Source organism: Thunnus albacares, chromosome 19 (assembly GCF_914725855.1).
Source record: "Thunnus albacares chromosome 19, fThuAlb1.1, whole genome shotgun sequence".
NCBI lineage: Eukaryota > Metazoa > Chordata > Actinopteri > Scombriformes > Scombridae > Thunnus > Thunnus albacares.
In genome coordinates, this window is record NC_058124.1 from 773513 (window position 1) to 917691 (window position 144179).

A 144179-nucleotide genomic window follows, 5' to 3' on the forward strand; every position below is an offset into this window, starting at 1 on the left:
TCAGATTAACTTTTAAATATATTTTTTTGGTCAGAGCAAGGTCTAGGGATTTTGGCTCCTATCACTTACATTGAAAGCACATTTGAAGGGGATCTTTTAATAGCCAGTATAACAGGAGGGATGATTGCAGTGACGAAAACCTCATTCACTGTTTATATAGGCACCTGACAAGACTTGAAAAAATGTAAACCTATCATTTAAGGAAAGATTATGGTTTAATACAGAAAAAGCAGTGACTTGAAGCATGAGACACAATGTGTTTATTAACATTAAAAGACACCAAGATCTTTCACCAATCTTAACTGTATTGCTTTTGTTGCGTAAATCTAGACACACAGGGCTCTGGATGTGAACCTTGGTCTCTGGTGTCAGAGATCAGTTTTCTATGTGTTCCACCCTGAGCCCCCTCTGACTTCAGTGAATTATATAAATGCTTAATTCATTCGAAAAAAAAAACATTGCCTGTGAAAATAATCCAGCCCGCAATTACGTTCACTTCTGCAACATAATTGAGAAAACAATTTACTAGCATATAAACATAATATCTGATGAAACAGTAAATGAGACAGGGTTGGCAGAATAGTTCCTGTGCCATCAGAAAATACCACACCTAAAGCAGGTGCTTTTTGGGTGCCAGGAACTATGGCCAAGTAAGTACACTAACTCCAGTAGGAAAACACAGGTAAGGTTCTCAGGTTCCAAAAAGGCTCCTGTTAAAGTCTCTGTGCTGAAATCTAGCTAATATATGAAAATGTGGGTGAGCCCTGGTGGGCCTTGGCCCACCCGCTTGGCAATCAGAAGGCTTCCTTTTTTGCTGGACCATCCAATGAATAGCAGTCAATGAATACTGTTTCAAATGCGATTATGCAACAAATAAAAATAAAACAATTCTTGTTTCTTGCCTCTTGTTTACCATATGATGATGTTAATGGGTCAGAATTTTTGAGTGCCAGTGCATTTTGCAAATGCCAGTTTGTAAGCAGCGAGCAGCTCCTCCTCATTCACTCAGTGTACAGCCCACGCATTGCACAGAGGAGCAGAAGCCTACAGTCCACTAGCTAGCTGCTTTTACTAAAAGACGTGGGGAGCAGGAGGAAAAGAATTCAGCTCAAGTTCAGTCATCACTCTCAACCAAGACACCTACTCCTGTGCCAGTTTCTCCTCAACATGTGCCAAGTAGTAACGTCAGGTACGTGGCTGCTAATTCAGCAGCAACAAGCTGTACTGTTGAAAGACTCTTCAACCATCAGTTGGATAAAAACTGGCATCAGTGATGACATACAGACTGAACTCTTTGTCCCTGCTCATTTTGAAAGAGAACTGACTGACACATTGGACTATAATGAAATAATTTCAGTGTTGAACACCAAACCATGTCGTCTCCTACTGTAATCATCAAAAGCAAGCTAATTTACAGTTTCGGATTGTATTGCCTATTTCAATATTATTGTTTATTGGGTTATAGTTTTTGTTGGGTGTACAATTGGATTTTATGCTGATGTCGCTGCGTTTGCCATCCATGTGTGTGTGTGTGTGTGGTTTATGTGGCCACTGTGCCAGGCTGTGTTCAGGTGTCATTTTAAACATTACTGAGCATGTTGGTGCTGGTGAACCTCTACCCATACGCTGCACTGTTGCGTCTGTCAGTTGTGTGTGTGTGTGTGTGTGTGTGCCACCCGTATAGTCATGGGCACACCCAGCATAATCATAGCAGCCTGTCAGAGGCTGTCAGACAGGCTGTAATCTCAAGTGATCACTGTGATGTGACTTGGCCGACTCGCTACATCAGTAGCTACACAAAGTTTTTAATGTGTTAATTGAAAAATGTTGAGGAAGAAGAAAATCCTCCACCTCCAACTGAGTCCACCAGACTCGTCAGCCCACAGCAAGGTCAGCCCGGCCATTCGCTCCCTGGCAGTATAGCACTTTCTCCCAGTCAGCCTGATGCAGGTTCACTCAGAGCTGCAGGAAGTAGGGGTGCTGGGGGTACTGCAGCCTCCAGGTAGCTGGCAGCTTATCTGCCTATTTGTGTTGTTGCAATAATTATTTCATTCTGTCGTGTGCGAGGCGGTCCAGCAAAAATAGACCCTGCGCATAAAGATAGTTAAGTGGGGAAAAGAAGCGTGAGACACGCGGCTCACAGACCCAGTTGACACATGCCGGTTAGAATTGTCTCCAGCAGCCTGACTACTAAAAACTGTAGTCATCAACTTGACAGGACAGAGGAAACTCTCCAGAGGAATCAAAATTAAACTTTTAGCTTCTGAAATATTTTTTAGACAGCTCTAATGGAGCTCAGGATTTATCAGGGGGACGTCTACTCTGCTCCAAACAATTTCACTGTATGAACCTGGACTTTGTGTGTAACCTTTTGGATGTGTAGTACACAGAACATTAATTAACATTAGATCCTGACTGATTCTGTCGGCGTGTTGGGAGATTTAAATAGTCAATGAAGTGACGTTGATGTGCCTAATGCGTAAATGTGTGCAGTGTATCTCAATGGGGAGACGCACTTTCTGCTGCTGTGGGATTGCTGCAAGTATTTAATAAACTCAAACATTTTTGGGGGAGGGGGTGTTTGATAGTCAGCACCTCTGCACTTCCAACTGAAATCAAGTTCTTGGGGCTATGGGTTCACCCAAGTTATGTGTCATTTATGAACCATTTGGTTTATCATGAGCAGACCAGTACTGAAGCAACAATGGCTATAGACTATAATGAATGCACAAGAGATTGTTGCTTGTGCGGTTTCTGTCTAGAATAACACCTCTGCTTTCTGGGTTTATGTTTAGGTGCCATTTTGTTCAATAAAATTGTTTGCAATGCGCTGTAGAGCCAATGAGCAGATGCTCTTGCTAGTGCAAATATACTGTATCTTAGACTGGATAGGCTATAAAAGACCGCCTTTTGTCTGTACTGTTGTGTACAGTCTTTATAGACTGATGCTCTGTTGGTTGAGCATGTTGGATAGGCAGTGTTTTGCTGTTATTGCCTGTGATCCAGAATGTTGCAAAGTAAACCGGTTGTTCATTTTTCAGTTTGTGTCTATTTGTTCTTCTAATTCTTCACAAGTCAGTTTTTCTGAGAAAAGATGGCCCACCCACTTTTAGTGTTGGCCCACCCAAAATACAATTTCTGCCAACCCCACTGGTTCAACGTATTTTGGTTTCTTTTCTCACTGAAATGACATGCTCAAAATCAAGAGTTCATAAATTAATCAAATCTAAACTTTCCCTTCCCATATCTGAGCAACATGACAATCAAATAAACATGCTGTGTCATTACTGGAGATTATTTCTGCATAAACCACATATAATGATTCATCAGTATTTGTGGAATATCACCTGATCAATATCAGAAAACGGATAATCACTCTGTGCTTTTCTATAGGTAACATGAATATTTATCTTACAGTGGATCATTACCCTGGAGGTCACACTTTAGCTGACTTGTTGTTAATCACTGCCAAATTGTAATCTGTCACATTGACCGAATGATATCTTGGCAGTCATTGCTTCACTTCATCCCCACAAACTGTTGGCATCAGATACGTTAGCTGCAGACCTCCAGCCTGTGTGATGATGGCAAAAGGAGATAAATGGACCACACTGCAACACCAGCGCGTCTACACCTACTGTACAGTGAAGCTTTGAAGTCTCAGGATAAAACACACACACACACACACACACACACACACACACACACACACACACACACGCAGATACAGGCTCCGCGTGCGTGACAGCGCGTCCAAGTTCGCGTGCGCGGGTGAGAAGAGCGCAAGTGCAAGCGCATTATTATGCCCACGAGCAATTGCTTTCAGGCAGGGGCTACCTTGCTAGCAACGTTAAAATTGTGTGACGTTAAAATTAATGAAAATCCCCTTAACAGCATTAAGGAAGTATGAAAACATGGCAGCCTGGCAATACCCTGTGATAAGCAAACAGTGCAGCAATATTACATTCAAAGTAACTGTCAGACTGTGAATTGTGAATTAATAATGCTAAAATGTGTGCAATTGTGTTTTTTTAAAGCCCATATGATGCCATAATACCGCTGACATGTCGATCAATGAAAATGAACGTCACAGCATTAAAAGCAAAGTTCAGCATTAATCACATACTGTAACAGAGTCATACTCACACATACTGGACGCCAGCTGTATTGGCAGCTTCCCATCGACCGCCGCTGGTCGGGCAGAAAATGAAGCGCCGCTGTCTGCAGCACTGAGTGAAAAAGTGCTTTCTGGAGACAATTAGTCAGGAAAGCGTTCAGCCGAGCTCCCAACACGCCTGTTCCGTGGCCCAAATTAAATCCTGTCAGCTCACTGACGGTTGTAGAGCTGTTTGAGAAGCACGGCACACACACACACACACACACACACACACACACACACACACACACACACACACACACACAGTATAGCTCCCTCCCTCTTTCACCGACTCCCTCGCTCTCTAGTGACGTCACTGGGAGATGCAGCCTGAGATGCTGCATTCAGGTCCTGTGGGAAAGAGCCACCATGGGTGGGTGTTAAAAAATTATTGAACCCCCCCACCCCCGCTTACTAGGAAGCTAACTGTGGTGCGCAACATCAAACAATGTGAGTCCAGACAAGATAGAAAATAATTGTCTAAAATATATTTACACATATTACATCAAGGATAATTCAATTCAATGTATTTATATATAGCAAAAGTTATCTCAGGGCACTTTTCACATAGAGCAGGTCTAGACTGGACCCAACATTGCCCTATGAACAATTCCAAAGGGAATGAAAATTTTAATGAATAGCTGCTGAGGCTGCACTTGAGCTAAATGCTAACATTAGCATGCTAACATATTCACAATGATCATGTGAATACGAAAGGCACCTGGTGTCACCACTACAACAGGGCCTTAAGTGGCTAGCTAGAATCTTCTCTGTATTTCTTTGGTGGTGGAATGATTTACCAAACTCCATTCGATCCACAGAGTCCCTCTCAATCTTTAAGAAAAGGTCTGTCAAATGAAATTGTAACACTGTAATGCTGAAACCACACCAAAGAGCGGCAAACCGTGGTTCGCTGCAAAAATGACATTTTTCCGCAGACGGAGAGCATGTCCTTTTCATTTCCGTCATTCTGTGTGCCACAATAATATACTACTGATGTGAACCAAAAAACACATATCTTGACATATCTGATAGGCTATGTTCTCTGTCGTGAGAGAAATTAGATGTCATCCTGCTAAAACTATATTTTTTTGTGGGAAAGGGATGCTTATAAATAGTCTAGATCCTTGATAAGAGATTATTTGCACCATGGAGAGAGAAACATTACTCTAGCTGTTGCCCAGGAAACAGCGCTGCTCTGCCCGTTGTCTGTGGGTGCATCCCATCCTCCAGACCCAGGAGCAGGTCATTTCAGATGTCTATGAGTTGTTAACAAATAGTGATTTTCCCTCCAAACTTCTCACATGGTTACATTTCAATATATGTTCAAATGATCCAATATTTCACCAAAAATCAAAGATTAGAGAAAAAGTCCTAAAAACTGTAAACAGATTTTTTCCCCTCCAGCAGCAACATGCTACTTACACACTGATGCATCAATATTAATATGTCATATCAGTCAGAGGGATGAAACAAGTATTTTTACTTTCACCTAAGTGGGATTTTTCATGCATGGCTTTTACATTTCTGTATTGATAGTAAAGGGTCTTAGTACTTCTTCCACCACCACTGTGCATATGTTACAGTCTAGCTAGTAACATGTGAGACAAGTTTTTGGACAAGCATGCACTTTCTCCTGTGTGCTGTCATATATATGATCATGATGTTGCCTATGTGTCTGACATGAACAGTCTATTTTATTAGGCGAGGTGGATATTGAACATGAAGCAGAAAGGCAAACTCTGTGTGTGTTGTTGTACAGTATGGGGTGTGAAGAAACAGCCACAATCAGCTTATATTCCATTGTTGATGTGTTTCAGGTGGGACGAAATTATTTGAATCATAGGTCGACACATCAGAGGGCTCTGTGTATTGATTGGCTGTAGGTTTTCTCTGGCCGCAATTCGCCACAAAAAGTTAAACTATTCCCAACTTTTAGTTTGGCCACACCTAGCCAAAGAGTGCGGTCGCCACAGTTTTTTTTTTTTGGTTAACAGTGATGATGCTTATGCCAATGCTAATTTCCGCTAGCAAAAAACAGTCCTAAAACCATTAAAACAAAATGTACTCACCGTAAAAACTGAACATCCGACTCCTTCAAGGGTTTCTTATCACAACCAAACGCTGGTTTGGTTGACTTTTTTATTACTTTTTTAAGACTTTTTTAGGCGACCAAAGTGTTACAATTAACTTTAATGAGCTGAAAACACACTGTGAAATAGCAGCAGCTACACCTACACTCTGTGAATCCAGGGTTATGCCATGGTTACATTACATAATCAGTGTTGTCGTCATGGACAACAAACATCAGACAGCACAATGGTTTCAAGACAAAAATATTTTTTTTTATTTTTATAAATTAAAATTACTTCTCAATCAAACAAATTACGTATCAAAGAATTAATAGATTATTAAATATTACCAACTACCTGTTAGTAACATCCAAGACATTGGCACTTGGTTATTCATAGATTACACTCGATATATTAGTCCTTCCATGATGTCTTGTGCTTAGAATGTTCTGGACTGTTCTCATGGCTTTTGAGTATTTCACTGCAATTTTTCCAGTCATTAAGTCAATTATTGATTGGTTTCTAGTTGTTTTTTTTGTGAGAACAGCTTGCAGCAGAAGCAGTAAAGACTGGTTTGGTTTTTTTTGGAATATACCACCCAGCTTCTCTTGATTTTCTCCCCATTCACTAATTTTCAGTAAAAGCGGTGGTGATGTTAACATCTCCCATCCTCTCATTTTGGAAATGCAGAGTCTTATTTTACCTGATATGACCTCTGCTGACTAACTCCATCCTCATCATATCAGACGAGATTGGCTAGGCAGCAGGATCTATAGATGCTGCCTTGAAGGACTCACATACTTCAGGATATGTTCCAGTTGATGAGGTGTCTGCAGGCTGTAGAGTAGTAGCAGTGTAAGTTGTGTCTGTTGTTCCTTCAACTGCAGGCAAATCTAAACATACATGCAAATATACATATGCATATTACATATGTTCATAACTGATTGTGAATATTTGATAGAATTATAGCAAAATCTGTCTGGAATTTGTCCATATTGACATTAGTCACATTACTGCAGCTGTAACATACAATGAATAGAACTCACCTGCCGCAGGCTGCAGGCCTGCTGCAGGCTGTGTTTATACTGTTATACCACTGCACTAAGTCATTTGTGTCATTCTACTGTATATAAAGTAGCACTGTATAAATAAACTTTATTTAATTTGACTAAAACCTACATTTAATTAGTAACAAGGTGTAACTGCAACATTCAGTAATAATAATAATAATAATAATAATAATAATGACAACATAGCAGTGTATTATCAATTACACACAGACAGCAAATAACTTACCTGCTTCAGAGAGTGGTATAGGTGGGAGATCAGATGTAACTTCTCCAGCAGCTGAGGGCCTCTGCAAATATTTCCTGAGTGCATCTGGACAGTTATAGAGTAGATATTAGCCTATTACAAGCAAAAACATGTAGCTGCAGAGAAGGACAAACAACTACTAAATATTTACACACATGCCTCTAGGGTAGGTGTCAATCATGACATGTCACAGAACTCACTGATGGTAAAATGGCAGTTTTTCTGCAACATAGCATCATTTTCTCATTACTTGCTGCCATTTTACAACACAGTAATCCAGTAGAGACCTAATTTATTGATATGATATTTCAATATCGAACTAGTTTACTACAATGTGCTACGATGCCAAGTGGCTCATGCCAGCTGACACATAGCTGGTGCAACCCAGTGCAGAAATCTATGTTTTATGGATATAGTGTTAGCCATTATCATTGATATCGGTCAGTGAAATTTCAGCACAAGGCCTTACATTGTAGGAAGGAGCAGTTGTCCAGTTAGCTAGCTACTGACTTGTCATCCAGTCTCATATCCTTCCTTCTGTAATGTTATCTGAGTCCAGCAGCTACCGTAGCATCATTATCTAGCATTAGCTTTATTGCTACCTAGCTAGCTATCTGCAACAAATATTTCATTTGTCTACATTTACACAAAATGGCATTTTAACATTAACATAAGACAACACCTCTATATTGCACTTTCGTTTCCTCCTCCTCTTTTCTCCGTTTTCTTCCGTGCGCACTTGAAGGCTTGGAACTTTTCATTATGTAATAAAATGTGAGTATCTGCCTCTATACATCTCGTCACAGACTTTGTCTGTGATGCATCATCCCTCTTTTTCAGTGCGCACAGTACAGGTGCAGGGCAGATGAAACATTGTGAGGAAAATGGTCCAATGTTGCATATTTGTGTTTGATTTGATTTATTGATAGGGACAGTGTGCAGTTCTTAAACATTAAAGATGCACTGCACCAGAGTTAGCTCAAAGCTAATTTGCATCCGCAGTCCCCCACAATTAAAACATACAACAGCACAACAACAAACAGTACAAAGCAAATAACACACAGAACACACCATACAAAATACAAAGCTACACACAACAGCACATCACATACACCCACAATGTCAATTTGAAATTAATAATGTAAACTTGTCAAATTAAAAGCAAGACTACCTGTGCTAATGAGAAGACCATAGATGGTCAAAAGTATGTGGTCCTCTAGGATTATCAATTCATTTGGAGGGGAAATTAGAGTTGGGTGTTTCAATCAATGGGATGACAATCCAGTTTGAGTCTGGGAGGCCCTGCCTTATTTTAAAAAGAAATCTGGGTCTTCACTATCTAAGTCTGAGCTTCACAACACAGGTTTGTAGAAGTGTGTCAGGGCTCAAAACTGAATTTCTTAGGGCCTTAGAAGAAGGGTTACTGATGCTCACCAGGCTGGAAAGGCTTACAAAACCATTTCTAAAGAGTTTGAACTCCAGTTGACTGTCAGGCAGAATGTGTACAAATGGAGGAGATCCAACACCATTGTTACCCTCCCCAGGACTGGTCGTCCACCACCAAGAGCAGATGTGTAATAGTCCGGGAGGCCACATAGGATCCCAAGGTAACGTCTAGGAAACTAACGGCCTCTCATGCAGTGGCCACAGTCAAAGTTCATGAGTCCACCCTCAGGAGAACATCAATCGTGTGCATGGCAGAGTTGCAAGGAAAAAAGCCATTACTCTCCAAAAAGAACATTGCTGCCGTCTACGGTTCGTTCAAGACCACGTGGATAAGCCAGAAGGTGTTTGGAAAAATGTTCTATGGATGGATGAGACCAAAATCAGCTTGAAAATGAAAAGCATTATGTTTGGCAATGAGCAAACACTGCATTCCAGCATAAGAACCTTAACCCATCTGTGAAACATGTCAGTGGTAGTATCATGATTTGGGCTGCTTTGCTGCATCTGGACCAGGACAGCTTGCAATCATTGATGGAGCTATGAGTTCTGAGTTGTACCAGCAAATTCTACAGGAGAATGTTAAGTGAAGTGAACTATGAACTGAAGCTCAACAGAAAGTGTGTCATGCAGTAAGACAATAACCCTAAACACACAAGTCGCTCTACGAAAGGTTGGAGCAGAAGAAAGCTAATGTTTTGGAATGGCCAAGTCAATGTCCTGACCATAATCCTATAGAAATGTTGTGGACGGACCTGAAGCGGGCAGTTCATGCAAAGACGCGCACCAACATCCCCAAGCTGAGATTGTTCTGTAAGGAGGAATGGGCTAAAATTCCTCCAAGCTGATGTGCAGGGCTGATAAACAGTTACTGGCAATGTTTGGCTGAAGTTATTGCTGCAAAAGGGGGTCACACCAGTTACTGAAAGCAAGGATTCACACACTTTTGCCTCAATATGTAAGATTTGATAATTTTCCTCAATATATAAATAAATAAGTTTGATGTTTTTGTCTCATTTGTTTAATTGGGTTCACTTTATCTAGTTTTAGGACATTCAAGCAGCACTGTACATAGCTACTTTCAAGAGATATTCAAATTATAAAGAAATTATAATGACAGCAAAGATTGTAGGAGGTGGTTGGGGTGGATGGGTGGGAAGAGTCAACAAAACAGACTTTAAAACGGGAGATCACTATTCACTTCCTGTTTCCAATAGTGAGTCAACATTGTTTTGTTAAAAACCTTCATCACAATATTCCACAACCTCACATCCATGGTTATTATTGTTACCATGACGACGGAGGTCCTGTAACCATGATCTTCCCCTAACCCAGCCAGGTGGTTTTTGTGCTTAGACCTAATCAAACTTTAACCATCAACCACTACTGTCACATTATAAAACTGATTAATTTTTCAACAGTTATCAACAGTTTTGTCAGGCATAGACACATGATAGATTACTGCAGATAGGGGCTAAAGATGTATTTTATTGTTTAAATTTGGAGGACTTGCTGGCTTAGTCACTAGGTGAAGAAACTACCTGTGGGCTGTTTGTGCAGACTCTGTTTATTCACCCCAAACAGCCAAGGTACTCACTCTCCTCTTATTTCTGTACAATTATGAAGTAAGGCTAGATTCATAAATCCCTGGCATTGGCACAAAATTTTCACTCAAGGGGACACATCTTTGCTTCAGTTTGTGCTGCCCCCAGCAGATTTGCTTCTAATCACACTTGCTTCTGTTGTTCCATTGACTTTGTATGCACTGGTGCCCTATCTAAACTTTGCCTTCCCCATTGGTCATGTGACCCTCATCTTGCATATTGTAGCAATCCCAGGAGAGTCTCCTGAAGCAATGCTGCTGTATGGACTTGTCTGTAGCTTTTTAAAATATTTTTGGGGGCATTTCATGCCTTTATTTGATAGCAACAGTTGAGATGACAGGAAAGAGTGACTGGGAACAACATGCAACAAAATCCCCTGGCAGACATTGAACTTCATGGTCAGTCCCTCAAACTTCTGGGCCACTGGTTTCCCACTCTGTAGCTTTTTGACAAGCAGCTTGAGATAGCAGGAGGAGTAATTTTTAATTGGTTGGGCGGATCTTTTCTTAAGAATTTGTCTAAACAGTACAGATTGCAAATTTACACCACTAGATGTGGTCTGGTTCATCTGAGCCAGTACTGCAATGTGCTCTGCATGCATTTATACCTGCATTAACTTGCTTTTGCATTCCTGATCCACATATGATAACCAAATAAAGATTGCATGTAATAGCAGGTGGAAATGGGATCTTAGAGACAAGGGAAATGTGGGCTGTATTTAGAAGTACTATGCAAAAGTGGCTAACCTTGAAGACACATACCCACAACCTCAACATTCATTTTAACCATTATAAAATACTGATGTATAATACTAATGTACATCAGTAAAATAAAACTTCAGTGGCAGCAGGGGGAAAAACTGGAAACCATCACAGCTGACTGTAAAAGTTGACTTTGCTTATTTTCAGAGAAGTCTGGACCTTTCTGAGTAGATGTAACCAAATTCAACATTTTTTAAAGCTTCAGGCTAGTTTATCACCAACGAATCCTATGAAAGACCAAAACCATCTCTCAATCATCTCTGACTTCCCTACTCTGTCTGTGGGACTCAGTCCTAAGCTTATTGGTTCCTTCTGAAGATGTAATTTTTTTTTTAAAAAGAGGAGAAAACAGAGTCAAAATAAACTACAGTGTGTGTGTTCATGGCAATGATGGAACATGTCACCCAGTGCAGCCGTGTTGCTCGTTTATGTATCTTGTGTAACTTATTCCCCTGACAAGGAGGAATAAGATATATCACACTAACAATACTTCTTAGCAGATTAATTCATTGTAGGTTTGGATCTGTGCATGGGATGAGGTGACAATAGAAAAACATGGGATATTGCTAATTATCCTTTAAACTGAATACATGTTATAATAGAACAGCAATCTAGTGTATTGAACCACTAGATTGACCTTTCTTTTTTGGATTTACCATTGCTCATTTTTGAATTCACTTCATTATCAAGTATTGTGCAATTGTTTTATAGACATGAAATAAAACTTTATTATAATTTCAATTTCTCCCGTGCTCCTTAAGGCAGCAGAACTGTTCTTCTCGCGGCAGTTGGCAGAGCGGGGGAAATTAGAACGCTGATTGGTGGACGGAAAAACAGATGGCTCACTCTGTGCTAGATAAATGGTTGAGACCTCCAACAGCTGACCAGTCAGCTCGCTCTGTCAGTGATGTATGTAGTCTCCGCATGGCCATAATACAGTCATCCTGCTGCCAGGCTGCTGTACCCACTGCAGCAGCCAGCAGCCCCACACTGTCACTGCAGATGATCTGCTTAATCATTTGTTCTTCCTGCTATTTGTAGAGAAAAGGCTGTGGAGACAGGGCTGAGTCACACAGGTAGAAAATGGATATTCATTTACCAGAGTCCACAGTCCAATTCAGCTTCAAATGCTGCTCGATTTTCTGCATCACACCTTTGTGAAAAATCCTATTAACCTGCCTGGTTTTATCCCCAGAGTAAATAAGAAGCTGCCAATAGTCTACGCTTTGTGTCCATAGTCATTATCTTTAAATTTGACCAAAAAAACTGTAGCGTTACCTACTAATGTAGACTGGAAAATATTCTTTCAGATTTTTACTGCACGCGGGGCTGGTCCAGTTCTACTGACACTGGATGGTAGAATATGATCAAGTTCTACTAACACTGGATCGGTAGAATATGATCAATCCTGAATCTAATGTAAAACATTGCCTATGTAAGGCAAATGTTCATTTTTCATATAGATGTGGCTGTACTTCCTGCATGTTTTCATAGTCTGTCCAGCTGTTTTGTTGCTGCTTCTTGTCTAACTCTCAGTGGATTGTGGATGAATTAAGTCCATTAATCTGTTTCTTCCAAGAAGCGCTAACAACAGATAACAGAACATTACTGAATGCCAGATACTTCTTATTAACGGTAGAGCAACAGATCGAACTAAATCAACTGCTGAACAAAAGATATTATTGGCCGCTGGAGGAGACTGTTTGACCAATCAGGAGCTACAGTGTGTGATTCTGCATAAGCTGCAGCTCCTTCAATAAGACTTAGCCTACTCTGCCAGGCATAAGCCTGGAGGGGATCATGCCTCTGGTTGTGTGTGTGTGAGTGTTCATGTATGTGTCTTTGTGTCCATGTTTGTATCTGAACGCAGCTAATCTCGGATACTAATGGACCCATCAGCCAATATTTTTTGTGCACATTAATGACTGTATGCTCAAGGATCTCTCCTGGTAGCAGTGATTAATAATTTTTTAAAAACCTATTTTATAACACTGTTCCTTATGAGCCTATTGTGAAGCTTACACTTTCCTCTTTTCAGCAGTCCTTGTCATTTTTCAATATGCATTATGGCCAAGTGGGTAGCTCCCGGTCTGAGAAGTAAAGCTAACGCGGAAGTGCCTTAAACCTGCATTCTCTCTAATGGCCAGTAGGCGGCGGCTCCACTGGCTGCAAAATGAAGTCCGATTGTATGGAAGTCTATGAGGAAATGACCCTACTTCTCACTTGATTTATTATCTCAGTAAACACTTTCCTAATGAGTTTATGGTCTCAATCGCAAGTATGAAGTCTTCAATGCATCATGTTCACTTTGTAAATAATGGCCCTGTTTAGAATGAAACAGATGATAAAGCAGCATATGGTTTAGGGTGTGGCAATGTTGTGATTGACAACGTTGATTATGTAACATAACCATGGTTTAACCCCAGATTCACAGACTTAAAGTTAATTATAACATTATGGTCACCTAAAAAGTCTTGTCCAGCATTTGGTTGTGATAGAGACCCTCTAAAGAGTCAGATATTCAGTTTTTCTGGTGAGTACATTTTGCTTTAATGGTTTTGGGCCTGTTTTTTGCTAGCAGAAATTAGCATTAGCATTAGCACTGTTAACCATAGATTGTAAATGCACTGTGCTAACCAAGCTAGCAGCTAGTGCTATGGACAGCTCCACCCTCTCATCCAAATATGGTCACTTCTGCCTCCAAAACTCAAACATGGCGACAGTGAAATCCAAGATGGCAATAATGAAATCGCTAAACTTGAAGCTTCAAACTGCAGTCCACAAACCAATGGGTGAAGTCACAGTGGCTATGTCCATATTTTTTATAGTCTATGGTTATGGCATAGCAAAAGGCATTTCCAGCAATCAGCTAGGCAAACAACCAGGCTGCAGGCCACATTTTGGCCTTTGTTGTGGCTCAAAAACTGACATCCATAGAAAAGTTTGGTCTCATCTTGAACTGGAGCATCTGCAGATTAATTCGATACCCAATATGTTATGATCCACAAAAGTTAGGCACAATACATGATAAATAAATCCCTGTTTTTGTTATTTTCACCACCATCTTGTTTGTACATTTATTGGTGGAGATCTGCACTCTACTGAGTGCACTCCTCTACAAATGCTGGTTGAAGAATGGCCATCCCACAGCAGTGTGTGACCAGGCTAGTGACCAGCATGAGGAGGAGGTGCCAGGCTGTTGTGGCTGTGTATGGTTCTTCCAAATGCTACTGAGGCTCCTGTTTGTTAAATGAATAAATTGTTAAATTGCCAATATGTCTTGTTTCTTCAAACTTCAATCATCCAAGTGACCAAACACCAAACAAGAGTCAATGGCAGAATAAGCTGTTTGGCATTGGCAGAGAAAAGTTGGCATATTTTTCATGGGCGCAACTCACATACTCAGCTCTGCTGCTCATCCCACAAATGCATGTTCCTTACCAATGTGGCACCATTTAAAAGGGAAATAAACAGGCTTTCCAGCGGTATAAGATTTATTGTCAAGAAGCATTGTTACAACAAAGAAATAATCTATCAAACACAAATTTCCTTACTTTTTGTGCTATGTTTAGTTAGTTAATTTGTCCATTTGTCCTTCTTTCATGTTATTATTTAGTTTTATGCATTGCCAAAAACGACCAAGAGACCACCTTTCCAACAAGGCCTCAGTCCGTTACAAACAAACTCTGGTACAGTTAATTTGTGGTATGAATGTGATCCAAACTTGATCCGACGCAACTGCAGGAAGCATTTTGCATCTTTTGGTATATCACATCACACAAGTCAAGGTATATCACATCAAGTGCCCGGGGGCATCAGCCAATTTGCCGTGCTGGGAGGCACCAACGTGCAAAAAATGACAAACGTAAATAGTTGTTGCAGTCAGAAATATATAAAGCATATTTATAAAGCACTTGATTTAGCTTTTAATTATCATTATTCTTATTAATAACAATATGAATAATACGGCAGTTGAAACTATTGAAACAGTTGAAAAGTAGTTGCTGCTGTATGTCTTTCAGCACCACAGAGGCGTTGAGAGAGAGACGCTGTTTATTTCAGTAACAACAGTAGTATACTTTATTGCTGATAGAAAATATGTTCAAAGACCATTTTACTAACCTTATCTACTCTCCTGTGTGGAACAAGTACAGCTTTGTATTCCTACAGTTCATACATTAGTTTTATTTTCTGTTTTACAAAGGTGAGAAGGAAAATCAAGTCCTCTATAAATGTTGTAGCCTGTCTGTCATTTCTGAAAAACAAACTCTCCTTTCTCCCTTCACCAGCCCCACAAGATTTCTGACCAATGAATGGAGTGACACCTCCCACATGGCTTTTGTTGATACACATTGGTTTGCTTGAAATTTTGCCATGTGAAACCATACCAAACCAAAGGGAATATGCAAATAACAGCTGGATTCCAAACCAAAAATTGCTTGGCTGGTGCATATGCCAAAAAAAGTTTCTAGCATCTGGGTTTGCTTCTGTGTTGTGTGGCCCACTGAATGTGCGCAGTATTTCCCCCACTGGCCCTGCCTGTGAGTTCCTGCTCAGCCCCTAGACTTTACATTGTGATGATGGCACAGATTTTTAAATCACTTTTCTTGGCTCAAGGAAAGTTTAACAAATATAAAACTTCCATGGACCAAAAATTCATTATAGAAAGAATCATAATTGAACTTGTTTGCAGTTTTAGATGTCCTGTCAACAGTTTTACAGACATCTCTTTTACAATGGTGATAGGGAAAATGCTTTTTTTGCCACAGGGGGATTATTCACTTCAATACCGTGTGTAACCACTGGGAAAAATTGGCTGCAAGGCTGAGCAGCAGCACCCTATCCAGCTCTTAACATCTCAGCATCCATGGTAGCAACTCATCCACTGATTCAGACCAAAGCAAACAAACTATAGGTGTGAAAACGCTCTTAGTCTAGACCCAGGGGAAAAAAAACCCAACAAAGAGCTGTAAACATGAAGTCATACTGAACGACAGGTTACATTAACATCATCAGTGCAACATGATGACAGCAGGTCATGCTGTACTTTACTGAACCTGTTGTGTTTATTATTTATCTTCTCTGGTGTTACAAAGAACTCACCAAGACATAACCAACCACGAGCATTATTAGTCCAGACTGTAACTGTAGCTCATGTATCGAACATGTATGTAACATGTATAGAACACAAACAGGACAAGAGGCATTTTATGAACCGTAGTAGCCCATTCCTGGTGCATACTGGTGAGGACTGAACCTGACTAACTGCTAACTGCCAAAACATTTCTGATATTTGTGAGCCCATTTGTGAGAACTTCTACAACTGTTAGACTGGATAGGATGTTGAAAGGCCCACAGCACATTTAGGCATTTAGTCTGGCCCTGCTCTAACTTCTGTGATATATAGAAAGCGTGTTTGAACTGAGAGTATAACAGTTCAAACAGCAATTTATAAAGCCTACCTTTGTAACTCTCTCTGAGCAGTGGCCATAAGTGGCAATTACAAGATATTGGTAAATGCTAAAACAAAGGCTAACAGCAGCACAAATAAAGAAGAGACACAAAGTCAGTAAACTGACTCAATGATGTCAGTTACAAGCAATAACTACCTTACGTTAGCTAACATTAGCTAACATTAGCCACAATAAGCTACTCGTCATACCAGATCAAGTAAGACTGCAGCAGCAAAACCACTGCTTGTGTTGAACTGAGCAAGAGTGTGTTTTATTACAATCTATTCAACTTTTCATTTGCAAGAGTAGGTGTTAGTAGGTGTAAGATGGTGTTATTTCTTTTTTTGTGTCACTTTAACTTTCATTAGTATTACTAAGTAATAACTTATTAGTCCATAAAAACAACCATAAAAGCCATTCTGTGACTGTTGTATTCTCTCTGACAAAATCTGAAATGTTTGCAGGGTGCCTGTGCAAACCCTCAGTTTGACTACAGATTATCCTGTCCTGAGGTGATTTGTATCCTGTTCTAACCTGATTTAAGCCAGTTCGAGAGAGCCAGACCCAGTGCAGACTGGTAGACCTGTGTAAACTCATGTCTCCAGACGCCTCACAATATCACAGCCTCCATCTCCTGTTTTATCATGCGTGGGAGTATGGGATGTGTAATCCTGCCTTCCACACTCACACTAACAGATTTGGATGAACTGTCTGATTCATACAAATGAGATTTGGCATGGAACAGGTACACTTAGATCTGACTTGAGTATGCCATTTTACCAATACACTGTTTATTAAGTTTATTAAGAATTAGATATTGACCCAAGAAATGTTCACCTCCAGTGTGATGGATATCCCTTTCTTTTTTAACAGCAAGGTGAACCTCTAAAGCCTGTAGTTAAACATGCCTCATCATGCCTTGAAGGAAGAGTTCAACATTTAGTGAAATATACTTATCTGCTCTCTTGTGAGTTACATAAGAAGCTCGATATTAATCAATATTAAAGTTCGGAGTCAGGACCTGGTTAGCCTAGCTTAGCATAAAGACTGGAGACAGAGGTAAACACCTAGCCTGGCTCTGTCTAAAGTTAAAAAATACACCAACCTCTAAAGCTCACTGATTATCACATTGTATCTCATTTGTTGAATCTGTAAACAAAGGAAATGGAAAAATGGCTTTAGACGGAGTTACAGTTCGTGCTGGATTAATTTCTTGGTCACAGAGAGGTTGACCGGCTTGGTGCCATCATGCCTTTACAGAGACCATAACCAAAACTATCTGACAAATCGTTGCAGATGCTACACAGAAACTGGACTTATAAACTGTTGTTCATCAAGAAATAGTTCCAGCCCATAACTTAAAATCACAAATAGTTATTTACATTCTTTTTGTGTACAGATTAAACAAGACATAAGATTTTTTTAAAAATCAGTGCGTTTTAGAGGTGTTGATAGGTGTAGTTTTAAACTTTGGACAGAGCCAGGCTAAATGGCTGCCTCCAGTCTTTATGCTGTTCATTTTACTGTGTAAAATAAAAAGCTTGAAGTATTCATTTAAGGAGCTGCTGCCCCACCCAAAATATTTGACTCTTATGACTTGCAGTAAACCTTTAAGGTGTTTTCACATCCATCTTGTTTGCAGAGATTGACAGTAATTTGGCTAATTTCTGCCTTTAGCTAAGATAATTGTAATTACAGCAATACATGTCCTACCATTAACACATCTCATAGCTAGAAGAGCCTTGTCATTGAAAGCCCATCCTAAGAAAAAAATATTCAGATTGATGCTCATTTTCAGACCTTTTCAAGTATTCATATATGGCATGAAAATCAGATAAGCATGCAAACAGGTAACTCTGTAACCTGGGTGGCAGACCCAATACCAAAACTTTGTCCAGACAAGTTAAAGCCCTGGTAACACATAACAACCCCTATTGTTCATTACACCCCACAATATTACGTGATGGATGGAATGAAGAATAAGCTAAAGTCAGTAGATCAACAAAAAGCATCCTTTAGAGACCAATAATAGTCACAAAAGTTTTGAGGGGGAGTAAATTCAACTTTAAACATTTTTCCAGAATTCGGTGTTTCTCACAAAAACACATTGTGTGTAACCATGATGTTTAGCAAAGATGCTGAATACATTTCTTCCTCAGTTTTAAAAATATTTGTCACAAGTCCCCCATATATGTCCACTTCTACTCAAAAATGTGTTTTTCTTCATGTTCCTTCAATTTAATGAGTTTGTTTTCACATTCAATGATTATCAAAGATGATAATTATTAAAATCAATAGAAATTATTAATAAGAATTCATAATAACAGGGCACCACCCTGGAGTCAGGGAAAAAGATAGCCAATTCAGTCTCATAAAATTTACTAAGCTATCAATTTGGAACTCTGATAAATAATTAACTTAATAACTGTGACCAAAAATATCGTATTAATAGCTGGTTATGGTTGTTCTTTGCAGAGCAGAGGTTAGCGAAATTCACTCTTGTGCAACATTAAACAGACAGCATGTATATCCAAAAGCATTTATTTAAAAAGATAAAAGAACAAAACAAAACAATGTGTAATCTAGCTAAATGTACCTACATACAGGAGAGTTTTATGTGTGTCTGTTTAGGGACCAGACTGGGTCAATTTCAGTTCTTTTTTTTTTTTTTTTTTTTCAAACATGTTAAAAGAAAAAAACAAAATAAAATATACAATCAAGGTTCCAATCAGGTTGGAAACAAACAAAACGTCACAATCCATCTAATATCTGTTCAATATATTATTTTTAAAGAGTCTTTTAAATTTGATTAGTGTTCTATATGTTTTTATTTCTTCACTGCAGTTTTTCCATACATTAACTCTTTTGACTGTGATGCAATGAGATTTTGCATTTGTACTTACTAAATGCTTTTTGAACATACAAGTTCCTCTCAGGTCATGTTTACTTTCTCTCATTTGAAACAACCCTTGGATACTGTTAGGCAATTGTTGATTTTTTACTCTGTACATGCTTTGGTCAGTTTTGAAGTCAACCAGATCTTTGCATTTTAGTGCTTTTAATTTAATGAAGAGTGGATTTGTTGGTTCTCTGTAAGTAGTTTTCTTTACAATTCTTATGGCTCTTTTTTGAAGAATGAAGACTGGAAGTGTTTGTTTTATATGTATTTCCCCACACTTCCACACAGTAAGTTATATCTGGGAGTATAAAGGAACAGTATAAGGTCTATAATGAAGCTTGATTTAGAAAATCTTTGGCTTTATATAGTATTGCAATTGATTTTGATATTTTAACATTAACATGATTTATATGTGGCTTCCAGCATAATTTATTATCTATTATCACTCCAAGAATTTTAATTTCAGTCACTCTTTCGATTTCTACATCATTTATCATGAGTTTCATATTTGAGTTATTTGAATGATCACCAAAGATTATAAATTTAGTTTAACTTAAATTCAGTGTTAGTTTATTTGCATCAAACCATCTATTTAGCTTTTCAATTCCTTTTCTGCTGTATCCAAAAGTTGTTCCAAGTTGTTCTCACAACAAAGAAAACTTGTATCATCTGCAAACAGAATAGTTTTCAGTGTTTTGGACACTTCACACTTCATGTTATTTACATACAAAATAAACAACAATGGTCCCAGCACTGAGCCCTGGGAAACCCCACAAGTAACTTCAGTAAGAGAGACCTGGGACAGTTGTTACACTTTTTGCAATTTTCACAATAAATCAAAAACACTGGAACTATCCATTTGCTATATTATAAACTTCAATGTGTCAACTAGCCATGCTCTCCTCTTGTCAGTTTTTTCCAGTATCTGATTCTTTTCGGGTCAGTGTCAAAATGTCTTGCAGCTTTCGCTCCTTAATTTTCCTCCACATGTTGCAAAACTCTCTCTTTGAATTTGACATTAAACTTTGTCTGGTGAGTGCCATGTTCACTCTCTGCAGTGTTGTGACCTTGGTGTTATGGAAAATTTAGTCACTGACACTTGCACAGGTCCTATATGGTATTTCAAATATAGCCACCGCCATCCTGTGGCACTTGTACATTACTGCAAACCACAGTCACATTATAACAGGTACCAAGAGGAGGGGGGTGGACATTTCTTTTCATTTGATAACATTAAAAGTAAAGTTAGGCCTATCTATCTATCCATCCATCCATCCATCCATCCATCCATCCATCCATCCATCCATCCAGTTTATGTAGGCTTTTATAAATGAAACTTCGTTTAGGTTAACCAAGGTCTAGGTAACAAGGCGTTACAACCGTCCCACTATCACCAGCCATTCTTTCACCTCACTAACTTGACTGCTAGTTTGACATATGTTAGCCATTTCTATTTTTAGCTTACAAAACAGTGATTCTAATAATACTTGTTTGGATTCCTAGACATTTGATCTCAGGACAGTATCCAAAAAATACATCTGATAGGAAAGTTACATTTTTACCTCAAAAAAAACCCACTTTTGCTGGTAACTTTCTCTGGGAGTTTCAAATGTGGCTCCTTTTTTGTAAGAAAGAAGACAATCTAACTGAGCATGTGTGGAGTGAGTGTAATCACTGTAGCTTGTTTCTGATTGGAGGAATTCAAGGTGTTACAACTGTCCAATGTTACAACTGTCCCTGGTCTCCCCTAATTGTGATTTGACATTTTGTATCTGAATGTACTGATATCTATTCTCTAGGGTGGTGGATTGTCAGGAGAGTACTATACCTCTAATTCCATATCTATTAAATTTTTTAAATAAGTCATGGTCTACCGTGTCAAATGCTTTTTTGAGATCCAGAAATACTCCTACTGTTTTGATTTTTCTTGGAAATACACCAATTTGTAGAGACTGATTACAGATATGAGTCAGAGATTTTGCTTTACATTCAATAATATTTTTAACTGTGGACATGTTAATTCCATTCCAGTCTGTGGACTTCTTACTCTTGAGACTTTTTCTTCTTGCATGCGTTTAGGATTCCCTTTGTTGACAGCAGCAGTGACAGAGGCAGCCACAGTAACAGTAAAATGGGTTAAATAATTAGATATTTATATTCATTTATATCAATTTATATCAATTTGACTTTATATTAATTAATTTAAATTAATATGACTATGGGGGGAGGAGCCAAGCACGCAGAGCCCAAGCAGGGGAGGACACCATCACCTCCTCATACGACAGCCAGCTCCCCCATCAACACAGCCACAGCCCAGGGACCGGACCAGCTAAGACCAGCTAAGGGGTATTCCTATAAATATTGTTTGTTTGTTTTCCTTCTTTCCCCCTTCACCCCCTCTCTGTCTTTTTTTTGTTTTTGAGATGGCCCAAATTTAGTCTACTCCATAGTTGGACCACTCTCAGACCATTTTGGAGAGAGTCTGTCCAGTGGGAAGTGACCATTTTTGTTAATTAATTAATTTTTTTATTTTTACTATATGAGAGGTAGGGGTGGAGGTACCCAAGCCAGCTACTTCCATCTGCCCTCGCCAAAGACCGCGGCCACACCACCAGAGGGCAAAGAGTCAGGAGAGGCGGGTGCCCCCCAGCCCCATGCCCCGGACTTACAACTGCCTCTACTGCTACCACCGCCACCACCCTCAAGAACCACAACAATGACAATAACAATAATAATAATAATGATGACAATAGTAATGATAACAATAATAATAATAATGATAATAATGACAATAGTAATGATAATAATAATAACGATCATTATAATAATGATAATAATGACAATAACAAAAATGATAATGATATTTAAAATAAAATAAGATATAAAACTAGATAAAGAGGAAGAGAGGGAGAGAGAGAGGGGGTAGAGAGAAATATAAACAAGAACAAAGGGGAGGGGATCATGGTATGTCTGTAAAAGCAGCATGTGAAGGTAGTGACAAGGGATGAAGTTGATGCAAGAAAAGTGAATTAAAAAATATTTGTTATGGGTTGGATATGTGGTCTGATATGTGGTCATGTACATGGCTCTGGCTTTGATTATTGATTTGGATTGGATTCTGGGTGGAGATGAGGTGATTTATGAATACGTTCCATGTTTCCTCAAAGGCTGATATATTGTTTTTTTTACAAGCTGTTACTTTTTTTGTTGAGATGTGTTCTGAGAGTAAATTGATCCAGTGATATGACAGGAATGTTTGGATTTCCAGTTTTGAAAAATTATTTTCTTGGCGATAGTTAGAGAAAACAATAACGGTTTTTTGTGTTTAGTTGGGATTGTGTTGTACAGCTGGAAGTCCAGATTGTGCCAAATCGGGGTGAACCTACATGGTGCCAGTGATGATTTGGTGATTTTGTGGGCTTGTCATAAAGGTGAGTGGAGCAGGTGGACCCAAATGCAGATGACAGCAGGCAGGCTCAGATGCTGAAATTTTTAATGAAATACCTCAAAAGTCACAAAAGACTCTGAGACACAAGAACCAGGAACACTGACCATGACCACAGGAACAAATACAGTACGATGCAGAATAAACTCAGCACAAACACAGTACGAAAACAGATGACTTGACAAAGACCAAACTGAAAACTGGACTATAAATACACAGGGTGTGATTGCAAACTAGACACAGGTGAGGGAAACGAGACACAGGTGAAACACATGAAGTACTCAAACACAGGAAGTAAAGGTGACACGACACAAGGAGAAAATATTTCAAAATAAAACAGGAACTAAAGTAAACAGACAACAGGTGACACAACACATGGGCAGACTGGGAGCAGATAAAGTGGGGAAGACACTAGGAGCAGGGCTGGGCTAACCAGGATGATGCAGGGCAGGTGAGAGGAGGTGCACATAAACACAGGAGGAACGCACAAGGGAAACAGAGAAAAAACCAAAACCAGGCAACATAAATGCAACACTGAAACTCAAGAGAACAAAATACATAAAAAGTCCAAAAACCACAGAAAAAGTCCCGTAGGACGTGACAGGGCTTTCCACCAGGCTGTCAGAGTTGAGGAGATTGTGATGTTCTTGTAGTAGTCCTGTTTCTTGATTGATTGTGGTAGGAATGGGAGGTCGGTGAGTGAAGTAGTTTTACATTGATTTTGTTCTATCTGTAACCATGATATACTGTAATTATCTTTATGGATCCATTTGAGTAAATATTGTAGCTGATTTGACAAGAAGTAATAAAGAAAGTTTGGTGCTTCAAGGCCGCCCTGTGATTTTGCATTCTGTAATGTTGAAAGTGAGATTCTTGTTTTTTTATTTTTCCAGTAGAGTTGAGTTGTGAAAGAGTTTAATGTTTGAAACCATTTGTCAGTGGGGGTAATGGGAAGTAATGAAAATAGGTAATTAATTCGTGGAAGGGTTTTCATTTTAACTGTTGCAATGCGTCCAATAAGAGTAAGTGGTAACTTGGTCCAGCATTTAAAATCATCTTCTGTATTTTTCAGCAGAGGGGTGTAGTAAAAGGTTAAACAATTCTGACAGCCTGGAGGAAATATTAATGCCTAAGTATTTGATATTACCAATGTGGAGTGGGAGAGAGGGATCTTGGGCTGCAAAATCCCAGGAATTTTCAGTCAAGGGTAGGATTTGTTCCAGTTTATTTTATAGTGTGAGATTGTGGAGAAGTTGTTGATTATTTTGAAAGTTTCTTGTAATGATGTGAAAGGATTTTGTAGGTGTAATAATAAATCATCCACGTATAAGCTAAGCTTATATTCTGAATTAGTATATTGTATTCCTTTGATTTTATTGTTTTGTCGTATGGCTGTGGCGAGTGGTTCGATGAAAACTGCAAATAGAGATGGAGAGAGTGGACATCCTTGCCTGGTTCCCTGGTAGAGTGTGAAGCTTGGTGAAGTGATCCCGTTTGTGATAACTGTGGCCCTAGGTGAAGTGTATAGTGTTTTTATCCAGTGGATGAATGACTCTCAAAAGCCAAACCTGTGGAGGGTGGAAAATAAAAAGGTCCAGTTTACTTTATCAAAAAATTTTTTCCGCATCCAGTGATACAGTAATGGTTTTGTTGTGTTTTTGCTGTGATGTATTGATCAAATTAAAAAGTCTACGGATATTGTCTGAAGCGTGTCTATTTTTAATCAAGCCTGTTTGGTCGGGATGGATTATTGGTGGAACGACTGTTTCCATTCTGGTTGCTAATGTTTTTGTAATAATTTGAGGTCTGCATTAATTAATGAGAGGGGGCGATAACTGGAGGGGTGGTTGGGTCCTTATTGGGTTTTAACAGTAACGTCATTACGGCAGTGTTCATGTGGGTGGGTATAATGGAGGTAGTTTTTATTTCTGTAGTTACTCTGAAGAATAGTGGTGATAATATGTTCCAGAAATGTAGAATTCTGAAGGAAATCCATCTGGTCCAGGTGATTTATTGTTTGGCATTTTGAGCAGAGCTTTATGTAATTCTTCGGGGCTGAGTGGTGAATCTAAAAAGCGAGCTAAATCTGATGGTATTGTTGGTAGGTCCAGATTACTTCAAAATGTGTCTATTTCTGTTTGACTGGGTTTGTAATTTGAGAAATAAAGGTTGCTATAAAATTTATGAAATATATTATTGATTTCTTGTGGATTATGTGTGACTGTACCTGTAGAATTGAGTATAGATGGGATTATTGCTTTTTCTTTTTTGTGTTGTAATAGATCAGCCAAATATTTACTTGATTTATTACTGTACTGAAAGTTTTCATATTTGAGTTGTTGAATAATTAATTGTGTTTTCTTGTATATGATGCTTTCCAATTGAGTTTTAAGTTGAGCTAATTCATTTTGTTTTTGTTCACAGGGATTGCTGGTTAGTTGGTGTGTTAGGTGTTTGATTTTTGTCTCTAAGCTAGTTTCTTGTTCCTGTTGCTGTCGTTTCTTATGTGATGAATATGAAATGATTATTCCTCTGATAACTGTTTTTCCTGTTTCCCATAAGAGTGATTGTGCGATTTCTGGACAGTCATTCATCTCCAGAAAGCTGAGTGTCGAGCTGGTTTCTATAACTGCCTTAGACTGTCTGTACATGTAACATAAATGACTAGACACAGAACTAGACATAATGGTGAGTGGTGACCTCAACATAACATGTAAACAACATAAACACACACATTTGTGCTAGTTTATCGGCGGAAAAAATGGTCACAGCCTCTGGCGCATGGTTCAAAGGGGTTGTCCATAGTCTCATAATTAATCATGCGTGTGTTTTGGACTTAACATGCAGTAAACCAATCAGAGTGTCATCTCCCATTCCTTTTAAAAGCCAGGTGCGCTTGCAGCTTGGTGAATCACTATTATAATGGCGCATTTGCCAAGTAGTAAGAAGGAGCTCTTCTCTGCACAGGAAACGGATCTGCTCCTGCACAAAGTGAAAGCACATGATCCATAACAAGCACACTGGCCCCTTCTGCTCCTTAACCCTCCCGTGGCCAGCCCCAGACCACCAGTTTATGATCCTGTTCATTAATTTGTTGCAAATTTATTTTTGTTTGTATTTGAAAAGGTTTATTTTTTTAATGACAGCTTTGGTTCTCTTTAAAATTGTTTTGTTCAGTCATGGAGTAACAGGTCTAATCAGCAGGGTTTTAAATGCTGAAGTAGGGAAACCTGATCACTGTAATCTCAAAAATGTTAAAGAATATTTGTTAAATATTGTTCATGAATCAAATCATTAATTTTAATCATGAAAAGAATCATCAACACAGTTATTAGAACTTGATCAGCTCTCCAAGGTGCTGATCCTGCTGCTGGCAGCAGCTAGGAGCTATCCGGATTTATTTCCTTCTTTAGTTTAGTCATTGTTTTCACCTTATTTATTTCCTCATGTGTTCCTCATGTCATCATGTATTGATGCCACAGGGAAGTCGATCTGTGTCTGATCCGTTGTTGTCCGTCTGTCTACGTGTATTGCCACGATTTGGTCAAATAATTAGACAATTTCATCCGTCATTACAGCGATTAGTTCATTCTGATAAATATTAGGACTAGTCATTATGACATGTATTTTTTAAAATATGTTAACATACACAATAATAATCTTTCACACTGTAATCCTTTTATTTGTCATCTTTTGAATACCTTGTGTTTTGTGTGTGTAACAAGCAGAGTGTACGTGCATTGTGCACCCGCCTATGTAGCTGTATATTACTATCTTGATAATGCGCCCTTAAAATAACAGTGAAACACTGCGCCAGTGACTTCAGACCAGGATTTTGTTAGTCAGTAGCGCAATCGCTTTCCGCTTCCTCAAGATAGCAATGCACCAACAATACGCCTGACCACACCTCACTTTCAGGCCAACACACCCATGGGTGCTCAGATGGGCATAAGTGCATTTGCTATTTAAACAATGTGGGCGCTTGACGGGAAATTGAGGTATATAGACTTATACTATACATTAAAGTGATGAACTCTGTAGTTGTATTGTATTCTTGTGGGTTCAGCAAGTCAATGTTGAAATCCCTGCAGACAAAAAATATTTTCTTATTATTTATGTTGTTATACAGTTCCGATAACACTTCCCTAAATATGTTGATACAAGACCCTGGTTTTCTGTATAGACAGCTTATTAGTATATATTTTGATTTCTCCATCTCAGTTCCTACTGTGATGCATTCCATGATATTATCCATAACCAGTGACATTTTACTAACTGATTGTTTGAGTTCTGTTAATAAAAAACATCTCATATCCCTCAGTTTGCTCCTCACTAAGTCCAAGTCTCAGATATTGCTATTGCTATGAATTTCTTGTCCAGTTGACTTAAACGGTGCTTGATTTTTGAAAAGTTTGAATTAAGGCTCCTACTATTAAAGTGTATTATTGATATTATTCCATCTATTTTTACATTTCTTTTAAACTGTTCTTCTGTGTTGTATTCACAATGACTGTGTGTGTTATTGTAGAAATTATTTTCAGGGTCAGAGAGCTACAGGCTGCGGGAGTAGCTCCTGCAGATAAGAACATGGGCAGAGAGAGAGAAGGGTTGCAGCCCTGCTGCAATGACTGCTGCAGGCTGAGCTGTGAGGAGAAAAGAGAGAGTGGAGAGGAGGAGCTCTGGTTTTGTTAACGTAGGTCCATGGGTGGGGTTCACGTTTGGGTGTGAACAACTAAGCACTCTGGGGAAATTGAAATTCTTGAGGACTCCCTTTGCTTCTCTTGAGTCTTAGAGTCGGCCGGTGAGACCAGCTCATTGAAGATTTTAGGGGGCGGTTCTGTGAGCATGATTTGTGACACCACACTACTTTGGAAGCCAATCGTCGTCCAGTACACAACTTACACAAGTGTGATGTGGAAACTTGAAGCCTCCAGTGCACATGCACTGAGAATGGACTTTACAGTGAAAAAGGAAATAAATATAAATAAATATAAATATAACCTAAAACATGATCAGATTTCAATGCAAGTCCTTAAACTAGATAAAGAGACATCAATTAAACAAATGAGACAAAAACCTTACACTTGTTCATTTATTTATTGAGGAAAATGATCCAATGTTACATATTTGTGCATGGGAAATTGGTGCGTGGCAAATTTCTGAGGACCTTAGAAGAAGACTTCCTGATACTCACCAGGCTGGAAAGGGTTACAAAACCATTTATAAAGTGTTTGGACTCCAACTGTCAGGCAGATCGTGTACAAATGGAAGATTTCCAACACCATTGTTACTCTCCCCACGAGTGGTTGAACAACAAAGGTCACACCAAGAACAAGGCATGTAGTACTCCGGGAGGCCACAAGGAACCGCAAGGTAATGTCTAGGAAACTAAAGGCCTCTCTTGCAGTGGCTACAGTCAATGTTCATGAGCCCACCATCAGGAGATCACCAGCAAGGGTGTGCATGGCAGAGTTGCAAGGAAAAAAGCCATTTCTCTCCAAAAAGAACATGGTTGCTGTCTATGTTTTGTTCAAGACCATGTGGATGAGCCAGAAGGTGATTGGAAAAAAGTTCTGTGGATGGATGAGACCAAAATCAAACTTTTTGGCTTGAATGAGAAGCGTTATGTTTGGCAATGAGAAAACACTGCATTCCAACATAAGAACCTAACCCATCTGTGAAACATTGTCATGGTAGTATCATGGTTTAAGCCTGCTTTGCTGCCTCTGAACCAGGACAGTTTACAATCATTGATGGAGCTATGAGTTCTGGGTTGTACCAGCACATTATACAGGAAAATGTCATGATATCCGTCTGTGAACTGAAGATGAACAGAATGTAGGTCATGCAGTATGACAACGAGCCTAAACACACAAGTCGCTCTACCAAAGATGGTTAGATCAGAAAAAAGTTAATGGTTTGGAATGGCCAAGTCAAAGTCCTGACCTTAATCCTATAGATTAAGGATCTGCCCTCCGCTAGTTCATGTCCTACCTCTCAGGGAGATATTTTAGAGTATCTTGGAGGGGGAAAGTGTCCAAACCACATGGCTTATCCACAGGGGTTCCTCAAGGGTCAGTGTTTGGTCTCCTTCTTTTCTCAATATACAACAGCTCACTTGGCGCAATCATCCATTCCCATGGTTTCTCATACCATTGCTATGCTGACAATACCCAGTTCTTCCTGTTGTTCCCGCTGAAAGACCACACAGTCTTGGCTCGGATCTCGTCATGCCTTGCCAATATATGGCATGAATGAAAGAACACCACCTTCAATTCAACCTCTCTAAGACCGAGCTCCTTGTCACCCCAGCCAATCCCTCTATACAACAAAACATCAGCGTCCAGCTCGAATCAACCCAACTCATGCCCCCAACTCATGCCTGTTGGCATCTACATCCTATCAGACTCAAACTTAACTTTATAGCACTCACTCATGTTGTTCTGTCCTGACAAGATCCCTGCTTTTGTTGTATCAGCCCTCAGATGTATGTCACTTCGGATAAAAATGTCTGCTAAATGAAATTGTAAGATTGTAAGATTGTAAGAAATGCTGTGGCAGGGTCGGCAAAAGGCATAGGCCATATAGGTGGTCTTGTCTGGTGGGTGCTGGTTGTCCTCAAAGGAAAATAAATAAATAGAAATTCACCGGTGGGCGCCCTTCCTAATTTTCTGCCTTAAGGTAATAAATGAACGAATACGTCTAAGTCTGTGACGAGATGTATAGAGGCAGATATTCACATTTTATTACATGATGAAAAGTTTCAAGCCTTCAGGTGCACAAGGAAGAAAACAGAAAAAAGAGGAGGAGGAAAAGAAAGCCCAATATAGCAGTATGTTGTCTTATGTTGAGATTAAAATGCCATTTTGTGTGTAGTGTTAGATGTTTCATTTGTAGCAGCTAGCTAGCTAAGTAGCAATAAAGCTAATGCTAGATAACGAGGCTATGATAGCTGCTGGACTCAGATCATGTTACAGATGGAAGGATATGAGACTGAATGGCAAGTCAGTGGCTAGCTATCTGGATAACTGCTCCTTTCTACAACGTAAGGCACTGTGCTGAAATTTCACTGACCAATATCAGTGATCAGTGGAGGCTGGTCCATAGAGGCAGAGGAGGTTTCTCCCCCTCTATTTTTTGAGAGGCAAGAGAGAGATCAAAATATAAAAAAGAATATTTGTTTAAAATAAATCATTACCAAATCTCAGTATTATTTATAAAATATTTTTTCTCTCTTCTTTGGAAAAAATCCATTATTGAAATTATAGTTAAAATGCTTAAACAGCGACACCTGCAGGGCAGGAGGAGAAAGAGCAGCGTGTGTGAAGTGGTGGTGGGGGGCAGTGGGGAAGAGTGAGGGGGAGTGGGGGACAGAGGAGGACGGGTACCTGCTGTCCTCCGCAGGGTGGGCTCTCTTACATCAATTTAATGTATTTCATTTTTTTTTCATGTTAATCTATGATTGGCCAAGACACGTAAAATGACGCTCCAAGGGAGGGTGTCCTCCCTAACCAATCAACAACCAGAATGCAATATTGACATCATGTTGGTCCAATGATAGTTTCCAGATTTCATCTTCAATTCTCTCCACTGTAAGGCAGAGTAGCAGCAGTAGATAACGAGCAGTAGATAGCTCCTTGCATTAGCCAACGCAACAGTTAGCTTGTTGTAGCAGCCTGAAGAACTCTTTATACATCCATGGAAGGACTGTTAAGCTAACAGGAGAAATTATCTGGACTGTGCAGCGCAGCAGCAACAGGACACCACTGGGGAGGCTGGGCAGAGAAGCAACCGGACAAAACAACCAGGAGAATTAAGCTTGTTTGTCATTGTTGCTAATGATATCAGACTGGTTGAGCAGCAGCCACAAAGTTCTGTTAACTAACAAACAAGATGACCAACAGCCACAAATGGACGCTATGACATGAATACTTCATCTCCATGAAAGAAAGAAGACGTCAGATAACGTGAGGCAGATACAGCTTCTCTCTCTCTGTCTCCTTGATCGCTAATTTCATCTCTGATGGTTAAATGTCTCTGTGGCTGTTGTGTGAATTTATCTCCTTAACAAGAATGCAGCAGAGATCATATAATGTGCTGTGGGTAGTTTGCTTGTTGAAGTCACAGTGAGCTGTCTGGACTCACTCATTCATTTGGAATTGATCCCGTTTTTAATTTAGTGGTTGTTCAGTCAGCTGTTGATGTTGTGTGATTAGTGAATGAGTGTGCAGGAGGTCTGGCTGCTGGCTCGTGAGAATTTCTTCAGTTCGTTTTTAAGCTGAGCCGTATATTGAGTAATAAAGTAACTAGAATAATAAGTGTTAACATGTCAACTTTGTAGACTATATTTTGTATGTCGTGCATATAGATAAGACTGTGTAAGTCATGTATTTGATACATGCATTAATACTTTCTGATGTGAACCTACACTTTTAGATCTGTGAATGTTTTTATTGTTGCCCCCCACCCCTCCAATTTCATTAGGTAGAGACAATGATATAGTATGATGCAGTTTATTGTAAGATTCCATGTTAGTTTTCTTCCTATCCTCCCTAATTTTATGAGTCATCAGCCACCACTGTCAGTGATAATGGCTAACATTATATCCATAGAAACATAGATTTCTGCACTGGGTTGCACCAGCCATATGTAAGCTGGCATGAGCCACTTGGCATCGTAGCACATTGTAGTAAACTAGATCAATATTGAAATATCATATCAATAAATTAGGTTTTACTGGATTACTGTTGTAAAATGGCAGCAAGTAATGAAAAATGATGCTGTGTTGCAGAAAAACTGCTGTTTTACCATCAGTGAGTTCTGTGACATATTATGATTGACACCTACCCTAGAGGCATGTGTGTAATTATTTAGTTGTTACTCAGAGTTATGTTGTAACTTATCTCCATGGTGCAAGCTTTTCTCTTAGTAATGCATAAATCACAGCTTAGTAATAATTTACATTATAGCTAAGTTTGAACTTACACACAGCTGGAGCAACAGGCTGCAGCAGTTGTTTGTCCTACTCTGCAGCTACATGTTTTTGCTTGTAATAGGCTAATATCTACTCTTTAACTGTCCAGATGCACTCAGGAAATATTTGCAGAAGCCCTCAGCTGCTGGAGAAGTTACATCTGATCTCCCATCTACACCACTCTCTGAAGCAGGTAAGTTCAGCCAGTTAGTGGTCTCTGTGTAAATGATAATACATTGCTATGTTGTCATGTTATTATTATTATTATTATTATTATTATTATTATTATTATTATTATTATTATTAACATTAAATGTTACAGTTACACCTTGTTACTAATTAAATGTAGGTTTTAGTCAAATTAAATAAAGTTTATTTGTATCGTGCTACTTCATATGCAGTAGAATGACACAAATGACTTAGTGCAGTGGTATAACAGTATGGATGCATTGTATGCTTGAATACAGCTGCAGGTCAAGGAACATCTAGCACCATATCAAGCACACCAGCTACCTCCAGTGAAACACAGCCTGCAGCAGGTGAGTTCTGTTTATTGTATGTTGGGAGAAGTTCCCATCACCACCACTTTTACTGAAAATTAGTGAATGGAGAGAAAATCATTCAAGAGAGGCTGGGTGATATATTCCAAGAAATAGTCTTTACTGCTTCTGCTGCAAGCTGTTCTCACAAAAAAAACTACAAACTAATCAGTAATGGACTTAATGACTGGAAAAAGTGCAATGAAATACTCAAAAACCATGAGAACAGTCCAGATTATTCTAGGCACATGACATCATGGAGGGAGCAATCTATCAAGTGTAATCTATGAATAACCATGTGCCAGTGTCTTGGATGTTATTAACAGGTAGTTGGTAATATTTAATAATTTATTAATTCTTTGATACGTAATTTGTTTGATTTAGAAGTAATTTTAATTTTTAAAAATAAATAAATACATTATTGTCTTGAAACCATTGTGCTGTCTGATGTTTGTTGACCATATTTTTTACTGCAGAATGAGTAGGTGGTGACCAGGCAGTACTGGTGGGGTAATTTGGGTGGAATGTTGTTGAGGGGATGGGGCACCATATCCTAATCTCGCCTGAGGCACCAAAATGGCTAGAGCGGCCAAGTGCTGTGGAACGACCTGAAGCGGGCAGTTCATGCAAAGAAGCCCACCAACATCCCTGAGTTGAGACTGTTCTGTAAGGAGGAATGGGCTAAAAATCCTCCAAGCCAATGTGCAGGGCTGATAAACAGTTACTGGAAAGATTTGGTTGAAGTTATTGCTGCAAAAGTGGGTCACACTGAAAGCAACCTCTTACTGAAAGCAAGAGTTCACATACTTTTGCCTTATACCAGTATGTAAGATTGGATAATTTTCCTCTATAAATAAATTAATAAGTTGGTTTTTTTTTGTCTCATTTCTAGTTTTAGGGCTTGTGTAAATATCTGATCATGTTAGGTCATATTTATACAGGAATAAAAAAAATTCTAAAGGGTTCACAAACTTTCAAACAGCACTGTATTTGCACATTTATATATTCTGGAATTTTTAAAGAGGGTCAAGGAGGAGATGCCACTTCAAGAATTTTAATGATAATTATACTTTTTTGTGGAAAAACCATATCAGACACACATTGTTTTTTCAAGCAGAGTATTTTCATATGTCTTAATACTGGAGGAGACATTTAAAATTATGCATTGTTTCCTGGCAGCAGTCTTCTTCTTCTTCACTATCTTTGTTGGCACATTGCTATGCTTCTTTGAACATTACTGCCTACAACTGTCAATCAGTGGAATAGTGTGTACCCAGTAGCAGAACTGTGTATGGTGCTCAGCATTGATGTGTGTCCTTGTGTGTGTGCTGTCAGGATGAAATGTTAGGTTTTGAAATTAGATGTTTTATATTGATACTTTTATGATAGATTTTACAATTAGATGATTTATATTACATTTCGATACTTTTATAATTACCTTGTTTTCCTATCTTCTACCTTTGTAATTAATCATCTAGAAGGGTTACACATAATGCTGATGTGCTAATGTCATGGAGTTGTATGTCACCTGAAGGTATGCAGGTCATAAGCATTAACTCCATGGTGTGAAGAGTTGACACAATGGAAAGCATTGAATCAACAATGCCGGAACCAGACGGACAACAACAGAACATGGCACCTAGAAGGTGTTACTAACTGTCTGATCATCAGTGATCAGAAAACAAAGGACAAATGGGGGAAAACAAAAAAGACAGTGATGCACTCAGGAAGAAGGGGGTTCACCCTTCAGGGAGACCAGGAAAGCAGCGGGGGGCATTTACATTTGGGCAGGATCAAAGAGGGTCAAGCCTTGTCTGCATAGGGCCAGCAGAGCAGGAAGAGAAGGACATTTACATTCAGGCAGGATCAGTCAAGGAGAAATCAGCAGGGGGCAGGAGACAGGAAGGACATACATTTGGCATAGAGGTTGGGAGCTCAATCCAGGTGTTGCTTGCCTATCCAGATGTGTAATCTTCTTCCTCACACTATCTCAACCTGATTGGAGGAATCGTGTGCCAAGAGGCTGGGACCAGTCTAAACCACGGCCCCTCCCCAACTATAGTAACCAATCATATTCATTCTGTGTCTTCTTATACTGTGTATTGTAAAATTTCCTTATCTTTTTCTGGGCGATTGGTTGCAGAGTAACAGCGCTGGCTGACTGCGATTTTTCAAACAGAAAAGGACCTTGTACAAGCTTTTAATGATACAATTTGAAATAAAAGGTTAAACGGCAGTTAGGAGTTGGTCCTTTCTCAAATCAACAAACACGCTGTCAGTGCACAACACAAACAAAACAGGGATCCGCTCATAAAAATACTGCTCCATAGACCTAATCTAATTGTGGTAAAAAAAATAATAAAAAAAAAAAACTTCATGTTAAGTTTAGTTTGAAGTTCAAACACTGAAAGGAGTGCAATTGATAAAGTGAGCAGGAAGTGTTAGTTTAAATGGAAATCCCAAAAGGGTGCCAGTATACTCTGTCAGAAATGTCTGTCGGATGGTCAAACAGCTTCAGAAACCTCCTCTCACACCTTTTCAACATCAGACTTGGGGGGAATGTGTCTGACAACTTTCCAAAATAGACAATTTGACATTTACACCCACTTCAGGCACTGATTGACTAGATGTGCAGAGGCGAGAGAGTTGACAGGGCTTCTCTCTCTTGCTCTCTTTCTTCATTTATGACACAACTATTTCTGTAACTTTTCATTTGAACAACCAAGTGCAACACTATGAATGATTTCCAGGAGAGACTGTCTGAACATGTGAGCCTTTATACTCATATTGAATCAAATTTCATGTCTCCCCCTCTCTATGACAGCTGGCTTTTCATTCTGCCTTTAAGTTTGGCCATTAAGAAGAGCTATAAACACTTTTGCCCTTCCACCTGGTCAGATGTTTTCTAGCATAACTTGGGCCTTAGTGTCAGACCAATGAGGAACTGAAAGAAAATGTCAATTGAAGCATCTGTGACAGTCTGTGGATTAACAGCACAAAATATCTGCTTTCTGCAGTTTCAGTCTAAAACTATCAGCCCTTTAAAAACCTGTATCTGTCACATTCTAATGTGCACACACTGACACACAACACCTTTCTACTCTCTCTCTTACTGTGTGTTATAGACACGCCATAAGGAGATGCTGCTGTCTGTTTCTCTCCCCTCAGCAATGTTTCTCCATCAGGCCAACCCTGTTTGCCATTTTCATACTGCAATTATAAACAGATTATAAATGGATCAGCTTCATTATCGTGCATATAAACGCTCTTTTTCCACTTTGGAGTGGGAAATGACTGAGGAGCTGAGCTTGACAAAGGGCATCCTGGCTGCTCTCCATCTTCAGAGCTATCATCCATCTCCTTAACCATTTCCCATCAGTCCCTATGTGACTGCTCCCCACTCCATCATGTGTCATGTTCACCCACTACAGCCCTATAGTCTGTGGCCAATTTTTCCTGTCTCAACTTGCCCCCACTCTATCCCTTTCCTCCCCCTAGACTATCATAATCAATTATCATGTTTTCTTTCCCCTTTCACTTCTCAGCTCTCCAGTTCATCTCTCTGTCTCTCCCTGGGTTGTCTGGGTGTATTTACATCACTGCTGAATAACTGAAGCTCATGAGTAGAAGATAATTATTTGTTGCCTCTATTTTTTTGACCATCAACCTCCACACAACACACATTATACAGTATATAATAATATAGTGGCTGTGCAGTTGGAACACAACTCTCTCAAGAACTGGCTGCACATGAATCATGCGTGAATGTATCAAAGTCAGGTTGAAAACAGATAGCCAGCTGGAAAAACCGGTTTACTAAATTGCTCTGTCATTTAGTGAGGGAAACTTTACTGAGCACTATTATGCTCCCCAGAGGATGACCCTAACCCTAACCCTAACCCTGCTCCTTCATTGTTTGTTCGTTATTTTTCCTTCATTTCTTGTGTGCAAGTGGAAACTTTGACCTTATGGTGTTGCTACAGGAATGGTCAGTACACCAACACAAACATGATAATTCATTCTTTAGAGACCAATAATTTGTGAAAATCTATATTCAAATGTGTTTTCTGTGCTTTATGGACCAAAACTTAGTCAAGGGCAAAGTTTGGCCTGATGGTGGCATCAGATCAAAGGTCAGGAGGTCACAACAATTGTTGGACATCATCTTCTGGAAACTATGATCATCTGTACCAGTTTTCATGTAATCTGGGAATTAATTGTTGAAGTATCTTGCTCTGGACCAAAGACAGACAAATGTTAGATAGAGAAGATAGATATTGCTATTCTTGGGCTCCATCCATGTAATTTGTGAATTGTTTTAATGTGGTGTGTTATAACCTAGTATTCAACCTAGTTGAATACAACCATTAGCAAAGTAAGTAAACTTTAACTGTGGTCCTGACTAGAGAAACCAAACTGTAGTTGTGATTCCACTGTAAAGTCTCTGTAGTTTAAATGTTGTTTAAGAGGCTTTACTGAAATTTCACTCCACTGAAATTTGCATATGCCAATCAGAACGCACCTACTGATTAAGTGTGTCTCACACAGTATATGCGGAAGTGCTTTGCAGCTGCTCTTATCCAAAAACCACTTGAGCAGATAGTTCTTATAGAACTAGGGTTACAATATCATAACCTTTGTTCAGTCTCACATACGCTCTATGGGTACAGTAGGCAGACCCCAATGAATGTACACCCTGCTGTGACATATAATCAGACTGGCTGATTGAGACTATAGGCCATAGGTTAGTCACCGCAGCCCTCCTACTACTTTATAATCCAAGCCACTTCAGTGGAGCAGTAGGGGGCCCAACACAGCCCAATTAACATAAACATGAAACTGAGTGTAACCAGCTAACACTCACACCACCTTTTCACAAGTCCTGAGTTGGTCTTGCAAGCACAGACCCTTATAAAGGAGCCCGTGCTGCCGTACAAATGTCCTCGACACTTGCCCCACTGAGTAAGGCCGTCGACACTGCTACATCATGTGTGGAATGTAATTGGACCATGGTGGGAGGTGCCTGCCTGTAGGCTTGGGAGATGCACTCACAAAACCAACTAGCCAGGTGTTTCTTTGATAGGGCTTTACCGGCTACTCCCTCTCCATAGCACAGGAACAGCTGTTCAGTGCACCAAATGGGGCTGTGTATTCAACATAACATGCCAATGCACATACTGGGCACTATAGATGCAGTTTTTCCTCCCTGACATCCCCATGTGGGTTGTGGGGGGGGGGGGGGGGTTGGCATCCAGTGGTGTATTAGCCACAACACTCCCAAAATGTTAGCTGCACATCTAGCTAAATCCTTATCCTGCACCAGCGTAGGTAGCGGCTTCCTGCTTGCTGACCAGCCAGCTAAGTGAGGAATCAGGAGGGCTGCAAGGGCCTCTTCCAGGGGGGGCACACCGGGACCGCCTATCAGTCCCGCTATTGGTGACTTTGTTTACAGCAGCTCCTTCTGGGACACTTTGACACACTGTCAGATGTCTGGGAAAGGAGGCAAAACAAAGGCTGGTTGAGCTGGATGAGCCAGGCCTTAAAAGCCTTCACATAGCTGGCTAACTGGTTTGAGTGAGACAGGCGGGGGCAGTGTGAGCCCTGCATTCTCCGCTGCCATGGCCATAACTTTCGGGAAATCATGGCGGACTGAAGTCGGAGGACGATTTCCTAAGGTCAGTGATAGTGCAGACACAGTCAAGGTGTCTGGCAGTGGTGGCAGTGGGGTACCAGATGACGTGGCAGACTCGTCATTGACACAGGGATCTATTTCAAGCTCCAGGTTGCTCTCATCGCAGCAGAATGAGACATCCCACAGCCGAAAATGGTCCCGCCATTGCCGGCAATAATGAGAACCTCTGTCTTGTCAGTATTAAGCTGTAGGAAGTTGTTTGACATCCAGTCCTTAATAGCAGTCAGACAGTTGTGAAGCACAGGCAGTTTATCAGAGTTATCAGGCTTAAAAGATACATAGAGCTGAATATCGTCGGCATAGCAATGATAGGAAACATCACTAAATTTGCCGATAACCTGACCTAGGGGGGGCATATATAAGGCAAAGAGAATAGGACCCAGAATGGAGCCTTGCGGCACACCACAGGAAAGAGCAGCTGTTTCGGATGAGTAAGGACCAAGAGACACAGAAAAACTCCTATCTTTGAGGTAGGAGGAGAACCAGTACAGGGCGCTCCCTGAGACACCCACATATTGCCTGAGCCTTTCAGTCATTATTCTGTGATCAATAGTGTCAAAAGCTGTGCTAAGATCCAGCAGCACTAAAATGGAGCACTCACCCATATCTGATGACATCAACATATCATTGGAAACTCTGAGAAGAGCAGTTTCGGTGGAATGCTTCTGTCGAAAACCTGATTGAAACTTATCAAAAATGTTGTGTGCAGTCAAGACAGCAGTGAGCTGTTTGTCGACAACCTTCTCTAAAATTTTAGAAATAAAAGGCAGCTTGGATATAGACCTATAATTATGGAGACTGTATGGATCAAGGTTCGTTTTTTTTAGGAGGGGCTGAACAACTGCATGTTTGAAGTATGCTGGGACACAACCAGATTGCAGGGAGCTGTTTATAATGGAAACCAGACATGGCCCAATACAGTCAAGTGCATTTTTGAGCACGGAGGTGGGTAAAATGTCAACAGGGGAGGAGGAGGATCTCATACTGCTCACCAGATCTGTGAGTTCTTGCATGGAAATAGGAGAGAAGCTGCCCAAAATTGATGGCCGAAAGGCATGAGTAGAGAGGGGAAGAGATGAGGGGATAATGCTTGCTCTGACATCTCTAATTTTATCAACATAGAAGGAAAGACAGTTGTTGCAGTCCTTATTTGACCAGACAGGCACATCCGGAGGTGCTAGAGTGACAATGTTGTTAATTGTATCAAACAGGACTTTTGGGTTGCGCTTACTGGTGGAGATAAGGTTGGAAAAATAAGAAGCCCTCGCATCTTTAATCAAGCTGTTTAGCTCGGTTAATAGATCTTTTAAGTGGAGACGGTGAACATTGAGCTTAATGGATTTCCACAGTTGCTCTGCCCTCCGACATCTACACCGGAGACAACGAATGGTGTCATTTAACCAGGGAGTTGAATTTATGGATGGAACAGGTCGCAATTTATAAGGAGCCACTTTGTCCAAGATTGTGGAGCAATGGGAGTTAAAAGATTGGACTAGATAATCTGTGTCTGCTTGAGGAAACAAGACTGCACTTGGGTTAAAAGCTGCAGAAAACTGTCTAGCAGTGAGGTGATTTAAGATGCGAGAGCATTTCAAACTTTTACTGGGCAGAGAATCTATTTTAAAAAACAGGTTGAACAAAACACAACTATGATCGGTAACAGGCAGCACCTCAGAACAAACAGAGTCAATAGATAAACCATGTGTAAAAACGAGGTCCAAGGTATGCCCCCTAATGTGTGTGGGCCCAGACACATATTGAATAAAATTGAAGGACTCAGTCACGTTAAGGAAATCAGCAGCAAAGTTGCAAGTGACATCATCCACATGAATATTAAAATCACCAACCATAAGAACTTTGTCGAACCTAACGATGGAGGATAAAAAATCACTGAATTCAGATATAAAAGAATTGTTAAAACCAGGGGGTCAATAAATTAAAATACAATAAAAATGGATTAGAGAGACCAACTTTAGTTAACTGCAGTTCAAAAGAGGTGAAGATTGCAGTCTTCACTGGCTGACTCTGAAAGTATTTCTTCAGGACCACAGCAAGACCCTGGCCCGTGGATCTCGGGGTGCAAATAAAAGTGCAATCAGGTGGGCACAGTTCAATAAAAGGGCTGTAATCTGTACATTTCTGCCAAGTCTCAGTCAGAAACAGAAAGTCCAATCCTTTTGAGATAAAAAAGTCATTCAATAAAAAGGATTTATTTAAAATGGAGCGAACGTTCAACAGTGCTAACCTGAGGGGCACAGAGTCATTGTTAGCATTGTTAGCAGCAGCCCGGGCCAAGGGGCGCAGGTATTGAGGGTCTGATCCGGGGATCATGGGATGGGATGAGACAGGAGAGGAAGAGGGGGGTTCCTGAGTGGGTGTGTGCTGTGTACACAGTCATGCATGTGGAGCAGACTGGATCGCATGCTGAAAGTTTGCCGACAGTATTTGGGTACCCTGCCTGTTGGGATGAATCTCGTCTCCTTTGAAGAGCGATGCATGATCCCAGAACAGGTTAAAATTGTCAATAAAAAACGCGCTACATGCAAAGTGGAGCCAGGTGTTCAGGCTAAGAATTCGGCTAAAGCGCTCAGCTCCGCGTCCAAATGAGGTAATAGGCCTGCTGTTAAGAATAAACTTTCCAGTGTCCTTTAAAAAAGGAGGTTAAAGTCATTTTTGGTGCCCTCAGACTCCCGACGGGAAGTGTCATTCAACCCTACATGCAGTACTATACATGTAATGGAGGCTGGGAGTGAGGGCAGCAAGCAGAGGATTTTATCCATAATCACGGGAACTGTGGTACCAGGGAAACAGCGAGTAATAGCATTAATGAAACGGATATCCCTGGTTATGGAGTCACCGATGATTAATGTGGTGGGAGGAACGAGAGGACGAGGAGGTGAAGTGTGCTACTTGGACTGGGCAGCGGGCACTCCGTCTGTGATGACAGCTGTTCAGGTGGGAGAGTCTGTGCAGGTCGGCAGGAGTGAGGAGGCTCAGCCCAAGGAAGATCTCCCGAGTGTCTGCTGATGGCCTCCTGCAGCATCCTATGGCGCCTATTCCCATTCGTGGAGCAGCGAGCTGCCCGTTCTGCACTGGCCACAGGTGGAGGAGAAAGGATAAGAACCGCACAAAAGTGCTTCCTTATATGCCGATTATATGTGAGATACATGTAATGGGTAGGCATGTCCTGATTGGCCGGCTAAGTACATGCAAATTTCAGTGGGAGATTGCATGCCTGTGATTGGAGGAGTGTATTACCCATAGAGTCCAGTAGAGGGTGGAGCCTCTGTGAGATAGAACTCACTTAGTTTAAAGAGCTGAACAACTTAGTGTATAGTTTGCTCACATGATACATACTAAATAAAGTTGTGTTTCCTTAAATAACCTTGCACAAAACCTGGGGCCAGGTAGTATTCCACAATAGGAGAGCCAGGTGATTTATGGTATGTACTGTATGTATAGTCCGCTATGTGCACTGTACTCAAAGGGGACCTATTATGCTTTTCCTTATTTTCAATCATACAGTATATATGTTACAATGTCGGATATTCATACTAAACATGGCCAAAGTGTCAAAATAATGAGGTGAACGTATTAGTAGTGAGTAATCCCTGTGAGCGAAAAGCTCAGGCTTCAGACTGCTCCAAATGCTCGATTGCCAATGTTTTTTTTCTGCTTTCAGCCCAAGTCGATGTCGACTTGTGATGGATTTCTTTATATGGTAATCTGCTCCATGCACTGCTCTGCTCCACTAAAATTATGGCATTTTTACATTGTTTTGGGGGTAGTCACGGCAAGCCATGACTCAAGGCGAGCTTGCATGCTGTGAGTGTTTTTCCATTACACAGCAGGGCAAAGTAAAATAAGTAGTTTACCTGTTGGAGTAGTGCTGGTTGTCTGCATCTCTTCATCAACCATCTCACTGTGGCTGTTTCTGCTCGTACTGTTCCTCCCTGCATTATTGCTAACTGATGCACTCAACAAATAGCTCCAAATATGTCCATATGTTGTTGTGTTGACTGGTTTTTAGCACTGCTAATGAAGCTCTGCTAATTCGGTGAGGAACACATTTAATTTCCTGTAAATTCATTACAATAAGAATCGCAGTAACTTAACACAACTCTGATATGACAGGCTTCCTGAAGCTGGCCAATTAGAACAGAGTGAGCTCATTGGAAGGGGGGCCTTAAAGAGACGGGAGCAAAGACTGCCTGTTGAGACAGAGGAATAGCTGAGGGGCGGCATAAAGGACCAAAATAAGATAAATAAGGAGCTTTTTGTACTGTGAATCATGCAAAGCTACTCTAGTGGAGTCAAAAAATAAAAATAGAGCTGGAAATGAGCATAATACATACTTACATTACTGAATACATACGCAATGTACAAGAAGGCATGAAATGGGGGTGGAGCCATATGTATATGTGTATATAATGTATATAATTAAAGGAAAAACCAACATAAAGTGTCTCAGTCAGGTGTTGGGCCACCACACGCCACAACATCAGCTTCCATCGGCATTGGCATTGATTCTACAAGTTTCTGGAGCTCTTCTGAAGGGATGAACACCATTCTTCCGAAAGATATTCCCTCATTTGGTGTTTTGATGATGTTGGTGGACAGCACTGTCTAACACGTGCATTCAAACATAGAACAGACTTGATAATTATTAATTGTATTTGCATACAACCTCATCAAAAATGCTGACAAGATGTATCAACAGTTCTGTCTCGGGTCTTTACAATACTGAAATAACATTTTTTAAAAAATCCATATCCACCTACCCACTTATACCTCTTGGCTGTGGCTCAGGAGGTAGAGTGGGTCGTCCACAGTGCCGCCGCTCAGCATATGCAGAGTACGCAGAGTGCGTGGGGCCTCAAGTACCAGGCGGGGGGCCCCCAAAATTAAGGTTTATAAAAATGTCATGATAATTATCACATTATTACACAAATTGAAAAAATATATAAATTAGTTATGGACAGGCCCACCGTTGGTTTTGTCATTGTCTATGTCATCATAGCACAGAGACAGCACTGGTGAAAGTCACAAATGACCTCCTAACTGCATCAGACAAAGGATTTGTCTCTATACTTGTCCTGTTAGATCTTAGTGCTGCATTTGACACAATTGACCATCAAATCCTTTTGCAGAGACTGGAACATTTAATTGGCATTAAAGGAACTGCATTAAGCTGGTTTAAGTCTTATTTATCAGACCGATTTCAGTTTGTACATGTTAATGATGAATCCTCCGTGAAGGCAAAAGTTAGACACGGAGTTCCACAAGGTTCTGTACTTGGACCAATTCTATTCACCTTATATATGCTTCCTTTAGGTAACATTATTAGGAAACACTCCATAAATTTTCATTGTTACGCAGACGATACCCAATTATATTTATCAATGAAGCCAGATGAACCCAATCAGTTAACTAAACTCCAAACATGCCTTAACGACATAAAGACCTGGATGACCTGCAATTTTCTACTACTAAATTCAGATAAAACTGAAGTTATTGTGCTTGGCCCTAAACACCTTAGGAACACATTATCTAATGACAAAGCTGCTCTGGATGGCATTACCCTGGCCTCCAGCACCACCGTAAGGAATCTGGGAGTTATCTTTGATCAGGATATGTCCTTTAACTCCCACATAAATCAAATTTCAAGGACTGCCTTTTTTCACTTACGTAATATCTCAAAAATCAGGCACATCCTGTCCCTAAAAGATGCAGAAAAACTAGTTCACGCATTTGTTACTTCTAGGCTGGATTATTGCAATTCCTTATTATCAGGCTGCCCTAACAAGTCTCTAAAGACTCTCCAGCTGGTCCAGAACGCAGCTGCACGTGTATTGACTAAAACTAGAAAAAGAGATCATATTTCTCCCATTTTAGCTTCACTACATTGGCTTCCTGTAAAATCTAGAATAGAATTTAAAATCCTTCTCCTAACCTACAAAGCCCTTAATGGTCAGGCACCATCATATCTTGAAGAGCTCATAATACCGTATTACCCCACTAGAACACTGCGCTCCCAGTATGCAGGCTTACTGGTGGTCCCTACAGTCTTTAAAAGTAGAATGGGAGGCAGAGCCTTCAGCTATCAGGCTCCTCTTCTTTGGAACCATCTACCGGATTCAGTCCGGGGTGCAGACACCCTCTCTATGTTTAAGAGTAGGCTTAAAACTTTCCTTTTTGATAAAGCTTATAGTTAGGGCCGACCAGGCTCGCCTTGGATCAGCCCTTAGTTATGCTGCTATAGGCCTAGACTACTGGGGGACTTCCCATGATGCACTGAGCTCCTCTCTCCTCCTCCTCCTCTCCATCTGTATGCATTCATGTAACAGCAATGCATGTCACTAACTTTGCTTCTTCCCCGGAGTTTTTTGTGCTTTCTCATCTCACAGGAAAACCTGACTCCCGGGCCGAACCTTCGCGGTTCTTCACAGTCCTGATGGCATCCTTCCCTGTCTGTTGATGCTTGTGCTTGTTGTTGTTTGTTGTTGTCATTGTTTTTCTGCTGTCCCCCCTCCCCCTTCCCCTCTCTCTTTCTCTCTCTCAACCCAACCGGTCAAAGCAGATGGCCGCCCACCAAGAGCCGGGGTCTGCTTGAGGTTTCTACCCGTTAAAGGGGAGTTTTTCCTTACCGCTGTCGCCAAGTGCTTGCTCATGGGGGAACTGTTGGGTCTCTGTAAATTAAAGAGTACGGTCTTGACCTGCTCTATGTGAAAAGTGCCTTGAGATGACTTCTGTTGTGATATGGCGCTATATAAATAAAGATTGATTGATTGATTGATTGATTGTATGTACCCTATCACTCAATTCAGGCAAATTGCCATATTAGCTTGCTTTATCAAGCTGTTTTTGAATGAATGGCAAGAGACAACATGAATCTGGTGCTTAAAAACGGAAGAGAAAACTGAGAGATGAAGCCTGTGCCAGTGTTGTAGTACTCGAGTCCAGAACTCGGACTCCAGTCCGTGACTTGACTCGGACTTGGGTACTGATGACTCGGACTTGGACTTGAGCATTGCTGCATTCGGACTCGAACTTGTTCATTGATAAAGAAGTAATATATATCCGTTTTTTTTTTCGGTCAAATTTTCACATAGCTACACTATGGTTCACGTCACGCACACAGCAGCAGCTGCGGCACAGACATTGTTGCCACACACACACACCATACAGTCGCGCACACAGCGGAAAGACACTACAGCCACACACACATCGTCGTTGGTATGGAAGTTTCTTAGCATGAGTGAAGAAGACACAAAGCTTGCAATTTGTAATATCTCATCTCATTAAAATCTCATTTAATTCTTATACAGAAAATCAGAATCCAATAAAATTGCAAATATTAATATGAAATCACAGCTGTGTCATTTTTGTTTAATGTAGACTTTTTTTATTTGTATGTCAGCTCTTTGACCGTTCCAGAGTTAAGCACTGGAGCCCATCTGGGGACTCGACTCAGGGCCCCCATGACCAATTATGCTTAGGGCCTCCAAATGGTTAGCAGTGGCCCTGGTCATCCATCACCCACTAACCCACTGACTGCAGGGTTGGCAGTTCGATCCCCAGCTCTTCTTGTCCATGTGTCAAAGTGTCCTTGAGCAAGACATTGCTTAGTTGCTTCCAATGGTCAGGCCAGTGCCTTGCATGGCAGCTCTACCGCCATTGGTGTGTGAGTATGAGTGTGAATGGGTGAACAAGAGGCAAAAATTGCAAAGTGCTTTGTCTGTTAAGTCAGAAAAGTGCTAGATAAGTGCAGTCCATTTACAGTACCATTTACTAAAAACAGAAAGGAAAAATAAGTAAATAAATAAAAAGCATAAGCAACAAACTAAACCATTATCAAATTATTATGTTTCAAACAAAACAAAAACCAAACAAAAAGGGGGTTTGCCGTAGCTGTGAAGCTTACAGTAGAGTATTACACACATATTTACTATTAACATAGCAATTTCCTACTGTTGCTGAATATACAAGATATTGGAATCCACAGTCTGCCCATACAGGTGCTACAACAACAGATTAAAGCAATTGTTGAAGAATTAATGATGGCTCTTATCCCTTTAAAGTCCCTCTCCACTCAAAAATATGTTTTACATAATGCCACAGCTATGCAGAGTGCTCTTTCAGGTGTGTATAGTGCTGTTTTGGGTGTGAGTGTTTTGTGCTGCCATAGGGACTATACAGTGCTCACATAAAGCAGGTTTGCAAACTTCAGCAGCCTGTGATGCCATTTGCTGAGGTAGCATCCAAAATGGTTGCCAAAGGGGTCAGGTCAAGTCACCTGGATGCCTATTGAATTATGTGTGTGTGTCCATCCTGTCAGCCCTCATGCCTGAGCTCATTTTCCATCAAAAAGGAAACATGGCTGTCCCGCTCACTTCTGAAATACATCTCAGTGTGACATGTCTCATTTAAATTCATTACATACAGAGCAGCAAAGCCACCCTGTTAAGTACACCTCACACTATGAATGTTATTTCATATTATACAATGTGAAAACAAAACAATGAACCTGTGAACAACTGAATAATGACAGAAGATAAGACATCAAAAGACGGCTGTGAAGAGACAACATTGCCTGGTAGAATTTATTCATGACATGTAACGTCCAAATTTTGGGAAAGTGGTTTGACAAAAAAATCCTGACTCAAGGTACACTTACTTGTATTTCAACCACATCTCATGGTCTTCATCAGCATTTTATCATGGATATGGCTCAGAACTATACATACATCCACTGAAGAAGACTATGAGATGTGAAAGCACCAGGAAAAAACTAGTAAGTGGACTATAACTATTTCCTTCAAGAATGACACAGTAAAGCAGTTTAAATACTGTAACTTTTTAATAATGAAGTTCCATAAAATAATATTTGCAAGTTAAATAAGGTACATACAGTAGCTTACGTTCAGCAGTATTACACATTAGTTAATCTTTTAAAATTTTACATTCACTCTGAACAAATATAGTAGTCAATACGTTTTCTACAGCAAAGTTGTAAACCAGTGTTTAGACTGATGTCATTAAATAAAAGAAAGAAACCAAGTGCAAACACGCAACCAGTTATGCAAACCCACTTTTCTGTTTAAATAAAATTACAGCAAAGGTTTGCAAAACAAAGTTTGCAAACACAATACTGTTTAAGGTACAAGTTGAAGTCCTTCTGTTTCAGCTTTTACTGCCTCTAAATGAACAGTAGTAACTGATGTAAATGTATGAAGTGAAATGAGACAACTTTAAAACATACACATTAGTAAAAACAACCTTCCATTTCCTTCCCGTTGAGTTACAATAAATACGATGTTCAAACAACAAATTAGCTTGATTTTATATTAAATGTTATGTTATTCAAATTAGCCGTTTGGCTTTTTTTCTAGGTATAAATGGGGATATGGCTATCTGTGCAGGGCCTCTAGTTACATGGTGGTAAACTGGCATCAAGTGGGCACTTAATGTTCAAATGATCAAACTTTTTGATTTCTTGCATTGTAAACAGAAGAAATGCATTATTTAATAAAAATTGGAAATTTGTGGTGGTGTAAAAGGGGAATTTCAGCTAGGAAATGTAATGCTAGTATCAAGCTAGCAAGAAATATGTGGGGTGGTGGCTCACCATTTATAGGCACATCACTCTTTAAAGGTCCCTGGTTGACATGCAGATCAGAATGCAATCAAAACATGAGTATTTCATGGATATTTATGAATATATTTCATGGAGCAGAGGCTTGTGGCTTTTACTTTCCATTTTTTCCAAAGTTAAAGTTCATTGTGGGAGCACTGACAACAGCATAGCCCAGAAAATCCATGTAGCCGTCTGATAAAATGGAACCAAATTTTGTTGAAAAGTTTAAGTTTTTATATTACAACTTTTATTTTAATGGCATATGATGACAGATGATTTTACAGGACTGCCTGGACAGATTTCTTGGCATAAGCACCCAAAAAGTGAAATCCTTTACAAACATTAGTGTTTATACAGGTTTACAAGTGAGGTGCCAGCACAGTGATGGCAGCTTGTGTGCAACCAGGATTTTTCAATACAAATGATTAATCATTCAGTCCTTCCATCACTGCTCTTTCTCCGCAAGCACATACCGACATACCATACCGCTGTGGAACTAGAAGCCCTAGTGTAACAGTAAATAGATTTTTTCATGATAAGATCTTGCAGTCTTGGAGTTTGTAAGTTACATCTTCAGGTAAGTAAACTATGTAAGCAGTTTTGCGCAGACAAAATTAAATCATTCAAGGCCAACAAAGAGGCTTTGTGTATATTTTAAGGCAATATCAAAACCAGTCGGTAACGTTCATTTTATGATACTATTGGCGGTTAATGTCTCTGCAGCACAATAACTCCATCAAACTGCACTTAGTCGATGATCTTATCAATATATTACATATTGATTTATACAGCTGACCCCATATGGCTATAGTCACTTTATAAGGCAATGGAAAAGTGTATTTGGCCACATTATTTTAAATAAAAATGTGTATAGTGATAGAAGATAAGGCCTGCTTAAAATATAGTACCTCTCTTGTTTTTATATTACCCTTTTTTTTGCCATTGCCACAAAACAGTATTCCAGTTTATTACAACTTGGGTCTTATTTTTATAGTTTCCGACCTAATTCCTCACAAATTAATACAAGTTAACAGCTGAGATCTGGGAATATGGTGACATCACTAAAAAGAAGAAGTCTGCCGGTCAAGAAACATGAGCAGTCAGATGATCAGGCAGGTTGGAAACAAACCGCCAGGTTAGTCAAACGTATTTGGAAGAGAAAACGAAGGTGTATATTCAGGCCAAACTCAAATGTGATGAAAAGGAAAAATTTCCAAGACCAAACCCCCAAGGGATTTTTAAATTTTGACATGAAGATGAAACATTCTGGCCCACACTGAGATTCAGCGAGAAATATAAGATTTTTCTGTTTTTTTCTGTGGGTACCTTTCAGAAGGTCAGAGAAACTCTTCAGTTGAATTGCATTGAGGCCAAAAGCATAATTTCTTCTGTCATTTGACCTGAACCAGGAGTTCAAGTGCTGCATTCCAATAGCTGGCAGTGAAACTCCATCCTGTTAGTGTTGTGTCAACTGATGCCATTAGCACACACCAGAGACACCATTTAGACAGAGGCAGTCATGGTACAGTAGTCAGCAGACATGCATCACATTGCTGCCGTTGTATGGGATTTTACATAAAAAACAAAAAGCACAGGTATTTTGACACCAGCTATGATGCATTGAGATGAGAGTCATAGAGAGTGAGTAAGGGTTTATCTCAGTTTGCATTATCCAAGTATCCAAACAAATAAATAAATCAAACAAGGAAATAAAGTGCAATACATTACACATGTAATAAGTATTTCCTTTTTAAATATGCATTTTTTGTGTCATAATTAAATGAAAAAACAAACGTTAAAAGGACAGTTATTTACCTTTTGGGTTTTTCATTATGACAAGAATTTTCCACGCCACATTAAAATCAAATCACAACACAGAAGTGAGGGGGTGCATTGCACTTCAGTGCTGTCAAGCTGAGAGCAGCATAGCAACATAATTTATGCCCATGGCCCCACCCCCAAACTATGATTGGACACAGAGCAAAAACTCTTTGCAAGAACTCTTTGGATCTTCTTGATTAACATGGGTGCCATACATTTCATGCAAAATACAAAAAAAGCAAAAAGTTGGTAATAATACTGATGGATTATCAGATAATTATTTAACTTGCACTCACTTTCAGTTTGACCTCTAATAACGTGCTTTAGATCATCTGGATGAACTGTTGGCTTGTTTAAAACCTGTGTGATTGTCTTGACTGCTTTTGTTTCCTGCCTTGTCCGACTTAGTTGTAGATCTCAACAGTTGCTTTAGTGAGTACAGTGTTATTTTAACTGATAACAATGATGGCCAAAGCTACAAAAATGAGACCAAAAGTCATAACAAACTAACTAAACAAGAAGCATATTTATCCATCTCTAAAGCAAGAAAACAAGCTGACACCATGTCAACACAGAGATGGACTTTTTTTAAATGGTCTGTGGGGACATTAAAAACCAGACGCATGAATTAAACACTAACATGTGTTTACACTGTTTGTACTCTACAGTGATTAGCTTTGTTTCATGCACTTCCTGACAGACAGGACCAGACACTGTCACAGGTCTGATAGCTCATCTGTAGGACTGCTCTCTCTGTTTATTGCTGTCATGTAAGGATTCATTAGTGTGCGGCCAATGTACCTGCCAAACCTTCCTGCTATTCCTAACTGCAGTGTCAATCACTGTCAGCCCTCTCCATTCACATTCCTTCCAGCTCCTCCTCCACCTCTCAGTCAGGGTGCTTTCTCTCCCCCTCTCATTTCCTCTCTGATCCCCCTTCATACACTCGCCATAATCCTCACTCATCATCACTCATCAGCTTCCTCCTCCTGCTGACTATCATAGACTAACACTTCTGTGGTGCTGCTTGATGAAGCTCTCCTGATTCTCTTTACTAACCGTTCCCTTCTCCTGGAGGGCCCCATCATGCTGGGGCCCATCAGCCACTGCCTCCCTGCTGACTGGCTTTTGCGGAGTCTTCCTGTCCCGGTCCCACTCCTCACCCAGCATGCTCCCGCCATCACTGAGGTCACCCAGGTGTTCCACCGAGTCGCACTTCTCCAGGTCGGAAGCAATGGTCTGCAGGCTAATGACGGACATGCAGTCTGAGCTGGCCTGCTCCACCTCCAGCCGCTCCCTTTGGCCCCAGCCGCTCTCCCGGTGCTTCTCCACCCACAGCCTGGTTTTCTCACCGTCTGCCCAGTCATTCTCTATTCCGCCAACTCCAGCGCAGCTATTGACATGAATCCCAACAGCAGCTCTGACTTCAGCCTCAGCACCTACAGGGGGACTCCGACCCCCACAGACAGCAGGCCGCCCCCTGCTGGTCCGGATTCGCCCCCTCTGTGCGTGAATCTGCTCACTGATCTGTTCCAGGTTCCGCAGAGCCACAGAGTACCGTGTTTTTACTTTTGCCACCTGCTCCTCCAGCTGTACTACTTTAGCCTTATGTTCCTGAAAGACAGGTGACAGGAAGTCAGCAAGGCTCAAAGTAACTAGTCTAGTCTTGTAATTTGTAGTCTTGACAGACACCAATGGAGTAGATTTTTAAAAGACATTTTCACTTTTATTTCATTGTACTTTGGTTGAGCACTCAACTGAAGTGTACATGCAGGCATCTGTGGCTGACACACTGCAAACAGTCAAAGTATTCTCATTAATCTTTGCCTTTATCATCCTATTGTTTAAGTCAAACTGAATTCGCAATTTGTTATCCATTTTGCACCTAAAATCACGTCAAAGTGATTTTTAAATGTTTATTGCTAACATTCTTTTATTATCAAAAGGTCTTTAGAGATAAATCAGAAATGTTCCTCTAGCCTCTAAGCTTCTGAGTGGGTGTGTAGGTGTATGATTGACAGCTGAGCGGAGAGGGGCACAGAGAGTCAATGTAAACAAAGTGTTCCCTGTCATTTTTTATTAGACATTCAAACTACTGTTCTAACGTGGAAAAAATAATCTGAAAAATAGTTGGATTTCAAAAAATTCAGCGCAACAGGTTGTGCTGTGTACTCCAGCAGGGGGTGTTCCTAAAATGCACTGTCCATCTGACCTCCCTGCATTCCCTGTCGCCTTCAGTAAAGTAGGCTTGAAATAATCACCAATATATATGAGGAGTCATAGGAGGAAGAATTTGGGACTCAACACAATGCTGACTTAGTGCAAAGTAATTGCTTTAAAGTAAGGTTAGCTTGTCACTCAAGTGAGGTAGCAGAGGCTCCACAAATGAAAGGTCAGTCACAACGGATAAAGCCTGGCAACATTTACTTGTCTGCAAAATGCAGACGGGACAGGGAGATAGCATGGGCAGGTTTGTAAGCATAAACTATAACAGCTAGCATGGCTACAGAGCTAACAAAAGCATTCCATGAGTTGAAAATGATGCCACACACCAACATTTCATCATCACCCTCTGCAGCTGCAAACTGCAGGTTATAGCTAATTAGCCCTCAGCAAGACAAGGTCCAGGAACAGACGTGTGTTCATCACTTCAGCAGGAAAGCTAATGTGGGCTGTTGTTATTTGGCTCTTGTGTTGAACCGGTGCCTTCATTAAACCAAATAAAATATTTAATCGTCTTCCTCGTGGGATACAGGGTTTTTTTTTTTTTAAAGGAGAGCAAAGGTGATTTACAGAGCAGATAAGTGTGCTGTAGCAGAAAAAAACATGCCATTTCATTTCAGTTTAAATGATTAGTAAGTCTGGAGCTGCCAGGATGAAAACAGTTATTCTATTCCTCATACAACCTGATTAATGAAAGACATTCAGAAATACTTGCAAACTATTAAACTTAATGCATTTTTCAACCACTCAAAATATAAATATTCTAACACTAATCACTTGATGCAAAAAGGCATTTGACAGTTAAAAAGAAATTCTTATCAGCAACTTAAAGAAATTTGGGATTGGAAAGTCATTTAGCCAATGCTACCGTCAGATAGTTTCACTTTGCACAGGGGTACCAGGCAAGGATGTCCTCTCTCTCCCTCACTCTTCACCATATTAATCAAACTATTTAGCAGCTAAATATTACAGCTATCTGGAGAGCTAAAAGACAAAACAACATTTTTTTTTTTGTAAATGATGTGTTGTTATTCATTAGGGTGATATTACAAATCAATCAGCAAGACTGCTTTATGGGAATATTGGATTTGTATATGATGATTTTTGCATCAATGTGATGAAGTATACGGATTGTTCAGGATTATTCAAACAGACATTCCTATCTGATTCTTTTATCCATTAACAGTTTCTTGATTGCTTTAGTAGAAAGGTTACTATATCATAATATTTATCATTAACCCTCATCCTACCAACATATTTAATATACAAGAACTACCGACTGCGGTACCTGGGGACCCCAAGAATAAACTGCTGTAAGAAACAACCATCATAGCAAAATGTTGACTTATTTCTTCTCAAAACGTTATTACTTATGTAATTAATGTCATCTGAAAAAAGAGATTATTATTATTTTAGGAAAGTTACAGTTAATTTGCATATTGTGTAAAACAAAAATAAATACTTTTCTTTAATACAAATTCCAGCTTTTTGCAATCTGACTGACAGAGTGCCCCTACCCTGCTGCTATGTGTGATACTTTAAATTAAAACCCATGGCAAATATGAATTCAATAAATAGTTCCATCTATTAAAACTGCATAGGCAGAATTGGGTGCTTTTGACTATACTTTGGCATTTTTAAAAAGCACTAATTAAAACAGAAACAGAAAACAATGGTATGAAATCATTAGGAACAAATTGATTGACAAAGTCATGAAGAACTGGAATGATAGAATAAAGCACCTGTGAGATATGACAAAAAGTATCCTATAACTGGGGTCTGTCGGTAGGATTAAGGTTAAATGACATACATATCCATGATGGAGGATTTTAGCCATATCGTCCATTCCTACTGTCAGAATTATATGATCTACACCTCAGCCCATTATTCGGACAATAGAAGATGACCTGAATCACTGGAGGGATTTACCGTTTTTACCAGATTTACCAGAATAGCAACAATAATAAAGATAGCTCTACCCAAAATCTTTAATCTGTTCTTGATAATTCACATTCAGCCCCTGCAACTTTGTTCAAATCTTCCAACTTCGCCCTCACAAAATGTTATAGTAAAAATAAAGCAACTCAAAGCAGCTGAGCTTCATGGGGCAAAGCTTCAGGATATGTGGGTTATTAAAATTTAAATGACATCACTGAAGGTTGAATGCTTTGACTTGCACTTTTTAATGCCTCTAAGCCACAAATGTCTGCATGTTAAATCAATCACATCCATTAAAACATGCGCAGTTTGCAGACATTTCATTATCATTGTAGCTGAAACTAGCCACAGGTAAAGTACATCAACAGAAAAGATGCTAATTCATGTGTAGTATTGTTCAAGGTCAGCGTCCCTGCTCATGTTGTGTGTTTGTTATATTGTATAGAAAATCACTGCTGGTACACACCTCAAGAATGTGATTGAATTGAGCCTTCAATTCAAAGTAAGGTTTGGACTTGAGGATGACCTTCTTCAGTGCTTTCTGGAGGGTCTGTACACGAGCCTCAGCTTCCTGACAGAGCTGTGTGACTCGCTGGTGCTCCCGTTCACTGCGAAGGCGCTCCTCCTCTGCCTCGTTAACCTGCCCAGCACAAGAAACAAGACTCACAGAAGGCACACTGCATTATCATATACACCACACATGACCCTCTGCCAACACTAGACATGATATGCAAGTGTTCATGTATCATCACAATTACTCACTCTGTCTTGCCAATAAAGCTAAATTAATGAATCATATAAAAATGAGAATTACAGGAGAATTTATCAAACATTAGTAAACGGGTTAATTTAAGGCATGTTTATATATTTGGTATATTTAGTAAACACAGTGGGCCCTATCTTACGCCCAGTGCAAAGCGGCACCAAGCGCGACAGAAGTGTCTTAAGTGACACAAGTGTCACAAGTGTCTTGTTAGTTTAAGACCGACGCAGTTGTCATTTTCCCGTCCAGCGCCCACATTGTTTAAATAGCAAATGCAATTGTGCCCATCTGAGCACCCATGGGCATGTTGGTCTTAAAGTGAGGTGTGGTCAGGCGAATTGTTGGCGCATTGCTATCTTGAGGCAGCGGAAAGCGAAAGTGATTTCTTTCTATCTATCTATCTATCTATCTACCCATCCATCCAGTTCATATTGAACTTTTATACATGAAACTTGGTTTAGGAACAGTTGTAACAAGGCGTTACAACCGTCCCAGTATCACCAGCCATTCTTTCACCTCATGTTAACTAACTTGACTGCCATTTCTATTTTTAGCTTACAAAACAGTGATTCTAATAATACTTGTTTGGATTCCTAGACATCTGATCTCAGGATAGTATCCAAAAAAATACATCTGATAGGAAAGTTACATTTTTATCTAAAAAAACCCACTTTTGCTGGTAACTTTCTCTGGGAGTTTCAAATGTGGCTCCTTTTTTGTAAGAAAGAAGACAATCTAACTGAGCATGTGTGGAGTGAGTGTAATCACTGTAGCTTGTTTCTGATTGGAGGAATTCAAAGTGTTACAACTGTCCAATGTTACAACTATCACTGGTCTCCCCTACACGGTACCAGCTCAACTCTACTCTGCTTGCTTTTGGTAGAAAGTACTTTTAGGGATTTTGCAGGGAGGACCGTCGCTGATTGGTCAAACATATATGGCACTGCTGCTTTGTGTGTCTGTGTACCACTTCATTCATAAAACAAGGAAGTACTCAAGTATAGATTTAGGACCAGTTTTGGATGAGGGGAGTACATTTCTCTTTGCTTAATAATGTTAAAAATAAAGTTAGACTTTGTTGTTGGCATCCCAACTCATTTTAAAAAAAAGAGAGAGCACAAGTGAGCTGAGAGAGAGAGACAGCGTGGCGGTGGTCAAGCGAGGAGATAGAGCAGCAGTAGAGAGAACAAAGCCAGTGAATGAGAGCAATAAATAGTAGTTATATAGTTATTTTCTGACTGTTTACGTTGGTTACGTTGTAAAGCACAAATAAATAACCATCAAACACTCAACAGATGATTTACTGTGGAAAGAGACGCCATTATAGTTTCATATTTTTCCTTAACATTCATTAATTTTCCACTGCAGGATGTCCCGTGTCACGCAAGTGATGATTCTAGTGACGATTCTCTCTGACCAATCAGTGGTATGCAGTGTTTTCACATCACCTTTTAGTATCGGCTCAGCTAGCTTGGAACCTCAACGGAGGTGATACTAAAAATGTACTTGGTACCAAGTACAATTCACAACTTTCACCTAATGAAAAAGCAAAAAAAGTGGGTAGAGTCGAGTCGAGCCATACCATGCAGTGTAAAAGCAGCTATAGTGTTGTGTGATCACATCTGTTTATAACTGTTTTGAATGGCCACACTCAAAGTTGGGGTCATAGAGAGGAATTGGACGTCATGAGTGGTGCAAATAGAAATAATGGTGCATACATTCAGACAGTCACTCCTTGTCGACATGCATGGTGTTGCACTCATTAGTTCACACAAAAAGTAACAGAAATAGTTGCATGAAGAATGAAAAGAGAGAGTTGTTCAAACCCTGCCCATTTTCCCCCCTCCACAAACCTGGACATTGACTGCATGACGTGGATGCGATTGTCAGATTGTCAGTTACGAAATAGTTGTAGTAGGTACTACATCTCATTTGGTAATTTTAAAATACCAAGTCATAATAATGAGATGTGAATCTTATAATTATGACTATAAATTACCTAATAATTACAATAAAATGTCTCCAATTTTTCTTCTTTGCTGAATGTACTGTGCTTCTATATTCAACAGGTGACCTGGATGTTCAATTTAAATACACTACACCTGTCTTAATGTGCAATTTATAAAACGTAGTTTATATTTGACAGTAATAACAATGGTGCATTACTGACATATTGACATTTGTAGTAATTCTCACTGAGCCTCCATTTAATGTTTACACTTTTCAAAATCAACAAAAAATATATTTTCTGCATTTCTTTTATTTCCTGCATGCACCGTATGGAACCCTGGCCGCAAAACCAAGGTAAATTAATTTTATGTGGCACTGGTCATACACAGCTAACTCTGCCCCTCTAAATTCAATAGTTTTACAGAAATTTCCTACATGGCAGGGAGGCCTGACTGCAGAACAGACTACAGTTCTAACTGAACTCTGTAGGCACCTTTACCAGTCACCATCAATCATTAACATTGCAACAGCACAATGACCTTTAAAGTTTAATACTGAGAGAAAAGGAGACTCGCTCTTTCATCCATGCTATTCAAACTTCCCCCCGGCAATGATGGATTACTGGATATTCATTCAAGGAAGTGCTTGTCCTAGTGAGTAACCGAGTTAAGGATCTCTTCACAAACTTTACAATGTTACCAATACTCCAAAGTAATTCCAACCAAGTGGCCAATCATAATGCAGCGCAGGGATGTACAGCATAATGGCTGCTTTGGAGATTAGTGTAGTCAACCTTGATTTGAGTGCATATAAATCATCAGTGATTTGTGAGGGTGAGCAGTAGTCAACTGGGGGTTGTCTACATTAAGTCATCTGTCTGGCAGAGAAGATACAGATGGGGCCGAAAATATTGGTACTCTTACACCTTAAAAAAAAGTTGAAACTGACAGAAGTATATGGTATCCATCATTCTTTATTTCACATTAAATATATATGTGAAACTTAAACATTAGTACCCTTAACTTAATATTTTGTAGCACAGCCTTTAGAGGCAATAACTGTAGTGCTTTCTGTAACTCTGAATAAGGTTTCTACACTTCTCCACTGGTAGTTCGACCCACTCTTCTTGAGCAAACTGCTCCAGGTTCTCTCAGGTTTGATGGCTGCCGTCTCCCAACTGCAAGTTCCAGCTCTTTCCACAGATGTTTAATGGGATTCAGATCAGGACTCATAGCAGGCCACTTCAGAACGGTCCAATGTTTTCTTCTCATCCACTCTTGGGTGCTTTTTGATTTATGTTTGGGGTCATTATCCTGCTGGAAGACCTGTGACCTGCAACTAAGACACAGCTTTCTGACACCGGGCTGTATGTTTCGCTCCAAAATGCCTTGATAGTCCTCTGATTTCATTGTGACCTGCACAGATTCAAGGCACCCAGTGCCTGAGGCAGCAAAGCAACCCCAAAGCATCACTGAGCCTCCTCCATGTTTCACAGTAGGCATGGTGTCCTTTTCTTTGAAGGCTTCATCTTTTCTTCTGTAAACATAGGCTTGTCAACATTCATTTTGGCAAAGTGCAGTCTTGTTTTTTATGTCTCCCTCCGAGAAGTGGGATCTTCCTGAGTCTTCAACTATGGAGCCCATTTTCACTCAAACAGTGACGGATGGTGCGACTTGAAACTACTGTGCCTTGAACTTGAAGATCAGCTTGGATCTGTATTGAAGTTTAAAAAAATACAAAAACATCTTGAAATATCACAGAAAAGTTGTAACGATTGGCTGAGGTGGAAAAGTTGGTGTATCAATAAGAACAAAATGTAGCAATGGAAACAGACTTAGTGAATAAATTGATGAGTGTCAGTGAAGCTTCCACTGAAGAGAAAAAAACATCAGATCTGTGTGGAGTGATGAGGAGACTGTAATATGACACAACTTAATACATGAAACAATAATATAAATAGGATATGTGGGAAATAATATTTTCCAGATGGTTTTCCATCATTTGAGCTTTGACTGCCGCTCTTGTAATGACACCATCTCGTTATGTCCTCTTCTTCTGCAGGTGGTGCCATTAATAGTTTAATGGCACCAAATTGAGAATTAGCACTACCAACTGTTTATCTCCTAATATTCACATAACAGTAGTGAATGAAAATGTGCATTAATTCCCTTTTTTCTTTGCTGATTTTCAGTAAATTCAGTTTGAAAGAGTGCTACATTTGGATGGAAACCTGACGACCACAAGGCATCCTTTTATCCTTCAAGTGTCACGACCGCTGTCCAGGGTGCTCAATCTGGGGCTGCTCTTGGTGTTCCACTGGCAGGGACTAATGGGCAATAGTTTGCTTTGACTGATCAGCCTGAATGGCTCAGTAGTCCTTGTTGTTCCAGATCCTGACTGCTGAATCTTGGAGATCCAAAGCTTCTACTCCAGTTTGTTCTGCTTCATTAAGAGAGTTATTTAGTCATTTAGTTTATTCAGTGTTTCATACTGTGCATCACAGCCAACATGTGGTGAGGAGTGGGACAGAAACGCCCAGTAACTCTGTTGAGTCTCAGCTGGTTAAACCTTGCAGTCCCTTCCTGCTCTGTGTCAACACTCAGACTGTGTCTAACTCACAATTTAATTGTTCTCATTTACTTGAATACATGAATGTTTCTGAACCAGTGTTGAACAATGATTTGATCACAGTTCATATACTGTACGCTACCTGTTAACCAGGTGAACAGTAATTGCAGACCTGCTGCAACTGAGATGTTGATTCCACACTAAAAGGTGAAGCCAGCGTTTTCAGGTTAATCAGCTTCCGAGAAGGTTTTTGATAAGCTTAGTTTTTTGGTGAGAAAAATGCAGGCTTAGTGTGGACCGAGGGTTAAAATATACATGTATTTTCAGATGTAGCCAGCTTAGTGTGAATGTAATGTAGAGAGTTAAAAAAAACTACAGCTCTCTCCTGTGACATTTTACCATCTCTATCATATCCACCCCCCATGCTCTGCTCTCTTCTAATGTCATCTTTCAGACTTTTTAGTTATAATATCTGCCCCTCCATGCTGTTTTTATTAAGGCCATGTCTTGACTAGCAATGACCACTCGACTCGCCTCAGTCTGTCCAGCTGGTGACATTTCACTGGCGATGGTGTGTGTGCTTGTGGCCAAAAGGCACCTACGAACAGTAATACAAGTACAAGTACAAGATACAAGATTGTTTTTTAAATATATCATCCCTGTCTTGACATATGAAGTGAACCACACAACATACTGTTTAGCAAGGTTGTATTCAAAGGCTGGATTTTTTTATAGTCAGCAATATTATAATAAGATTTTGAATTAGATTTTCTTACTTCAGGAACAGAAAACTATGTTCTGGTTTTACTTGGTATCTCTGTTACTCTGGCATTGCAGTTAGGCACTAACTATCCAGACTTAATGTCATGTCTGGAGCTCTAGGTAACAAGTGAAAGACAGCAATAAACATTTCTGATATAATGTCGTAAAATACGTTCGCCAGTATTTATGTTAGAGTTCAATACTAGAATTTTGAAGCCAATACTGATATTCATATTTGAGAGTTCAAAAATCAGATGGCCAATGTTTGTTTTTTAACAAAAACATGACATAAACAAATTAAAATTTTTCATAAAGATCCCATGAATTTCATATTAACAAACTGAGAACAAGATATGTACTGAGTGATTCATTTTATAGAGTAAAAACAAACTAGACAGTAAACACACAGGCAGAAAGGCAGAAAAAACTGATAAGGTCTAACTTACAGCTGTATGTAGATGAATTACTGGCACAACCTGTAATCCATGTGTAAAGAAAAATAAAGCCACACTAACAACATTTAAATACAATATTGACACCTGCTATAAAATGACAGATCTCTCAATACAGGTTCTCACACACAATAACTATATTAACTTTAAAGAGTTGTTTCAGTCAGTTGTTATCAGTAAATCTTGATAACCATTTCAGTTATTTCAAAAACAAAATTCAGATTTTTTCATCTACATGTCAAACTAATGATTTATGTGTGCTTTGGCCTTATGTTTTATCAGTTTTATATTCCAAACATCAATCTATAATTAAGACTATAAAGACTGTGTGTCATGACATGACATAGGGCTGCACTGTCTCTAAATGATCTCAAACACATCACATATGGTAATTCTATGCTGACATTTCTTGTTACTTATTAACATGTACATTGATACTGATAAATCTGATAAGCTAAAATCAGGTAAAAAAAAAAAAAAAACTAAATAAATATAAATATAAATATTGTTTTTTTCACATGCTCCCTTCCCTCCTCAGAGAAACTACCAAATTCCCACATCTTCCTTATGTAGAAATCAAAGTTCCAGGAGCAAGGTGTTTACCTTGGAGGTGGCATGGTTGAGCATCTCCTGCCAGGTTGGGTCCATGGTGTTCCTGTCAGCCAGAAGGCCCTGCTCTGCCACATACACCATCTCTCTGGCAGCAGTGTGCATGGATACGGCCCTCTCATACCTCAGAGCTGCCTTCTGGGTCTCTTGTTGGGCCTGGAGGAACACACAGCAGCAGCTAAATGAACCAATCACACAACTGACTGCATCAATACACATTTAATTGCTACAAGCAGCATGGAGCTGCTACACAAAACTGCAATCAAAGCTGTACATTTTGAGAATTTCTCAATAAATCCTTTCAAATTTTTATTAAGACACCAAAATTTTAAATATACCATTTGGGTTTACCATTTAAATTCTGCAGTAACATTTCTAATTGTTTAGCTCTATTTATTGTTATTTGGGCTTTAGCTTGTGCAGTAGGAGTCACAACTGCAGCAACAAGGACTTGATCCCTCACGAGCTTCCCACTGCGGTTGTGTTTCACCTAACTGTGAAATGTAACCATTACTAAATAGTGCTTGTTGAAATTACTGGAGGGTAAATCAATGTAAATCAGGTTTTGTGACTTGATTAACAATTAATAAGTAATTATTTAATTAGTCAAATTGTGATCACAATATTCAAGTTATGTCAAAAAAATCAAGTCAGGTTGCACACATTGAATTATTCAGACACCAAATGTGAGGTGAAAAATTCAGCCTTGAACCTTCAGGATACCAAAACACAAGCAATTGACCCTGAATTGAACTGATCAGACCTCTATCCTATCAAATTACATTTATATGATCAAATTCACCCAAAATACAAGGAATAAAAGTTTTTTTGGGGTGGGAGTCAGCCTTTTTATTGATAGCAGATAGTGCAACAGGAAACATGGGGGGCGAGTGAGGGGATAACATCCAGACACAATCAAACTGGGGACGTGGAATGGAAGGCTTGAACGTACAAGTTTCATTCACAGTACACAGTTCAATAGTAGAGCTTAAGTCTCTTAAACTTTTTCATGTTAGTGAGTACATCTCAAGTCTCTTAAATTGCATCCACGTTTCCCTCACTTGTGTCCTTTTGTGAGGAAACCATGGTAGGAGGGGGGAAAAAAGGAAATTTGTTTTTAGACGTGAAACGTTCTTTCCTCTGAAGCGTCACGTGAAGCAACTTTGTTTCTGATGACAGTGGCAGCTGATCACAGCTGGATCAGCTGTCAGTCAGCTGTAGCGACTTTTGATGGAGTTTGTGTCTACACACATGGGCATTGTGCTAATACTAATTAGTTCAAGGCTCACAGTTATCACTGCCAGCAGCTGTTTTCTCTCTGCAGTCTGTTACTTGTTTGACAAACACCCGCACATGAATAAAAATCTGCATTCTGTATTTATACTGTGTACTATGCCCTGCTCAGAGGCATATGAACCATTTCTACTGGCAGAATGCGTTCATATTATTTATTCATTATTTGAGTCATTATTTGAGTCTGTGTATTTGAGTCTTGATATATGATATTCTGATTTTGAATTCATTATTTAATAACCAAGAATATGATCAGAGTCTTTTAAACACTGGAAATTGTCTATTAGGTTAAATGTTTCAAGGAAAATGGAAATAATGTAACTCATATCAAACCCCATGCTCTGGAATTTTCAGCTTCACATGTGACTGAATGGAAATGACAACAAATAATAATAAAATATAAATGTCTTTAAATTGTGTTTCTGACAGACAGACTCTCCTTGACTTTAATTTGATCTATAATAACAGTTAATGGGGGAAATAACAGATCATGAAAAGAAAAATCTTTCTAATAAATGAAGAAAGTTATTCATGTTTCTTTTGTTGATCAGACAGACAATAACACAGATTTTAACTAGATGATGAATCATAAAACAAATAAAATATAAAATTTGGGAGTAATCTGTCTCTACTTAGGTATGAAACTGCAGTGATGTTGTGATGCATCAGATCAGCCTGATTAGTTGCAGCGTCCAATCAATAACTGATATTCAATAAGGGGGCGTGTCGGCTGGTAAAAGACTTCCGTGAGGCCTGCTCTCATGTGTCCTCGCTCATAGCTCCTCAGAGATCCTTCCTCGCTCCTAGCTCCTTGAAGCAGAAATAAGAGACTTGGGACAGCCTTCAAAATGGCAGACCAAAACAACTTCCGGTTCGAGTGAGGAGCAGGGAGTGAGGAAATACCAAATAAGAGACTTGGGATGCACCCATTAACACTACGGATGTAATCCCACTTCCGACCACCATATGGCTGCAATGGCAGAGTGGTGCTGTCTGTATTTCAGCTTGTTGACGCCACAGGCAGAAGAAGAAGCAAATCAACGTTGTTTATGAGATATTTTTATAAATTTCTTGAGAGGCACTCATCCAAACAACTTCACACATTGACATTGCACATCCTTGATTCCCCAGTAATCCACCTGCAAGGTATGAAGTAGATCAGATGAACAGTTCTCGAGATATGCAAAGGACAAACGTACATACATACGAGATTCTGTGCTTTATATAGACAGATATATTTCTATAAATATTCAAAGTACAATATTTCAATGTCACCAATTTAGTGGTATTTAAATTTCAACATTGAGTATTCACAAACAGTTTAATTAATTGCTGACTAGAAGAAAAGCTTAAACTTCCCAAAAAGTACTTAAAAAAAAACAATTGTGTGTTAAGTTAAGTAAGTTTCTTATTGTACATAATTCATCCATTCTTTACCAAACTTGGTACATGCCATATTTAGATGACCCCAAACAAAACATATGCCTCTGTGTCTGGATATCTCTTACTGTTTGTCTGTAATTGGTTACCAAAGTTATGTAGGCATGGCCAAATACACTTAATGAGGCATCATCCAATTGCAACCATATTTGGGAATGCTGTACAGACAGGGGCGCTGAGCAAGTCTATACAATCGGATGCAATTTCACCCATAGGTGGCTCTACAACAAAAATAATGTTACTGCAGAAGCAGCAGCTTGCAGTGATCACACACATTTTCTTCAGGAAATGCACATTCCAGTTATGTTTATTATTTCCATATATAGTAAAACCCCTGAGTATATTAAGTTGAGCAAGAATATGTTTTATTGAATTCAACTTTTTAAATATCATATTGTGCGATTTCTTCTTTCAAAACTTAGTCTGGCTTTAAGGCTGTTTGCTAGAATATTTATATGTTGTTTAGGTCTCCCTTGAAATAAAAACTCAATGTCAGTGGAGTTCATCCTGATTAAAGAACAAAGTCATTCTAGACATGCAGCTCAGTGAGTTCTGTCAAAGCCTGGAGAGAGGTACATCTGTGTTAGTGTGGGAGGAGGTTGTTAAAGTCAAGGTTACTCTAATCACATGGGAGGGTCTGGTCGGCATCTCTGCATGAGAATGCAGCAGGAAGCCCAGATGGATGGAGGATACCAAAAAACATAAGGTCACTGCTAAAAGATTGATGACTGCATCACTGTGAGGATGGTTTTTGTGATACGGAGTCTTTACATGACAGCCTCAAACACGATGTGGTTTGCATGATATAGCAATGCAAACACTTATGAGCGAACATTTTTGAATATGATACTAATTACATTTTCCTCATTTTCCTATTTGCATTTTTGCAACTGCAAATGACTTTACTGCTTTACAGTTCAAATTAATAATCTATTATTTGCTTTATTGCTTTCAACTAGACCTCTGCTCTTTCTCCATGCAATTTCCTTTTGTTCAATTACACTTTCAAATGACTCCTCAGCATGTTGATTAAACATAACTGCCACTCCATGCCCTGTTCCTTCAAGGGTTCTAAGTTTTACACAATTAATTAGGTTTTATTAAAGGTACAGTGTATTTGATTTGATTAGATTTATTGATCGGGACAGTGTGCAGTTTTAAACATTAAAGATGCACTGCACCTGAGTTAGCTTGAAGCTAATTTGCATCCGTAGTCCCCCACAATCAAAACATACAACAGCACAACAACAAACAGTACAAAGCAAAAAACAAAACAAAAATACCCCACACAGAACACACCATACAAAATACAAAATACAAAGCTACACACAACAGCACATCACATACACCCACAATGTCAATTGGAAGTTAATAATGTAAACTAGACTCAGTGGTCACACAGCTGATTGGTCTTTAGTTGTTTTTTTTAATTTGGCCTTGAATGTATTGATAGAACTGCAGTTCTTCATATCATCAGGTAGGACGTTCCACTGAGTTGTGGCTTTCACAGAGAAAGCTGATTGGCCAAATGCAGTGTGACGAAATGGTACAATCTTGTATAGAGGATATTCTGGAGGATCTGATAGAACTTACTGGGTGAGTGTACACAAAGTCACATAGTGGAGGAGGGACCAAACCATTTAAAATGTTATAAACTAGGCACAAATTTGAGAATAATCGAAAATTCTCAAAGCTCAGTAACTTGTATTTCTCCAGTAACCTACAGTGATGGAAATGCATTGGCTTTTTGTTCTTTTAGTATTTTTTTAGAGTTTGTTTGTATAAGGACTCAAGCGGTTTTATGGCTGTTTCTCCAGCCTGCCCCCAACATGTGATGCAATAAGACATATGTGAAAGAATCATAGCATGCATAAATATCTTGGCTGCGTCCAAAGAGAGACAGTTTCTAATATGTCTAAAATTTGCTAAGTTGTACTTTATGGTATTAACTGTTTTTTTAACGTGTTTCTTAAAGTTCAAATTTGGATCCAGTGTCACACCAAGATATTTAAAATGAGTAACTATGTCAATTTTTTCACCTTTGATGAAAATATCAGCATTAGGAGGTTGTACCATAGTTTTAGAGAAAAACATACCTTTTGTCTTGTTTACATTTAGACTCAGACATGATTGATCAAGCTAATGTGTGATCCTTTCCAATGCAATTGTTTGCTTAGCAGCAGTTAATTCAGCTGTTTTTGCATGTGTACACAACAGTGTCATCTGCATACATTAGTCGTTCTACATCATGTCACTGTTGAAGGAGATCATTAATATATAGGCTAAATAATAGAGGACCTAACACTGACTCTTGTGAAACACCCATTGTGCACTTCATGTTACTGGACAGTGTGTCACCAACTTTAACACATTGTATCCTATTGGATAAATATGAAGACATCCATGCCAGTGCTCTAGATGAGAAGTTAAATTTAGAGAGTTTCGATATTAAAACATCATGAGTGACTGTATCGAATGCTTTACACATATTTAAAAATACAGCACCCACTACTCCTCCTTAGTCAAGTCTTGATTTAATTTGCTCTATTAAGTGCAAGGTAGCAGTTGCGGTGGAATGATTTGCTCTAAAGCCAAATTGCATACAATGAAGACCAAAACTGCTTGTATTAAGAAATGTTTTCAGTTGTTTAACGACAACTGTCTCAGCAACCTTTGAGAGTACTGGCAGTATAATTATTGGTCTGTAGTTACTGGCTTCAAGGCGGTCTCCAGATTTAAAAATAAGCGTGACGATGGCACATTTCCAGTCATCAGGAAAGAAGCTGTGTTTAAAAGACAAGTTAATTAAATGAGCAATAGGGGGAGTTAAAATATCTTTGTGTGATTTGACAAACATGGTGTCAAATTGGAAAGCATCTCTACTTTAGGAACTTTTTAGGGAGCTGATGATTTTGTTTACTTGTAACTCATTAGTCTCTACCAGCTCAAAAACCTGACCTGTAGCATCTATAGGAACAATATATAGTTTCCTCTTTGTAATTTTTTTTTCTAACTCATATACAGACTCAAAAAAAATTATTAAAGACAGAAGCAACAGTAAGATGATCTTCAATTAACTTTCCCTGTACTTTGAGTTTAAAATCTCCTAAAATTTTGGGTCCCTCCTCGCAAGATTACCAATGTTTTTCCAGATCAATTTACTGTTGCCTTTTGCCTCATTCAAAATATTGAGATAAAAACAAGATTTAGCTTCTCTTAGCTCTTGGATAACTTTGTTCCTTAAACCTTTATAAATCAGCATGTCAGTGTCTCTTCTAGTTTTCATTGCCTTCCTTAGTGCAGCATCTCTAGATTTCATTAGTTTCTACACATTTTCTTTAAACCACGGTAAATTGTTTTTATTTTTAGATTTTATCTGTATCCTCACATTAAATCTTTCCCTCACAGAGTTGATTCTATGAGTAAAAGTATCACAGCCATAGTCCAGATCATCAGAGGACAGGACATCATCCCAGTTCAAGTTGTTAATTTAATTGATAAATTCTTCTTGCTTAGCTCTGGGTATGCATTGAAGGATCATTGTCTTAGTTGCTGTGGTCTTAAATCTACTTTTAGTCAGTTTTCTCGCTCACAGGGTTAGGTTATGATCTGATAAGCCAGTGATTAAATTATAACTTTTAGTTATTCTTTCTTGTTTGTCAGTATATATCAGATCAATTTGTGTACTGGAGCATTTTGCAATCCTAGTTGGGCCTTTTACTAGTTGTTCTAGTTGGAATTTCTCTGTGATCATTTTTAGTTTTTTCCTCTTAGTTTTATCCTCCCAGTCACATTAAAATCACCCATAAGTAATAATTCTTTGTTGAGATTGCACTCTTTCAAGACTTCTGTGAGTTGATCATAGAAAGTGTCATCTGCAGAAGGGGGCCTATATACACCTATGATGTTAAAGGACATTTTTATCCCAACATATTCTAACGTGTTACTCACATTATAAACCACACGTTCACATTTGATGTTGTCTCTCACATAAAAAAGCACCCCTCCTTCCATCAGGTCTGTCTCTTCTGAAACATTGGTATCAGGGCGCAGTAAACACACTTGCAGGAGTTGTTTGTTTTAACCATGTTTCAGTCAGACAGAGAAAGTCCAGATTTGAGTCAGACACAAGATGAGTTAGCTGATTGCTCTTTGCAGTAATTCTTCTGATGTTAAAATGTCCACCGAATAGCCCCCTCGGTTTCAGCTTCAGGTCCCATAAGACTTTTACGTGATTGACAGTTTGGAAGGTTTTGAATAACCTCTGCGTCCTCACTGCAGGGTTTCGACACACAGTGGTGTCAGCAGCAGGTTTTGTGAGAGAGACACTGGACCTATCAAGGTTTCCACAGCCCGGTAGCGAAAAGTTATTCATTGAGACATCATGCCTCGTGTTAACAAAGTTTAGTCTGTTAAGGGAGAGGCCCGGCTCAGAAAGATGCTGCTCATTCATCATCAACATACTTGGGCACAAATCAGCATCGAAGTTCCGCAGCACTCCAGGGGTCACTGGTCCAGGATTTAGCTGAACATCTCCAGAGAGCAGAATTGGCATGAAGAGGAGACCTGCTATTCTCCGAAATGGGGTGGCAGATGACCGGTCCACTGGATCGGTGATTTGCTCTGGTACATGGGCTCATCCGTGCCGCAGGACAGCGGAATAGATCGCAAAATATCCAAGTAAGTTATGATGAAAACTCACTGTAGGAGCATCAACTGATGAGCCAGCATTTGTCCCAAGCTCAATCACTCTGTCTCTCAGTTGTTTTCCATCAGTGTTGATTGCTCTGGCCAAACAGACACATGCAGGTAATACAGCAGTGAGTACCAACAGTAGTCCAAAAAGTACTCCATGAAACAGAGCCCAGGTGTTTTTGCTGATGAAACATTGCTTTGAACTTGACGCAGTTTTAGACAGACATGCTCTGTGGTACGATAAACGATCTCGGATGACAATCCTATGTAGCAATCCCATCCAGGATCCCAGTGGCCAGAGGGTAGATGCTCCTCTTAAGCCCCTCAGCACCGGAATCTCCTCTCGACCTCAGCGGGGAGAAAAGGCCGCCATCCGGGCGGTTAGGAACCCCAGAAGATCCATGTGGCTAGGACTGTTTCCTTCGATGTTGAGATGGATATACAGATGGTCTTACTTGATGTTTAATCTGATGTTTACATTTGAAAACGTGGACTGGCCTGGTAGCAGAGTCAGCAGTGACGCCCAGTCATATTCCATCACTACTAGCGGGGCAGCTGTGGCTCAGGAGGTAGAGCAGGTCGTCCACTAATCGGAATATCGGCGGTTCGATTCCCGGCTCCTCCAGTCCACATGCCAATGTGTCCTTGGGCAAGATACTTCACCCCAAAATAGCTCCCGATGGCTGTGCCATCAGTGTATGAATGTGTGTGAATGGTCAGTTTCCTCTGATGGGCAGGTTGGGACCTTGTATGGTAGCCCCTGTACCCATTCAGTGTGTGAATAGGTGAATGTGATTTGGAGTGTAAAAGTGCTTTGAGTGGTCAGAAGACTAGAAAGGTGCCGTTTACCATTTACTTGAGTCCAGGGTGCATAGAGAGGCTCCAGCATGCATGGATTACATTACCAGCAAGGATCCTCTAAGTTTTCTTCTTGTTTTCAAAAAAAACAAAAAACACAACTCTTCTGTTAGCTTCTTTAGTGCTGTATCTCCTTTGGAATATTGATAACAGCAGGTAGCAGTTAGCAGTTGACAGCTAGCTAGTTGTTTTGATTTCAAAAATATATCCAAAGATGATGTTTTCTCTACTGTTCTTGCTGATCAATGCAATGACTTCTTCTATAGAGTCCTTTCTGAAGATTTTTGAGTGTTAATTTGCAAAATGTTCCACTTTTTTGGGTCCAAGTTTAAGATGTAATCAGGAGCTCACTCCCAGTGCAGCCACTCCTCCGGAATCGTATTCAATGTGTAGAATTTAGTGGCATCTAGCAGAATGGACTTGGCAGAAATGGAATATAATATTCATATGTATATTTTAATTAAACACTTTATATCTACATGGGGAGCAGGTCCTCTTCCATGGAGCCTGCCATGTTTCACTGCCATGTTTCTATAGTAACCCAGAATGGACAAGCCAAACACTGGCCCTAGAGAGGGCCTTTTGTGTTTTTTGGGAGTTTTGCGGCCACTGTAGGCTCTCCCACATTGCTTGGAGTGGGAGGGAGAGGGGTATCCATTTGGTTGCAATCTGCAACCTCACTGCTAGATGCCACTAAATCTCACACACTGGTCCTTTAAATAGAAATCATTCAATCTCAGCCGTCACTTACAGCCATTAAAGCTGCTGCATATGCATAACCATTACTTTTGCACTGCATTTATCTAGTGCAACTGTGTAGTGTTCTGACAGTGTGATAACTATGGAGAGAAAGACACCACACATCTTATATAAATGTCAATTACTCAATCCAATATAATTTTCATATGACAGGCTTGTCACTAATGAATTTAATGCGTTGTATGCATTATACATGATGTATACAATGCATTTACTATAACACATACAATGCATATTAACATTAAATGCATATTAATAATTTTAACTATTATAATGCTTAACAACTGATAAAAACACTTTTTTCTAACTTTTAAATTTTAATCTTTTTTGCATTTATGTTACAGATTGTTGAAACTGCATGAATCACCTGATGTGTGTAAATTGGGTTACATTTGTGTTGAGACTTTTTAAACCTGCATCAAGTAATTTTTGGGGCCTTTTTGAGGGGCTGTACACACAAAACTGACATATTATCACCTTATAAAGTTGATATTGCAAAATATGTTGGCAAATAGTTGCCGGTTTACACATCCAGCAGACAAGGAGCATTATTATGTGTTTGGAGTCATGTTTGAGTCCACCTGGTGAATGTAAGTCCAATATTCACTCTCTTTTAGCTCTGGGTTGGTCTCCACCAAACTCCTGAGAAAAATATCTAGCTCTTAAGCTGCTAAATGCTCCACTATGTTCACCAGCTAGTCTTTGACACTGTCTGTCTGCTGTTTGGTGCTGGGAAGATAGTGTACAGTGGCTTTATCAGAGATTTTTCACTGAAAGCAGCTGCTGCTGCTGGTGAAAACAAAGTTGTTGAGAACTGTGAGACTGAACTAAAACAGTTGCAGGTTGTAAAACCAAAACAAGAGCTGAAAGAGGTTAAAAGGTTCTATAGAGCTGAGAGGAGCAGCAAAGTTGATGAGAATTCTCTGTAGGCTCCTCACTAAGCAACCCCTTCCACATTACACATAGTTATTTGATCAACTGTTAATAAAAAAATGGAGCACTAACTTAAGACCTCTGATCCACAAATGAATTTGAGGATTTCTTTTGGAATGTGAAATAGTTTTTTCAAGCTGGGTTTTGGGTTTTATTTAAGTTGGGTTGTATTTAGTGTCCGATTGATATACGAGCTGGGCCGATATTTTGATTTCCGATATATTGGTATCAGTGTCAGGTGATAAATAAAAACACATTTTGGTACAGAAATATCAAAGATATGTTTTAAGTCATTTAGAAACAGTGTCTCCATTACATAGTTTTTCCAACAGAGAACACGTTTTTGTTTTGTTTTGTTTTTTTACACTGTAAAATGCTCACTACATTTATTCGTCATAATTCTTTAATAAACAAATTTATGGGAAAACATTTTCAATTAGAAATATTTGTTTATATTATGTGTTAAAGTAAAAGAAATATTGACTAATTGTTACCAGATTTTATCATCTCAGATATTGGTATATCTCAATATTGGTATATGGCTCAAAAATCTTGTATCAATTGGGACCTGTGATCAGACAGGTTGTCAGGAATTTATCAAGATTATCTAAACAAATTTATCTGGAGGTCAAACTGAAAGTGGACACACCTGAAAAAGATCACAGACTGCAAACACAGCGCCAAAGATCCGCCATTGTACAAGAAAACTGTGTGCACAACTGCACGAGGTAAAGTGAGTCAAAGGTGAAGCAGGAAGTGGGTCTGTAAACTGTGATACATATTTACATCGGACAGTTTGAGTAATTATTTTACTGTTACTCACCCAACGAAAAAAAAGAGGGATAATTTGTGGTTTTCTCACAATGTTGTCAGCTAGCAATAAAGGAAAGAGCTGTAACACATTGCAGCAACCTGCTCTTTTTTGCTTCTGGAGGGATGATCAGGTCAAGCAAGATGACCAAATCAATTTTTAGATCATACCACCCAATGAATTATGGTCCTGCCACCTCTGAAATATGCCAACACATGTGTATACAAGCTGGGATCACATTATTATCCACATAGGTTTTAGCATGATACACAGGGTCCAAATATATATCTCCTATATTCTAATTTGTGCATATACACTGCAAAGTTGCATGTAGCTGCAAAGGCAAACACACCTCTTTGGCAAGTCTGCGGGCTTCATAGTATGGCCTTGCTTTCTCAATGCAGGCACCAAGCTGTGAGCCCTGAGCGTTGAGCTTCCTGGCAGAATCAGTCAGGATCCTCCTGTAGCTGGACCTGGCATCCTGAAGGGAGCACACACACAACAAAACACGCCAAATCACATTCATCAAGCCCTGCCATGACATTCTGAAATTTGAGGTGAATAGTGCTGGGTGACAGCTCATACAAATATTGTCATTGCGACATAAACAACTTTCTCACATCCAACTGCAGCTCCAGCTTGTTGATCTCATCGCTGGCCTGGTTGAGGTGCTCCAGCTCCTCCTGGTAACACAGGGGAAAGATGATCTATACTGTAAGCAGATAAAGGAAAAGGGAGGCTGGCAGATATTGGAAATGAGGCAATGATGTGTTCAGTTGCAGGATAGTTGCAGCCCAGAGATGCTGCTTGAGGCTGCCCATCCCCGGTACCAGTCTGTGGAAGGAGCAGACTTGATGCAATACATATTCATGTTTATTACAGCTTAGTTTCGTGAATACGGTTTATAATACTTTAAAACTGGAGAATTCGTCAAAAGATAATAGGCTAACGTTACGTCTACTTGGCGAGAATAAAAATCATTTCAATTTTGCATCATGCCTGAATTCTTGGGTCCAACTCCTCTTCATATTTGCCACCATCCTCTTCATCTCCGGCTTTAATCTTGTTCCCAGCATCTCCATCAACTTCACAATGAGCGTTCACCTCCTCTGCCGAGTCGCCTTCGTCTCCTCCTCTTCGCTTCAACATCACAGTGTTCCCCTCTCCGCCTTTAGCCTCTTCCCCCGGGGTTTCCTCCCGCGGACCGGACGGTTCAGGGCACCCCGCGCCGATTAGGCGTTCACGCGAGGTCCCTGGCTCCATTTGCGGCCTGTCGTTCGTTTCCCGTTTTTGTTATGTTCGCTTTCCCAGACAATACACCATCAGCGTTTATGCCACAGGAAAACTGCTACTGTGAAAACGCAGATATTTAGGTGTTAAAATGCCCCGCTGTGCCTGCAGTGCAGACAACACTGTTTTGATAACGCTAGCTGGCTGCTACATCCAGGCTGCACATGACAACAGAGCTCTCTTCAACTCTTCATCGCTCTGGTTTTGTTTTTTATCTTCTGACAACTATTGTAATTTTATCTATTTAGTTTTTCCGGATATTTTTATGTATTTATTTCAGTTTGATCCATTAAGCAGAATGTTAGTTATACTGTGGGCAGGAGCGGTTCAAGCATTTTTGGGGCCCTAAACAGAGCTACCCCCGTCCCCCAAAAATGAGAGAGAACTCCTTGAGAGTCATGATAAATAATAATGAAGTCATGATAATACTGTATGTTGCAAAATAAAAAGAATACAGATATTGGAATACAAAAGGTATTTTGAGATTTCAGTATGGCAGGACACTTACACAAAGCCAATGTTTGTTGAAGGAAGAAGAGTAAGGCATGGAAAACTTACAATGCACTGAGCTACACATTAAATCTATGTATTGCACCAATAATAATAATAATAATAATGATAATAATAATAATAATAATTATATCTTTACTCATACAAAACTTTTTAAATACATTGTTTACATTGTGCTTAACACTGTCTGCACATTTGTAAACAAAACAGCAAAAGCCCATATGAATAATCAATACATTTTAAAATTAAAATGTTACCATGATCCACCTTGACAGGTGTTCATGTCAACATGCTTACTACGCAGTTTGATCATTTCATGGTTTTGGGGTTGTTCTTGACATGGACCAGAGGTCATTAAGTGCTCAAAAAAATGGACATTTGAATGTGTACAATTCCATGACAATCAGGAAAACTCCATCGCTGATAAAAAATCATATAATATGTTCGAAAGCTACTTAATCGACCGTAAGGTGTTTTGTCAACTACTGTTTCCATGTTCAAGAATGAACCTCAATAGCTAAGTACTTTACACAGCCACTGAAGAGTGGGACAACATTCCACAAGCCATAATTATAATAATCTATTCTAAGTAAAGGAGATTATATTGGGCAAATAGTAGTTTTCAAGATACTGACTCAGAATTCTGTGACAGGACCCCTTCTGGTGTTATGCAGGGTTTGTCTGACTAACTAATGAACATTTGTATTCCAATTGAAAATATGAATTTCTAACTAATTATTTTCAGTTGTTGTGTCTCTACTTATAAACCCCAGTTTAATAAGATCTTTGATGAGTTGAATTTTTAAATTTTAAATTGTTTGCTCAGTTTAGTTTTGCATTCCAACAAACACGACTGGACATATTTGGGAAGCCAGTTAGTTGTTATCAGTGCAGAAAACAGACAGCAGGATTGTGAAGATTGGTTAAAGGAGGATCTGTGCAAATTATAGAAGTGATAGGTGACACTGTTCACTTACCAACAGGTCACAATAAATATTCCCATGCATCCAATTATTGTACATTGTAAACCAAACAGGCTCTCTAAGGTTTACACACTTTACACTTCTCTATCAGGTGTAATATCAGGAAGCTTGGTCACTGTTTTGTATCCAATACCAGCTGTATGGTTTCCAAATAGAGCCCTGCTGATGCTAGATTTCCTTTAAAACACATGACTCAAACAAACATTTTTGATTTGGATGTTAAAGTTGCACTAATCAATATTTTTATATAAACAATGGCTCAAATGACTATATGAAAGGTGTCACTTATAGCGATGAACTCAAATAGAATTATCATCAGCTTGGCAGCTTTGTTTTTTTATAGCATACAACTTCACTCTTCTGGTTAACACTCATTGTATTTAGTTCAAATGTATCTTGGCCTTTCTGTGCAGATATTTTTTGTTAATTATTGACCAACATACCTATGTATCTGTGATGACCTAATATCTGCTATTAATACTGGCCACATATTTATATCCCTGGCCGTATTTTCAAATGGTGCTGAAGACACAGGCAGCATATTGGACTGAAAACAAGGAATCAGCTGGTCTGTGCAAGATATGCTTAATTACTGCACCCTGATCAGCTATTCTTCTTTATGACAGGCCCCTCAGCTGGTCACATGGTCAGAAAACTGTGAGGTCAGATGCTAACTCACTCACTCACTTATTCAGTGATGCGAGATGGATGGTGCGTGAGAACAGAATTGTGGTTTGAAGTTGATGTGGTTCCTCGTCTGTGAAAGGGAAAATAAGAAACCCCTGTATTGGTCAGATACTGTCGTCTACAGAACTCACTAAAATGTTTCAACTTCAGATGGACTGAAAACCATTGAATCCAATCAATACATGAAAAAAGTTGGGAAATCCATTCCTTTCTCTGGTGTTCCTTTAAAGTAACCCATTTCTAAAATTCACCAGCTTCTATAGAAAATCAATGAAATCTGTTCCACTTAGCCTGCAACAGACTGGAAGAATATTATTATCAAAATCCCTATTTAGTCCATGTTTATGTATTTAAGACAGGAAATCATTACTGGCTTATCTGCAAATACACAATGATTCAAACAGGAGAAGAAAAACAAGCAGAGGTTTTCTTCATATCACCATTTAATCCAAAATACATGGAAGTCAACCTTTTATGAAAAATACAAAATAATGAAGTCCTCTCCACTTTCTCCGTCAGCACTGACAGCAACGAACAACTGTACAGCAGGAAGTGCTGTCTTCATCAGGTGTGATATCATCACTCGTGTTTCCTCTTCCTCCGGTTATGTGTGAGATTTCTGTCGTTTCCAGAACCTCTTGACCTCGCTGTGTCCCTGTGGTGTCACCACCATCACCCTGTGAGCCACGTCCTGCCACACCAGGCAGCCCAGACCCTGAAACACAACAACTTCATTACACAGCAGCATGCTACTGCAACAAGGGATAGTATTGCAAGGAGTTGATGATCATGTCATTAAATAGCGATAGAGAAGCAGTGAGTTGGAAAGGTTAAGGAGATGGAGTAGATGGATCATTTTCCAGAGTTACTGTTGAAGGCAAACAGGATAACAGGATACAGGCCTTAAGGCTGGCCACTTATTATATTTTTCTTATTGTCAACAAATCTCATGTTGGGATCCAGAGCAACAATGAACTGATCTACTAACAAGTATTGTGTGTGTATCCAAAGCCTGATAGACCTGATTCCTCTGTGCCGTAGACCTCTGTTGTTGTCCAAAAACTATTGTCAAAGAGCCACACCGCTGCAGTGGGTGACATGTTCCTTCACCATCAAGAGTTTGGTCACATTAGACAAAGACTAACAACTGCGATCACATTTTCAGCCTCCAGAGTAAGTACTGACAGTAGTACTAACCTTCATTGAGAAATTTACAATGTATGTAGTAATAAGTCAAGAGGTCGCATTCCCGTACATGCTCAGTGGTGTCTGCCTTACACAGAACCACTCTCTGGAGACTAGAAACATGATCACTGTTATTAGTCTTTGGAGCCGTTTCTAAACAAACTAACATAACCAAACTCTTTGTGATGAAGGAACATGTCACCCAGTGCTACAGCGTGACTCATTGATGTGCTAATAGTTTTTGGAAGACTAGTTTTCAAAACACTTGAAACACTGCAGTTCAGGTACTACAATCAAAAGTCAAAAAATCTTTCACACTCTGAAACTTCAACTTTAGTTTATTTAAAGTGCACATCAGCCAGAAAGTCTCTGTACACTTTAATAAGTCAATAAAAATGACAACAGAAAAAAGAAGCACACGAAATTACACGTAATATCGTCAGAAATCTCTCTCTTTATTAACTTACATGGCTGAGCACACATGTAAGTTAATAAAAAAAGAGAGATTTCTGAGACATCTTTCAGAGTGCAAAAGGTTTTTTGACTTTTAATAGTTTTTGGACAACATGGAGGTCTTGTACTCTAGTACATACTGTACTGTTGGCCATGTAGTGTATCAGTGATTTCAGTATTGTAGGTTTGTAAAAATGTGGGAAATTCATGCTGTTATCCTTCGAAATCCATGAATAAAACATGCCATTGTAGAATTTACAGGATGAAAACTGGCAGCAGAATGTAAGAAGACAGAAAACAATGTAAACTACCTAAAAATCAAAATAATATGCATTATAGAATAGTATATTATTAACTTATGGAGATAAGAAACAAAATCCAAACCTGAGCTCTGTCTCGTAGCACCTCAAAGTCAGCCTGAGAGAGGAACTGGTTATAGAGCACTCCTGAGGGAGATGTGGACATCAACAGACAGGTGAGAAATGAGGTTAAAGGCCAGCACAACATCAATACTCATCCTCTCTATTACAGTGAACAACAGCACAGTTACAGCTCAGCTCTATTGACTGAGCCCTATCAACAGAGTGGAGCCAGCGTCTGTCAGTCATAACCTTCAGGAAGGACAAATGATGACACTCTGAGAATTCAATCAGTTCACAGCAGCTCTCCACACACCTCAGACTCCACCACACACAGCTTCAAGCTCTTTATTAGGTTTCCTTTCAGCTACCTGATTACCTCACACTGTTTCTAAGACATAAAACACTGGCTACAACATAAAGCAATGATTTTTAGAATCTTATTAAAAGATGGAAAATACTCACAGATAAATAAGCCCACTCACCCTCTGTAAACTGTAGTCGATCTCTCTCCAGCTCCCACAGTCTGATCTGATCTGTTATGGTTGGAGGCAGCACCGGGATCTGCACACACAGATAAAAGGATGAAGACAATGCAGACCCGTTACAGGCCAACCAGCCATGATTATTAGAATTAACAGAGTGAAAAGAATGGGTGGATTTCATGTACCTGTTTGAGCATGACAGGGTGTGCTCTGGTTCTAAGAAAGTGGATAATCTGGAAAAGTAAAAAAAAAATATTATATATTAAGCACATATTAAGGTGGATTACTAACCAGGAATGCTGGGTGATACCTGAAAACTAATAAAATATTCCATATGATATGAAATGAATATCTGCCACATCTGTTTAACACATATTTTCCCCAATAAAAAAAGAGCAGTTATATGTCAAGTCACAAAAAACCTACATTGGTGCCAACACTTTTAAAGGGAATTAATGACTTATTTTTATCACTATAATTAGGTATTAGGTAATTAGGTAAGTACATACTTGATGAAGGTAAAACACTAAAACCATTGCAGATAAATAAATATACCAGCAATAAATGAGAGAGTGTGTGGAAGTTTTTTCACCTTTATTTTTTGTCACAAGTGGAGCATTTTTCTAATCTGGATTTCTGCTCTTCCCTGAGTGTTGCCTTTGATATGTGTGAGTGTGGTGTTCATTAATTATCAAGTTCAACTTGAGATTAGTGACTTGTTGACCTCTGTGTAGTATTGTGTGGTGTAGACAATGACGTGAGAAAAGGAGGATGCAGGATGCTGAACACATTTCAGTCAGGATTTATACAAAACAAGATTTAGTGAGGGGCAGGATGGTTCCTTTGTTGGGATTTTGTGGCGCTTAGAAACATCTGTTTTTTTTTTTCCAAATGAACTGTAGTGATTGTGTGTTTGTTGCCGTTAACTGAACAAATAGTACACACAACTGTACTACTGTAGTTGTAGCTGTGTTGTAGCTCAGACATGTATAAGCAGCTCACTGGCTGCACTGAATAGATGCATCATAACTAAAGCAAAACAGCCAAAGTAGTATTTCACTGTGTACCTTGTTATAACAATTCATTTGAATCAATCAGTGCCTTTAATGCAAATTAGGTGTCACTTCACACTGGTCTCATTTCTTGCATCTTACTATTACTATTTATCAGTAAATAAATTATTCAGTTATTTATTTTGTTGTTGGGTTGAACTTTGAACGAGGTTGCTCATCAGTATTTTCGTTGATTGTCAGGTTGTTGAGTTTACAGTGTACCCCCCCCCTCCTCTTTCTCTCTCAACCCAACCAGTCAAAGCAGATGGCCGCCCACCTAGAGCCTGGTTCTGCTTGAGGTTTCTTCCTGTTAAAGGGGAGTTTTTCCTTGCCTCTGTCACTTAGTGTTTGCTCATGGGGGGAATTTGTTGGGTGTCTGTAAATTAAAGAGTGATTAACCTGCTCTATGTGAAAAGTGCCCTGAGATGACTTTTGTTGTGATTTGGCTCTATATAAATAAAATTGGATTGAATTGAATTGAACTATATACAGATTTGCTAAAAATGGGATTCTCCCTGATTTTGTTATTGTGCCTGTAAATGTCAAGGTTTTAGTACATCAACAGTTAGCTGGGAGAAAATCTGGGTATTTGGAGGTGACACTGAGCACTGAGCAGCCACTGTTAGAAAACATATTTCTTATATTTTTGTCATTTTAATGAGAATTTAAAGAGACTAGTTATGAAAATACTGTATAATGCTGAAACTTTTTGTAAATTACTTGCTGATTGTTATTTGTATGCAATAGCTAAAATAGGTTACTTTAGTGAGAAAGTGCAGATGCAAGCAAGAAAAGGTAACTGCCAGAGTGAGCAGTAGAGACAGAAACCTTTACTTATTGTTTATGACTTCTGTGTCATGAAAGTACCAGGAGATGTGTCATATTGTTCAATGACTGAGTGTAAAATGAAAGCAAAAAGCCTGGGAAACAGAACCAAGTAGAGCTAATGAGTCAATAAAAAGACAACAAATCTAAATGAAATATGATGAAATGACATTTTAAATCCAGAACACTACACTTTTTATTTGCTGTATAATATATTCTGCTAGAGTCTAGTAACTTTAGAGTGAGACTACTTTACATTAACACCACTTTGAGTTTTTTCTACAGTAACTTACATTTCTCTGTCATTCGTGACCTTAACAAACTATGTTTGTATTAATCTATCACAATAATATATGTAGGCCTACTCAACAGTGAGTTGATGTTTTTTCTCAGTATAATATTACAGCAATGGTTAGTCTGTTGTCAGCAGTCTGACACAGTGCTGTTAAACCTGAACAGTGTTCCAATGTCATGTCAGTTGAGTGTTTCTAACCACTTGTGTGGCCTGTGTGCAGGTGACCTTATCTTTTGTAAATAAGCATATCATTTATCTAGACATGTGGTAAGATGGGTTTTTATGTCTTATGTCTGTGTTCTGTTTTAATATGTTTGATTGTGCACACCTTTGCATAATTATTATTTGTGGATTTCATCAAATCAAATCAAGAATCAAGAAAGATCAAGAACTATTAACGGCTAGGCTGCGATGTGCTACTGAACTGTGCAGTGTTTCTACGCTATGACAGAAAGTTATGAAGAAAACATTTAATTTTATTGATTAGTAGGCTATTAATAAGATGTGGTTATAGCCTCGCCTCTCTCTCGACACTATCCATGGTTCTAAAACACCCATCATCACAGATATATCGCCTCTGCTGACCAGCTTTCTTGAAATAAATTAAATAAATCTATTTTAAATTACAGGTGAACTCATCTGTAACAATGTTGTGAGACATGTCTACATGTCAAGTTCATGTAGTGATAGGAACGTCCTCTTAAACATAAAGTGTTATATTCTTATATCATATACAGTTTATGTTTGTTGTTATGTTTGCTATATAGTCATATGGTAAGGCATGTAGCATTATATTTGACCACTCAATTTTAGCTTCCCTAAGCATGATGTCCTGGCGCAGCCTATGTCCCCTATATATGCAGTGTGTGCAGTAGTTGAGTACCTGTTGTGCAGTGATACCATTGGCGATGGCCTGTTGCACTGACTCTCTTGTGACCTGAGCCACCACTACATTTGGGAAGCGATACAACATTTCACTGAAGAGAGCCACCAGAGCGATCTGAAGTTCTGAATCTGGGAGGAACACACAAACAAGTCAGTACATACTCTTTGAGCTACTGCCAAGTTAATATTTTCATATGTTCAACATGTGCAATATCAATCTTTTTTGACATGGAAATATGATTGTATTAACTGAAAAACACTGTATAAATTATGGTGTGCTTTAGAGATCTCAGTAGGTGTACTTTTTTTGGACAGAGCCAGGCTAGCGGTTTCTTCCTGCTTCTAGTCTTTATGCTAAGCTAGGCTAACCACGTCCTGTACTTGACACAGACATGAGATTGATATCTGAACATCTCACTATGAGAAAGAAAGTGAAAAAGCGAATTTTCCCAAAATTTTGTGTGTACAGCTGGGTAGTGTACTAAAAGTTATCTTCATCAGAACAGGCAGGAATGAGCAACAGTCCGCTGATGTTGCCAGAATCAAACATAGAGCAGTCTGCCAGCCTTCTCAGCTATGCTCTCATATGAACAAGGATTTGAAAATTGTGTAAAAATGTATTTATTAGTGTTAACATGCGTCACAGAATGCTTCCAGTGCTCAGACATACTTGTGTAGGCGTAGATACGATAATTGGTTTCTACCACAATGAAACCTGCATCTCCAGTACCAGGAGTAGAGCCCATGTTAGAAGAGGAGGAGGAGGAAGATGAGCTGGTAGTGACTCCCGCAGCCAGAGTGATGGCCAGTCTGGTGGGGTAGTACCGCCTTGATTTCCTCTGATGACAAAAGAGAGAAGAATTTATTTCTGATTGTTTTGCAGTTTCAAACACATCACCTAAACAGAGTAATGTCCTCCATACACTTCCATTTTGTAAGCCTGTTTGACTTTCACATTTGACTGTCAGTTATCAGTCACAATAAGAACTGCTAACTGTGTGTGTGGACTGACCAGTGACGATGTCTATGGTGAAGCTAAAAGCAGTGTTACTGTCAGCTATCTGAGGCAAAAACAACCTGTTAGCTTAGAGTTATGGACAGCTAGCTCCCTTCTCCTTCACTCAAATTGCAATAGAGTAATATGACATTGCTTTCCTTATAGTATGCTCTACTGTATGTTTTTGTGGATACTAGTATAATTTGCCAGTGGATAAATGCAAGTCTAGAACTGGGCTGGACTGGATTGGTCCATTGGTCCATCAAGCCAAAACCTCTACAAAAATAAAATGGAATGGATGGAACGAAATATTTTTCTAAAATATTTTCATTTCAAAATCCCCCAGTCCCACTTTTCAGTGCCAGCACAGAACCTTTTTTCCCATCAATGAGGCCACGATTAAAATCTGAAGAGAAAAGCTTATGTGAAGGACCAATCACAGAAGAGGAACTGTCCATGGCTCTTAACTGCTTTAAAATCTTTAAGAGCCCAGGCCTGTATGGAACAAATCTTTCATCACCACATTAAAGCTCATATGTTGGCATGTTTTAATAGTGCATATACGGAAAGGAAACTATCAGGAACTAAATAAGAAGTGCTGATTTCACTAATTTCAAAACAGGAACACAATGGACAATATAAAGACCTGACAAATCTCAAAAACTGGAGGTCTATTACATTACAGTGTTATGATGCAAACATTCTGGCCAATCAGATAAAAAGGTATTACCTAGGGTCATTCATCCAGATCAGTCAGGATTCATGAAAGGAAGAAGTGTAAATGATAACAGACAGATTTTTAGAAATAATAGAGTTTTATGATAGAGTACAAGAACCTGGTATAGTTTTTATTGCAGATCTCGAAAAGGCCATTTTGGTATAGTTCAGTCTTGTTTTTATGTCTCCCTCTTAGAAGTGGGGTCTTCCTGAGTCTTCAACCATGGAGCCCATTTTCATTCAGACAGTGACGGATGTTGCAACTTGAAACTACTGTGCCTTGAACTTGAAGATCAGCTTGGATCCTTGGTTCTTTCTTGACCATTTGAGCAATCCTTCAATTCAATTTTGGGACAATTTTCCTCTTGCGACCACATCCAGAGATGTTGGCTGCCATTCCATGGGCCTTAAACATCTTAATAATATTGGCAACAGTGGTCATAGGAACATCAAGCTCTTTAGAGACGGTCTTGTAACCTTTATATTGACCATGCTTGGCCATTACCTTTTTTCTAAACTGTGATATTTAATGGTATTGTGGGTGGAACATATGCAACAGTGCCAGGTCAACCTGGGCTTCAGAAGTCATAATATTATTAATCATTAGTATGAAGTAATGTGATAGAAATCACAATTAACACAAATTTTATAGCTTTCATTTGTACATACTTCAAATACAGTATGTTATAGTTTTAGTAGTCTAGTTTATTAGTATAATATTGTATATTTAATTATTGCCTTAGTCATGTCTGCTGTTGTTGTTTGAACTTTTACTGTTTTACTGTAGTCTTTATATTTTCCATACATTATTATTTAAACATTATGTTATTGCTGTATATCGATTACATATGCAGTATTTACATAACCCCTTTTCTACCTTTTTCTGTCAATTTAGTGTTTCTTTTTTTTTTGCTGTGAATTTCTAATTCATTTTCAAGTAGTGATCAAAGTATAACTTGGTGTAGACCAGCACTATTGCTGATGCAGTGACCCAGCTTACCCATGAGGATCATTAAGTGGGGATGACAATATTTTAAGTGTAAGTGGATTTTTCCTCTCATCCTTAGCCTTACCTTCCTCTGGAAGACCAGTCCAAACTCCCGGAGGTGCTGCAGGAAGGTGAGTAATGACTCACTCATACCCTCCACTGAGTAATCCTGAGGCACACAGGCAATGCATGATCAATAACAACAAAGAAAAGTTATACCAAGGAGGAATTTCAAAACCTCAGACCCTTGTGACACTGTTATGTTGCTTTTCAGGACACACACACACACACACACACACACACACACACACACACACACACACACACACACACACACACACACACACACACAGAGTTTCAATCACTTCAGAGGACATTACATTGACTTACATTCATTTCCTGGAGACTTGTCCTAACCTTAACCATAACCACCACATGTTTACATTAAGGGGTCTTGCATTTTGTCCCCATAAGGGAGGCGAGCCCCCACAAAATGACTGTGTAAATAGTACGTGTAATAATACGTCCCCACAACATGAGGAATAGCTGGTACAAACAAACAAACACACACACACAATGCTCTGAGAGTCAAACAGAAACTGCTGTGCACTTACTCTGCCCAGAGTGGAGAAACTGAGTTGGAATAAGAATGATAAGATCTCCACCAGGTCCATCCCTCTGGACTGCAAAAGAAAATATATGAAATATATACAAATAGATATAGAAATACCATAAATTCAGGTATTTGAATAATGTCTAAGTTTGAAATAATAGCTATCACAAAAAAATAAAGGCTGGTCACTGATAAAGACTGGGTAACAGGGTAAAAAACACTGAGGGGATGTGGAATTACCTGTGCCCTAGCAGCTCTTGATAAATTCAGTATGAAGTTCATCTCCACAGCACTAATTCCATCAGTACAACAACAGTCATATCATAGTCATCATAGTCATCAGACAACACTATCTCTGTTTAAGACAAATACAGTTTCATTCATAGTATTTTGAAAGTCTGCAGCAATCATGAAGCCCGCTTTAAGCTCCTGGTAGTTGGGGGGCTTTAATTTTGAAAATCAGGCCATTGGTAATCTCTTGTTACTATCTGGGGGCTTCTATTTTGAACATGGGACCTTTGTGTGTGTGTTTGTGTAACTAAGTGTGTGTGTGTCACCTCATTTCAGAATCAACCAACTGAAATTAACTGCTGAGGCCCCCAAAGGGATGCATGATCAAACAATCTGTTCAAGCAATGAGGGAAATGAAATGAAATGGGAGGCAGAGCCAGAAGAAGGAAGAAGAAGGATCCTGCTGTTGCTGCTGTTTGTTGTTGCTAGTCATATATCTATTGTTGTTGTTGTTGTTCTGCTTCTCTGTGTCCCTACCCCCTCGCCCCCTTCTCTCTCTCTCAACCCAACCGGTCAAAGCAGATGGCCGCTCACCTAGAGCCGGGTTCTGCTTGAGGTTTCTTACAGTATTTCAGTGCTCTTGGGATGTTTCCTCTCCATTCATGTCCTGCCTTTGCTGGAAGTGGAGGGTGACTGAATGATTATCTTTAAATGGGCCTCATCAGAAGAAGAGAATTAAGCCTGATTGGGTCAGCTGGAAATAAAGTTCCCATATTAGGCCTTTTTAATTTTCTACTTTACTGGGAAATTATTGGTTATTCAGAGCTGACAGAACAAAAAGGAGCAGATTGATTAGCTGCTGCTGCATAACTGTTTCTCAATCAGAGAATTAGTATCCCCATACTGCATGTTTTATAGCAGTTCATGGTTACTTTGTCCTCCTTTATTTTGTATTCATTCCACTCCCAGCAGTAGACATTCTTTTCCATAAATAAGGCATTAATCAGGTTTACACAGGTCATTAACCAGAGCCCGGTAGAGAGCAGAAAGTCTAGAAATGGATCACTGTGACCCAAAATCTGCAGCTTTTTTTATTCAAGCCAATCCCTTCAGTAGCTCATGTCACTGATTAGAGCCCTCACTGCCTGAAGATGTCTGAATCAGAGTAATGACAGGCTATAGAGACTCTTGAGCCTTAATGGCACATAGCTGATAACCATTGCTTTATGCCATCCTAACTTCTTTAAACCTAACCAGGTCAAAATAGATGATACACAGGTACCTGAGCAGTTTTGAGGTACTGCAGGGTGAAGTACCACAGCTGAGAGGCTGTGTCCAGCAACAGGAACTGGAACCCAGCTGAGGTGATGTAGGGTGCCTCCCCTGACTCACTGACAAACAGAGAAGATGACATGACTACATGAGGTACAGTTATAATTGGAGGTCTTCATGAAAAAATGATTCAACCTATAGCTAAATTCATCAAAGCTCTCAAGAGTGGAGTCCACATTCATTTTTATTCTCTATCTAGCCTGAGATGGATTCTGCTCATGCACAGGCTGCAGCCAATTTCTATCTCTGGATTTCCCATGGTTCTATATTAATTAATGAGGAGGCACTATTGAGTAGCCTTTTTTTGGGTGGATTTTGCCATCAGGGATGTAATTTAAGTGAAGTTAAAGCATGAAGCTGGTGCTTGTCAACGTTTCACTGACATTTAAAACACATGATAGCACTCTTTTTAGCACTGAAAAGCTCTTTCTGAACTGTATTTTCTTTGATTTAAGGTCTTAATCAGGTTTGTATTGAGGAGCACGGTGGGCATTCAGGTACCCAACTGTTTTAAGTATTGACCATTCACTTAGCCCCACACTTTTTAAAAAAAAAAAAAAAAAAGCAGCTACTGACTTTTTGGGCAGACCTTAACTCATCTCCAATATTGATTGTGAATGAGTGCTAATGTTGCTGTGGTTCTTTGGACTGAGTAGATGGAACAGAACAGTAGCACGTTCAGTCGACCAATCATCAGCCAGACAGAGAGGTGAATGAGCTGTGAATGTGTGTCCCTACTGTAAAGATCAATCACTAATCCACATTGTTTGACCAGGGAATTCCTTCTCCTTTGTTTTTACTTGAAATTATTTAACTTGACTATTTAAGCTTGATTTTGTTTCATCAAAATAGACTGAGTTTATTTCCGTGTCTGGATCATCTCTCTATTCATGAAACTTCAGATACACAGTCTATGCAACAGCTTGCATAATGCATTAAAATTAGAGGTGGATAGATGCATATTATAAGGCTATAGCTGCTTGAAAAAAAGCTAATGATATAGCTACTTAGAGTCAGTTTAGTTTGACTTAATTTTCTTTAATTTTTAAAAATCTTGTATGTAATTCTGTTATGACATTGCAGATATGCAAATTAGCGTGCAACGTCATCCAGCGACTTTTTGTGCAGGCTTTAGCTACTTCCCCCTGAAAATAGTTGCCAACACTGGTCTGCTCTGATGTAAGCCGTAAGCATTAGCATGCCTGGCTGACTATCTTGTTACTTCCAGGGCCAGGACTTAGCATGTCATTAGCGAACTACATTATTTTTAAGGGTTTTCAGGGTGAAATCCTCTGTGTAGGAGATACTACTATATAGAGAGTTTAGGCCAGCATTAACAGCTCTGTCCTGCCCTTTATTGGATTTTGGAAGTTAGCCCAAGATGCCGAACTCATTAGTAGCCACATCATTAAAGCCTTCTCTTGTATAAAATTATGCTGAGGATGCTGACTTTTTTACCTGGGACATTAAGCTTTAACCTCTGTCTTTCTTGTTTTATTACATGGCGCTGAATTAGCATTGTATCATGTATGTAGCCATCAAAGTCAGATTTACCCTTTTGCAGAGATCCCATTTTTTATAAGCATCAGATGAAGAAATATAAATGAGATAACATATCTGCTTTAGCTAGCTAAAGCAGATAAAATCTGCTAGCAACAGTGGTCATTTCAGCCAACAAAAGCTAGAAATGAGAAACTGCTTTTATCTTTTTCTGTCTCAAGTCAACAACCTATTGTTTAAAAAATTCATATGAATTCCAGTGCTAAATCTGCCACCATTATACACTGATTATGTGCTGTGCTAGAATGAGGGATTGATAGGCATAGAAATAGTAAATAAGGGCTTAGCAAAGGTTCATTTAGCTCTATGCCTTATGTATACCACATTTTTGAGGCCGATCTCAAATATCAATATCAAAGAGTTGAAAAGAAAAGATCTGACAATGATGTGTTGAAGAATAACTGTTAACATGTATTTATAAACACAAATATTTTTTGATATGGATCCTTTAAATTAGGTTATTAAAGATTTGTGACCAAGATATGAGCAATACATTTTACAGTGTAAAAACAAACTTGACAGTGCTCTTTACTATTACTGTTACATATCTACCTTCTCATGAGGCCTGCTTGAACCAGCAGCTGAGCCAGGTCCTGACTGACAGCAGCACTGGGAGAGCCCACCATGAAGTGCAGGATGACCTCCCAGCGTTCCATGGCGTAGCGGTCCAGACTCTCGATGTCCCTCGCATGGCGGTCAGGGCCCAGAGAGCTGCCCTCATCCGCCCACGCTCTGCCCCTGTGGTTGGTCACAGTAGTGAAATATTTTAGAAAGACAGTTAAACTTACAATATGTGACAAAAGACGGAGTTTGATGCTGTTGTTTTCATCGTTGCAGTCAGCTTCTCCCGGTTAGGATTCCTTCAGTGTTCATTGTTCAGGAGGTTTTTACCAGGAGCCGAATTATCCACAGAGGTCTCCTCCTCTTCAAAACAAACGGACCCAGTGATTAAAACTGGTAAAAACACTGAGTAGCAGTGTCACGTTAAAAATCTGTGTTTCAGTAAATTTATGACAGCTTCTGGTGAAAACCACAACCTTGACGCATGCGTAAAGGGAACATGATGCCATTGACAGGCAACCACATGAAATAGACCGTCACCTTTATTAAAAGTACGATTTCTCTGGGTTTGAAAATTGTTGGAAACATTTGCAATAATGTGAGTCAACAAAACTCAACAAAATAACAGACGTTTTATTGCAGAAAAGTTACATATCATATCTTTAAGTAGTCACATATGAAACTGTACATCAAATAACAGGTCTAGATGGATAATTCTAGCCACTGGAGGTTCATCTAAAATTTGGCCATGACAGATGAACTGTGCCGAGCCTAGCTGGCTGAAAATAAAACTGGATACTGGGTATTTTCAAGGTTGAAATTAGCTTGTATAATTGTCATACATGAAGCTAACCAGGCAGGAAGCTAACCACAACTGGCAGTATCAGATTTTTACTTGTTTAAAAGGGAGGCTAATCCATGGATGGCCACTTGGAGGCAGCAGAACACCCTGAAAACAACATGTTCATGTTTACCTCATGGATGTAAGACCCATATTTACTCTCCTTTTAGCTCTGTTTTGGTCTTGACCAACTCCTGAGAAAAATATCTGTCTCTTTAGCTGTTAAATGCTCCATTATGTTCACCAGCTAGTTTCTAACTGTGTCTGTCTGCTGTTTGGTGCTGACTAGGTAGTGTACAGTGGGTTTTTCAAAGCTTTTTCAAAGTAAACAGTTGCCTGCTGCTGCTAGAAACCAGGCAGACGAGAGCTGTGAGACTGAACAAAGGGAACAATAGAGTTGGTGATAATTCTCCATCAGTTCATCATTGTAGCTGCGGTAACAGAAAGAGGAGTTTTGGAACTAAAAAGACTGTAATGTTGAAAGATATCTACTTGATTTGACCCCATTTAGACGTCTGAAGCTTCATATTAGATTCAGATAAACTTTTAAATACATTTTTGCAGAGAAGGAGGACTGTGGATTTTGGCCCCCATCACTTACATTTTAAGTACATTATGAAGGGATCTTATAATGGTCAGTATGAACAGGAGGAATGATAACTGAGAAAACTTGTGTCAATGTTTGTTTGGGCACCTGACTATTGTTTTAGGACAGACTTGAAAAATTGTGAACCTGTCCTTTAACATGTTGGATCTTCATTTGAAACTCTAACCAACCAGGTCCTGGATGGCAAAGGCTGAGAACAAACTGACAACAAAATGAACAGTTTCTAAACACAGAGTGAGAGAGAAGAGTACTGCAGCCCTGCGATTGAACAGTGTGTTCATAGGGAGCAGACCTACCCGCCGAGCAGTGCTATCCTCAGGTTGTCTTTGAACACTGGATTTAAAATGTATCCCTGCAGACCACCCTGCAGCTGCTGACTGTGCCAAAGGCGGAGTCCTGCCAACACCGAGACACATTCATCATGATCCCTGGAAGCCAAAGATAAAAAAAAACACACAATGAACTGAAATGGTTATCACTCTGAAATGTGTAGTCCACCATTTTTCACCCACTGAAAAAGTGATAAAAAGCTGCTAACTCACATGACATTTCATTAACTGTGTCAGTTTCACTTTCCCCTTGATGCTATTTAAGATGGGTATGTACCCTGTAAGTACACTAGTCTGGTGGTAACACTGTTGCAAACATGCATAGATCCCACTTTAATATCTGACAGATTCACCATCAACAAACTGGTGACTATATGTTTATGTGCACCAGTCTCCCGGTTATGATCAGGTTTTTTCAGTATACCTGTTATGCGTTGCACATGTAAATATGTGTCATGGTTTCAGATTTCCTGGATAAGACTCCCACTTTTGAAAAACCTGGATGTGCTAGCTGGAGAACTCCAGGTGGGGCATGTACACACTAGATCCAGTTTTCTGATCGCTGTCTGTCATGTGGGCAGGTTCATCATCAACTCCAGTTATGCCAGTAAAACAAGTACAACAAATATGATGGTAAATCATATAATGATGATCAACACCCTGGAATAAGGGGAAAGACTTGGTAATGTAGAGCATTAGTTGTATTGTCACTCTTGCTTTCCATACCTGATAATCAGATGAAGAGATTAATTGCACAGAGTGGTAATGCAGCAAGGTTCCGACGACCAGAAACTAAACTCAGAAAAAAGTGTTTGAGATGTTGAGGGATCATGACACAAGTGCTGCTGTTATAATCATGTACTGTACAATGTAAATGTCATATTCTAAATATATGGTGGCCCCTAAAAGACAAAACACATAGTAAGCGAAAGCAGTATTAAGAGAAATACAACAAATATCAAAGCAAAGATGTATTTTACTGTTTTGTCTCATTTTTCTTAATGTTTGTGCTTTTGCTTTTGCATGTGTTTTGCCCTTAGTGGCCACCGTACAAATATGATCAAAACCAGAATAAGAGTCAAAACCCAGATGCAAGAATTCCAGTGGTGTCAAATCATGTGCCTTGAACAGCCAACAATGTGTAGGACAATAATACACACCTCAGAGGAATTTACAAGTAGAAAGCAAATTATAAATATCATTGTTTTCTGCAGCATTGAGACTTAAACATGAAAAACAGCCTCAGACCAAAAATACACTAAACTATGTGGATAGGGCTTACCACATATGTCACCCATACTAAGTAAAAAGTAGGAAGGGTCTGGGTGTATATCATCTCCACAGCATTCAAATTTAATTTTTTTGTCTACCTAATTCAATGGCTGGACAAAGTAAAAAGGAGTAGTGGATGGTGGTGAAACTGGCGGTGGCATTCTGAAGTCACAGTTTAATTTTCTTTGCACAGCACACATATTGTATCATTTCCTAACAGTATAAAACCATGTAGTATATTGATTTCTTCTATACTAACAGTATAAAATGAAGATAAGTATATAGTATATAGTGTATACAATTTATATGTGGTATGGAATTGGGACTTAAGTGTGTGTGTTCACTAGAGTTGGGTGAGATAACAATATATACTGTGAGAATGTTAATACCAAGGTACTGTATCTATCTGGTTGTTTTTCTGTGGGCAAAATAAAAACCAATAAGCAGAGCCCTGTTCTTCATACATTGATAACTGAGTCGAAATTGGTTTAATTGTTGATCATTTGACACAAACCTTCAATTTGTATTTGGAGCTGTTTCAAAGTAACAAGACCCTAAGATCAAACCTGCAAAAATGCAGCTCAGAGTTAACTTCTAGCTGGATCATAACCCAAAACATGAAGTCGTGAGAACATTCGGGTTACTGATAAACCATGTGATCTCTTGGTGTACTTCTCACAATGTAATTTTTACAATAATGAGTTTAATATCTACAAATGATAACAATACAAAACAACTAATCAACTAATCATGGAAATAATCAACAGATTCATCGATAATTAAAAGAGATCAAGGCTCCGCAAGGCTCTCTAATGTCCAGCTGGTTTGAGAAAGAGGAGGGACTGACCTCTCATTCAGAAAATGTTGTCTGTTTATGTTCTTGTTTTATAACTTCTTTGAACACCACATCAGACCAGAACTGCCTTTTTCCACCTAAAAAACATAGCTTGTCTTCATCCATCACTCTCCTTGTCTGCTAACTAAATTTTGATCCATGCCTTCATCACATCCAGAATTGACTACTTCAACAAGGTTCTTTATGGCACATCATCCAAAGTCCTAAATAAACTCCAGTACATCCAGAACTCTGCTGCTCGCCTGCTCACTTACTCCCACCCCCATGACCACATCACCCCTGTCCTCCAGAACCTCCACTGGCTCCCTATCCCACAAAAGATCCAATTCAAAGTCCTTTTCCTCACTCACAAAGCCCTCCAAAAACAGGCTCCCTCCTAACTCACTGACCTGCTCCACCAACACACTCCCTCCTGCTGCCAACCTCCTGTCTCCACCACTCATGACCAAGCACCAGACCTGGGGCAACAGAGCCTTCTCCATAGCTGCCCCCTCCCTCTGGAACTCTCTCCCCTAACACATCTGAGACTGCACCAATCTGTCCATGCTAAAAATGGACAAATCGGTGGACAGAAATGCTGTTCCTCCCAACCCACAGCAGTGCAACAACAACAGAAAGGATAAAGAAAGTACATGTCGATGTAGACAGTTCTTGCATGTCAACCAGTGACCGTCACTGATGGGGAGTTACATATTCCATTTTAGTTTGGCAGCGCTCCAAAAACCATAACTACGTTCAGTGTAGCATTTTTCAATATTCATGGCTCACCAAGTCAAGTCTCCTCAGTTTTTTGCCTTCAAGTCTCAAATCAAGTACAGTCTTTTTCAAGTGTCAAGTAAGTTGAGTCTCACAGCAGAGGGGTCCAAGTCGAGTCACAAGTCCTAATTTTTCCGACTCGAGTCCAATTCCAGTCCAAGTCTCAAGTATCCAGCTCTGGCGAGCAGAGAGTAGGAATTGTTACAGCAACCACCAAGACCACATGTATTTCCACATGTGGGCACATATTAAGACTGACTTGGAAAAATCTGAACCTATCCTTTAAGATATATAGAAATACCATAGACTTGGTTCTTTTTTTTATATATATATATATATATATATGGATAACAGAATTCCCCAGCTGCTTATTTTATCTAAAAACACTTTCTCGAATTCTTCAATTAGTGAGCTCAATCTGAAATCTCACTTTCAGAAAGAAAGCGGACAAATTTATTTCAGAAAATGTTGAACTATTCATTTAAATAACTCCATTCCATCAATTTGCTTACAATATGATGACTTCCAGCTTGATGAAGGCATGACATGCCATTCCTGTCAGTGTAGACCAAGTATCCCAATTTCATTCACATTATGACCAAGAGAGGCTGTATCTATGGAACTTTGTTATAGAGCTGCAATGATTAGGGGATTATTCATTAATCAATTAGTTGTCAACTATTAAATTTAATGACCAATTATTTTGATAATCGATTAAACATTTGGAGTTATTCTTTAAGTAAAAAATGTCCAAATTCTCTGGTTCTAGCTTCTCAAGTGTGAATATTTTCTCGTTTCTTTAGTCCTCTATGGCAGTAATGTGAATACCTTATGGTTGTGGACAAAACAAGATATTTGTGGACGTCATTTTGGGCTTTGGTAAACATTGATCGACGCTTAAAAACAACGAACAGATTAATCAATAATGAAAATAATCGTTGCTGCCCTACTTTGTTAAGGACTGTATTTTGACTCACTACTATGCCACACCTTTAGTCCATACAGATACATCACCATTCACACTGAGCTCTATCATGTTTTATGGGTGGAACTTGTTTCACACTGCAGGCCTGGTTAGTTTCAGTCAGTCTAACACAGAAGTGTGGAGTAGCTCTGTTGTGAGTGGGTTCATGTTTTCTCATTCATTCATTCATTGAGTGGATGACCGTTTCTGCTGCCCCCACCTCTCAAGAGGCTGTCTGTCTTGCTGACAACAACATGTGATACAGTATGCATTAAACTGTGAACCTATCCTTTAATTACAGAGATCAGTAGCAAACTCATGTGGATGCAAATAAAAAGACAAATGATGTCTTTGCTTTACATTCAGTGGTAGAAATGTTACTCAGCGGTTCAAGAGGGCGATGAAACAGCTCACCACTATAACAATACTTCTAGACTTAATGAAGTCATGACAAGGTAAGAGACTCACTTCTGACTGTCTTTTTTCACCCACAATGCCACTGCAGCCTGTGGGAGAGGCTGGTCCAGGAACAGCATACGCATCACATAATTCTTGGCAAGAGATGGGAGTTCCCTGCAGAGGATCACACACACAATATGAAGTTATACACCACAGTCGTCTCTGGACTCATATGACCATAACAACAGCAAATCCATAAGCATGTGTTGAAGCCATCTTACCTGTAGACAGCCAGACATGTTGCTGGATGGTTGTACAGTCTGTCCAAAATGTCAGGACTCAGCTCTCTCAGGTATTCATGCAGATTCTTGCACTGCAGCTGGACACGCAGCTTCATTATCTACAGAAACAAGGAGGAGTGGCATGAAATGCACCGTTTCTGTAAGCAGAGGAATTCAGTCCACCTGATAAGCCATTTATACTCCCCAAGGGAGAGCGTCTCACCAAATTCTCCTTAAAAATCTAGTTGCTAACTTATTGTTGCTTTAGTTATTCCTGAACACACAGAGCTCACTCATAAAAAGTGTCTCTAGACCATTTGTATATTGGATCCCGTATTCGATTTGGCATGGATAAGGTCTGGATGGACCCTTATTTAAAATGTAAGTTATGCTGTCAGGAAACACTTTCCTTTAGCATTTTCGGACAGTAACATTAAAACAAAGTTCAAATTAAAATCTACATTTAGGAGTGGCAGATTATTCCAAAAACGATGTCCCACTTCCACAATGAGCTTCTTAGCATATGTGTATGAAAGGTTTTATTTACCGGAAAAAACGGATAAAAATATCGACGAACTCCTTGCTGTAAAATTACTTCATCGCACACAATATGAATTGCATTGTTTTTATCCGATTGTAGTCTGCACAGTTTTCACCAGGCAGCCATACTACCGGGCCATGTGACCTTCTTCTTCTTCTGATAAAATTTGCGGCCGACTAGACACAACAAAGGCGTATTGCTGCCCTCCACAGGTCACTTGTAGATCTCCATTGAATGAGTTAAATCCTTATGTAGACTGCAACCATCCATATTTATTCAAGTTGTCTACAGGCCACTTCTCTACAGCCTGCAGACACCTCATCAACTGGAACATATCCTGAAGTATGTGAGTCCTTCAAGGCAGCATCTATAGATCCTGCTGCCTAGCCAATCCTGTCTAATATGATGAGGACGGAGTTAGTCAGCAGAGGGTAAAATAAGACTCTACATTTCCAGAATGAGAAGATGAGAGAAGTTCCCATCACCACCACTTTTGCTGAAAATTAGTGAATGGAGAGAAAATCATTCAAGAGAAGCTGGGTGGTATATTCCAAGAAAAAAATAGTCTTTACTGCTTCTGCTGCAAGCTGTTCTCAAAAAAAAAAAAAAAACAAACAAACTACAAACTAATCAGTAATGGACTTAGTACTGGAAAAATTGTAGTGAAATACTCAAAAGCCATGTGAACAGTCTAGAACATTCTAGGCACATGACATCATGGAAGTAGTAATCTATCAAGTGTAATCTATGAATAATCAAGTGCCAGTGTCTTGGATGTTACTAACAGGTAGTTGGTAATATTGAATAATTTATTCATTCTGTGATACGTAATTTGTCTGATTGAGAAGTAATTTTAATTTATAAAAATAAAAAAATATATTTTTGTCTTGAAACCATGTTTTGTGCTGTCTGATGTTTGTTGTCCATGAATAGGTGGTGACGAGGCAGTACTGGCAGTATTTATTTATAAATCAAATAGTTATAAAAGTAGAATTTTAATAATAAATACTTTTGTTTTATCTAAATTGTAATTTTTATCTACCCTATTCCCTCCTAAAGAACAAATAATAAAGATTTTTATTTTATTTGGGAACCACTAAGGAGGTCACAAAGAGGCAGTTACTGTGCAAATTAGAAAAGATGGAGGTCTTGGGGCTGTAGACCTGGGTTTAAAATTAAAGATAGCTTTTTGTAAAAACATTGCAGTGAAGCCCTTATCTTGACCAAAAAAAGAGGACGTGCGAGAATCTCTATTCCATCTTATAAACTTATGTACAGTAAATTTATGACTAAGTTTGCACACTTAAATATTGATTGGGTCAAAATGTCTAGTAAATATATATATATATTAAACTGTGTGATAACATGTATGGTGGTGTTTTTCCCCTACACAAATTTAGATGAATCTGACTCTCAGGTATGTATTAAAAATATGTTTAGTAAAAGCTTATCAGAAAGTAAACGAGACACTATGTGGCTCATATCAGTTGGGAGACTAGCAGTCCGAGCAGTCATCGTGGTGCTGTTATGTCAAACCTGAAAAGTGCCCTATTGACAATTGTAATGAGGATGAAACTATTGAACATTTACTCCTAAAATGCCAGAGCTCTAAAGATGTGTGGGGGGAAATGGCAGGAGTTGGTTTTAATGTAAATGTAAACTATAATTCAGTGATGTATGGTGTCTTCCTGGAAAAGATGCCAAGGTCACATCGTGAATTTTATTAACACTAACATAACATTAACATTAACAATTTTATTGACAATAATATGTACAGTAGTAACAAAAATATGGAAGACAAGGTGTGCTGGGGTCCTTCATAAAGCCACCATTACAAGTGATGTTGTCTTTAAACAAACAGTAACTGAACTGAAGAGACAGAGAACAGTGGAGATCAGACAAGAGACTCAGACCTTGGCACTTGTTAACTTTGTAAATGTATGCTTTGTATTTTTGTTATCAGTGTTATTTAATGATGTATTGCTGCTATGTTAATGATTAAGATTGATGATTATATTGATTGTGTGTTTTATTGAAGCTTTTTTCTTACTTTTATGTATATAATCTCTGTGTAAAACTTGAAGTAAATTTAAAAAGTCAAAGCAAACACCTTGCTAACATTGTAATTTATGCTATCACTGTTATTTAATGATGTATTATTAATGATGATGTATTATTATGTTGAAGATGGATGATTGTATTATTACTGTATTTTACTGAAACTTTTCTTTTTCCCTTTATGTACTTTGTAATTTTCCTGTGCAAAAACTTAATAAAGTATATTTAAAAAGTGGAAACCACCACATCGTCCTGTTTGTGAGGAAGTACTATATTTCCACACCCTAAGCAAACCAAAAGACATATGCAGTGAGAGTGGCCTGGACTGTGGTATTGAAGGCTGGACAGGAGTATGTGGTAAGAGGCCACGCCCACATTAGAGAACCTGTTGAAGGAGAAGTGATGCTCAGCCCCACCAAAGGTTTTGTCGAGAAGCACAGTGTTAGTTGCATGTGTCCTGGTAGAGACCCAGTCCTTTAAAACTGTACCCCTCCACATCTTTAACCCTGGTAATACAGCTGTAACCATCAAAAAGAGAGACATTGCAGGGTTCCTCCAGCCTGCAAAAGTCCTGCAGCCTGCCACCACCACAATCAAGCCAGAACAACCAGAACATCCCACTGTTCCCCAACACTTGCAGGAGCTCTACAACCAGAGTTTAGCTGAGCTCAATGGAAAAGAGCAAGTCCAGCTAGCTCAGCTACTGTGCACCTATGGCAGTTCAGTTCAGTTCAGTTCGGGGCGGGGGAGCGGGAGGGGCAGCATAACAACAATAATAACAATAATTATAATAGAGATATGACCAGCAATAACAAATAGCAGCAATAACCAGAGAATGACTGCACCACTCCTGTGGTGAAGGCCCACAGCCTGCAAAACAAGAAAGCACAAAAAACTCTGGGGAAGAAGCCACGTTAGTAACATGCAGTAATGTTACATGAATGCATACAAATGGAGAGGAGGAGGAGAGAGGAGTTCAGTGCATCATGGGAGGTCCCCCTGGCAGTCTAGACCTATAGCAGCATAACTAGGGGCTGGTCCAAGGCCTGGGGCCTGGTCAGCCCTAACTATAAGCTTTATCAAAAAGGAAAGTTTCAAGCCTACTCTTAAACATACAGAGGGTGTCTGCCCCCTAGGCTGAATCTGGAAAATGGTTCCACAGGAGAGGAGCCTGATAGCTGAAGGCTCTGCCTCCCATTCTACTTTTGGAGACTGTAGGAACCACAAGTAAGCCTGCATTCTGGGAGCGCAGTGTTCTAGTGGGGTAATAAGGTACTATGAGCTCTTTAAGATATGATGGTGCCTGACCATTAAGAGCTTTGTAGGTGAGGAGAAGGATTTTAAATTCAATTCTGGATTTTACAGGAAGCTAGCTAGTTTTTGTCAGTACATGAGCAGCTGCATTCTGGACCAGCTGGATAGTCTTTAGAGACTTGTTAGGGCAGCCTGATAATTAGGAATTGCAATAATCCAGCCTAGAAGTAACAAATGCATGGATTATTTTTTCTGAATCTTTTTGAGAAAGGATTTGCCTGATTTTTGCAATATTGCGTAAGTGAATAAAGGCAGTCCTTGAAATTTGAAATGTGAAGCAGTGTGTTCTCAACTGGACCCAGTGACCTTGGCCACACGAGCCTGGTGCAGCATGACATTGTGACTTGACCAGGCATCCCAGTTAAGCAGCCGCCACGCCGTGACGTGGGAGAAACAACAGGATGCCGATCAAGAAATACAACAAGCGTACCAGAACGTACCACCTCTGCATAAACTACAGGGCCCTAAACGACTGCACCATTTCCAAGACACCCTTGACATCTTCTCCACTGCCAGATGGGTCAGCATGCTGGATCTTGCCTCTGGCTAATGGCAAGTTGGACTCCTAGAGCTTGCCAAGCAGCAGCCTTCTACCCCAGAAGTGGACCTTTATAAATACTGGGAATACACTCATTTCCAGTGGACTTCAGAATGCCAGATGGCATTCAACAGACTCAAGCACCTGCTAACCACTGCACCAGTCCTGGGTTACCCACTAGACCAAGGCAACATGATACTGGACACTGATGCGAGCCATGTTGGCATCGGTGCTGTTCTGTCACAAGTTCAGCAGGGCAGGGAGCGTGTCCTGGCCTATGGGAGTCGCAAGCTGTCCAAAACCGGACGGAACTACTGCACCACACGGCAAGAACTAAACATAACACTAAAAGTAAGGAAATTTGTGTTTGGTAGATTATTTCTTTGTTGTAACAATGCCTCTTGGCAATAAATCTTATAACGTTGGAAAGCCTGTTTATTTCCCTTTTAAATGGTGCCACATTTGTAAGGAACATGCATTTGTGGGATGAGCAGTAGAGCTGAGTATGTGGGTTGCACCCATGAAAAATATGCCAAATCTTCTCTGCCAATGCCAAACAGCTTATTCTGCCATTGACTCTTGTTTGGTGTTTGGTCACTTGGATGATTGAAGTTTGAAGGAACAAGACATACTGGCAATTTAACAATTTATTCATTTAACAAACAGGAGCCTCAGTAGCATGTGGAAGAACCTAACACAGCCACAACAGCCTGGCACCTCCTCCTCATGCTGGTCACCAGCCTGGTCACACACTGCTGTGGGATGGCATCCCATTCTTCAACCAGCATTTGTTGGTTTGTGGGGTATATCAGAGAATATCTCCAGAATTTGGGAGAGGATGGAATGGCCTGCCAGCAGTCCTGACCTCAACCCCATTGAACACTTGTGGGATCAGCCTGGGCGTGCTGTTCGTGCCAGAGTGACCAACACAACCACATTGGCTGACTTGTGACCAATGCTGCTAAATCTAATATACTGAAAAATTTAAAGCCATGTTCAAAGTCCATTTAACTGAGAATAGCAACTGCCTTATTTGAGCTGGATTTAGTCTGTGTTTTAGTCTGTATATGATATTTGTATTCCCTATCTGTTGTGTTTTATTTCTGCTTGTGTGTTGTCTTGGCCCCCTCAAAGAGATTTCAATCTCAAGGGACTTCCTGGTTAAATTAAAAAAAATATCAATCAGAGGGACCAAACGACTACTTTTGCTTTCATACTTTCTAACTACATTTTTCTTTCTCAGAACTGGTTCTTATGATGTGCTGTCAGACCACGTTAGAAATCAAATGTGTTTATAGTTGTTTGAGCAGCTTCACTCAAAAGTGGAGTGAAAAGCTGACCATAACAGAAAGGGGAGGGGGACAGGGAGACGTGGTATTGTTTCACTATGGAGATAATGGCGCATATTTTAATAATAGTGACAACAGCAACACTGCAGGGTAAACAGGATAACCAGGCGACCTTGACTAAGCTGGCTGCCATACACCCATGAGCATGCTATAGCTAAGTGGTGTGCTGTCAAAAACATTCCGAATGGAACTCGCACGTTGGAGTAAGGGGATTATTAAACTATTTTGACAGTAATTGTTTGGGTCACAGAGCGTATTCTTCGCACGACTGCATGCACCGAACCATGACGGTTTGGGACGAATACACTTACTGTTACACCCCATAGTGTTTGATTCCCTCAGTGCCCTGCAGTATTTAAGGTGTTACATATTTTACCTTATGGGACTTTCTGGCACAGTACTAAACTGGTTTGAATCCTACTTAAAGGACAGGGACTACTTTGTGTCTGTAGGTAATTACACATCTGAGCGGACAAAAATGACATGCGGAGTTCCCCAAGGCTCCATTCTGGGGCCTCTTCTGCTCAACATCTACATGCTCCCACTAGCTCAGATTATGGGAAACAACAAAACATGCTACCACAGTTATGCGGATAACACACAAATTTACATAACCATATCACCAGGGGACTATGGTCCAATACAAGCACTGAGCAAGTGCATTGAACAAATCAATGATTGGATGTGCCAGAATTTTCTTCAATTAAACAAAGACAAAACTGAAGTTTTTGTTTTTGGAGCCAAAGAAAAACGTTTAAAAGTCAGCACTCAGCTTCAATCGATAATGTTAAAAACTACAAACCAAGCCAGAAATCTTGGTGTAGTCATGGACTCAGACCTGAATTTCAACAGCCAGATTAAGACAATTAAAAAGTCAGCCTATTATCATCTGAAGAATATATCAAGAATTAAAGGACTTATGTCTCAGCAGGATTTGGAAAGACTTGTCCATGCATTTATCTTCAATAGACCTGACTACTGTAATGCTGTCTTCACAGGTCTCCCTAAAAAATCAGACAGCTGCAGCTGATTCAGACCGCTGCTGCTCGAGTCCTCACTAAGACCAAGAAAGTGGATCATATAACTCCAGTTCTCAGATCCTTGCACTGGCTTCCTGTCTGTCAAAGGATACTGCTGTTGGTTTATAAAGCACTGAATGGTTTAGGGCCAAAATACATTTCTGATCTGCTGCTACATTATGAACCATCTAGACCTCTCAGGTCATCTGGGACAGGTCTGCTTTCTGTCCCCAGAGTAAAACCTAAACATGGAGAAGCAGCGTTCAGTTTTTATGCTCCACATATCTGGAATAAACTCCCAGAAAACTGCAGGTCTGCTGCAACTCTAAGTTCTTTTAAATCACAGTTGAAGATTTTTCTGTTTGCCGCTCTTTTATTAAACCAAATTTGAGGGTTAATATTTTACAGTGCACTGTAACTTTTATTCTCGTTTTATCTGTCTTATTCCCTTTTAGCTTTTTATTTCCAATTTTAACTTTTTAATTGTTTTTATGTCTTTTTACTTGTGTTGCTTTTATATTCTGTTTTGATGCCTTTTACACTCTATGTAAAGCACTTTGAATTGCCTTGTTGTTGAAACGTGTTATTTGCCTTGCCTTTATCATTCTTACTGGGGTGCTGAGCTTGGTGATCTCATATATAGTAATCCCCAGCATAGCCCTGTCCAACCTCAACCTGAGCTTATGTCTAATCAATGCCATTTCTTTTCAAATGTTACACATTGTAGCTTTAAAACTTCACAAAAGATCAAATGACTATGTGTAATGTGAAAGGTGTCAGTTATACTGATGAACTCGGAGAATTATCACTAACTCTGCTGCTCCCCTTAGATCTACCAAGCTTTTTAGTCTCTTTTAGCTTGTTTTGGTTTTATAGCCCACAAACTCATCAGTGTTGTTTGAGATCAGGTTGGTTGAGACCAAAACAGAGCTTAAAAGAGTTAATATCAGACTCACATTCATCAGGTGGACACAAACTCGACTCCAAATGAATGATAATGTTGTTCTGTCTGCTGGATGTGGAAATAGGGGACAATTAGCTGACACATTAGCCATATCAACTTTATAAGGTGTTAATATGTCAATGTTGATGTCCCTAAGTGGCCAAAAAAATACTACTACTTCAAGAATAGAGTTGATTTCACATTAACATTTTATTATAAACAACTGCAGTTGTATAAATGTCATTTTCTAAGTAAGCAAACTTTATTTTGTGTGAAAGTTCATTCTTGACCTTGGAATCAGTAGTTTGACAAAAAGACAATAAAAAAAATAATAATTAAGATCCATTCAATAACTTTTCAATGCCTTTCAACAGCATCTCATGGTCTTCCTAGGCAACCCATCTCCATGACAACTGGGCAAACTCCATCCACTGAAGAAGACCATAAGATGCATAAAATGAGAGCTCCATAAAAAGCTAGTAAATGTATCTTGAGTTATGTGTGTTGAGATTTTTGTCAAGCTATTCAAACTGTAAATTCAGACAGTCACTGAGATGTTCTGCAATGCACAGCTTCATTAGATAAACCAGAGGTGAAGGTGGTGCTGTTTGCTCTAATTCTAACTTATATTTACAATCTGTTTGTTGAGAAAGTATCCAACTATCTGAAACCAACAGAGGCCAAGAGGAGAGCAGATGTATGGAGAGGAATGGAGAAGCTGAGTGAAATGTCCTCTCAGGAGTCCTCCTTCTCTTGATATCTGTAACACCAAAATCAAAATGATCAGCACAAGATCACATAGAAGCACTAGATGTGAAAATTATGTGTTGATATTCATCACCTGCAGTGTATACAGGTGAAGAAGACAGTCTGGCCTTCGTCTGCAGATCTCATCTGCCTAGTGTGGTAAATCATCCCTTCTTTATTGCAGCGAGAGCAGCGTCTGTCGATCTATGAGAGCAGCCATACAGATAACAACATCAACACAGTGTACAATTGTCACCATCACACACAGGAGTCAGCTGTAGCACTGTCTCTTCTTACCACAGGTCCCTTCAGTTCTGAGTCCTCCTCATCCTCCAGAGCCATTGATGACTGCTCCACAGGGTTAAAGATGACCGTAGAGCGTATTTCCTGGCCTGAGAACTCTGGACAGTAAAATACATACATGTATGTATGTATGTGTGTCAGGGAAATGTGCAGTTATCAAACCATGATGTACGATGTCAAAAATGTTCATAGGACTATTTTTTCCAATGAAAACAGTTCACAGTGAGGTCTGTGGATTATCCAAAAGCACAGAGGCATTGTTTCTGGAAGGAAAATTTGCTGTTGAAGTTTTTCATTTATTTATTTTTTTAATGCTGTGACTAGCACAAACAAAATTCCATTCACCTCCACTGTACAGTGGTGGAGGCAAAAATCTTAAACGTATCTCAAAACCTGGACAAATCACAACTACTTGCATGGATAGATACCAGTAGGAACAAGAAAATAGATGTTTTGTAATTTTTTGAACAGACCCTCTAAATGTCAGTTACTCTGCTCCGGTGATTCATATAAAATATTGTTGAAATGCTACAGAGGGCCCCTTGGAGGCAGATCACCAAGTGGTTTTTGTATCATTTCAAAAGGTGGAGAAGAACATGTTTCCTATTCCAAAGAATGATAAGATTGGAATCAGTGCACTGTGGGGGTTTTCTGTGCTACAGAGACACTTGCATGAGGTGTAAAGGATTAGATTGTAATGCCTGTCTCTCTGTTGCTCACAGTCACACAGATTGTGACTGAGGAGGTTAAATACATGCAGAACTTGGTAGAGAGTTGGTACCTGCTACAGGGATACAGAAGGAGCAGCGGGGGCAGCGGACAGTGTCCTGTATCCCTGGGAGAGGAAGGACGTTCCCACACTCTGGGCAGAAGTTGGGATCACCACCAAAACATGACATCACTATGTAAAGACAAGCGGCTTCATTAATGTACTTTAGGGGGAGACAGACTAGTAGAAAAACTAACTGCAGTGGTGGAAAGTAACTAAGTACATTTAATAAAGTACTTGTACTTTGAGTATTTCCATTTTATGCTTCATATATATATATATATGACACTCTAAATTGGGCCATTTTGCATAATGAGTACTATGCTTATAATTTACTTAAGAATTTGAATGCAGGAATTTTACTTGTAACTGGGTATTTTTTTCATGGTGGTATAGCTACCTTTACTGAAGTAAAAGATCTGAGTACTTCTTTCACCACTGACTAACTGACACACACCAGCCTTTGCTTCCCTTCTCCAAATGGTCATTTTATCCATAATTGAGACTGTAAATGAAATTAAGTTGTTCTTCAGTGTTCTGTTCGTCGTTCTCTGATCAGACCTGTCGGTTTATTTGAGAATAACATCAGGTTACACGTCAGTGTTTTGAGTTTGAGGGCTTCACTTTTGTTTATGTCTCATTCACGGCTTGGGCTTTTAAAAATTCGACTTTAAGACTTGATTTCCAAATAAAATTAAATAGTTAATAGGACTGCGTGTCCATAAGAATATGCAGTTTTACAAGTAAAGAGGTAATCTAGCTAACACTAATGTACACTGAAGAAAGCACATCACCTCAGCACGTGAGACTAACGGCTGATTCAGAGGAAAAAAATATTTTGTACCAGAATTTACGTACTCACCTGTTTGATGTGTGAATAACGTTTCTACCTACAAATAATACGCAGTTTTCACCGAAACACCCCAACTTTTCCGTTACAAGAATAAAGAACGATATACAACGCGGAGTCCTTCAATTTATCGCCGTCGCTTGCTGATGACGTCATGTGCATACGCTAACGTTAGCGCTTTGCTTTGAACGGAGGCGTTGATTCACTTGCATCTCTTTTACTTAAAGGTATGTTGTGTGCTTCAAGTCATTTCAAACCAACAGCATTAGTAGTTCATACAGAAATATATCCGCTATAATTCTTAAGTTCAAATTTAAACCGTGTGCTGCTTTAGCATGCGAGTTGTTGAGTTGCTTGTTAGCCGTAGAGCTAATTGCAGCTAGTTGTTGAAATGCCTAGGTTGTTTTTTTTTTTACACCGAACGTTAACATTAACGTAACGTTACCTGTATTCACTTAAAATATCCTACCGTCACACTTTCCCCCGAGTCTTCGTCAGGCTAGGAACGTTAAAATTACTGTTAGAGAAAGAAGTTAATATGGTTTGTTATCTGTTAATGAATGAAAGATGCCAGAATAATTAACAACATACGCTATCAAGTTTGTTTGATGGAGTCACAAAACCAATTAGCGTGTGTCTTCATAGCCACAGGGATTTTTGACGTGGGAGGAGCGCCTAGATAGATAGCTAACTAAGATAATATGCAAATAAGGCAGAATTTTGCAACAGTTCAACATACTTCAAATCCATGAGTTGAACTCTGACAACTCTGTAATTTAGGAGGCCAGTACACATTACTTTCATGTTCTGAACACATGATTTAAGTGATGGATGTCACAGCCAGTTATTCAGCAGCAGTATTTACAGTTGAAAGAAATTAGCCTGAGACACACAACCATCACTTCATAAACCACCTCTGTTAAGTCTCAGACATGCTGCCTGAATCCTCAGCAAGCTAAAGGCAATTGATACCTAATATTAGACGATTATTTCTGGTTTGGCATCTCTGCCATATAAATGGATTTTTCACATGTAGCCTATATCAGTCCCACTTTCTTAGAGATCTAAAAATAACTGTTCACCAATAGCTGTCCTGTACTGAAGTGCCAGGAGATGCAAAACCTCTGAGATAATACAGATCTCCACAGATTGAGATACCTGTGAGCTGTGAGCACCTCAAGCAAATAGTGGTTTGATGTAAATGTGTCAGAATTAGCAAAGCCTAATATTCATCTGTATGTTTGTGAAGGGGTTGGTAAGCTCATTTTGTACTGTGCTGTTTTGTTGATTTTTATGAAATAAAATAAAAATCAGTAAATAAATTCAATCAACCCCCTCAAAAAACATGGTTACAGGATTTCATTATAGCAACTTAAGTAACATTATGGAAGTGAACCTCCGCTCTTGAAAAACTACAAATGTGAGAGAAGTAGAACCCCTCTAAAATGTAATATTGTTTAATACAGCAGTCCTGTCATAAATACCCCCTTAAAGCTATTTTTTGTTTTGCAGCTGTGTCAAGATGACTGAGAACGACGTAGACAACGAGCTGTTGGACTATGAGGAGGATGAGGTGGAGGCTGCAGGGGTCGGGGATGTAGGAGACATGTCGATAAGGAAGGAAGGAGTGAAGGGCTCTTATGTGTCCATTCACTCCTCTGGATTTAGAGACTTTCTGCTGAAACCAGAGCTGCTCAGGGCCATAGTGGACTGTGGGTTTGAGCATCCATCTGAGGGTGAGTAATCTGTGAGACATGGAAATGGATTTGCGCATTTTATAAGTATAATATACTGAAAAGGGGTAGGAAGCAAATACAAGTTTTTTATTGTATGATTGAGAAAAACTTGATAAAACTGGTTTGGTATAAAAATTAGGTATTTTGGGATAAATGTACACTTGCATATACAAGTTAAAACAAAACAACCATAGTTGGTTTGCTTGAGATTTGGATTTTCCTGATAAGGAAAAAGATTTACTTTTTAATAGAGAAACATTTTGGATGTGTGTCTCTTGCAGTTCAGCATGAATGCATCCCTCAGGCGATACTGGGTATGGATGTGCTCTGTCAGGCCAAGTCTGGCATGGGGAAGACTGCAGTGTTTGTTCTAGCTACTTTGCAGCAGCTGGAGCCAGTCACGGGACAGGTAATCCTCCCTGCTGACACCCAATATGTCCCTCCCTTCTGACCCACCCATAATGTCTCTGTCCACAAATATCACTAAGAGTCACTTTCTTCTAGAAATAAAATGCAGAATATAAGTTCCATCCATACTGCAGCACAACATCTTATTGCACCATGTATATATATATATATGTACACACCATTTCATTTCATGACCTGTTATTAGGAAATAGGTTTGGTCCAGGTTTAAAGGGGAACTCCACCTATTTTCCACTTCAGCGTTGGTTTCCAGGTGTTGGGGAGTACTACTGCATTTGTTAAAAAAAAAAGAAAAAAAAAAGTTGTAGAATGCCTTTTGTCTCCTGTGTCTAATAAATTGCTTCAAATGATGTATTGAGTCAGCGTCTGTTGGGGCTGAGGATTACAAGTTTGAAAATGAACGAAATCTGGGGCCGTGGAGTTAGAAAGAAGTGAGGTTAGCAGACCTCTGTAGCCTGCTCCTCATCTCTGCTGGAGGCTAGCAACACCAGGCTACATTAGTCACTACTAGCATAACACTCTTGAATCTCTGACTGAACTGTGGGTGGTCGAGTTGCTTTGTGGGTAACGTAGGCACCAGGATTTGACAAGGAAGACGAATGCATGGAATGAAGACTATACTCTGGTTCTGCTGCATTGAGTTTGATACTTTTTAAATGTCCATTCTGAGTCTGACATGATGTAAGAGTGCAATGCTAAATCAGTGGAGTACTCTTTTAATATACATACATGACATCAAATGTGACTCAAGAATGTGTTATAAGGATCCACTCTTAAGTTCAAAAGACAGACTACTTAATTACATTCAAATTGGGATTTTATATAAGATGTAAAATCAGACGAAAAAATACAGATATTTTTATTAGGCAAATTCAGAAAGATCAGTTTAAATAACCTAGTTACCATGGAAACGTCTGTGACGTAAATTGGTGCAACCAATGTAAAAAGTTCCCCAGTAGCAGAGGGCAGTTATAATATAATGCTTTTAACCACAACCTCATTATAATATCATTTTATATACACTATATACACACCACAGTATTGGCAATGTTGATATGAAAATGACTTAAAATAAATGGTGGAGTAAATTATTGATGCCTTGTCTGACAGATTGTAAAACTTGCTTTGTGTTATGTATCAACAAAAGCTGATTTGAATTAGCAAATGCAGGCAGGAAATGTTTTTGGTCAGGAAAATATAAATGAATATAATCAGGAGCGACAGCAGTTACATTACAGTCACAAAAGCCATAAGAGGATCTTGTAATTGTGAGTGTCATTGTTTTGCTTCAGGTGTCGGTCCTGGTGATGTGTCATACCAGAGAGCTGGCCTTTCAGATCAGCAAGGAGTATGAGAGATTTTCAAAGTACATGCCCACTGTCAAGGTAAACACTGTGACCTGATTCTCCTCAGCAGCCCGAATCATGAGCGCTCTGTCCCTTGCATCTTTACGGACTGTACATGTGTCTTTCCCTGCAGGTGGCAGTGTTCTTTGGAGGGCTGTCTATAAAGAAAGATGAAGAGGTGCTGAAGAAAGACTCTCCTCACATTGTGGTTGGAACACCGGGCCGGATCCTGGCACTGACACGCAACAAGACTCTCAACCTGCGTCATATCAAACATTTCATCCTGGATGAGTGTGATAAGATGCTGGAGCAGCTCGGTTAGTAAATATGCCTCTCCCCATACACAGCCTCATATTCAAAGGAAAAATCCACTCTAAAACAATTGACAGTGCACTGAAGTGGGACAAAAGTAAGTAATTATGTACAGTATATTCTCCTTAAGATGTTAAAATTGAACATCAACAAGACAAAGCTGTAAAAGACAGCGTTGTTTATAGTAGACTACATCTTGTGGTTGTCAATGAGATGGCTGAGTTGTCATCACTTGTATGGAAGTATGAAAATCCAGTAACGTGAGGTCATATATAGGAACCAAGGGTGGAGTTTTCCTTTAAGTCATCATTTATTATTAATTTTCTATTTACTGTCACTAATTCAGTTTGATATACTGTGTATACATATTCACACACTCTGATGTGCTCCAGTTAAGTCAGGTTAGGGCTCATGATGGTCCCCCCTGTGGAATCAGCAAGTATTTGAGGATAACTTTTTGAGCCCTGTATGCACACTTTCCAGAAGTCTGTGACTCTGCAGACCTTGCTTAAGGGAAAAAAACTCACTCTTCCAAAGTTGGAGATGTTCCCCAGAGATAAAGCTGAGCTACTAAAAAATAGGCAATAAATGAAAAGTGCAAAGCAAGAATTGCCTTTGAAATTCTTCTCTACATGTTCCAGGCTGTGCTGTCTGTGTGTTACGGGTGTATAAATAAGTAGAGGTCTGTCTGCACATTGATGATTTCGGTTTCGCTCAGTAGTCAGCGCAGTCGTCTGTAATCTGGGAGACTGGAGTTTGAGACCCGGTGTGGGGACCTCCTTCGTAAGATAGTTTATTCATAAACACTTATTTTAACTCTTTCATATCCTAAAATTAAAAGCGTAATAAAAAATAAAAACTGGATTTTTATGCCTATTTCCACTTTTATTCGAATACAAATATAAATATAAATCATTTTGCTGCTTCAACAAATATAGATACAAATACTGGGCTCTCTGCACATCCCTAATAAATATATTATACCTAATAAATAAATAAATAAATATGTGTGTATGTAATACATATATGCGTATATAAAGTCTGTGAGGGTTCAGTGTTTAGGACTTAGGATATTGGAAAGGGTCTTTGTTGAACTTCGTGAATACTGATGTGAGTCACTATTCTCCTCTTCAGATATGCGCAGAGATGTCCAGGAGATTTTCCGTATGACTCCCCATGAGAAGCAGGTCATGATGTTCAGCGCCACCCTGAGCAAAGAGATCCGTCCGGTCTGCAGAAAGTTCATGCAAGATGTAAATACGTCTCTCCACTCGCATCCACCATGCCTCCTCTCGCTCCCTCCACACCTCCACTACTCCTTCCCCTGTTGTGCCACGCCTGCTGGAGCGGCGGGCCTCAGAGTCCATGTTGTCCTACGACCTCCATGAATCCAAGTTACAAGCAAGAAAGAAGTTTTACTCCAAGCAGCCCCTTCAGTGCGTGGGGGATGCGGGGGGAAACGTCTGACCACAGCGCTGTCATGTCAGAGCTCCTTAACCGCTATAACCGCCCAATGCTGTCTCTGACGCAGCCTGTAAACATGCTGCTCACTTAAACCCGACTTAAAGCTACAATATGCAACTTCTTGTCTGGAGGGAGGCAGTGTTATCAACAAATAGCATTTAGTCTGAAGCCACCAGAAAGCCACCACAGACAGAAATAGCAACAGGCATCTAAAAAGCACGTTCATTAACATCTATCTGACCGCTTCCCTTGTTGTTGCACAGAGGTCACTGCTCTGTAGCACTGGCCACACAGCTACATGCCAATGAGTCACACACCCACAGTTATTCAAAAGATAGTGTCAAGCCAGCAGGGAATCACAGGCACACACAGTCTGATAGTGTAATATAAATATCATGCCTTTGCTGCAGTGGTGTTTTAATGGTAAGACAAGTTGCATACTGTAGTTTTAAGGTAAAATCTCATTATTGTCCATTTGCTATACAAATTGGCACTTTTGTCTGATTTGGCATCACTACACTTCCTTGGTTTTAAGCTTTAAATCTTTAGTGGGCTGCAGTTTCACTTCTTTGGTAGCCACATGAGCCCATCTCCAAGCCCAAAACCCATATTTATCAAAGTTCTGAGAAACACTAAGTCTAATTATTCTTGATTGGGCCTTTAATTATCAGATTATCCTAATAATGTTAAAGATATTCCCTGGACAGAACTATGTCATTTGGTGGTAATCATAGGAAAACTGCAATGTTGTCGAAAGAAAAACTCCCAAACATTTAAACCATTGACTATTGGGAACTTTACTCTCCATTTTTGCCTTTAGACTGATTTCACATTTTTGCATGTTCAGGTGATCTGCTGTTGCAAATCTTTCATTAATTGGAAGTATACCAATTGTATGGTTTCTATTTTCCCCTATAATTACTACCAAATTATCGTTAGGGAAAAAACCTACCTAAAGCTCTCAAGTGATCACATGATTAATCCTATGTGTGGTCAGACTCAAGGATTCAAGCTACATGCAATCGTTCAATCTTAAAACAATCTTTACCTACATTTTCCCAGAAAAAACCCTACAAAATAGTAGGAAACAGAAAAGATATTGTAGATAAAACCATTGCCACCCATGAGGAGCACAAAATGTGTTATATACGGGAAAGCAAAGGCTGCAACTGGGCGGCTAACGCTACCCTATTCTGAATTACGCACATTGCTCATCATGACTAATGCTGTATTTTCATTCCAGAACATCTGTCAGAAGGTCTGAGCTTAATTACCAGAAAGAGATATTTTTTCTTAATGTGCAAGTTGGGCTAGTAATTAAGAATTAAAAGAATGAAATTTGATATACAAAAAACATTACTTACTAAAAATATAGTATAGAATAATGTGTCCAAATCATCATTACATGTTGAATTACCTCTACAAAACTTAGACACAGTAACAAAATGAAGAGGACCTCTCTGCCATAAAATGCTGAAGACAGCTAGCTTTTGCAGTACCATTAATGAAATACAGTAAAAGAAAAGCAGATGTAATGTTGTAGAGTAAATTAAGTCTTCATCTCTGAACTGTTAGGTTTCACCACCAAGGAGAGTGTGCTGTTAACTTGTAACACAAATCCATCATAGGAGGCAAAAGCTAATTTAAGAACGTAAAGATAAATAACCCCAAACAAACAAAGAGAACTCAGCCAGACAGCTTGTAGTGGATCACAACCTGCTCGTTGAGCATATGCAGTCATTTACGGTACTTCTCTGAAGTGGAGAGCACATTTTAAATAGTAACCACACACTCAGATCCTGCTAGCTTCCTCCCTCCCAGGATACTTAAAAAAATGCAATCGAGGACTGAGCATCAACGACTGTAGGTGAAGCTGGAGCAGCAGAGTTACTTAAACTTTGTTAACTGCCTCAGAAAAAATACCAATGCAAAGGACACAAAAACCCTACAACACCTCACAGGCAAACCAGTTATCTAAAATGAGAAAGTTGCTGATTGTTTAGTTCCTGCTTTGGTCTTCAGCTGTAATCCAGGCATCAAAGAGAAGATAGGAGGTTTGTGACAGTAGCATGTGTTATAGGGTTTTGACTGATTGACTCTGTCTGGTAGATACATACATTCTACTGCTAAGATGTTTTTTTTTTCCAGCCTGGTTCTGACCGCTTGTTTGGGTAGACAGATACCAGCCAATACAGGGAGCACATAAATGATCATGTAAAAGGCATCATACAGACTCTGCTTACTGGTAGATTCTGCTAGTTGTTGCCACAGTGGATGGTGAGCCAAATAAATCCTCTCACAACTGGAACACTGGAGCAGGCAAATACTGATGATGTCTGACAAGAGCCATGACACATCATTGGAGTAGAACAAATATTCCACCTTACTGTAATTGTTAGGTTGCACAAACAACCACTTAGCAGCATTAATGAAAAGTTTTACATTTACAGTGGATCAAATTGCTTTATGTTGTGAGTAAGGTGTTTCTCGTACTAGTGAACCTACAGGAAATTATCACCAAGTCTGCACTTCCTTTCAGCTCCACAGAGTTTTTTAGAATATTTAAGCTCATCGTTGCGACCTGCAATGTCACTGTTTTAGTTCAGTCTAATGGCTCTCATCAGCCTGGTTTCTAACAGCAGCAGCAGCAAGCAGCTGTTTTCAGTGAGAGAGCTCTGCTAAAGCCACTGTACGCTACCTGCTCAGCACCAAACAGCAGACAGACACAGTTAGAGATACGCTTGTCAACATAGTGGAGCAGCTAAAGTGCCAGATATTTCCCTCAGGAGTTGGTAGAGAGCAAAGACAGAGCTGAACGAGAGTGAATATCGCCATGACAATTTTATATGCTCAAATAGGTTTTTTGAGTTTCTTCTGCTGCCACTGGCAGAAAAAATAAATTGACACAGCTTTAAGAAAATATGAAAACACCTTGCAGAATCTATTGTTGTCAACAGTAAGTTGTCACTCATGTGGGACACATCACGATGTAGGATCATTCACACAAAAACCCCTTTTGTTGTTGAAAATATTCACTCAAACACTTCTAGGGTTAGGAAAGTATAGATCGCAGAAAGTAGTTGACTTAACCAAGAGTGGCTGGAGTGGAGTAAATGTGTGTGGATTTGGTGTTGTGGAATTTTATTGGAGCAGTTAAAGTTGTGTAATATTGGTTGCATTGAATTCTTGACAATTCTAAATTGTTAGAAGATGCAGATGAAGCAGCGTTCGATTAGTTTGTTGTATTGACGGGATGAATTCCCTTGTTCTTACATGAGACATACCTCCAAGATGCAGACAGGGATAAGTGGAAAGATGGATGAGTCTGCATCGGTGCATGCTGTGCACCTGAATTGATGGAATGTTAGTCAGAGCAGCCAGAGTGATCACAGGGATCGGGATTTGTGATTTTTGTGAGGAACAGAAAAACCTTTTAGAATGGATTTGCTGTGTTGTCATTCTTCTCAACAGTGCAGGGTGATCACGCCTGGTTTTTTTTTTGGGGTGTTTAGGTTTATCTGTGTTTGTTGGATGAGTGTTTTGTGGGTAAACTACCCCACAACCTTCCTCTCCTCTCTGGTATCTGCTTCTTCTGCACCTCTCTCTGTCTCCTCTCTGGTATCTGCTTCTTCTGCACCTCTCTCTGTCTCCTCTCTGGTATCTGCTTCTTCTGCACCTCTCTCTGTCTCCTCTCTCTCACTCTGCTTCCTTATCGGTACATTTCCTTGCATCCCCTCTGTATCACAAACCTTCAAACTGTTGTATATCTCTGCCAATCTGTCCTGTACAACTCTCCCCTCACACTAGCCACATTCTGTCTGACCTACTTTAATAAACTCCACTTCCACATTCCCTTATTCCAACACCCACACCCCTCCCCTTCAATCTTCTCACCCCCTTCCTAACCCCTGTGCAACTCCTGCCTGCTCCAGCCGATGGAAATCTTTGTGGATGACGAGACCAAGCTGACTCTGCACGGGCTGCAGCAGTACTACGTCAAGCTGAAGGACAATGAGAAAAACAGAAAGCTCTTTGACCTTCTGGATGCTCTGGAGTTCAATCAGGTATGTCTTCATCATGTCTCTATAGTCTTCTCTACTGATGTGAGCGCGGCATCGGATGTGTGTTCAAATTCTTATATTGGCACTATTTTATGTTTGCAACATTACATGCATGTTAATACGGGACAGAAGATGTGCGGAGACTGTTGGTCAGATAAAAACAAGCAAAGTAAAGATATCACTGTGGGTTTGGAAAAATTTGTAAATGGCATTTTTTTCATAATTTTTCCCCATTTCATAGACTAAATGAATCAATCAATCAATCAATTTTTATTTATATAGCGCCATATCACAACAGAAGTCATCTCAAGGCACTTTTCACATAGAGCAGGTCAAGACCGTACTCTTTAATTTACAGAGACCCAACAATTCTCCCATGAGCAGCACTTGGTGACAGCGGTAAGGAAAAACTCCCCTTTAACGGGTAGAAACCTCAAGCAGACCCCGGCTCTTGGTGGGTGGCCATCTGCTTGGACCGGTTGGGTTGAGAGAGAGAAAGAGAGAGGGAAAGGGGGAGGGGGGACAGAAGAACAACAATCAATAAAATCCTCATCAGATTAACAGAAAATGATTGTTGGTTGCAACTCAAATGTCAGCGTTCAATCATAAGTCCCAGAAGTAGTGGTGTGAAGAAGAAGTTCATACCCCACCCACTTTGTCATCATCACACACCTGTGCAATCAGTGTACTGAGGCCTTAATGTTTTTTTTTTTTATATGGATGCACAAGTGGAGTATAGAAACGCTGACAGTAGCTGAGTGACTGTGTTACTCTGTTGTCCAGGTGGTGATCTTTGTGAAGTCTGTCCAGCGGTGTGTAGCTCTGGCTCAGCTGCTGGTGGAGCAAAACTTCCCCGCCATTGCCATCCACAGAGGGATGCCTCAGGAGGAACGGTACCTGAGCCATAACAATAAATAACACATTAGCCTGCTTTTTTAATACTCACAACTGTGGACAGTTATCATGCTGCAGCCCTGTTTAACTAGTGCGCACATGTGGAATGCGTCTGTGTCCGCAGACCCCCGGAAGTATGAACAGAACCCTTTTGCGTGTGCGCAGTCTGCAGTCTCGCTGTATGCAAGTCCACAGCTGTCCGCAGATGTGGAGTGTGGAAAGTATGTAAAGGCCACACACACTTTTTGGTCCCCACACTTCTGAAATTAATCCAGCACCCCTGGATCATTGTCATGTTGTAAAATTCCTCTCCTGCCAACCTTCTTGAGACTGGTAGTCATCTTTTCACTCAGTATTTGGGTATACAAACCTGCTCTCATAGTGCCATCGCCAATATACCTTTTGCACTCATGCGACCCCATATCAGCACACTCCCACCTCCATGTTTCACGGTCAGCAGTCACTGTGGTAGTCTGGCCAGGTTCACGCCAAACATGCTGGACCCCTTCTGATCCAAACTTATTCATTTTGGTTTCATCTAAACAAAGAATGTGCTGCCAGTATTCATAAGGCATCAGGCATTCATCAGTCTAATCTTGCAGTTTTGTGCCCTTTTGTGAGCAATTGTTTACTTTTTGGACGTCACCCATAGAGGTTGACTTCATGCAATGTCCTTCACACTGTCTGAGCAGTCACTGAAACACCAATGTCCACAGATAATCCTTGTGTCAAGTCAGAAGCACTTGCCCTTCTGTTTTTCAATGTAAGGTTGTGTAAATAGCAAATTGTGTGTGCTGTCATTTTTTGAGGACAGCCACTGCACCCTCTGTTATTGGTAAGTTATATGTATGAGTCCTTCTGTACCTCCAAATCACTGCTGCAACTGTGTTTTGGCTTCTGTTCAGTAGCCTACTGATGATCTTGTACCCTCTCCCATCTTTATGAACTCTCACAATGTGGTTTGTTATGCTGGCCCCACACTAGAAGATAACTGGGCAGATTTTGGGTCTGATTCGTCCCTCTTGACAGTTGCAGGTGTGTTCCCACTTAGAGGCTGGTCTGAACAGATTATCTGCCCAAATGATCCTGTACTGTTAGAGGTTTACAGGCGTAATCTTAATGTTACCGACTGGATTGGAGTCTCCCCGATTTCAAATCCTAAATATCAAATATGTTTATCACTTGAAATCATTTAGTGTGAAGGGAACAGGGATTGAAATAGAGCAGACACCTGCAATAGCCAATGAGAGCAAGCTGAATGGGAAGCGTCACCAACCGGATGTCACCTCCAGCTTGTGCTGCAAAATGTATAAGCCATGCTGATTCTGTCTTCTCAGCCATGACTTCATCCACATTTTTTCTCTTTTTTTTTATTTTTTGGTGCAAACACGTAGCACACACAACAGGTAACCAGGTGGTTTCCCATGTTTTTAAAATCAGTTAAGATTTGAAAATCTAGTGTGCACCAGGCATTACTTGTTCAGGCAGTTCCTTACCATGTGGAGCCATGTTGCATTAGACACAACCCAGGCTAAAATTGAGAAAGTTGTGGTGTTCACGGGTTCTTTTATGATCTTGTTCAGGCAATTAGTACCACAGGTGTACTCACTTTTGTTTTAGTGGTCACAGGTGTACTTACTGTTGTTGCATTGAGGTTGTACTTTGAGGCCTGTATTTTCAATGTCTATCTAACCTGTTTGTTTTTAATTATAAATAAGATCAAATAGCCTACATTTGACCCAAGTAATACTACGATTATTGTAAGATGACACAATTTTGAATCATTTAATATTTTAGTGATATTGCTCAGGGATGTATTTCGTTTTGTTAGAATAGAATAGACATTTTTATTGTCCACTCGTGGAAATTAGTCTTTGGCATCACAGACAGCGTCACACTTGAAAACTTCCTCCACCATGGTTTAGAATACATGAGATAAAGACAAGAAATAAATGGGCCTGTAATAAACGGTTGGGATGAAAGTGCTAAAATGATAACAATAAATAGTTATCTTGAATTGACATGATAAAAACAGCAGCAGTCACTAATATCTAATAAAGTCATTAGTTTAGTAAGATGAGACAGGATGGAATAAAATATCTCTTAAAGATGTTTCTCGTTGCTGTGGGTACCCTATATTGTCTTCCTGATGGGAGTTTTTCAAATTCATATATTGTACATAAATTTATGTACTGTATATGTATATTCTATACATTATCTATACATGTATGTTGTTTGTGTAGGTCTTGTTGAACTGAAAGGCAGCAGACAGTGGGAATGCTTTAACCAATTGCTTCTTCACTGTCTTTAGTTTGTCTCGCTACCAGCAGTTCAAGGACTTTCAGAGGAGAATCCTGGTGGCCACCAACCTGTTTGGACGGGGGATGGACATTGAGAGAGTCAACATTGCCTTTAATTATGACATGCCAGAAGACTCTGACACTTACCTACACAGGGTAAGGCTGTGTTCACACCGACAGTAGCACACAGACATACACAAGTGAACCCTACTCTGTAACCCAGTGTTCATTTATACCTATTAAAGCTCATCATATTTAAAGGTTTAATGTGTAAGAAGTGGCCAGAATCTTAGTTTAAAACATTCCCAAATTAACTAAAATTATCAACAGAATATGAACAATAACAGTTATGACGTTATTTCAAAGACCTATATGTATTGTGTTTCAGAGATATCTACTGAAGTTAGCATGCTAACCAGCTAGCTTCGGCCTGTACTGTCTTGTAATACCACTTTGTACCACAGGGATGTGATGGTGAGTCACTGTAGCGTCCAGTCTGCCCACAGAGTCCAACATGAAAGGGAGAAGAAGTATCACTGGCAGTGATGTTGGGGCCAGGCTGAATGCTGTTGTATTTTTCGCTGTAGGACTGTTAATATGTCACTTTATTAAGTTTTAATATTTTTTCAGGCAAGAAAGCAACCATGTAGATTCGTAATATGTGGTTAGTTTATCCAAATAACACCTATTTGGAAAGTTGCACCAACGTTGTGGGAGCAGCCGGCTGCTGCTGCAGATGCTGGCTAGAGAGACATCAGCTGATCATGTCAGCTGATCCAACAACTGCACTGAGTTGCACCAGTTACGTGAAAGCTGGTCATTTGGCATCGTAGCACATCATAGTAAGCTGGATCGATATTGAAATACCATATCAATAAATTCGGTTTCTACTGGATTACTGTGTGTGTACTGTGTTGTAAAATAGCAGCAATTAATGAAAAAAATATGCTGTGTGGCAGAAAAACTGTTGTTTTACCATCAGTGAGTTCTGTGATATTTTATGACACCTACACAAGGGGCATGTGTGTAAATATTTAATTGTTAATTAGAGTTATGTTGTAACTGTAATGTAACGTCTCCATACACCATAGCACAGACTCACTGTAAACAGTAAGCTTTATGCTATATTCAGGGAGTGATACTGATGGTGGTGTGTGTGTGTGGTGGGGGTGGGGGTGGGGATGATGTGCTGCCCCCCATTTGTTTGGATCAGGTGGCCAGTTCTTACACATTGAACCTTTAAGTAATACCATTATAATGAAATTGGTGTCAGCTATGAAGTTATGAATAATCTTTTGCACATTGAAAGTAACAAGAATAAGACTGATAAAATATTCTGTGTTTTTCTCATTGTCAACAAATCCCATGAAAAGATCTAAACCAGGAATGTGTTAACCAGCTCCACAACAAACTACTGATGTCTGAGCCTTTTCACAGGGCAGAAATCAAACACTCAGGATGTAATGTGTCATATGTCTTCACCCAGACTGAACACTGAGGTCAGCAGGTAGAAGTAAGCAGTGTGTTGTTGACAGGTGGCCCGAGCAGGCAGGTTTGGCACAAAGGGCCTGGCTATCACCTTTGTGTCTGATGAGGGCGACGCCCGCACACTCAACGACGTCCAGGACCGCTTCGAGGTGAACATCAGTGAGCTGCCCGACGAGATCGACATCTCTTCTTACAGTGAGCTTCCATTTATTCTATCAGCTTTGGATTCATTCAAACCTACCCTTCCACTAACCTCCCCTTTGTGTGTGTGTGTGTGTGTGTGTGTGTGTGTGTGTGTTTCCCTGCAGTTGAACCAGCGCGATAGATGAGCCAGATGCTCCCCTGGGTCTCGCAGTCACTTTGTATTTGCAGTTTCACTCTGATGGTAGATGCAGACTGTCTTTATATAAACCTTGGCATGTCAGGCAGCAGATTTTTTCCTAATCCTGTCACGTTTGCTTTTTTGAAAGAATTAAAGTAGTACAGCGGTGGTACAGCTCCCTCTGCAGGAAGAAATCAGACAGACTTTTTCATTATTAAATATATATATAGTTTTATTTAAGTTTCTGATGTCAGTATTTGTCAGTGCATATTTAATTTTGATATTGAGCTTAATGAGGGAAAGCTGCTTTGCTAGATGAGATAAGTTGACTTTTTACCAGTGGATAGTAGAGAAGAGGACATGACTAAACATGCTGTGTGGAGAAATAAATCTGTTTTTTGCCTTGTAAAGTGTGTTCTATATTTTTATTATTATCAACGAATTCCACAAACTCACCAAAAGCAACAGTATGTTAGTCCACCTCTCACCCTGTCCACAAGCCCCATGAATCCTACTGAAGATGTAAATCTTAAAGTCCTGAAGAACTGAAAACACATTTAGTCATCCGTTTTTGCAGTCAAAAATATGAACAAGTTTTTATAAAAAAAAAATATATTAATAGTTTTGTATTATTAAAAGGAAGAAAAAAGGTATGTGGGGAAATATCAGAATGTTACTTTTTGTCTCAGATGGCTAGAGGAGCATGTGTGTCATGGACATTACTGCTTTATGCAAAGATTTATTAGTCTTCATCTATGTAGACAAATGGCATTTTATGGAATTAACACAAAACTAGGAGGAGCCATCATGAAAGCAATTAATTTTAATACATTTCTCCCTTTTGGTTTCTAATTTTTCGTAAAGGAAAACAGGACAGGTCATTTACAGAGCAGATATGTATTCTGTAGCAGACAAAAAAATGGAGAAAAAAAGGCATGAAATTATAGATCACAAATATACAATTATATTTTTTTTAAAAGTCAGTAATTTCCCAGAACAGCTAATGTTAATGTTAGGAAACTTTACTCAAACAGGAGGAAATAGTGCATTTGTTGGGGACTACTTTCATCTGTGGATGAATACACATTTCATAGTTCTCTAGTGAGTATTTCTGGCAGCAGGATGGTTTATAGAAGATCATCAGCCTTGTCTTGTAGAAGTGTTGTAAAGCTTGGAAGATACAAAGTGCTTCAAACTCAGAACATCTTTATGACTCAAAACTCAAATAGTCTTAAAAATTTGACTTGCATGTGGATGATTTCCCACCGTATGTGGGGTCAACATGCTCACTGTTGCTGTGTTTCTGAGTTACCTCTTATGTGGACGAAGGATGTTAAAACAACTACCTTCAACATGTTTGTAAAACAGGAAGCAGAGCAGGAATCCAACAGGATGACCAGAGAGGAAGCAGAGAGATAACTGCTGATCACAGCTCACTTTGCAGGACACACAACCATGGTGTTTTTGCTTTTTTTGCCTAACCTTTGACTGCAAAATGGGTAAGCTTTTCCCAGCCAGTATGGAGTATCTCCACCAGATAGCCATTTGTATTGTCTCTTGTAGTTGTCACTTATCTGAAATTCAAATCACTATATTTATTTATGTCTTTATTCAAATTTGAAAATCATTGAGGGCAAAGCCCTCATTTACAATGACGTCAAGCAAGAAAGAAGACAATCAATTGAAACAAACATATAAATACAATTAATAAATTAAAGCTGCAAGCAGCGATGATTGGGCCCTCGCACCCTTGCACATGTCGAGGCATGGCACAGTCGAAAGGCATCTGTCACGGGCATGTAGATGTTTTCAGACCCGGGCTGTTTTCAGACAGTGCAAAAAGGAGATAAACATCACTTCCTCTGTCCACTATTTTGCATGTTGCCAGGGCTGCTTCGTTGAAATTTTGTAGGGAGCGCTATTGAGCCAGTTTACATCACTGACTGAATATTGGCATGTAGATGTGTTCAGGCCTGGACTGTTATCAAACGTGAAGGCAGATCCAACCATGTACACTAAAACTTATAGCAATTTCCTATGTAATGGCGAAACATCAAAACTCAACGCCACGCACAGTCACCCGCTTCAACGATAGCTAAATCTTTCTGATAACTTTTGAACACAAACTAGTTTAGATGACACACTGATTTTGAAGTCATATGATGAATTCTGTAGGAGGAGTTTGTTAAAATACAAGGTATGTGAAATCACCAAAATTGAGCACTAAATTCAAAATGGCCAAATTGCTGTTGGGTTTAAGCTATGGGTCCAAGAGAATTTTTTTTGTGCACCCTGGCATGATACATGTGTGTACCGATTTTCATACATGTAGGTTTAACTTGGCGCGGGGGCTGCTTCGTTGAAATATTGTAGGGGGCGCTGTTGAGCCATTCTGCCACACCCATACCCACCACCTATATGATATTACAGACTTTAAACCTGCCATGCGTGTGCAAAGTTTTCAAGCATGTCTACCCCCTTAAAAACAGCTTCGTACTTTGTGGTGAAGAATGTGTCGCCATGGCAACGGCGTTTGATTATGGGTCATGAGCTGCACAATGTAGCATCACCAAGGTCTTACATCTTAGCTGAGTCAATTTCAGATGCATCAGCCAAATTTACTAGGAATAATTAGACAAAGTATGATGCATATCGACAGTGGGTGGCACTATGACTGTCACGAAATATGGGCCTGTACATGTCTTCAGAACAGGACTCTTAACAAGCATATGAAATTTGGAAAACAGCAGACCATGTGGAGTCAAGTTATAAGGCTTTGAAATTTCATGGCAAGACATCAAAATTTGCTGTGTCGTCATGGCAACACCTTTCCACAGAGAGCCACCAACTTCTGAATATACAATTTCTAAGGTCCTGAGGCTATTCTGAGTAAATTTGGGGCGGAACCAATCACTGTGCTACCCACAGGTTATCAAAGTGTACAACATGTAACTTCCTGTTGCCAGTAGGTGGTGCTATGATTCGTATCGAGTTTTGACACATGGATCTATTCAGGGTGGGACTCTTATCAAGCACAAAAGGTTTGAGTCTCATAGGATCATGTATTCCGGAGTTATGGCCGTTTCAATTTTTATGACGAAGGATTGAAATTCACCACCCAGCCACGCCCCCCTGGGAATGTTGAAAACTCACCATTTTGATAACTTTTCATCTCCAAGGTCTGTAGATGATACTGACTGAATTTGAAGTTGCTGAGGTTGCTAACTTCCTGTTAGACTTAGGGTGGCTCCAGGAGGCTTTTTGGTGCATCTGGACATGATACATGTGCCTACCACATTTCGTTCATCTACATCAAATTTAAAGGTGGGGGCTTTGACTTTTAAAGTTTCTAGGGGGTGCCCTTGAGCCATTTTGACACACCCATGTACAAGACCCATAAAATATAAAATTTTTCACTACTTCGGACGCATGTGCAAAGTTTCATAAGATTTCGAGCATATTTAGGCCCTCAAAAATGCAATTCTTAAAAAATAATAATTCCTTCAAATACAATAGGGCCTGAGCACCGAATTAAGTAATGACAAAATTAATTAAAAGGTTTGAGATTGTGGATTTAAAATGACCAAGTGTTACCAATTAATTTATTTTTAAAGTGCTTTGTAGTGTGTTCCAGGTGGATGATGCAAAGAAGCCAAAAGCAGTTCTTCCAAGCTGTGTATGAACATGAGGGACATGGAGCGTAAGCCAGTCATTAGTCCTAGTGTAATATGGTCCAGTGGACCAAACTAGCATGGAAGTAATGTAAGAAGGCAGCTTTCCAATAACGGCCTTGTAAATAAACAAATGCATGTGCAAATCCCACCTCTCAGAAAAAGAGAGGACCACCACAGTACAGAATGCAATGATGAATGTAATAAGCATTACCAGTAAGGAACATGAGTGCAGAATGGTAGGCAGCATCAAGGGGCTTTAAAGTCGCAGCCGAAGCACGCCTGTACAAGATGTCACCATAGCCTAAAACTGTTAGAAAAAAGTTGCCTCAGCAAGGGTTTTTCTACAATGTAATAACAGGAAGCAGGACTTCTAAATCAGCAAAACAGTACTGGGGAGATTCTACAGCAGACCGTACAGTATCTGCAGTGCAATACAAAATACTATCATCAACATTAAGATGAATATTACATCCAGTTACAGCAGAAACAATATAATTTCTCTATATAAGTCAAGGAATCTCTGTCTGTCTGTATATATGTCTTTGTTTTTGTCCTTCGCATATTTAGAGATCCGTTCATCCAATCTACTTCACACTTGGTGGGTGTATTGTTGGGGACAAAAGGGAGCGCAATTTTGATGGATCTGAAAATGAATTTGGAATTAAAAGCAAATAATAATAAGCTTTAGCCTTCCTTATTGCACCTGAAAGTAAGCCAGTGACCAGACTCACCAGTATGCCTGGCAAGAGCCCAGGCTTTTTGTCTCTCTTTCAGCAAGGACGAGATTTCAGCTGAGAACCAGGGACTTGACCTATTCTGCACCCTTTGTTTTTTAAAGGGTGCATGCTTATCTACCACAGAGTTAAAAGCCTTACAAAAGTGGTCAAGCGCTAAGTCAACATCAGGGATTTTAACAGTATCATGAATGTCACTTTCATAAAGATAAGACAGGAAGACTTGCTGAACAAAATATTCAAAATTCCAAGTACTCCCAATTGAGTAATTTTGTTATTTCTATTTGTTAAAATTAAGTCAATTAAAGTCGACTTAGAGAAGTCATTTAAGTTTGGCCTGGTAGGATAAGTAATTAGCTGTGAGAGATTAATTTCACAGATTTATTTTAGATAATCAGAGGCAGAGCTCAGCCAGTTTCAATTAAAATCACCTAAAATGATCATCTCTGAATTTATGTATGGAGCTAAAAGACCAGCTACATCATCAATAGCTGAGGAGGAAGCAGAAGGTGTGTACACTGCAACCATAGTAATTGAATTATTATGTGCAATATTTACTTTCAGAGCCAAAAACTCAAAATATTAGTTAACTGTGACTGCATTAAGAACAGTGCAGGTAAAAGAAGCTCTTGCATAAATGGCCACACCACCTCCCCTTGAGTTTCTGTCCTTTCTAAAAAAAAGATTATAATCATCCAAAGCAACCTCAGATTCACTCACAGAATATTTGAACCATGTTTCAGATAAAATGATAACATCTGGATTGGTTCGAGTTACCAGGATTTTCAACTGGTCCAATTTTTCATGTTGAATAATGCTCTGCAAATTTAAGTGAATGAAGCCTAAACCTTTTCTATTCTTAAAGCCTAAAGGACAAAGAAAAGGGTGTGAAGCAGAATCAGACACTGGGGTATTTGTAGATGGCGGAGGTGACACTGCGGGAACAGCAGGGATTGAAGAAGTGGTTTTAACTATGATGAGATTGTGTCTGTGAGTAGATTTTGGTTTTGCACATTGCCTTTCAGTAATCCTAACAGGAATGAATGAATTAGTGAGGGAAACAAAACCAGCACCAGCAGGACCCGCATTGTCTGGAGCAGGACTATGAAATACACAGCCAGGATGCTGAGCAGGGTCTTGCTGGGGAAACCATCAGTTAAGACTGAAAGCAATAAAGTTAATAAAATTGCAAATCAATTGTCCTGTTCCTTTCTGTTAGGACGCAGCCCATCATATTTGAACAGGTCCCAGTGCAGACTAAAATGACGACATTCAGAGCTCTTGGTCATAGTGGGAGTGGGACCAGACAGGACACACCACCTCCTCAGGCTTTCAACTGTGGAGACTAGAGAGTCAGGTTAGTAGTACAGTTTAATGGATTGCCTGGACATGACGTCATTTGTGCCGGTGTGTGCTATCACTGTGTAGACAGAGGGATGGATGTCAAGAAAAGCTGGGATTAGCTCAATAAAATCAGTTGTCTTGCCTCCTGTGGGACAGTATGTGATAGCACCAGGAAGCTTTACGAATTTGATGATAGTCTCCAAATATTAAAATCTCAGGTTGCCCAGTCTCAGCGTTGCCTTTGTAAGTTGAAAGCTTTGATCTGAGATTATGGCCGATCGTTTACAAGCTGGTTGAGTGCAGGTGAGCAGAGTGATTGATTACTTGATCTGACACTTGCATGGGCGGAGGCACTGGGATAGTAACAGGTGGCGGTGATGAAGGAGAGGAGGTCACTGGAGCTGACACCTAGTGGAGCAGTTCGTCAGGCTCCGACTGCAGGAGTGACAAACAGGGATGTTTGAACCCAGGGGCCCAGTGAAGGGGACCCATAAATAAAACCCCACGGTCCACTCCACAAGCAGGAGGTGTAATAGGGGAGAGGACAGGCCCCGGCAGAAGCTCAGCCAGAGGTTAGAGAGTGGGATTTCATCACTGGTACCGAGCGGGTAATGGGGGAGAGAGAGCCATCTGTGACCCTTAACTACAGACGCCCAGGAGGGGGGACAAGGTGAAGTCAACATGGGTAGCCACTGGGCCATTGGCTACCTGCAGACTCGAGACTTGTTAGCTCCGACCAGGCCCACTGCAGATGTATCAGCTCTGGTAGGTTTTTAGCCTGAGTTGGCTTTCTCTGGGGATAACGTCCGTGTAAAATTTGCTGTCCAAGACTCTGTTGGAAAGTCTATTAATGATACGAGCCCCAAAACAGGGCCCACTGCTGGTGTAATTTCACTCCCTCACAGATGTATGGTTTTACTCAGCCAGCACCCAGTTAAAAAAGATAGTTAAAAGCAACCAAGATCTAAGTATAACGTAAAAATGTGGCTTAAGCGGCAGCGATTCTGACAGGCAACCACAACTCCAACACATGTGCCTTATGGATGACTTTGGCAGATATATGATGGTGGGAGAAATAGAATATCTGATCAGTAAAGATTTGTTAAAATCCAAAATCCAGTTTCTTAGTGCAACAGGCCATGCTCTAGTTTCCACATAATGAGGAAACTAGTGAGCCATGCCGAGCAGATATTCATGATGCCAAATGACCTGACAAGTCATGTAACATTTTGGATTCGATACCATACTATAGATGGAAAAACACGAGTAAGGTTAGACTGTTTACTTGCAGTAACATTACCAAGACAACTCCTCTGAGGTCACCTGTTAGTGGCCTGATAATCAGACTGAATTGCCATTTCATTTCACTTTCAAATCGCTGACCAAATCACATGTGATTCAAAAGAGGCAGTAGAGTCCTTGAAAACTGGCTAAGCACATTGTCTTTAAATAAATTGCAATGGTAATGTATGTGTTAGTTTTAATTTGTTTGAACTTGATTTTTTTTTTTTTTTTTTGGCACTTTTTAAGTGCCCTGATGCTTCCCTGGATCCTAAATATTCCATCTGGCTGAACTACAGGGAACTCAGGGATGGTCCAGTCCTCAGACACCAAGGATGTTTTCAAACCTGCCTTTTTCCGTCCGGTTGCACCAGACTCTGGTTGTTTTTTTTCTCCTAGGTACGATCCATTTGGGTGGATCTGAACACAGCAGTCCTATTTGAGTTTAGACCAAAGCAACCACAAAGAGACCCTTTAGAGTAAGTGATCTCAGTCTGGTCACAAACTAATTCTAAAGCAGTTAATTTGTGGTGGGAACATGACCTGACCTCGATCTGACCCGACTACAGGACGATCTCTAAACTGGCTACAGGATTCATTTAGCTCCAGTGTGCTTTGCATGCTGGGATGCGAATCAAAGAAATCAACACTTGCTAGCAGCTAGCCAGAGAATGAATCCAACCTGAGGTCCAACCTGGACTAGAAACTAACTATGTAGTGAACGTTCTCATGTGGCTTTTAGTGATGCATTTTGGTTTGCTTTAAATTCTTTTGTGTTAAAAGAAACTGAACCAAGAAGCAAATGCTAGTTTACCAACTCGTCCACTGTTTCAGACCAGAGCAAATCAACTATAGGTTTGAAAACGACCTTAGGCTCCACCTGCATGTAGATATGCCCAGGTGCCCATGACCCAAACTCGTAGCTGGGGTCCAAATAGCACCACTCCCTCATGGTTAGTGTGAGAATGGCAGAAAATCAGGAAAAGAACCATTCTACATTACCAAGGATTACACATGTAAATAACTGCTGTCAATGAAAGTGACCCCTTCAGCGTGTGGACAAATATCAAAATAGTTGATTTTATTTATAATGTATTAAAGTTATAAACACATCAGGCAGTGGTTTTACACATCACCATACAGACATGGGAATCAATCAATCTTGTGGATAATCTCCCAAAGCTAAATACAGTACAGTGATAATCATTTCTCTAGCCACCCACCTGCCGTCTCGTTGCAGAAACAAATAAAAACTATCAGACAATCATTGGTTTTTCAACAAACCTAAGCTGACCAAACCATGGTTTGGATGTCATGTAATTACAACTTGCCCTGTATCAAGGTTTCGGTGTGATCATCAATAAAATGTCAGACTCAGCGATGTTTGAATCTCCTTTGCAGCTTGGCAAACTTGTTAGAACTAAAAGTTCACAACAGTTAAATTACTTCAAAATAGCCTTACACATTATAGCTTCACCCTTCATATTGACAATTTCCTTCTACACATTTAGAAACCATGTTCATTCACCCACACCATGGTGTGGTGGAAATGTAGATTCTTTAACCCTTTGAAAGCAGAGGGGGGTTGTAGAATTAACATAGCTTTTCCTTCAACCATCAGATTGAAAATCCAACTGGGCTTTTCGGAAACATTAAAAGACATTTTAAAAAAATAGACCTTCTAAGACCAGCTCAAACAGAAGATCAACTATAAAGTCCTCAGTATGTTTCAAACTAAGTGCTTGTCAGATCATCTTAACTTTCCAGAACAGACAATCTGTCAATGAGGATCACTGTATGCAGTGATTGGCCAGGTGTGCAGAGCTGTGAAATGGTTTGAACCTCATCATAGACCTACTTCTGTCATGTTTCATTAGAACAGCTGAGTGAAAAACCTTGAATGCATTTTAGGACAGACTGAAAGTGTGCACTGTTATCCCCATTTGAACAATTCATCTCGTTGGGACACTTGGAACAGCTACAAGCATTTAGAAATGGTTGGACAAGACAAACTAGTTAGTTTGCAGCAGACCGAGGCCATCATACTGTGAGAATCATCCTTCTGGTTTGATTTAGTGTTGTGTGCCATCATCACACTGCTTTCAAGGCCATGTTCATAAACTTATATAAGGACAGCAGTGCTGGTAATTCAAGAAAAACTCCACCCTTGATCCTGTCACACTGTTATACATCTTGTTACTTCTCCTGTATGAAACATTATCAGGGTTATTGTGTCATAGTATAACTTACTGTTTTGGTGTTATGTACTTTAAGCTCTGTGGAAATACTGTTCTTGTGATGCTACAGAAGGCGTTGCCTTGATCCAGGACATGTCATTTGTGTCACTGTAGCAGCTCATGAAATTCATTATAGAGGGAATGTATGAAACAAACTCACCTGATGGTAGACAACCATCTTAGCAAACATGGTGCAGGATTTCATCTTTACTCACCAACCAGAGTTCAGTGCTGCCAGATGATATATTAAAGCAATACTATAGGTGGTAATCTTCTTTAAATAGCTTTCAGCACTCTAGTCAGAGAGTGAAAAAGACATCCTGTGCCATATTTGATTTTATGTGGCTTGTACTGATTTGACATGAGACCTTTCTTGGCTTGACTAAATCATGTTTTTGGTTAATTTGTACCTGCCTGATGTCATTTTTTCCACCTACTGGGTTTCTTATAATCTGGTATGTGAGCATTTTCAATATTCTTCCTGTGATAAATGCTTTGAGTTGCTCACGGACTGAAATATCCAAGTTCCAGCAGATAGCAAAGTACGACTGTGATACAGTTTGATGATCCTGGATCAGGACCACTATATTGGGGTGGGGATGGTGATGTTTCTTCTTGTTCTGCAATGCTTTCTCTCTGTATCATTGCTGAAGTCTTTCATCTTTAATGGTAACCATCAGGACTCTATCGTCATATAATGACTGTTCAGCACTGAATATGGCCTTTGTATACCACCTAAAACCTTGAAGAAGCTTTTAGTTTTCCTTTGCACGCAACTCTGCTTCTGATTAATTTTATAGATTTAAACAGTAACATGATCTGAAGAGTTGGATCAAATTCAACTTCAGATTCTTTTTATGCCAAACACTGAAAAAAAGAATGCAGTGTGTAAAATCTTGGTTCATCTTTTTTTAACATTTAGCAGTGTTTTTCTCCCAAGTTCCACACATGATCACTCTGCTGCTGTTTGGCCTCCAGTGCATTATCACTGACATTGAAACATGACGCTTCCTGTTGACGATTCTAATTCTTTCCTGCTACCATCATTTACAGCTGCTGAAAATGTCTGGATGTGATGTTAACTCTACATTTGGCCAGTTATTCACAGGAGTAAAAAACACACCAAACAAAATGGGCCCATAAAGCAAGGCACATTGCCAATAGCTGTTTTTAAACAGTATTTAGGGGTGGAATTTTCCTTTCATAAAAGTTTGAACCCTTTGTGAAGTCCGTGTGGCTGTTGAACTAGATGATCCTGAATGAGCACCCGATTTTAGAAACTTCCTGACAAACAGGCCTGGTTCAACACTCCTTGATCTCCTAGCTCCACTGATGTGCAGCCCCATCTGCGCTGCTCTAATTCCTTCATGAACCTTTTCGATAATATTCTTTGGTCTGAGAGGGTGTTCCTCTGTGTAAGGCTCTCTCCCCTCTTCAACACCATTCACATTGTACAGTCTGGATCGTTTCTCAGCTCCAGCTGACGTCGTACTTGATTGAGCCCTCTGGTGGAGCCAAGAACACTCTTCGACCCCGGTACAAGAAACTGACTACTCCCCTGTAACCTGTACGAGGGACTCCAGATTTCAAGTCATCCATCACCCCAAGATTTCGAGCAAAGACTTTAAAACTGTCCCGGCTGGAGTACTGCACCCGGTACGGACCGGCTCCTCTTAAACTCCCCCCCTGTTGTAGGTCCTCAATCTTCACCAGTGGGGCGCTGTAAACCTCTTTGATAAACCTTTCATCATACTTCTCTTTTAGCAGATAAGATAAATCCTGTTTGGTAAAAGGCACAAATTCAGTGTTTAGCTTAATATAGCGAAGGTACTGGTCAAAGAATTGACCTAAACTGACGCCTTTTCGGCCAAAGGTAATAGTCCGGGAGATTTCAGGCCGGATGCAGGAGCGGTCCTTGCGCTGTTCTGGTTGACGCATCCAGTCGTCCCAGAACGCAGAGGGCCATTTGGGTTCCAGTTCATCCCACATCTCCTTCAGCAGCATCCAGCCCAGACCAGGGAAGAAGTCTGTCCTGTAGAGCAGTTCAGCTTTGGATGGATCCACCAAGGCATCTCTGCCGTTATCGTTCCAGGCCGAAACACACCACAAGGTTGGGTCAGAGCGCAGGATTGGGTACAGGGCTCGAAAATACTCAAAGAAGTCTGGTGCCACCTAAACAAGGAAGAGGGAGAGAGTATAAAAAGAGCAGAAGAATTGGTGAGAGGTAATTTCACAATAGTCAGTCCAATAATGGCAGCTATCTCAGAACTTTTTCACACAAAACCAAAACTCCCTGCGTAGCTGGACACCATTATGGGTAAGGCTTGAATTATGCTTCTCTTGGCTGCACTTCTCTACCTTATTGGGGGGGATTTTGATTATTGCTCTTCAATTATGCTGGGAAAACATATTTTAAAAGATCAAAGTCTTGGCTATTAAACCTTGTAATGGGCCAACCTCCAAGTGATTTTATTTTTTCTTTAATAGTATTTTTTGTAGCTGAAGATTTGGATTTTGTCAACTCCGTCAGGCACACAAAAAGTCATAGTATCACAATATAAAACATGAATGAAATGTTTAATGATTTTTGTTGTATTTAATACAAGATTCTTTAATTAGCTGTATAATCAAAAAGTTTGATATCTTTTTATTCAAGACATAAATACCATTATAATGTTTCCCTCTTAAAATTTCTGTTGATAATGTAATTTGTCTTTGTGATAAACTACATATATCATTTATAAAACAAAGAACACACATAAGCTGTACCATAGAAACTTTTTATTGACATAAATTCATTTTATAAATCATTATGAATATAAACAAAAAAAATCTGTAAATTTGTGAATGATTTCTCTTAAGCACCTTTTCTTATGTCTTTTCCTGGCCCTCTCTCCTGCAAGGGACTGTCTGCTAACACCTGGTTCATCAAGGCCCTCATCTAATGGACTACCTGGTGGTGTGTCTGCTATCTGCAGAGTGTCTCCTTCTTGTTTTATTATCCCCTCTGCAAGCCTTTTTCTCCATTTTTCTCTTTCCCTTTGTAGTTCTTCTGTCTTTTTGTCAGACTGATTATTTATCTTCTCCCTTCTCTTTCTCTGATACTCTCTACTTTCTGGCCCTCTTCACCACCAAAGACAGGCTTTGTTTAGCCATTTGTACATGAAACATTTTTGAGTAAATAGCCTTCTCAGTCATTGATATGCATCAAATAAAAAATAGTAATGGTATTTAAATAACTTAATGGAAAATAAAGTAGTAATTTCAAACACATTATTCAATTATTAAAGAGAATCGAGTTATGTCACCTCTGTCAGCATAGATCATCAGATGAAATATCTGACAGAGCTGAGGAGTTGACAAAAATGTTATATTTTTTCAATTCACAGCACAGCCGTACTGAGTAGCCATTTTATTTTTCAAAGTTGCTGAGAGTTCTCTTAATGCCAATGAAAATACACATTTTTAACCCATAATTCTTATTTAGTTTTGTTTTAGAAGGGCAACGGAGTTGACCTACTATGGTTGAGAAACACCTGATAGCAACATTATTTAATTAATTTATCAAAAAATTAGACAGCTTACCAGTGCTTGAGCAGCTTTCGCGCCTTTTTTGAAACCAGAAAGTGAGACAGGGGTCCTTAAAATATAACTAACCCTTTTTATGCCTGATTAAATTATGTTTTTGTAGAAATCTGAGTTGACAAAAATCTGGGACACGATTTTAAACGGCATTTTCATTAAAAATATATTTTAAAACAAAGATAATTATATTAGTAAATTTTTACACCTATGTTATCAGTAGGTATTGTTAGTTTTAGATTTTGAATGCTTAAAAACATGAAGACACGTTTGGTCCTGCAGCTTGTTGAATGAGCCACCAAACAAACATTCACCAGGGGAAAAGTGCACCACTAACCTCAGTTAGCTGCTAGATAGCTGATTAGCTGCTCAGCTGCAGCAAATTAAACAGTGTGTAAACATACCCGCAGATGTCACTACGGAACTGTTAGATGCTGGATTGGTTGTTGTTCTTCAAAATCCCTGTTAGCAACATGCTGTCTGTCCGTGACTTGTACTTACAGCATTTTGTTTACTTGGTCTCCAATGAGACATTAAATTTTACAGTTAATTCAAATGCGTGCCGAACTGTGGGGGGTGATCCGTACAGATCACAGACCAACTACGTTCCGTTACACTACTATGAAAAACAGTATTTCACTGTCTGGTTTAAGTTTCAAGTCTGTTTCACCACCAAGTCTGTGGGTTTTGTTGTACCTGTAGCCACACCCAAGAGTGATGTCACACAGTCCTGGAGTACACCTGTACATCACTGCAGCAAAGTTAGAAAGTAAAACCACTGGAGATCAGTGAAAACAAGATTTTCAGGGAGTGTCAAGTTATTCTTTAAGTAGCTCTTGGATGTTGACTAAATTTTGAGTCAAGTCAATTTTATTTATATAGCCCAAAATTACAAATTTGCATCAAAGAACTTTACAGTCTGTGCAACATACAGCATCCTATATCTGTATAGACCTTTCTTGCGGTAAAAAACCTACAAAACTAACCTTTTAAAATAAAGTTTTAAGGGCTGACCATTTAATCACAATATCAGTGCTTTAAGTCTGGAGGACTCTGCATGCCATCCCCCCTCTCTCACCTTTCATTTCCTGTCAGCTCTCTGTTGCTCCTATCTAATAAAGGCAAAAATGTCCCAAAAATACAAAGAGATAAAAATTTGTTCATTTGAACAATACTTGGCTGCAAAATGTAAGCCTTATGTTTCCACCGATGGGTAGCAGGGTATAAGAGGTTAAATGAACTTTAACTCAGCAAAACCAAACTAGGGGAACTAGTCCCTCAGTTGTCAGTGATAAAAAAGAGGAAATCAGTGGAGAACAGTTACATGTCAGCAAACCCAGATCTCCCCCTCTCACTGGTAACATAATTGAGGACTTACAGGGCACAGTTTCTCCCTCAAGCTGCTGAAGTCAAAGTTACTCTGAATTTCCTTCAACTTTTTTCCTGCTGCTGTGGCACTTTTTAAGCAGCCAAACATTTTGTTATCCTTTTCTAACAGCTGGGAGGAGGGGTTTCACAGATTCACCAACAGGTTTTTTGTGCCATCACAGATAGTCCAATAATCAGTTCAATGTGCCGGTCTCAACATGCAACTGAGGTTACAGCTGTCCATTCACGATATCTTTCCCAAGTATTGGTCACAGTTTCTGCTGTGATCAATACATGCATCATCCTGTATGATGTACTAAAATATGATGTACATACTATACAATGGCTTTGACTGGAAACCAATCTAGAGATGGGTACTGCAGAGTGCAAAGTTATCATAAACTCTGAATAAGCTGTGGCTGCACATTTTGAGAAAACAGTTTTTAGTTCAGTGATGAATACTTGAGACAAATGGTGAACCAGTGGGAGCAACTCATCATCATTAACCCAGATTTGAATGTAAACCACATATAATTACACTTTTACCATCAAAAGGCTATCTAACCTCTTCAAACCTTCCAGACCTACCAGTGGGATCATAATTACAAACACATGCTGTGTATACAAGTGCTGTTAAAACCTACAGTTTCACTTTGTTGTTTCTATTCTGCTGGAGCTACAAAAGTTATCGAATATGGCTGAATTCTGTGGAAATGTGCACTAATTAATGCACATGACATCTATAACATTTCCATTTGTTGGAATGGTGCAGCCATAACAACCATTGCATCTTTTTAGAATGTTTCACTCAATGTAGAGCATCACACAGCTGCAATGAACAGTGTGGTGGAACAAAGACAGTGAATAAACAATATATATGGATAGTGTCAGTATGTGGACGCAACTCTAAACTAACCCCAACCCTACTTGAAGGGGAACTTAAGAGCAAAGCTGAATTTACTCTTGAGAGTTGGTTTGACAAAGAGCTGTTGGCTGGTGAGTGGCATTTGGCCAGTCTTAGCTATTTCGCTAGATTTGCCTTTCATGTCTGTGTGTTCAGTACAGAGCTGGAGTCAGGATGTGGTTAGCCTAGCTTAGCATACTGGACTAAGCTAAAATACTGAAGACGGGAAGCAGGGGGGAACAGCTAGCCTAGCTCTGTCCAAAGTTCAAAAATACACCTACCAATTTTGAGTAGCTGACAACGAAGCCTAACTTTACTTTTAACCTTAGCAAATGAAGAGAAATGTTGTCCCCTCATCCTAAATCAATACTACAGCCCTTCCTTGTTTTAATGAATGAAGTGGTACACAAGCTGAAGCAGCTGCATTGTCTGTGTTTGACCAATCAGCAACAGTCAACCCTTCAGACCCGAAGTTCCTATACTTTTAGAAAGTACTACACACCCAGCAGGGACTTTTAGGGGGTAAAACAATCTCCCTGGAACTTATTTGGACCTTGGTTCCTCTGGTGGAAAGACAGGTGGAGGAAGTGAGTTCTTCAAAAGGTTCTTAGTCCCTGGTGGAAGTTTCTGCGGTGGAAACATGGCTTAAGCTAATGTGAACTAGCAGCACTAACGTGAATGGGAGGTGTGGCTTTGGGTTTCAGGTTGCAGAATCATTGCCAATATCATCAGTAGCTCTCTCTGCCAAAGACTCATTCCCAGGATGTGATGAGGTGAGTGATCCTCTCCTGCAACTAGCAGTGTTTATCAACACCACACTAAAAGTCTATCTCACCTGGACTTGCATTACTGATTTGTCTTAAATTTGCCACTTTAAGTGAACTGACAACATACTCAAAACCTGGTTAGAATTAGTATTAAATAGGACAATAAATATATCTTTCATCATGATGTGCAAATTACAGTGTACATGAAATAAACCCAAGTTGTTGTACTACTACTTGTTACTACTACCTGTACTACATGTTACCTAAGTAGTAACTCAGCTCATCAAAATTACTTGGTTGTGGATGGCCATACCAAAGTAAATAGATACAATGCCTGCACATCCCAACATAGAAACCCACAGTAAAACAAGAACTAGCTATCTGAACATCCTGACCAACTGGTCTGATGGTGTTTTGCCATTTGCAGGACTTAACGACCTGTAACCTGGAGCTTCCTATGGCATGAACCCTTGAGAACCTGTAGGGCAAAACTGGTCAGTTCTGCTTCACTTTTCTGTTGTATTTTGAAGATGAGAGGATTGGATGTACACTGAAAAGGCAACACACTTCAGACGTTATTTGTCCGAAATATGCTCTTCATCGTTCTCCTCGCTGATGTACACAGAATGGCGAAATGGTGGTTACTGCTATGTTGTTGTGTTTGTTGTAGTCGAGCCCCGCGAGTACCCCCCTTCCCTCCCCTCCGGGTTCCAATGTTTCCTATGCATCTCCACTGTCTAACTACCCAATAAAGCAAAATGACACAATAAGCCAGCTCTCAGGGATGATAATGCCTACTGTAATGCGTGGATGTTATGAGAATTAAGCAGAGGAGAGCACTCACCTCCAGGTCATCCTCCACTATGACCACAGTGGACTGGGAGAACGTGTTGAACACTTGGTTGAGTGCCCAGCGGTAATGTCGGGCAATTTTGTAGTAGCCCTGGAATTTCCTGTGCTCTGGCCGGACTCTGATGTCCGACAAGTCTGGTTGGCTTATGTGTGTCACTTGATGGCCATAGGAGTCAATCACACGAGCTGTCTCAGCGTGCCCACAGTCCTGGCTGACTATGATTGGATAGAGTTCCGGAGAAGGACGGTACTGTATAAGTTTGTCAAGGCTCCGTTTTACCGTCACTCTGTCACAGGCAATAACTAGAATAGGAATGACGACTTCTGGGTTTGCAACAGAAGTCACCAATTTATTGTTGTCAACAATTTCCTTCTTTATTTCATTGACCTGGTGCTGTTCTAATTTAATGTCGGGAGCTACTGTAGGAACAGGCTTTTGTTCTGTCTGTTTTTCTTCAGTTTGGTCCCTGTCATGCACATTGTCTTTTAGAGGAAGTGGAGGCTTCGGTGGCTGGTGGACAGCCTCTACTTTGACTTCTTTTGTATCTTCTGTTTCTCTTTTCCCAACATCTTTCTGCCGAGCCCACACTGCCCTGTGACTTTCAATCTGCTTCAGCAGCTTTTTCTGGGTCTCAAGCTGAATTTCAACCTCCTCTGCCAGCCGGATCACCTCCCCAGCCAGGTTGACCGGGCTCCCTTTCCCTCTGCCCACGCCCCACTCCTCCTTTCCTCCTGGTTCAGCTCCACCGCCTTCCCCAAGGCGGCCTATTGGAGGCCGACCCCAAAGATAAAGTAGAAGCAAAGCATTCCAGGCGACAAACAGGAAAGCACCGCATAGTATAAGAGAACCTTTCTTTCGAACCATGGCCCAATGACACTAGGAAGGGATGGGGTTGTGGAAAAGGGAACAAGTGATGGAACCAGAGTGAGAATTCTACAGACCAAGGTTGCAATCTCAGATGGACAGGAAGTTGATATCCGATCACATTATTTAGAATTCTAGAGTCATCCTGCCTTTTGGTCAGGAGGGTGTCAGGAGGAAGAGGACTGGCCAATTTAAAATCAATTCACATGATCTTGCTGTGGAATGCATCAACTCCATGAAATCCCATAGAGATGGGGCAATGAGCTGAGAGAGGACTCGCAGAAGTTCAGCAAGGGGTCGCAGAAGTGCAGATGAAAGAGAAAAAAAAAGGGGGGGAAAGAGGGGTCACTTTGGGTTGAGGGAATGTGACTCCTTGGATGTTATCCTTCAGCCATCATCCTGAAAACAGAGCAGGAAAAACAAATAAATCAGCAGAATGAATGCAGCTCATCTGGACATTAAAATGATTAAGCAGAAACAAAAGCCCTTTTCAGACATGTGCTGTACAAACCTTAACTACAAATGTGAATAAAAGCAGTCACATTTCTAGTAAAAGCACCAACAAGATTATGACCTTCTGACATATGATGTGTATGTTTACAGCATACAATTTGTTCAACAGAGACAAGGAAGTGCCGCTTTAGATACTGTGCCATTTTCACAGAGATGCTTTTGAAGCAACAGATGTGCCTTTGAAGACACTTTAGTAAAAGTGGCAGGATGATAATCTAGACTAGTTGACTCAAATTTGAAAAAAAATAGGCAAAAAGTACACATTCAGACAAAGAAACAAATGGGAATCTGAATGCTGAACTCTGCAATCATTTATTTCAACATATAAAGATCAACATTTTCATTTCCGATGAGGGCAGTTTGGCAAAAATGTTGATCTATATGAGTTGAAATAAATTACTTAAATGTTTCTGGACCAGTTGATTGACAAGAAATAAATCAACTAGAATTTTGATGATCCATTAACTGTTAACAATACTTAACAAGCAAAATTGTAAAATAACACAAACATTCTCTGGTTCCAGTTTCTCAGACGACAGGTTTTACAGCTTCTCTCATATTTATATCATAAAAAGCTGAATATCTTTGTGTTTTGGTCTGCTGGTTGAGAAAAATGAGACATATGAAGATGTCAACTTGCGCTCTGGGAAACTGTAATGGTTGTTTTTCACAATTTTATAGATGAAATGATTAATCATCTACACAGAAAAACAGCTGAAAGATTAACTGGTGATGAAAAATAATTAACATTTACAGTCCTAAATTCTGATCACAAAATTAGATGATTGCTCTCGCTTCTCTTTTGTAAGTAATATTTATTTTAACTGTATTTTGTAATGTGTGCTTTCCTTCCCATGGATTGAAGATGTAAAGTAGCTAGCATGTAGATCTGGCCTTTCCACTAGGCCCTGGTTCGCAACATGAGAAGTGTTTTAATGCGTTAATCGTTCATTACAGTTCAATGTTTGTTGGGGTGTGTGATATGACAATATTAGATCATGAACGATTAAAATGTCTCCACAATCTGCCTTTACAGAGAGATCGTTAGTATTGTGCTACAGTGACCGCTGTGTTAGTTCAGTATTGTGACGGAGCACAGTCTGCTAGCAGGAGGCTAACAAGCACCGACATGACAAGCACCTAGTACCACGTCTCCGATCTGTTGAAGAAAATGACCTCTGGTGACAAGGATCTCAGGTAAGAACGAGCTCATATCAGAGCAAACTATCTGTACTGTTCACATCAGGAGCCCAAACTGTTTGTTTTTGACAGTAAATGCTGAGCATCATCGCGTCTCCAGCTCACCAATTAGCTCACAGATTTGATGCTTGGTAACTTGTTTGTGATACAGCAGTTTCAATGTCCTGCTAGGAGGCTCACCTGCTGCACATCATATTAAACTGACAGCTGGGCTGCAGGTAAATGCCATTTAGTGGTCAGCTCACCTGCTAACTGGTAGAACTAAGCTAGTGCGATGTTAGCGCTTTTTTTTTTTTTTTTTTTTAAAAAGGTGGACATCATGCTGGTTATCCGAAGCGACACACTAATGCTTCTACACAACAACTGTTTGCTTTTCAGCTGTGAAATTAGTTAAGTTGTACTGTTTGGTTTCCCACTGCAATATCCATTATAAACAAGGCCAAATAGACTGTCCATACTTTTTAATGCAGCTTTGCACACAGTGTATAGGATCCTTACTAAAAGTGTATGTGCGCACAAAAGCCAAAAATGGCACGCGGTAAAAAAATAATCGAATTTATAAAACTGTGTGTATGCACGAATGCACGTATATTTCCCTTTATAAATCACCTGGAAATATGCACACGTGGATCAGCCTAATATCACGCCCTCTACACGCCCGCATTCAACCATAAATGGTCGATGCAAAAGTATTCATGAATATTGATGTTCATGTGTTTCTTTCGCCGCACCAATCAGTCTGTCTTGAGGCACCTGACCAATCAGAGTGAAGAGTCAGCGTTGCTCATCACCTGCACTCTGGCAGTTGTAGGTGAAGGAAAGCGACAGCCATGAACAGACTTTTACAGGTTTTATTTCTCCTGTTTTTGGACTTCCTGAAGTTATGTGTGTAATCCAAAACAGCCAAATACAATGTCAATAAACATTCCTGTGGATCATACAGTCAAACATCTCTGCAGCAGGCCAGTTCCCAGTTCATCAGTTTTAAGTAGTTTTTACACCACACACTAAATATCTACAATACAATAAACACCGTATTCATTGATATTTACTCCAAAATCTAGCATACAGGTGTTTCTCTAATTTACACAGTGCATTATGATGGTGAAGATGTGGTAGTGAGGTGACTGGAGAAGACAAAGCGTGTGTGTGGCAGCCACCGCGGTGTCTCCAGTGACGGTCGTGTTCACTACAGTGATTTTACACACAAACTACTTGGAAACTAAAATCATACGTGGTGATATATGCACAGTATTATTTTTAAGTTACATTTGTGGAAGTCAAGTTATTTTATGTCATCTTGGATTTCTATAACTGATGATGATGATTTCATCGATAAGTTGAGGTGATTGAGGAGGAAAGGATCAGTATATTTACACTTTCCTGCAGCTGCTGTGCTGCTCCACAACTGACCCTCTCCTCTGCGCTCCGAGTGAGGCAGATTTGAGTCGGCTTATATCTTTTCAAATTAAAAAGGTGTTTATGGAATAGTCATGGCTCACTACAAGCGCAAATACAGATATCACTGCTGGTTTGAATGTTTATGATAATGTGGATCTATAATTAACATTTGATATTAAGTGAAATAAAATGCGTGAGAGGAATCATTATACATTCTGGCTTCAATTCACAACCTCACCATCTGCGTCGCCAGTTTCCCGTTTTCTAAATGTTCGTACACGTGGGTCAGAGTTTGCGTACAGATGCGCGCGTTCTCCAGTCGAGTTTGTTTTTATAGATCACAACTGTTGGGAACTGTGGGAAGTGGCGTACACTTCTTTCAGGCCCCATTTTGTGCGTATACAACAGTTATAAATGAGACCCCTGCTCTTATTTATTTATTGAATTGTTTGTGTTTTGTAATTTTATGCATCTTTCATGGGTGTAGGTTTTTATGGTATTTGTGAGCCTCTAACCTAAGACAAATTTCTATCATGTGATAGACAAAGTTTTTTTTGGAATCTGGAATACTGTTCAGTAACTTGCAAAATAGTCTTAAAAACCAACATGAAAAAGAATCGTGATAATTGTGGAATGTGATCTTGTCTGAAAAAAAATCATGATATTTTTGCCATGTCTAGTTTGTGTTTCACTATTATGTTGAAGGCCTTCAGTCCCGCTGTGATAAGGCATGTGTATGTGATGTCATCAGATCATCGGCTTAATCAATTGTGCATTAATAGGAGCTCAAAGCAACAAGTGACTAGGCACTGTCAAGTTGAGGTAAGAAGGGTAAAAGTGGTCTGTGGGAGATGATATACAGTACATCCTCCTGCCTACAGACTTGCTTCTTCAACATCCCCTTTAAAGTTTTCCACTGCCAAACATCTTCCACCCCTTATAAGGAGTGACAGCACTGGAGGCAAGTATCTCTGCCCTCTACCTCTGTATGAGAGTACTGCCATAATAAATACATGTAACAGGGTTCAACATTGATGTCTTTTTTTCACTTGCCTACTTGGGCAAGTGGGTCAGAAATCTACTTGCCCAAAGTCAATTTTTACTTGCTCCTATGCGAATTGTTCTATTAGCAGTTACCAAATAACAACAAAGACTAATTGTCATGTGAAATCTTTAAGTAAATGAAACAGAACGAGGACAAAGTATCATAGATGTCTTGCATATTGAAAATGGCATGACCCATCCCCTATATTTCACTCAACACGAAATTCTTTTAATCAGTCCAGTTTCTTTCAAATAATGGAAAAGACTCCCTAACCTGATGGCAGATACATTTTTAGACTAATTTCTTCCACTCCAGGCTTCCTGATTTCCCTCTTAAATGTTTTTCGTTCTTGAGAATATTTATGGCAGTGGAAAATAACATGCTCCACTGATTTCTCTATTTGACGGTGCTCACATAATACTGAGGGACGTTTGCTTCACGCCTTACACAGCGTTTTCCTGGCCCAGAAATCAGGCAGAGGTAGTACCTCACTTTTAAAAACCATCTGTGCATGCGTGTGCATACCTTCTTCTGGCATCACATGGAGGTTATGTAGCCTAATTGAAATTGTGCTCCTTGAAATGTTTAAGCAGAGAGAAATTGCCTAAACAATTAAACATAACCTCCAAGTGATGTAGCCTACCACTAGTGCTGCATTTAGGCTTACTGGTTTATATTGTTACAACAAACAGGGATGATGTTGAAATGATCACCAAAAAGATGTTCAGCTAATTTGAAAAGATGATGCTGATGTAAGCCTTGCTCTTGTAACTGAAAAAGCCTTACCATAGCCAAAACAACATCTGTTGGGTCTGGAGGTAATAAAACTGTTGTTCTCACTATATGTTTGAGATGACATTAAATGGTATGATGAATAACATAGGACAGACATGGGTAAATATATACATAGCTGCTGAAACAGTGGAAGGGTGCAAACATGAACCTATAGGTCTAAATAGTTGACAATATAATGGCACTATAGCAGGCTGTCTGCCAGTGGAGTTGACCCCCACCTGGCTCAGGGGTTTTTTTGTTAAATGTATTTTAAAGATGTTTTCTAAATTAAAATGTGTTATACAAGTAGCGTAGCGTCCTTTAAGGAATAGCTGGAGCGATCCACCTACCATCCGATAGCAGGCAGAGAGCGGGAGAGTTTCTGCCGAAAACAAGCAGCAAGACCGAGGGAGCCATGAGAGCAGCTACTCGCTAACAGCTAACGTTACATGTGTTTACAGCAGAGAGCAGGAGGAAGGTTCATGGAGCAGACACTTTCAGTTTATAATTATAGCGTCCTTCTTCCAACTAATTATTGATAACATGCTTAGTATTTTACAAATTAGTTTTTTTATTTGATGAGCGTGGGCGCTGATATGTGAAAATGAACTAAATGGATTTTATTTCTATAAAAAAAACAAACAAACAAACAACATTTTTTGTGATCTTGTCCCGTTATAACATTGCAATATTTATCCTTTTTTTTTTTTAACATAAAAAAATTCAATGCCGCCCCTATAATGAAGATATTTTAAGACATGAATTACAAAAAATATATTTGAAGACATTTGAAGGATCTGTTTTTGATGGAGGTGGCTGCCTTGAAATTCTCAATGCAGGAACAACCCTGTCACACTACTAGCCTACTCAATTCTTGATTGGCCAACGGTGCGTGCCAATATTCTTGCATGCGTGCAAGCGGAGGGGACTACGCTGTGTGCCAGAGAACCAGAACATAATTTATGATACGACAACGACCGGAAATTTCAAAAAAAAAAAATTTAACCACTTGCCAATTGGGCAAGTGAGTTTCTAGATTTACCAGCCTGATGTGGCATTTTACTTGCCCCAAGCAATCAGGCAAGTCTTATTGTTGAACCATCAAACTAAAAGATAAATAAATAAAACCAACACCATGGAGGAGATAACTTGACTAAATGTATATGTATATATTCTATTAATGGTCCTTTTAGGTTTAAGCAGGATCAACATGGAACCCATCACTTTATCACATAGATGGAAGCAGCACTGTTAGATGCCACATCAGTAGAGGAGATAAACGCTCACTAACCCCAACAATCGCTTTATCTGAGAAGTCCAGAGGGGCTGACAGGACGTCCTGCTCTACTCCATGTGATCTTCAGCCTTTTACTGAACAACTGATATGAACAAACATATCAAAGTTCATGGGAGCCTTCCTGCTACACACTTAACCTCCTCATACATTCTTACTGACAATTCCCGTAAGAGAACTGAGCTCTTTTTTTTTTTCTTAAAACACCACAGAAGTTGCGATTGCTTTTCACTCGTATGGTGAACTAAGTGCATAAGTCAAGCATTACCCAGCCCCACACATGATATGACGGCATACTGGTCCCTCTGAAACCAAACCTTCATCTGAAAAGTAACTTAAAAAGTCAATATATGTAGTGGAGTAGAAAGTACAATATTTCCCTCTGAAATGAAGTACCTTAAAATTGTACAGTACAGTACTCGAGTAAATGTACTTAGTTCCTTTCCACCACAGCGTTTATATTAAGTATCAGCACATCTCGATGACATCTGATTTAACCCTGGTACCTAGCGTACATGCTGACTGGTTTCTACTGAGCCATGAAAATCAAAGGGGAAATCTCGACTTTAGTGTCATTTCACATTCAAGTCCCAGTTAAGCTGCAGAACAGGATGTGTTGGATGGGACTATTCTGTTGTAGAGGTACCACACACACACACACACACACACACACACACACACACACAGCTGAATCACTGTATTGGGGAAGAGGCAGAAATCTCAGAGCTAAATATCTGAAAATCAAAATGACCCTTTCAATTAGTCTGCTGTACAGTCAAAGTCCAATTTCCCATGAACAAACAAGCTCCTGTACAAACAATGAAATGCTTACACTGAGCTCTCCAGTCAAATAAAACTACTACTGAGTGTCAACTGTGCGAATGTGATAGTAAAGGTAATCTGATGGAAGAAGGGAGTGAGTGGAGGATAAAGAAGGTCACATTAACTCCTCCACAGGAGCTCCTCAGCATTAGAAAAGCCTAAACCAATTAGTGCTGATAAATATAGGCACACAATAATCTTGTAAGGATGGAGATGTTTGACTAGAAGGAACAAACATTCTGATCAGTAATGGATCTCTGGTTGTGGTCTACTGCTCCAGGAGAAGAGAAACTCAGTTCTGTAACATGCGAGACCTGTTTATCTCATTATTACCATCACCCCCCCCCCCTCAAACACACACCATCAGATGTTTGAAAAGGGCTTAAAGTACAGAGACTGGTCACATGTTTGAGGAGTGACAAAGGGTTATGGTTAGGGGGTCTGTTCAGGTTGTAGATCCACATCTACAGCAACTTGAGCAAACAACAGGATCGCCACTGGCAGCAGTTTATACTTCTTTAAGGATATTCAAAATGAAAATGAAAATCTTTAAGAAACTGGTTTC

The 144179-nt window shown here is 39.6% G+C and overlaps 5 protein-coding genes and 1 long non-coding RNA gene across 9 annotated transcripts in view; 2 read left to right on the forward strand and 4 right to left on the reverse strand.

The window, feature by feature from the left end:
* Positions 1 to 22823: 22823 nt before the first annotated feature.
* Positions 22824 to 39657, forward strand: LOC122969260. Its single transcript, XR_006398957.1, has 4 exons — positions 22824 to 22835; positions 23139 to 23146; positions 30255 to 30265; positions 39183 to 39657. It is a non-coding gene; the product is annotated as an uncharacterized LOC122969260 (long non-coding RNA).
* Positions 39658 to 47193: 7536 nt separating this feature from the next.
* Positions 47194 to 73538, reverse strand: sh3bp5lb (SH3-binding domain protein 5-like, b). Its single transcript, XM_044335861.1, has 6 exons — positions 72864 to 73538; positions 72485 to 72547; positions 72217 to 72345; positions 61070 to 61231; positions 54438 to 54611; positions 47194 to 51424 (listed from the first exon to the last, which is right to left on the reverse strand). Exons 1-6 carry the CDS (start codon positions 73125 to 73127, stop codon positions 50810 to 50812), a joined length of 1407 nt encoding a protein of 468 aa, XP_044191796.1. The 5' UTR covers positions 73128 to 73538; the 3' UTR covers positions 47194 to 50809.
* A 2221-nt stretch (positions 73539 to 75759) lies between these two features.
* Positions 75760 to 94884, reverse strand: gtf2h4 (general transcription factor IIH, polypeptide 4). The gene is made up of 14 exons (XM_044336422.1): positions 94725 to 94884; positions 94178 to 94296; positions 93966 to 94070; positions 89617 to 89748; positions 87864 to 88049; positions 85702 to 85810; positions 84190 to 84258; positions 83661 to 83744; positions 81544 to 81712; positions 80872 to 81002; positions 78002 to 78049; positions 77817 to 77895; positions 77357 to 77418; positions 75760 to 76049 (listed from the first exon to the last, which is right to left on the reverse strand). The coding sequence occupies exons 2-14, from the start codon at positions 94291 to 94293 to the stop codon at positions 75939 to 75941; spliced, it is 1401 nt and encodes a 466-aa protein (XP_044192357.1). The 5' UTR covers positions 94294 to 94296; positions 94725 to 94884; the 3' UTR covers positions 75760 to 75938.
* Positions 94885 to 102110: 7226 nt separating this feature from the next.
* polr1h (RNA polymerase I subunit H) lies at positions 102111 to 105169 on the reverse strand. 2 transcript variants are annotated; one of them, XM_044335104.1, is made up of 5 exons: positions 105078 to 105169; positions 103771 to 103890; positions 102984 to 103087; positions 102781 to 102890; positions 102111 to 102699 (listed from the first exon to the last, which is right to left on the reverse strand). In XM_044335104.1, exons 2-5 carry the CDS (start codon positions 103886 to 103888, stop codon positions 102675 to 102677), a joined length of 357 nt encoding a protein of 118 aa, XP_044191039.1. In that variant the 5' UTR covers positions 103889 to 103890; positions 105078 to 105169; the 3' UTR covers positions 102111 to 102674. The 2 variants fall into 2 exon arrangements, with proteins under 2 accessions (XP_044191039.1, XP_044191038.1); XM_044335103.1 differs by lacking the exon at positions 105078 to 105169 and adding an exon at positions 104621 to 104775.
* On the forward strand, positions 104748 to 119367 carry ddx39b (DEAD (Asp-Glu-Ala-Asp) box polypeptide 39B). 2 transcript variants are annotated; one of them, XM_044335101.1, is made up of 11 exons: positions 104748 to 104835; positions 106121 to 106344; positions 106626 to 106753; positions 108063 to 108155; positions 108250 to 108433; positions 109563 to 109681; positions 113825 to 113956; positions 114737 to 114846; positions 117159 to 117303; positions 118683 to 118830; positions 118944 to 119367. In XM_044335101.1, exons 2-11 carry the CDS (start codon positions 106131 to 106133, stop codon positions 118958 to 118960), a joined length of 1290 nt encoding a protein of 429 aa, XP_044191036.1. In that variant the 5' UTR covers positions 104748 to 104835; positions 106121 to 106130; the 3' UTR covers positions 118961 to 119367. The 2 variants fall into 2 exon arrangements, with proteins under 2 accessions (XP_044191036.1, XP_044191037.1); XM_044335102.1 differs by lacking the exons at positions 118683 to 118830; positions 118944 to 119367 and adding an exon at positions 117612 to 118042.
* Positions 119368 to 127046: 7679 nt separating this feature from the next.
* Positions 127047 to 144179, reverse strand: part of mgat1b (alpha-1,3-mannosyl-glycoprotein 2-beta-N-acetylglucosaminyltransferase b) — a 19211-nt gene continuing 2078 nt past the window's right edge. For both annotated transcript variants that reach the window (XM_044335778.1, XM_044335779.1), the window contains exons 2-3: positions 135693 to 136964; positions 127047 to 130399 (exon numbers count right to left, since the gene is read on the reverse strand). In XM_044335778.1, coding sequence (XP_044191713.1) covers positions 129698 to 130399; positions 135693 to 136565 — 1575 coding nt within the window. In that variant the 5' untranslated portion in view covers positions 136566 to 136964 and the 3' untranslated portion in view covers positions 127047 to 129697. The remainder of the gene's footprint in view (positions 130400 to 135692; positions 136965 to 144179) is intronic.

Coding starts and splice junctions, on each gene's coding strand:
- polr1h (XM_044335104.1), bottom strand. CDS start 103,888: ATGTCATGTTTTGGTGGTGATCCCAACTTCTGCCCAGAGTGTGGGAAC. Junction 102,891..102,983: donor CAGAACTGAAGGGACCTGTG/GTAAGAAGAGAC, acceptor CTGCTCTCATAG/ATCGACAGACGCTGCTCTCG. Junction 102,700..102,780: donor TTCACCTGTATACACTGCAG/GTGATGAATATC, acceptor TTGGTGTTACAG/ATATCAAGAGAAGGAGGACT.
- ddx39b (XM_044335101.1), top strand. CDS start 106,131: ATGACTGAGAACGACGTAGACAACGAGCTGTTGGACTATGAGGAGGAT. Junction 106,345..106,625: donor GTTTGAGCATCCATCTGAGG/GTGAGTAATCTG, acceptor TGTCTCTTGCAG/TTCAGCATGAATGCATCCCT. Junction 113,957..114,736: donor ATGCTCTGGAGTTCAATCAG/GTATGTCTTCAT, acceptor TCTGTTGTCCAG/GTGGTGATCTTTGTGAAGTC.
- gtf2h4 (XM_044336422.1), bottom strand. CDS start 94,293: ATGAAGCTGCGTGTCCAGCTGCAGTGCAAGAATCTGCATGAATACCTG. Junction 88,050..89,616: donor AGGATAGCACTGCTCGGCGG/GTAGGTCTGCTC, acceptor GACCAACCACAG/GGGCAGAGCGTGGGCGGATG. Junction 78,050..80,871: donor ATGGTATCACTGCACAACAG/GTACTCAACTAC, acceptor TTACTTTTCCAG/ATTATCCACTTTCTTAGAAC.
- sh3bp5lb (XM_044335861.1), bottom strand. CDS start 73,127: ATGGAGCCAGGGACCTCGCGTGAACGCCTAATCGGCGCGGGGTGCCCT. Junction 72,548..72,863: donor AGTTGGACCCAAGAATTCAG/GCATGATGCAAA, acceptor CTGTGTTACCAG/GAGGAGCTGGAGCACCTCAA. Junction 54,612..61,069: donor TCAACCATGCCACCTCCAAG/GTAAACACCTTG, acceptor TGTGCTGGGCAG/GTTAACGAGGCAGAGGAGGA.